Source organism: Nesoenas mayeri (genome assembly GCF_963082525.1).
Source record: "Nesoenas mayeri genome assembly, chromosome: Z".
In the NCBI taxonomy this organism is placed as follows: Eukaryota; Metazoa; Chordata; class Aves; order Columbiformes; family Columbidae; genus Nesoenas; species Nesoenas mayeri.
In genome coordinates this window covers 27,704,639-27,848,817 of record NC_137542.1, presented here as the reverse complement: position 1 = coordinate 27,848,817, position 144,179 = coordinate 27,704,639, and the positions used below count along the sequence as shown (strand labels likewise).

The 144,179-nt window shown below is 37.5% G+C and overlaps 1 protein-coding gene across 1 annotated transcript; it reads right to left on the bottom strand.

Moving 5' to 3' along the window:
* Positions 1-83,024: 83,024 nt before the first annotated feature.
* LRRC2 (leucine rich repeat containing 2) lies at positions 83,025-142,795 on the bottom strand (the record flags this gene model as incomplete). Its single annotated transcript, XM_080362409.1, has 8 exons — positions 142,653-142,795; positions 132,223-132,433; positions 125,379-125,535; positions 113,576-113,712; positions 88,772-88,917; positions 86,433-86,588; positions 84,510-84,646; positions 83,025-83,074 (listed from the first exon to the last, which is right to left on the bottom strand). The coding sequence occupies exons 1-8, from the start codon at positions 142,775-142,777 to the stop codon at positions 83,025-83,027; spliced, it is 1,119 nt and encodes a 372-aa protein (XP_080218535.1). The 5' UTR covers positions 142,778-142,795.
* Positions 142,796-144,179: the final 1,384 nt, after the last annotated feature.

Here is a 144,179-nt window from a genome sequence, read left to right as displayed (position 1 = left end):
CATGTTGTTCCTCCTCTCCCTTCTCCCCAAACATTCTTTCAAAAATAAATATTAGTTATATCGAAGTTTGGGATCAAAGCACAGTGCTATTTTACTGTGATCTTAATAGTGGATCTCTTCCTCAAAGATCTCAAGTTGCATTTAGTCCATATTTTTGTACCTGAGCATATACACATAATGTACTCCTTGCAGACTCCTAGCCAGCATTTTTACTGATATGGATGCTTGCTTTTGGAGACGCTCTGCATCCTTTGCCAAGCTATCTTAGAAAACCAAAATCTAAAAGAGCAAATTCAGCTAAAAGTGAAAAATACCCTTACTGTACAAATGGGAGCTGCATGTTGTTCCAACAAATACTAACAGCTTAATGTATTATTACATAGATGCATACACATATATTTTTTACTGATGCATTTCAAGGTACTGATGTATACAGTTGCTGAGATACCCATATGTATTTAGATTTAGTGGAATTATTGGATTCTTATCTCACAGGATCACACCATAAACTCCGAGACAAGAAGTCTTAAACAACCCTGATGAAAAGCAAGAATTGCATTAATCCAAAACTATGAATATGAATAAATCCAAATTTATTTAAGTATCTATATCGAGATTCAAGTTACTATCTCTTGTCATGATCAGGAGAAAATAATGGAGTCTAGAGCATCAAAGCATCATGTGAACTCATGTAAGTGCTTGATTTATATAGAGAATCATCAAATATCTCTGCCCGATGTATTTCCACTTGTTGGGGAATACTTATAGAGGGAAAATTTCAGGACAAGTGATCCTCTTCCTATAGCACATAACCACCTTTTTTGTACAAAATATTTACTTGGCTCAAAATTATATTTGTTTCTCTGTCATTCCAAACTGAGCAGGAAGCAATGCCTGGATTAGCATGAAATTGGATTGTGGAGATGGAAAGAGGAAATTGCTTTCTTTTCCAATGAGCCACTGAATCTAAATGACTGGCTACAGGTACAGCTCTGACTTACAAAGAATGTGGCCTCTACCTGACCAGCTTTCCGGCACCCTGTTCCCACAGCAGCAGCTGAAGCTGGTGCTCCCATGCTTGGCTTTATGTTCCTTTGATAACTGTAGCAAAAGAATGAAATGGAAATGCATTCATTAAGAACATTTAAACAGATACAAGCTACTTTTCCAGCTTTAAAATTCTTCTCAGTGTAGCTACTTTTCCAAAGACATAACAGAAAAAGAACTTTTCATAAGCAAGGGGCAAGGAAAGAAAAAGAGCTGAGAATATCATTATGCCTCCTCCTGGTAGAATGGAGAGCCTTTCTCCATCAACAGCTTTGGGTAACTCCTAGTAGCCAGTTATCAATTACAGACTAGCATTTAGTCAAAGATTTTTGAAAACACAAACTCTATTTCTGAAATCAGCACAACAAACATCATTTTTCTTGTTGGGAGGTTTCTAAAATGTATGTATTCAGCTCATCACATAAAAGTGCAGTATCGACAGTATAAGCAACTCAATAGAAAATTACATCTACCGTTCCTTGATTCAAAGTTTTGAAAAAATTATAATGACCTTAGAATGACTATCATTTGTTTTACTGCTGTTCTCAAAGCTAGCAAAGGGGAGAGGATGAAATGGCTGTGTACGCATTGACATTATGAGTGCATTGCAGTTTTATGCTCCAGAAACTACTCTGAAGGCAAGATGTAGAGATCGGTGGAAGGGGATAATGATACCAATAAGTCTTGAATATTATTATTGGTAGAAATACATTCAGGAATATCTTCTAATTAAGTAATTATTGGAATCTCAGCCAGCCACTAGCACTAATTCAGACTACCCAGTAACTGTAAGATAGTCCTGGAGACAGTAGATCAGCAATTACTAAAACATGGTGCATTTGTCCCCACTTTGCCTACAGAAATGACAGGCATGATCCTGATTTATTTCATTAAGTTATCCCTTGCTGTGATTTCCAGTTACTTTAAGAGAAGATCCATCCAAGTTCATTTCCTCCTATAAGAAAGGATTTCAGAGCTGATCCTATGAGAAACAAAATCTTTGGTGCTATAGCTTAAATGATAATGGAATGTTACTTAAAAACCCAAACACTGAGTCCATAACATCAAAATAAATTACCAAATAATTTAATTCATAATCTTAGACGTTTGAGATACCACTGCACGGCACTCTGTCTCTGCTGTCTAGTGTTGATCTAATCCTGCACCAGCTTACATAAGATCATCTTCAGTACCCTGAGCTTTCAGAAACAATTCAAGGCACAAAGATGTTAGAAGTCTAGCGTGCCTGTACTCCTGAAAGTACTGTCCAAATCCATTATTCTTCACCTACCAGGGAAAATATTTTCCTTCATCAGCTGTGATACATATTTAATTTATTTGCAATGATGCTGCAAGGAATAAGAAAGCTGATGGTCTTTCTTTCACAGCTCCATAGAGGAAGGATAATGACTTTGGACACAAAGAATTAAAGTTGGGTGTTGACAGCAGACTCACAGGAGATGCCAGCTTCTACTAATTTGAACAAATTCAAATTTAACAATCAGAATGCATTTTAAGATTTCAAAGAGAATGAAAAAGTATAAAAATAGAGGTACACATTATGAATAAATGTAATTCAAGAACAGTGGATTCTTAATTTCATTGGGTTTTTTCCAACTGATCCACGTCTAGTTCCATGGTTTGAACTGGAGAAGGTCTAGAAAAGGAACTGGAAATTGAGCACAGTTCTGCCAGAGTTAAATCTTTATCAGTGGAAGTGGTTCAAATGGAAAATTGAGACAGAAGAGAAGTTAACAGGCATGAAAATAGAGTTATCTACTGGTCAGAACTATAAAGACAAGCATGCAGGAATGTTGTATTCTGCTCTACCATTGGCAACCTGTGCAAGACTGAACAAGTCCTTTCACCTTTGAGTGCTTTGTCATCACCCTCTGTGAAGCTGCAATAATGCCAGCCAATTCACTTTTTACTCGGTTCTGAAAAGCAAAGGTGACCTAGAAGAAACCAGTAAAAGAGAAAACAGATGGAAGTCTAGCAGTTAAATTGGCAGCTAGAAAAAGTAAGATAAAAATTAATAAAGATGTTTTCCTATGTATTATAGAAAGACAAGTAATAAATTCATGTAACATTAATGCAACAAAGTCGGAAAATTCTGCAAGGAAAAATATGACCCATCCTCCATTCAAAACAGAAGTCTGCACTAAATTGCTTCAGTTGTAATATCTAAATAAAATAAGCAGCATAGCCATGATACTGAGATGCTGAAAGGTGCTGAACTCTGCCACTCTGACCTAGCAAAGTATTTCTGTGCCTGCTATAAACAAATAATCTCAGGGACTCTACTGGACCTATTAATACTTTATTGGAACAAATATAAATCACTTAAAAATTGTAATTATTATACATTTTTTTTTAAATCAATCATACCACATTTCAAAATTAGACAAGAGAGGGTTCAAACCATAACTGCTAAGACTCTTGAGACTAGGGAACCTGAAACTGAGAATACAAGTTTAAAAGCAGACATATCAAGAGATATTTTAACATTAGAATATAACCAGCAAATATAACAGTAAATCTGGGGATTTTTTCATGTTTCATTAAAAAGAAGGATAATCTATTTTTTGAAAGTAGGAGCCTGTTTTCTTGCATGCAAGCTTTCTATGGTCAAAAATGCTTTACACAAAAGGAGTTCTAAAGATTGCTTGAAAGCCTGAAATTTTCCATCCTTCTTAAGCTTGCTTGAGAGACTGAATGATATTATTCTGAAGGTTGCACTGTGACTTTTTGATCTTAAAGCTGGTAAAGGCTGCCTCACATGTGCATGTTCTAATATTCGCAGATAATCTGACTTGAACTTCAAGGCTATAAGACCTTGGATCAGTGATTTGCAATTCAAGTGCCACAGGAAAAAAAAAAAAAAAATATATATATATATATATATCAGCTTAGACTTATTAAGTGTTATTGTAAAGCTATTGCAGGCAAGGTTTTCTGAGCAGTTTCGAAGGTTCTGTCCAGAGTCTCTGCCCACATGAACACACACTGAAGGTCACCAATATCACTGTGAGCTCCCTTGGGTCTCGTTTTCCCTCTGCCACTCCATAAGAAAGCCACTCAAGATTTTAAATGAGACTTAATCAAAATAATAAAACACTCAAGCATGTAACCTAAAGAAAATAGAACAGAAGGATTTACTTTTTCAGCTGCATCCTCTATCTCCACCCCTTTATTGCTTTATGTTGCTTTTACTGCAATGCGACTTGGTAACCCTTAGGCAAGGATTGCCATTATCTAGTGTGCTGTGCAGAGAAATAAAAAGGAAAATAATGTTAAAAACTTGAACTAAAAAGATGACACACCAGCCATGAATTCTGAACATTATGCAAATCATAAAGAGACAGCACCAAATTACCTGATATTTGTCTATGTAAATCCATTTACCTTGGAAGCCCAGCTTCATTGACAAGAGGTCCTTCAAGGCTTGATCTGTCCAACCTAGGGTCAGAAATGTCCTCAGTGGATGGTGACTGCAGTGTGGGGACAAGGCTGTACCAAATCACAGAAACTGTGCATTGCTCTAAAAAAAATGGGAATGGCTGAGTCTACAGTTTTTGCTCTGTACAAATCAAGTCATGCCAAAGTTCAGTCAGGCTGCAATACTACTTTATTTCTTCTCTGCTTTTCCATCTTTCTGTTCTGCCTCCTTTGGCCTTCCTCACATTTTATATTATTATCCTTTCTCAGCCACAGCATGAAATAATGATGCCACTTTATCAGTTTGTATTTATATGTTTTATATATATATATATGTATAATTTGGAGTTTGCATCAGCAGTTTTCTTCATTAGTCACCAGTGTGAGATTAAATATACTGATTTTTGCCATTCAAATTTGTGCTTCCTAAAGAGCAACAACATACATATTTGAACATTGTACTTGAAAGTACATAATAGAATATAGAAAACAGTACTGAGTGCTCACCACAGAAATGACAAATTGTGGATATTAGGATATGTACAGGCTTCAACATCTTTATTTTCATTTTCTTCGATGCTCATAGTAACAGTGCACTAGGTGTAAAAAACATTCTTCTGAAGCATATTGCTAAGCAAATCAAAAGAACTCACTAGTTTTTGTGGTGGTCAGTTTAAAGAAAGAACAGACTGTAACCTTAGGATCATGTGTAACGGAAGTCATTAACAATTTAAGACACTTCTAGGACATCAAATAGTTGCCTGCTGCTACGGCCTTCAGTGTCACAGAAACTGAGAAGATGAACACTAGAAGTGGTAGAGATACAAGAGTAATTTAATAACTAAATCCCTCCTGTGTTTCAATAAGAGAGTTTATTGGAAACTAAAGCCTCAAAAGTAGCAGAATGTAAAAAAACATATGTAGAATGAACAATAGATAAAACTATGGTTTGGATTAAAATCAGATTATAAGGAGACTTTATGGTAAGAGTTTATTATATTGCTTCCTATTACACAAAGTCAATCAATAAGCGAGCTGCTTTGAGCTTCTAAAAGTACAAATCACATACATCTTTATCTAGTTTTCTTGGATAGCTATATGTGGTTATTTTTGAGGAACAAAACCATCTTGTGATCTGCATTTTTCCAAGCGGAAAATCAGCCTGGGCCCCAAGCCCACCCCAGTACATTAAGCCAGAGGTTCAGCCCTGAAATCTGGCCTAGTGCCCTACACCTTGCTGCAGTGGAGCTGGGGAGCTAATTCCTCTACCACAGACAAAGAAAAGCCTGTGCCCAGCGAAGGCTATGAGGCTCACTGCATCAAAAAAAGCAACATGTAGTTTATAAGGTCTATTCCATTAATTGACCTATGTCCACATTTGAAGTCATGAAAGAACTATGCATTTTCTATACTTTTTCTTGAAAGACACCATCCATGACAAAGACTCTAAGCAGTAAGCAATTTTTGCAGAGGAATATATTGAAAGTAACATCACACAATTGCAAATTTTGCAAGTGCATTGTAATATGTAGGATTAGACCTTAATTGTGTTCTCTAATGAAAAGTTACTGTACAGTTCCATCATTGGAGTTTAATAGTTTTCTTATAATCTCATAAATATTTGGTACACCTGTGATTTTCCCTTTTATTTCCCTTTTATCTACTTTCATTAATTTTATTTCTTCATTGTCTATCAATTTCAAGTGATAGTTGCTGTTATTTTGTATTGTTTTTTCTCTTTTTATTTCCTCAAACAGTTATGCCTGTCATTTAAAATTACAACTTCTTTAGGGCATGGACTGAGGGCCAGACTCAAATATGATAAATCTTCACCTTAAACTGGGTTTACAACACACTGTGGAAATATATTAAATAGATTATAGATGATAGATAGATAGATAGATAGATAGATAGATAGATAGACAGATAGATAGATAGATAAATGTGATGTTACAATTAACAACCACAAGGCTGCAAACTTTCTATAATATCAATAGGAATGCCACATGCAATAGGATATAGAATGGTATCATAAATTCAAAATGTAAACCCCTGTTTCAAATTCCACCTTATTCTGTTCATAAATTCATCACCTTCAGTCAAATATTTTTCTTAACTCTTCAGGTCACAACAGGAAACCAACATTTTGCCCTTTTAATAGACACTTTGATAAAGGGGAAAGCAGCTGTTCTCCAAGCCTTTATCCCACAAGGCATCTTAAAAAGATTCCACATATTTTTCTCTGTAAAAATAGTTGGTTGAAAGCTTTATATGTAACTGTGAAGTAGAGGTCAAATTGAAGTTCAAATGTGATTAAGTGTTTTGTACTTAGACTATTAAATGTTTCTTTATACTACTTTTTGTATCTCAAAAGTTTAATTTGTATGACAAAAAGCTAGGCAGAAAAATGAAATTTACTACTATACCATAAAATTATTTTTTAAATAAAATTTGAAAATTAAAATTATATACATCAATTCCTATATCATTTGTATGCATTCCTTTATGTGTTTAATACAACAGAACTTTATAACACATATATTAGAGTTGTTCTTTGTATTTAATCTGTTTAAGAGTAGGTCACATTAGACATATGTTAATTTATTATTTCATTTTATGGTTCTATTCTGTCTATTTACCAAGTAAACCAGTGTATAGCAACATGCAGGGAGTGGTTAAAAAGAATTTGTGAAAGATATAAAATCCATAGCTAGATGCTTGAAAAATATAAGATGCAGAAGCTCCAGTCTATATGCAATAGCATAAAATAGACAATGTATACCACAATGTATGTAGTTATCCATATCTACATTTTGAGTTATACTTTTCTATCTTCATATTTTGCTAAAAATTACCATCTGAGAGCCCGTATTTATTGATTAGTTTTCTTATATGCCAATTAATGGAAACAAGCTTCCCCAGAAGGTATTTATTAATGGAAGTAGATATGTTTTAATGCTAATGTTTGGAAGCATGAATATGATCTGTTACTAGTGATTTCCCAAGAACCTTTAATGACATTCAGTTTTGCAACTCACTCAATTCAAACTTTTCTAGAAGAAATTCTAGGTATCTCTTTATTAAATGCAGACAACTGCCAGCTTCTCTCCTATTATTCAAAAGGCAATATGTTACAAAACAGACAATACAATCAGTGCATAGACAGCAGACCTACTCTGATTTCTCCAGTACTGTATTTTTTGTCATTCATTTTTCATCCTTCTGTGTTTTTTATTTTGCAGAAAAGGCGTAAAAAAAATTAAACATACCTGGAAACTTGAATTTTGCATGCAAGGAAAAGTGAAATATGAAAGTAAAGAATGAAATATCAAATGGATCAAATTGCTTATTCAGTTAGTATAGATGGTGTTAGCTGATATCATTTATAACATATTTCCTCATTAAAGTGTTTCTTTCTCTGTTAAATGATAGCCTTTCATAAAACATAGTTCTGTGAAATAAAAATCATTGCAAAGTTTAATGTATTATGATACCTCCTAGCTGACTATGAACTCTAATAAAATTATTAGAGATTTTATATGTTGGAGGCTAAATGTGACAATCACCTTTGTGGCAGGATGCAAACCCCCTTCTCTCCCCCTCCCTCCTTCATATGGAAAGAGTAGACACATCTCCCTTTCTTTCTCTATTATGTTTAAGGCTAACAGCTTCTTTTGTTTAGCCCCAGAGTCCCCTGGCCAGGGCTGTTAGAAGGGAGTGCTGAGGCCCAGGGAGCCGCTGGGCACCCGCGGCCGGTGTGGAGGATGTTTGGAAGCTTCAGGGGCACCCACAGCCAGTGTGGGGTTGCAGAGAAGCTTCTAGAATGCCTACATTCAGATCTGATCAGCCAATAAAAAAATGGGACTCTTGTCGAGACTCAGCCCATTGTCGCAGGTCTCTCAGAGCATGAGGTTAGCCACTGCCACCAGGAGTAATGGCACCCCTCTCCCCGGAACTGAGACTCTGCTTGCCTTGCCGCCAGGTGTGTAAGTAAATTAACCCTTGCAGGATTGCGAGTGCATCTACTTTCTGTGCACATTTTGCACGTGTATTTTCCGTGCTCAATTCGAGCATGTGTATAAATCAACCCTCGCAGAATCGCGAGTGTATTTTCCTCCTGTGCTTCCATATAAGCACGTGTAATATTCCGTGCACATTTGCACATGTATTTCTCCTCGCAGGATTGCGAGTGTATTATAAATCTACCCTTGCAGAATCGCGAGTGTACACTTTCTGTACTCACTACGAGTACCTGTATGTCTTTAAAATAATCCCACACCGTGTTCAGGCAAGTGTGTACTCCTCCTGGACTCAGGGGCGGCTCTGGCATTGTTTTGGGTGAAGCCACGTGCATGCACACTGTGGACCTCCTGTTGTATTAATTGCTGCCCCTTAATAATTTATTCAACTGGTAACCGAACCTGTATTCAAGTCACTTTGGAGTGCTAAAACCCTGTTTCTCACCGGTTTACCCTCCTGTCCCTTAAACTAATCTTGGGGTGCCTCCGTGACAATCTTATAATTAATACAAAAGAGGAGACACAGAAGACAAGGAAGACATGCAATATTAGGGGAAGATACATAGCTTACATGTCTTGATAATGTGTGAAGGTCATATATGAAACAAATTTACCTGAAATGCATGTATAACAGATGTCCACAACTGTTTTATAACATGTATTTACAATATTATTTTTTAAAATATCAATTCATATTTTTCCAACTCACATAATTTAATGTATGTTCAATTTTTTTCTTTGGAGATAATATCCTTTTATTAGTTAGGCAAATTTATTACAGCCCTGAATACCTCACCGTGTTACTCTTTTTAACATATGAAGTATCATTGTCTCTATTTTGTAAGAACAAGACTAAGAGGATAAGAGCCACATCTACAACATTTCTTAGACACATAAAAATTCTGGAGCTTAAATTCACCTATAAATCTCTACATCCACATAACCTCATCTGTCTAAAGAACAGATAAACTCCATAGTGCCTTACCATTTACTTTAGGTTTTTCCAGGTATTTAGTTGTCTCTGTGACCAGTATCTAGTCCATCTCAACATGCCTTTAGCATCTAACTTCCATAACCAGAAATTATAACTAGGCTATGAATCAATGATTGCAAATGGCGGAGTCCCCAGGGCTTGATAAGTTACTAGTCATTAGCCAAGACACATGAGCTATAATTTTCCAGATCACTGCAGTTGCAACAGAAAACAACTTAATTTAAGGCACCTCATTGTGTGAAGGGCATGTGTACAGACTTTCAGACAAAGCTAACAGCTCAGCAGGCAGGTGTCAGGTCTGTTCCAGTCCCCATCATTTTTTTTTTTCCAACACAACTTTGATTTAGAGAACTGTAACAAGAAAGCACAATCAATTTATTCTGAATTGAGACCACTAGAATTTAAACCTCTTTGAACATGACAAATGACTACCAATAACTGTTTATCTGCAATCATGAAATATTTCTAAAATACCTGAAAATTATGAGAGATATAGGCAGTACTGGCATTCTAGTCTTACTTTGTGATAAGTGTTTATATTTCAGCATCCATTTTGAGTATATACTTTATTACATTCTTCAACATATTGAATTGTACCTTTATCGTTAAGTGTCTGGCTTTTAATAAAGGAAAAATGAACTTTAAATGTCTCCTGCTTAAGTGAAAGTCTTGTGTTTCAACATTCTTTTCTGTCTCAACTGGTGAAATATCAGGAGATGAGTTACAAGAGAAAGAAAAACAGGGAAAAATCTCAGACACAGCCTGGACCTAAGATTCAGAGAAGAGGTAAATTTTGTTGCCAGAAGACAAAATACACAGATGTTTACTATTTTCACACTTCACCAAAAGGCAAATTGTGGATGTGGGCATGGCTGCCTGCAACACATTTGTTTCCAAAAAGAAGTTTCTGTATTCTTTATATGATCTGCCACATATTTCCAAAGGCAGCTGTGTGACAGACTGCTAACAAGAGCAGAGCACTGCAAAAAGCATGCATAATGTATTGGGCATGCTTAGGAAGACTCAGTACTAATCTTGAGCAGCTCGCATGGATTTGCATATGCCAAAGAAGGAATATCAATTAAGGAAAATGCACTCCTGGTTATTCCCAAAAGGCTGCCCTTGAAGGGATTGTCCAGACTGAGTTAAACTCAGTAGGTCTGGAAGAAAAAAGTAAGATCTATCACCACAGTGGACAGATGATCTACAAAGTGAAGATAAACAGGAGAATGTGTCTCTGTAGGTTTATTATACGTTTCATTTGAATTCAACATTTCAGTACAATAACAAAATATTAAAATTCCACTGATTTATGAACATGTCCAACACTTCCCAAACATTTCTTAAAATCCTCTCTCTACCCTGTCTCTTTTCAATAATATTATATTGTATCACTGATACACATTAACAACATTGGTGCCATAGGCTGGATTATTTACCCATTAGTTTTTATGCTGATAATCTGTAAAGATTGCAAATAAAATTCCTATGGTCACATTTCTCAGTATTGAGTGCATTTAGTCAAAGATGTTTTCTTCCACAGAAGAGGGTGTAGATTATTGTAGTGAGAGGGTTTAAATCCTGTCCCACCCCTTGCTGTTCGCGGAATGTGGTGGTCTTCCTTTCATGGCACACCCATCTGCCTGGCGAGCTACACATCTTCCCGCATAGACTCAAATCAGCTGTATTGATGTGGCAGTTGTAGAAGGTATATGAAATATTGACTAGTATACAAAAACATCAATGCTTTACTCTAAAAAGCATTGGATTTCTGCTGGGCCTAACTCTGCTGTTTTGTGTGTAAGCTCCCATGAGGTTCATGGTGAAATGTGTATATTTGAGAATTCTTGATTAGGTTTGAAAATGCATATACGATTATACTCCTTCTAAAATATCCTGTGGGTTCCAGATATTTTATAAAGTCAGTTCAGAACCGTGGCTCTACACTGCAAAACCATCTCTTTATAGGAAGACCGAAGTTTATTTTCTGAAGAACAGCATAATCACGGCCTTTGAAAATGCAAACTGTCATTGCTGAAATATTTATCAGATCTCAAAAATATTAAAAGTCAAAAGCTGCCCACCAGTCATCTGTACCCAGAGATTCCTACACTGAATTGGCTTCAGCAGTCTGAGTGGTATATAAGTGAATACCAATTTGTATGTAGTGGCAGTGATTTATGTTTTCCTATTCAGAATCTTATTATTTATTTAAGCATATCTTAGGATCCAGGACTAGTACTGAAACTGTTTCAGTTGTATTGATTGTCCTTACAGCACTGAGTACTTCTTATCTATCCAACTCTGCTGTTCTGTAATTAGCCACTCATCATGAGAAATGACGCACTTCAATTTAATTAGCTTTGAAAAACATCTGCATTAGTCTGCTGATATTTTTCATGCCAAGTGCCCACACAGTCTCACAGATATGTTACAAAGATATGCTTTTACCTCTTTTTTCGTTTCTTTGTTTGTTTTCTGCATCATAAGGCTGGTGCAGAATCACAGCTGCTAACAGATATTATTCACTGCAAAAGGATTTTGTTCAATTATTTAATGTCTTCCGGATTTAAGGAACCTACATTAATTATTTAATTAGCATTCTGCTATAATTAATTGAATGCTCACAAATCAATTAAAAGCTGCTTACTTTTTGTTAGTTCAGTAACTTCAAAGGAGCCTTCTGAGAAAAGGCAAAATTTACATAGTACAGAAAATCCCATCCTCACTTCAAAAGCCATGCTGGAAACACAGTAGTCTGTCTTAGGCATTGCACTGCCATTCTGTGTAGCACAACAGACACCTTTCTAGAGGCCTAAATTCATAGATTCTCCTTTGTGAAACAGGTAATCACAGCAAATTCACTTGGCATTCAGGCAGATGTTCTCTGTTCTTCCATGTTTATGCCACGATAATTACTCCCACTGAAGAACAGAGAGGAGTCCAGCAGTGGCAACTTATTGATGTAACATGGATTAACATTTCAAACTTTCTGCTTTTCTGTGTGCATTTGAATACAGATGGTTTTCAGCAAGCACCTGACCCACCAAGCTTAAAAGCCAGTGAGAAGCAATATTGAGCAGTTTTGCAGAAAAATGTCTCCTGCTTCTCTGCACGTTGAGTTGACCTACTGTCTGGCCCTGCATCAATCCTCCCATTGGTCTTTATTTGGTAGAAATTTCATTGAACATATTGAGTGTATCAGTTTCTCCTAAAGAGACATCAGAGTATTAGAGTAGGAGACAGGCTGAGAGAGTTATGGCTTTTCAGCCTGGAGAAGAAAATGCTCTAGGGAAACTTTGTAACAGTGTTCCAGTACCTAAGGGGGAGCTAAAAGAAAGCTGGAGAAGACTTTTTATAAGGGCATGTAGTGACTAGGACAAAGGGTAATCACTTAGAGAGTAGATTTAGGTTAGATGTAAGGAAGAAATTCTTCCATAGCAGTGCGGTGAGGTTGCCCAGAGAAGCCGTGGATGTGTTCAAGGCCAGGGTGGATGGGGCTTTGAGCAACCTGGTCTAGTGAAATATGTCCCTGCCCATGGCAGGGGGATTGGGCTAGATGATCATTAAGGTCTCTTCCATCCCAAACCATTCTGTGATTCTTTGAAATAATTAGTCTATCACTCCTGCTTTGGTCCCTTCAGCTAAAACTGGGACCCTTTGATAGGAAGTAGTAGGCAGAATGCGGCCGATGTATTAGAACAGCAGCACAACAAATTGATTTTTTCATTCTATGTTTCTTTTGTATTTGATGCAATGAGAGGGTATTGTGACTGTAAAGTAAATATCTTTTGTCAAAGACAAGGGATACCTTTAACTCCTCGGTGCACCATTCCTACTTAAAGCAATGTGAAGGAGGTATATACAACCTACAAACACACTGTTTATACACAGTATGGATTCTGCCACATGCGGCTCAGTAATTTGTTACAGGTCGACAGGGAAGAGTGTGTTGCTTCTGCTCTCAGGTCACAGTATTGGTCTAGAATTGTTCTCCACTATTAGGTCAAACAGAACTTCCACTAATAGTTCTACACTACTAGTCTCCACTGGACTTAGGTCAAACATTGTAAAAAGTGACAAGCACAACGTTTAAACAAAAGCGAACGCAAAAATCTGAAGTGAGCTATAGTGCTGGTTAAAGATATTAGTGTGTCTGAGACAAAAAATAGTAGCAAAAGCAGTATAGAGTTAGCAGAATGAGAAGAAGCATTGGGAATGTACCCCAAGGGGCCAATACTACTAAAAGTAAAAATGAGTTAGAAATAGGGACAAAGAGCCTAGTATTTTATTCTTACTTGGGCTTAAGGAAACATACTTTTCCTATTTGAATAAATAATACTGTGAAAAATACTAACATCAATCTATCCTCCCAACAGAGGCAGCCTCATATAACTTTAAATGCCCTGTTGATACACAAAATGTGGCCCACCTTATCACAAATTTTCAGACTTAAAGAACTACATTTTTAAGATGTTTAGCTTTTTGCCCCTAATGCTTCTGTTTCTTTGTTTTTCTAACAATCATAAACTTCTAAGCCACATTTATTTTAGATGAGTTGTTCTTCTGTTAATGTTACCCTTTCACCACAAAAGCTCTCCTTCCTCTGTTGTGCTTACCTTCTGGCATATTTATGTGTATCTGTCATATCCCTCTCAACCTTTAATTTACAATACCATAGAAACCCAGATCTTTAAATCTCCTGTCATGAACAAGCTCTCCATTCCCCTTATCTTTCTTGTAGTCCTTCTCAGGTAATATTCAAGGCTAAAATCCATCTTTCCTGAATGTGACCTGAACTGTATACTGTACTCCAGATTTAAGTCTCACCAATGTCCTATACAAAGCCATTGACTTTATTTCATCTCCTCAAGAAATACCTTTCTTCATTCATTTCAAGTGTGCTTTACAGGTTTTACAGTCTCATCACACTGATATTCAGAGATGAGTCAGAAGTAGCTATAGTCACTCAGGTCGTTCGCTGTGGCCATCATGTATAACTCCTCAGGTTATGGTTGAAACAACTATGATTAGATCGTAAGTATATAATTTTGCATTGTTGCATTTTATGCCTTACCTACTTACAACACTCTTCCTCATCATCTAGTTGTTTGGTTTTTTTTTTGTAATGCTTTACTGTACTACTGATTCTTTCCAGTTTCTTCATCAGATGTCCATTTTCCTGTTTTTCTTAAGATGATTAATGAAAATTTTAAGCTAGATCTGCCCAAAAATTGGTCCATGGAAAATTCTGTATCTGACTTTTTCCATATTTATTTTTTCAATGTAAAAGTTACTTATACTATTTTCCTTTTCACTTGCTTTGCATAATACAGTTTCCCATATGGAATCACATATGTTTGTAAAATGTAGCTAGTCAAGATCGACCATGTCTCCTGTGCCTTGAATTATATACTAATGAATTCTGGTGCAGTTGGCCTGGTATTAGTAAATTCATGTTGCATTTTAAATCTATTCTTATTGTATTAAATTCTATGGAATGATAATTTCCTTCAACATTTATTATCAAATGTGGCATACTACTAACAACATCTTACCAGGTTTGTAATCTGTCAAAAAACTGATTCCCACCCCAGTCTCTTAATACAACCACAAAGTTTGATATCATATGCTCTCCTGTGAAAAAAATAATCACACTTATTGAAAGTAGGGCACAATGGTCACTTAAAGTTGAGACTCCAACTTCTATCCCATTCTTGGTACATAATCACCTCCTTTCTTCCTCATTTATATGCTTTTTGTTTCTAGAACTAAAGAACCTTCTGTTACTAGTTTTAATAATTTGCAAAGTCTAATTCCATTGATCTATGACAGCTTCCTATTTTAGGGTTTATCCCTCTGTTTCATCCTTCTAAAAATGTTTTTTGGTGATGTGTATTGCCTTTATGTTTGCACACTGAGGCATTTTTTTTATATTTCAGAATTTTTATGCTTCTTGAGAAGGTTGTTTTCTCAGATTTTGGAAAGTTCTTACCTACAGGCTTTTTGCTCCTTTCTGGAATATGGATGTTAAAGCACTCAATATTACAGAAATCCAGTGGTTTTTGCTTTTCAGTTCACAAATTCCTAGTCTAATACACCTTTGTCAACTAGTTCCTTTGTGTGAGTGATTAGTTTTAGTGAAAGTATCTTCACTATTTCTTACCATCTCATTTAAATTGAATCCATCTGTGACTACTTCATCTAAACCTGTCATCCAAAACTCATTCTTTTCTAATACCCTAATTTCATAACTAAAGCTGAGCCTGGAGTAATATGTTATTTCAAATGTCTTTCTGGGAAGAAATAACATTAATGTAACAACCAGTACATTTGTTCCTGGTAATAGTACATATCATCAATATCTCATTCTAAGATCTACAGCATTGCAAACCATCATTCACCGTAAAGAGTCTTGTCATCCTTCCACAATGTTGACCAAAACTGGTTGTTTTCTCTACTCCATCTATATTCATTTAATTACAGTCTATCAAAACACAAACTTTCAACAAGTCCTATTACCTGAAACATGCCTTAGTGCTCTCTTTCCTAGCAAAAGTCTACCTACCCCAGTGCATATGTTCCCACCATTATTACTGTATCACCATACCTTAGTTCTCTTTATAATGTCACTATCAACTGTAGCTGGCATGAGGGCTGACATCTGTGTACTAATATTTTCATTATTCCTAATTTATTCAGCTGTTTAACCAACCACATCATAAAATTTGCTGTTCATAGCCGCACACATACTGACTTTTTTCTTCTTCTGGGAGGTGTTATTGATGACAAATGCTTGTTCAGTAGTTTCTTCTCACAAAAAGTATTGAAACAAATCAATCACAGTAATATCTCATGATTTGTTAGCGTAACATTCCTGGTGGCTACAGTCAGTTCTGAGGCCCATCATTTAGGAAAAGTGCTTTCTTCAGGAATGTCTCCAACAGCTCAACAGCCCAATCCTCCTTACAGCAATAATCAATACAATAAAAACAACTTGTGTGTTGAAATAAATAAAGTACTATCAATCAGTGCTTCAAAAGACAGCACTAACTGTGCTCCAAATTGTTCTAATAGTCAAATTCTGCAGATATTCAACACTTCTACTTCAGAAGGTGGAATGCTATGGATTCACACAGATCTTTAATTTCAGCCTAACCGAAATAACATTCTTCAGTTGTGAGTTTTTATTCTGCTATATCTTTGTCTGTTGAACAGCACAGCAGGATAGAATACATTGTCTGGTCTCACTCAGTGGCGTTAACGTTTGAATACTCTGTGTAGTAACCAGGAGTAACAACAATTACTCGGGAGGTTCAATTAAGTCATTAATTTACTTAAAACTCAGAGGAATTACAGCAAATATTACCCTTAGTCGCCCAAAATGAAGTTAGAAAAAGAGCAAGAGAGAGAAAAGAGAGCTAGATTAAGATATCAGAAGAAAGTTAAGATTTCACCACCCTCTCACCTGGTAGGATGAGGGTGAAGGGTTAATTTTTGAAAACTCTGTATGGTAACCCAGAGTGACAACAATTACTCAAGAGGTTCAATTAAATCACAAATTTACTAAACCCCCTCAATGGAATTACAGTGAATAGTGGCTTGGCAAAAGCTTGTAACTACACCATAAAACTTAGCAAGACTTTAACAACAAAACTCACAAGATACTCATAAAACTCACTCTTATGTGAAGAAAGACAGAAAGAGAGAGTGAGATTGTGAGAGGAAAGGGAAAGATAGATTAAGGTATCAGATAAAAGGTAAGATCTCACCATTCTGGTGATTGGTGTGTGTGATGAAACTTCATTAATAACACGCAGCACACACACACACACAAAAACACAGACACATCAAAAGTGTCACAAATGAGGAAGTTTTATAACCCAGTCCATTTGCATGCAAGATAGGAGAGGGCAGTTCATCTCCTCCGTCTGCTTGCTCTTCATGCTAATTGAGAAGATTGTTCCAGAAATAGGGGAGTTCTTTTGTCCGCTGTGGGTAGCTGGTGGTTCATGACTTCTCCTAGCAGTCAACTGTCCACTAGATGACCCATCTTGATTCCAGCCCAGTTAACCAGGAATGAGGACTGAGGCCTTGGTAGGACCTTCACAAACACTGTTAACTGTCTCTGTCTCAAAAACTTATGCCTTCGTTTTGCAATGTCTTGAAGAAAACAGAAGTAATGTCTCACCGGCACTTTATTTCCATCGGAAGTTGCAAAAAACAGGTGTTTAAGGCATAACATATACCATTTATGGGTCCTTTGTTTGGCAAAGGATAGGAGGGTGTTTCAAGGCTGTCATGCACTGCTCCAACAGTCCATCAATCCAGCAATGATCTCTGTAGCTCTCTTTGTGGTGGGTGTGATGTAACTTCTCTGCTAGAGTCCCGAGTGAGATGATTTTTATATTTCAGTGCACTTGCATGTGAGATAGGAGAGGGCGGCTCATCTCCTCCCTCTGCTGAGTCCTCATGCTAATTAAGGAGATTGTTTCAGAAACAGATTGGTGGTCCCAGAAATAGGTTGGTAGTCCCAGAATCACTCAGAAGTGAGTTGGCTGGTCCTCTAGGGGTAGCTGGTGATTCGTTATTTCCAGTAGCTGGTCAGTGATCACTGCATGACCCTGCCTTTGTTCGAGCCCAATTAACAAGGGCTCAAGGAAGAGAGACTATTATGAGGCCTTCATTTTGAAAATAATAGGTAGGCCTCAAGGAAGAGATAGAAGTCCTGCTTCTGTAGCACTTATCTCTTCCTCCCTGCCAGAAGTCACAAAACCAGCTGTTTAAGGCACAAGATGCATACCATGTCCATCACATATATACTTTATTTATAGAGATAGATGAAAAATAGATAGATAGATAGATAGATAGATAGATAGATGATAGATAGATAGATAGATAGAGATATTGATATAGATATGGATAGATATAGATTAGATAGATAGATAGATAGATAGATAGATAGATAGATATGATATAGATACCGATACAGAGATGCAGATACATATATATTAATATATAGCACAGGAGTTTGCCTACACCAGCAAATTCTCCATATAGTCCACATCTAATTATTACTAGTTGCTGTAGAGATCTCTGCAAGGGCAGATACTGAAGCCATGCTGGAACAGAACTGATACAAGGGAATAATTTTTTTGCATACTTCTGAGTTAACATTTATGGTTGTTATTTGGGGATTACATAATTGACTATTGATTTTAGTCTGTCTTGTTAGTCTTTATAAACATTACATAAATTACCACAGACATTTTCTTTACATTTTTGGCATTTTAAAATATGGTCTTGCTTAGTTATACTAAAGATGTGAAACAATACAATCTGTGTAAAGTAGAAAACATGCAGATACAGTCACTGACAAAAGGCATTTGCCTCTACAAAATTCTAGCAGGTACAAAATGAAACTATCAGTAGGTAAACTCTATACAATAAGTAAATACACATATAAAACACAGATATAGTAACCTGATTTCTTTAAACTTTTGATTAATTATTCAAATGGAAGAAATACATTTAGCTCCAAGTATTCACCAGGGAAAGAATGTGTCCATTTAATATAGGAAAACTAAGAAAGTTTTGGCATTTATATACAGATGTTCTACTTTGCTCTTGAAGTTCCTGAAATCTCAGAACAATATATTGAAGAAACTGAAAAGTACAAGAGAAAGAAAAGCAGCCATCAATTACAGTGCAATGTGATACTGTCTAATAACAAACTGTCTAATGGTCATGAAAGAAATATATTTATATAGTATATTTGCTACACTGATAGTCAAAGGCATATCCTCATTTAACTAACCTGCTTATTTTTTATACAGTCAGTCCACATCTTTAAGACAGAAGTTTCAAAAAATATTACTCATGTCAGCTTCCAGCAAGTACATACTCTATTACAGTTCACATTTATTTGAAAAGTTGTTAACACTGGCTTTCTAAGGGACCTTTGTTTTTGTTCAATAAAATCTGGAAAGAATTATCTATTTATTATTTGTAGGATAATCACGCATGATAGCCATTGACACAGGGAAGAGTCCCACTGTGGGAGATTAGACTAGATAGATCACTGTTCTCATTGCAATATTTCTTTCATTATTCAGGTGTGCTAGAAAAAAAATACTATCAGGCTTATGATGGGAGAATATTTTGAAACAAATCAAAAGACTCATGTCTGCATCCAAGTCCAAAATCCAATCCTTGTGTATATTAACCAGGACGGTTGATGAACACAGTTAAATTTGCAATGATTAAGTTTCTGGTTCCATAACAGGTAGATTAGCTGTGAGACAGACAGAAAGCTGAATAAATCATCCTTTATCAAAGTGGTTTTAGGTATATCTACATGAAGTATTCTCCATAATGTATTTTTTCTTTTTTTTTTTCTTTTTTTTTTTCCATGAGATAAAAGTGTCCTATTTCTAAGTTCCTAACAGTACTAATTTCAGTTTATAGCAACATAACAACTGGCAATACTGCCCATTCACTTAGGCACTCAACAAGTGCAGAAGAACTGTTATAAGGTAAGTAATAAAATTCATTGCTAACAAACACAGAAATAAATGTAGTCAATTTTATGCTGATAATAATGTCCTGCTTGGTGCAGAAGGGTCACAAGGGAAATTTCCACAGCTGGCACACAGCATGGAGCTATTTTGAATATCATTTATTGATATTGGATGAAAGTAACATTATTGTGCCAAATCAGATGACACCAAACTAATAATGGGTGTCAAGAAATAGAAGAGATGTCAGCAAGTCCTAATGAAGAATCTCAGCCAAACATGTATTTAGCAGCCTAGATAGGAACACAAAATAATATGGAAAGTATATGAAATCCAGTTATTCGGAACATATAATAAACCCTTGGTTACAGTATATTCACTTTTAAACTACTACATAAGAGATCTTTAAAAGAAACTGCAGCATTCACTGGAGGAAGAAATAGGCTAAATAATTCATCAAAGCATAAACTGAGCTGCTTTTTATGTCCTGTGCACTGCATGTTTTGAAGTCCTCTGATAAATATTTTGCTCAGCTGCTGTGCAAAATTAGTCAGAAATAGTTGTAGTCCCTGTCTCCTGGAAGGTAATTCTTCCATTCTTTTCTGATGGAGCAACACATACACACACAAAAAAACCCTCTTTAATAGATTCTTATTGGCACATCAAAAGGCAAATATTTTAAAATCCAGAGCTCACTGGGCAGTTGTCACAGTTCACGACTTTTTCTCTGCAGCTCCACATGGTTTACTACTGTTGTATTCCAGAGGACTCTATAATGCATACCACAAAATGTGTTACTTGGACTTGGGAAGTATTGGGTTAGTTGATTTAGGCAATTGTCACTATGACTTAGAAGTACATTTAGCTGTTTAAAGAGTGTAGTGCAGCACTGAAGAAATCCTCATATGACCAAGCTAGGACACCTTCTCTCGTGTTGGGTTTTGGATCATTTCTTCACCTAGTCAGCTGCCATTCCAACAATCTTGTTGACGCATTAGAACTGCATATAGCAGCTCAAGTTAATTCTGGAAGGACAAAAGCTAATTTCAATAGCAGTTGCAAAATATATTTTAATAGTATATTACTGCTAAGTTATACAGCTATTATATTATTTTCATGCAATGATGATAAAAATTGTCATTACTATGCAGCTTATAACAATAAATTCTACCATAACTGTCTTCTTCACTGACTTCCAACAGACTGTGTTTCATCAAGCAGCAGTGTGAATAGCCTTAGCAGCAGCAGCAGCAGCATTCAAATACAGAAATAACCATATCAAAACACAAAGCGTGTGTCATTGAGAGTCAGTCCTTCCTTTCCAGATGCTTGATTTCAACATGTTTTTCTATCTACCAATTTGACTACGGATGCTTCCAATAAAAAATTTGCTAATCTGCCGCTTAATTTTATAAGGTCAAGATTTTTCTTGAATAGCCACTACCACCAAGAATTATATCAACTCTCTGACCAAATGTCAAGCTCGTCTTTGTTCTCACACTCAACAAAAGTTTTTCCTGTGTTGACATCCAGTGAGGTTTTATTAGTGTTACTATTTTCCCTGTGGAAGAGGGAAAAAAAAGGAAAAGCAAAACCTATTTTAGCCATGACTAACCATTAAAGATCCTAGAAAGAAAGTATTGACACTATATGGTTCATGACAGACTTAGATACTCTGCAGATCAATCCAGAGCTCTACTGACATACCCAAAGAATTTCACACTAACACATACAATAAATTTGCTACTTTTCTTCTTGCAATTTGTTAGACCTCTTTCTTCTAGACAGCATGCAACAAAAATGCTTGAAGATTAGCCCATTCTGTACACATTATTATGAATTTTGACCAGCAGAAATACATATAAAACTTCAAAATAAGAGGTCTCTTTTAACAAAAAAATATTTAGACACATATTTTAAGTGTAATTCCTATTAACACCAAGGCTGTACAAACACTTCCTTCTTTATATCATGGCCTCCATTTCTCAGGCATGAAGTTTTGCTAAGGATTTGCGTCTTTCTAACCTTTATTTATGTCTGGAATTTGAACATTTCTGTAACTGTGAAGAAGTCATCAGGAAGTGACCTCAGTGCACCAACAGAAAGTAACCTAATCCTCCAGTCTAAATACCTGGACATTTACTTGGTTTGACTAGCAATTTCATGAACTGATGAACTGCCTCTTTGTATTACTTGGAAAGCTCAGGACATGCCAGGAAAGTTCCCAATGCATAACTTGACCTGGTTGGGATTTTTATCAGAGTGGCTGAGTCGCAAGCTCTGGCCCAGAAGACGTTAGTGGATAGACAAAGAAGGTAAGCAAATAATAATAAATAAGTAACTAAGGAGTTTTTGGCAAGTGGCTGCATTTCAAACCAAGCTTCTCCTCTTAAGCTAAAGTGAACACTCCTTACACATTTGCAAATCTCCTAGAGACAGTAGTGATCTGTCTGGATGTAATGGTGCTTTCATTGTTCTGGTTGGATGTCAGACCTAACAGCTGCAGATATTGGAGGGTCTCTTGCAATGCTACCAGACAGTATTTGGTTTGCTTGTTCTCTGAAGCCCTTTAATATGTCACAAAGCAGTCTTGCTAAAAACAAACAAACAAACAAACAAACAAATAAATAAAAACTAATTCTGAAATACATTTCTTTCCTTCTTTGTTTAGCAAGCAAAAATAATCATGAGGTTGCATAAAGTGTATTTATCTTGTCAAATGCTAAGTGCATGAAGTGAAAATGTATATAAACAAATAGGATGCCCTAACAGAAGAAGGAAAAAATTAATTGCCACAAAGTCACTTTTGTCATAAAGTGAACATTTCAAGCATTTTGAGAAATGCTTGGCTTCTTCTCAAAAATCCAGCCACAGACTGATTTCCAGTCTTGTTTACCATTCACCTTTTTTTTTTCTTCCACCTCACGAGTTTGCAGATATTTCTAAATCCTATTGTATCTCTGACTCTTTTTTTTGTCATCTTTATTCTTGAAATGCATCTGAGACTGATCTAATTTTTCCCAAAAGGAGTTTCAATTTCAGATATCAACTTAAACCAACAGCATATCTTTGCACCAGCAACAGTAATCATTACCTCAGCACTAAAACAAGACACACCACAGACTATGTTTCTATGTTGTACACATGCAGACAAACACATATTTATACCACTTTAAGACAAAACAGATAATAGGCTTATTTTAAGGTTAGGGGTTTGGTTTGTTTGTTTGTTTGTTTGTGAAGAGGTCTTAAAAATAGATGTGACTGTATTTACTCAGCCTGAAAATAGTGAATATGATGACCTTGATCAGGGAGACAAAATGAGGAACTATCAAAATACATGTTAAATACAACTGCTTATTTATCTTCTAAATCATCCACTTAGAATCACTGAGTAGTTTTACCAGTATGAATTTGAATGATCCAGGCTCATCAATGAGCATATTCCATGCCATTAGCACCATGCTTCATATTTAATGAGAGTCAGGTTTCTGGCTGGGGAAACCCTTTCGGGTTCAGCTCTGTTTCAGCTGAGTTCCATTCAGGAGTTTTCTTTCAGTCTGATCATTTGTCGTTCTGCCATTTTGCAGTGGCTTCCAGATCTTTCTGCCTGTTTGGCCTTTTTTCTCTCTCTCCTGGAATCAGCTTTTTGGGACCAGGGTGCTCTCTCTTCCCTGGACTGGCTGCTCAGCACAGGCAGAGTTTGTGAGGAGTTGCATTGACTGCCACTTATTTTATGTTTTATTTTTAATTAAAGTATAATAGCAGAAGTAGTATCAGTATTATTTTGTTCTTTTACTTGACTGTTTTTGTCTCAGTCCATGAGTTTCTGCCTTCCCTTTCAATTCTCTCCCTTGGAGGTGGGGTGGGGGAGAGTGAGCAAGCAGCTATGGTGGTTTTGATTGCTAGCAGAGGTTAAACCATGACAGTGCGTACAAAAATGGGGTTTGATGACATTTTTTTTCTTTTTCAGAGTAGGTGAGAAGGGAATACAAAACTATTCCTGTAAATTTAGAAAAAGCAGCCTCCTGTTGCTTTACGTCCATCATTATATATACTTCGAGTTACAATACATAAGGTGGATATACTATTTGGAATCAGCAGGTTTTTGCTATGCAAGTTCTATGACCCGAAGTAGGTCAAATTTGGTTCTTGCAGCTTAAACAATTTCCTTTTATGTGAAAAAATCAATATTCTTTTTTTAAAACAGGAAAAAAAACATTTCTATGCACAAAATAGTGCTGAAAGTACACATTTCAATAAAGAGACTGCCTAAAGGAAGATAGCCATTAAGATTGTAAGATCTTTCACTTGAAACAATATATTTAGGTTAATCATTATCCTCAGGTCTTGACCAATATAGTACTAAAGGTATAATACTGATTGTCTTACTTTAACTGATTTTAAATAAAGGGAGCAAGAGCTTTAGCAAACCCAAGTCTTGCAGAGTAATGGAGAGAAAAACATGCCTTCTGCTAAGCTGTGGAAAAGAAACAATTCCCTTCTTTGGTTCTGCACACATTTACAAAGGTAGAATGAGTGTCAAAGACATGGATTTATGCAGCCGCCAGCTTCTCACCTCCATCCACTCACAGTCATACTAACAAACTAAAGCATTTAACTGGCAGCTCCAAATAGCCTTCTCACCATAGCAATTGCTCTTCTCTCACAAATTGGAAAAACAATCCCAGCAAACATGCTTAAAGGTTTCTCTAGAGGAAAAAACCTTAGTCAGGGAAAAGAGAGATATCGAGGAATTGCTCTGTTTCCTTCCTGTTGCACATACCTGAGAGTCATGTTGAACAAACATTGGGCATTGCTTTTGTTTGTTTGTATTTTTTTCTTGTTTGTTCTCCTGTTTTTAATGGAAGTTCAAATGTGTGCAATGATCTCTGCCTGGAGCAGCTACTCATTTGGATTTCTGTCCAATGAAGCAGGAGCAATACCTCTAGAGGCAAACATAACTGAAGTTGCTAGGACTGTCCAGGATGAGGAGAAGAGGAAATTATATGCAAGCACTAGTGAAGACTGAGTCAACATAACAGCCTGAACTCTCAATTTTTCTTTTCCTGACTGTGCACTGCAGTATAGTCTGCAATAAGCTTAATCCAAACCCATTTCAAGCAGAGCAGTTTCAGGAGAAAGAAAGATCAACTGAAGGAAAGACCACAACTACAAACAAAAACTACTATCTATCCCTTTCATCGCCACAAGTTCTCTGGCTGTTTTCTCTTGCAATTGTTCCTGCATCTAGAATTGCGTCTTTCTGGATGGAACCTGACTGGACCATAATTTGTGTTTCTAGAATAATTTAGGATTAATATTTTTTAGAAAATAGGTTGTTTCCTTTCATTGTTTCCCAAACAGATTGTGTGACTAAGTCAATGATAAGTTTACTGAACAAAAGAATTTTCGAATGGGAGAACCTCCAGCCATAACAAAGCTGAGGTGTGCTGTCTCAAGTATAACACACATTTGTGATACTCATTATACTTCTTAAACTTTGAAAGCTTCTCAAGACTTCTGTACCCTGAATATATCATCTTTATTGAAAAAAAAAATATATATATATAGAGTAATAATATTTTTTTTTACTGGAAATCTATCTATCTATCCCTTTCTAAAATTTAAAACAATTGCAATCAGGCAAGACCAAAGTAAAACCTACTAAAAACACTATCCTATTGTCCTAGCGCCAGTGAGTCACAGGATGAATTGCATGTCAAGAAAATAATTTGAAAGAATTAGCTGAAAGATAAAAATGCTCTCACACCAATACAATGAGCAGAATCCTTCTTTGCACTGTTGCCATCATTTGAAAAATGGTCTCCCTAGATTTCTCCCTCCATCAATTTGAGTCCACATGTAAACCAGAAAAACAAACAAAAAAAATAAAAAGACAAAACCCAGCCTGGGAATAGGTGAACAGGTAGGTCTCTTTATACACAAATTTTACACTCATATTCTACATCTACTCAGAATATTCTGTTGAAATTTGGCCAATTTTTGGAGCCAGGATGACTAAACAAAATAAATCCATAAAATAAAACAGCAGGAAAATTACAATCCCTAGTGCAACAAGGCCCCTATTCCTTCTCTAATCCAACCTATCTTCCATCTTCATAAAGTCTTGTAAGAGGATAAATTCTCATAAACAGCCATAAAGAGGATTAATACAAACAGTGCCTACCATGCCACAAAAATCCTCCTCAGCAGGCTAGACTATCCTAGAACGAGCAGCCCTGTCAGAACAGCTGTTTTCTTTGTATATGCCTCTGCCATAAACATATTAAACTATCAGCTGTTCCAGACTACAAGACTCTGTAGTGATACATTTTGCATGAGGTGCCTCATCTGCAAGATTTCAACAGTAAAGAGAAATGAAAATATAAAGGGCAGTGTATATCTTGCATTGCTTGCATGTGAGTGTGAACACACTGTGTGCCTCAGAAACCCACAATGCCCCTCCTTTGCTTCAGAGGTGTGCCCAGACTTCATTTGTTCACAAGTATTCCAACGTACTACGCATATTGATGGACAAATTGATGGGGCAAGATAAAAGTCTCCATATTCTCTTCCCTCTACATAAAAGATGTGAAAGCAGCTGTTGTGCCCACCAGCCCAGATCTTTTGTGTGCACACACACTTTCTGCAGGTCATAAAATAGAGAATAATGTTTTTTTCCTTTCTCCCTGTGGAATATCCACTCCTCCTCTCTTGGTAATATGGTCACACAACCACTCAGTCTCAAATTTTTCATCAACTAGTTATCTGAAAGCTAATGATTATTTTTTATGCTCCACCCACAGCTGGTGAAGATTTCTCACATCTACTGCTCTCTGCACTGTCAAAACCCTCTTTCTAAATGTCAGATGACTTGCTGAGTAGAACAGGGCATTAGGAGCTATGTTTTAGGGCAACTAATAATGTCTGTAAAAGAGACGATTGCTAGCATGAGTAAAATGGCAATTAAGTTTACGAAATGTATAAAGTGCCAAATATATTTTAGCACAGAAGATATTAAGAAAGATAACTTCTATTACTGTGTAGCTGTCTAACAGGTCCATCAACTGTGATTTTTTACTATTGTTGAGTGATAAATCACCATCTATGTGGGAAAACCTATGTGGCATTTTTATTGTGATATTACAATAATGAATGATTAAGCATGAGGAATACTCTTGGATTTACCTCCTGTCCGCAGTTTTCCAGATCCTTCCTGCACTGGAAATTAACCACTGAGCTAGTTCGTCACGTCTTGCTCCACCTTCTTCTGTTGCTCACAGGACAAGGGAAAAAAACAACAACCAACCAAAAACAAAAGCAAAACCAGACAAACAAACAAGCAAACAAAAGTGCTGTGTGAGGTATGAGGACAGACTGGTAGGTATCCAGGATAAAGGAGCTCTGAAGTAATGTCCAACTGGTGTATGTGGCTTTCACTCCTCATATGAGACTGGTCTCCCAGATGCAGCTGATGTAACACTCCTTAGGGCCTGCCCTTTTCACTTTATCTCAGAGCAGCAGCGCCAAGCTACTCTGAATTTTCCCTGGGCAGATTCAAATCTAGATTGAGACAGAGATTAGAAGGGTAGAAAAATGCTTAGAATTTTTTCATGCTTCTACTAATATTTTTCTTCTTCTGCATCATATACTGGGAATACGTTGTTCTGATAGCAACCAATAATGAATCCATCAAGAAAGTAATGCAGGCAGTAAGTTCTTTTCAGTGTCTCCTCAGAACTAAATTCAAGATAAGGTCTTTTATTACCAGATTTTACTACCTGACTTGGACATTTTGTGGCCTTGAAGCGAACCTTAGCACTAACAAGCTAAAGCAAAATGGTGCTTCTTTGGTGCCTGAAATTCTCTCACATAAGAGATCAGCATCCCTTTACACCTCTGATGCCTGAGAGTGAGGCATTTGGAGAAACACATACCATGCAGCAAGCTTCATTTATTGTTTCATTTGGAAACAGATTTTTCCTCCTCTGATTGTATACACAGCTGCTGCTGTATTTCAGATTCACTGTCTGATTAAAACTGGTTCTCTGACTTTTACACAACATATTAATCCCAGAAAGTTCTCATGTCATTGAAAGAGATGTTCAGTGAGTTGTCTTGGGCAGGCTGTGCAGTAGGTACAAGGCTGACCTTACCCAACATTTTAGGTGTGCACACAAAGGCCACTTTCCGAAGCACTTTGGCAGCACCAACTGTAAGCTGAGGACCTTTCATCAAACGCGGATACTGCAAGCAGTGCACCTTACACCTGTCCAAGGGGAGCACGCTGGCACCATTCCCAGAGACAGGATAATACATATAGATACAATACCTCTAGTGTTTCTGGGAAAGCGTTTCCCAGACTTCTTGAACCACATTGTACCACAATGTAACACATTGCTTTCTGCATCTGAAAAAATTATATTGTGCTTAGGTAACCTGTTTTTCTCAGGTTTCCTGAAATGAAAATGCTAATTCCTTTTTTCAGCCTAGAAACTGAAGGTAGTTACACAAACATTAAAGCATTTTTGGTGAAACTAGGAATTCCCAACTAGGACTTGAAGTCGTGGGGGTAGGGATGCACAGTTTTTCACTATGACGTAAGAATGCTTGTGGAAAAAAAAAAAATCATTATTCCATTACTCCAGTGAAAAGTACAAAGAGAATTTGCCTGCTCAGGTGAGCAAGAAAAGGATAGACTTGTGGAATTATTCTTCTCATATTTACTGTGCTTGGTTCCCAGTTTAGACTTTCATCTGAAACTTGGATTTTGACAACCTTGCTACAGGCAACAGTCTGCTTTTATTAAATGGTTTCACCAGCTATCAAAACAGGATTTGAGGTGTCAGTGCTTCAGGATGACTAAAACACATGAAACATAGAGCAGCTTTGTCAGGTACAAAAGCAAATTGCTCTTTTTGTAATTATAGCTTTATTACTATCACGTTGAAAATAAAATGACAAGGACTTGTAATTATCTATATATGTGTGTGTGTGTACACACATATAAAAAAAAATATACATGTGTTTGTGTATACATACGTATATAAAGTCAACCTTTACACTTTTTGAAAAGACCCAGTGTGTAAGCAACACTCAACACTCCTTAGTCAAAGATGTTTTTACTGAAGAGAAATAGCAAGGAAGGCTCTTTCTAGTTTCAGATCTGCAAGTACCATATGGGAATCCTTATTGTCCTGAGCACTCGCAATTAAAGACTGCATTGCAATAATAAGTAACAGCTGCAGGGGAGGTGGGAGTGTTGGATCAAGAAAGCAGAGAGGAAGGTTTTTATAATTTCTGGCAATGCTGACTGCATCAGGGAAGGCTATAGCACTGTTCCTAGATGCTGGGAAGACTGCAGTAGGAGGATGTTTCCTCTTGTAATTAAATAGGTATACCAGAGGGAGTCTTTCCATCATTCCCCCATGGAGGAATGTTGCTGTTGAAAGACATATGGTTGCCAGGAATCAGGGCTCCAGCAGAGTAAATCCTTCTCCTTCTCAGCATGGCTAAACATAATTGAGTACTCACAGTATTAAAAGGTGGAGCAGGGAGGGGGCGGGGGGGTGGGAGCGATGGAAAGAGGCATGAAGTTCATCTGGGATCTGATCCAAAGCACACTGAATTTAATTGAAAAAATCCCACAGATTCCAATGAGATTTTGGTCAGACCACAGTGCACTTAGACAAGATTGTTATTTTTTTTTTTAACTCTTTTCCTTTACTTTTCCATTTGCAACAACAATAAACAGGTCAAGGAACTATGCAGAGGTGAACAGTATACAGGTTATCTTTTAAATCCGTAGATACTAACATTAAGAGAACAGCTTGGTTTTCTAGTGTTTATGTTCATCTAGAGAACAAGCTCATGGAGAAAACACATGAATCTTGTACCAGTGATCTCTTCAGTTGAGAAGAGAGACATCAGGTGACTTAAAACACAAAAGTCTTGTCAAGGGAAATAGAGAAGCTCCCATGGGTCAAAGGGTGGGCAAGTAGGAAAGGCTTGTTGGGGTACAGAAACTTACAAGCAGAATGAGAGGTCATTGAGTAGACAGGAAGATAAGTGTATCAAAGTTTATTACTTGAGAATGAAAAATAGATCAAAAAGGAAATTCAACAGAAACAAAAATGCATTTGACATGCTCTAAGGAAAAGAAGAAGAAGATGCCATTTGCAGTTTTCCACATATATAGTTGGACTGTACAAGAGAGGAAAAATAAAGAAAACAACGTAGGCTGAAGCAGCTGATTATCACTACAATCAGACCCAGATTACTGAAGTTGGGAACACATTTAGCGGGGAAAACACCTCTGGATGAGGTGGTATGAATGAAATGGTAAAAAGGCTTTGTAATATCAAAGCAAAACCTGTGGTGATAAGTGAGAACATGAGTAATTATACTGAAAGCTGCTTTTAGATACCCTCTTACTAAAAGGAGATATTACAGTACCAGAAGTTACACTCAAAGGTTTGGTGATAAAGCTAACTGGAAGCCTTGCTGTGCAGTGAGATTGTCCATTGCTTTATCATAGAGGTTAATTATTTGTATAACACTTTCTCTTCCTCAGAAACAAGGGGCACAAGACTAAAGCTTGAGTCAAACCTGGTCACATATCTTTCAGAACAGAAGGCAATTGTTGGATCTATTCTAAATGGTTTAAGATACACAGCTTGCAGTACATTCTATTTTCAAATATTCTTGACTTAACTTTTTTTTAGTGGGCAAACATTTCAGTACTCACTTTACTGAACAGTAGTGCAAGAGTACATGTGGTTTTAAGTATTCAGCAGGATTTCCTGATGTGATCTCAAAACTAGGCACTACTTTAACCAAATTGTTTCACACTTTATGAATATGAAACAGTAGATTGACCTGTCAACAGGAATGAAGATAGATCTAAGGCCTGAGTAAAGCCTTAAATTCCTAAGACCTATAAGCTGGGTCTACAATAACTGTACCCACCAACCCAGCAGAGCAACTCTGAAAAATGTAAACAGAAGATGCCTCCACACCCATCTCTCCATTTGGTGTTGAGAAAGGAAGCTGTCATCAGATCACAGTTACTGGGGCATTGCAGAAAACCTGCCTGATACTACAACCCTTCCATAAACTTTCTGAGTTTCTGAATGGGAAAGGGGCATGAAGAAGGATTACATTTCATATATTGTCTTCAAGATTTTTTTGTGTTTCTGTAAGATGGAAATTTCTTTAGGTAGCAAGAAGCAAACACATGGCTGACTGCCGCTTCTACAAAGTGACAGAAAATTCGGTATAATAGGTCAGCAAGTCAGAACAGATGCCTAAATGTAACTGACTAATGTTAGGATGTATTGCGGCTACATTCCGATCATTTTCAGTCCTCCTTCCTGGTCTCTTTGAAACTCATCTATTTGTAATCGCTTTTCGCTTTTGACCAATGATCATAATCCTGTTCCAAAATTTAGTATACAGGCAGGCCTTAGAGCAGGCCAAATTTATTCTCCCTCTGCTGATCCTTGTCCACTTGCCATTTTCAAAGAAACACTCCTGGATAGAGCACTATAGTCAATTCAAGCAAAATTTCTGCAGTTGAACTACCCAGCACTTACCAAGAAGTCAGAGTGTGGCACAAGAAGTTACCTGGCTGGTTAACACACTGTATGTACACCTTAGCTATTCCATACTATCATGTTTGCATTTGCATCCCTTTGCTGAAGAATAAGAACACAAATATCATATCTCTCTTTCAAGAAACAGTAATTTCTCATGAAGACTCCAATAGCACAATTCAAAGACAGTTCAATGGATCCATAATTGAACTGACAGTGGATATATAACCAGAACATCTTCATTGTGGGGTCATACCTCTGTGCTTCTAAAAAAGAAGACTATTGCTTATTAAACGATCTATTTTGTATTTGCATTCCAGGTGAACTGTAAGTAGTAGGAGGCATTGCAATTGTCCAATATGAAGATGAAAAATAGATGAATCACCATTGCCAGACCTGCATTCAAGCGATAAGTGTAGCTAAAAGAAGGAAGCCTGTATTTTGGCTACTGCGATATCCTGGGAATAAAGAAAAAATTCCCTCACATACATTTATAGCACCCTCTCTTTTTCCAACTCTAATGGAGTGCTGATGTGCCCAGAAACATCTCTCAAACATAGACCTCCTTGTATTAATTATCAGCTATTCCAACAGAAAATCAGAAGCAGCATAAGGAGACTTGATTTCTCATGAATAGAGGAAAAAAAATCAGCATGCATATATTTCAGCCAGGAGGCAACATTTGCTTGAGTTCTTACACGATTTTGTAACAATTCTTCAAGCTTCCCAGGACAAAGAGCCAGGTCACTGAAGCTCCAGCAGACAGGGAGTTTTTATACAACAAATAGGTGACAAAATTGCCATTAAATATGGATTTACATGGCCAGTAATATGATAAGTTTCCACAGTCAGTTTCTGAGGAATTTTATTGTGTGGATGGGAAAGGAAGATAGACCTAATGATTTTTAGATTATGTAAATTACAAAGGAATATGATTTATTCTGGTGCAATTGCTCCATGTTCTACATGTTTGATTTTGAAGCTTACCCTAAAAGGGTTCCTCCTCCTCCATCAACACAGTACAAAGATTTAATCCTAAAGTCATGTATATTTTTCTGTGGAAGTTCGATAGACTCCCATGAGGAGGCTTCTCTGTATCTACCAGAGCTGTGACACAGTAAAACAGACTGGGAAAAACAACTTCTTCAAACTAAAACTCAAAGACACTGCAGTAGCTAATATTTAAGTCATATATCCCTCCCTAAAACTTTTAGAAAAAGTAGTAGCTAGGCCAATGTCTGGACCAAATGGCTCAACCAATCCAGTCTTCAATCTATTCCTCTATCTACCTGCTCATTCTTAGCTTAACCTGCATTTAATTTCCAGCTCCAAGTTTATAATTTATTTATCCACCCTGAGAAAAACAATTTCATTCTAAAATTCATTCATTGAAAATCCTAAATGTATTTTTTTATTATTATTATTCATGAAGGTTTAGAAACAGAGTCAGGTAACTCACCATTTTAAAGTTTCCATCTATTATTTACGGAGTGTATAAAAGAAATACTCAGCCTTTAGTAGTTCTGTTATTCTCTTTAAGTATTACATTTGATTATTTAAGAAACTAGTGTTCATCACAGAAAAATTGACCTAAACAAAAACTAAGGATCTGTATTGAAAGAATGGTAAAAGTTTGAGGTGATAGACCACAAATTACTTGTTTTAATAAAACACAGAGCATATAAATGAAAAATCTGAAATGTCCTTGTACAATACCCTCCCTGCCTCTATTCCTTCTCCTTAAACAAACTGAACACACCAAAAGGGACTGCACAAAAATATTTTTATGATATGAAATGTACTCAGCATGACTAGCTAGAGACAGTACAGAATTTTCCTAATGGTCAAGATCTCAAAAAAAAATTGCCATTGCAACTGACACTAATTAGTTCCTTTACTGACATCTTGAGAAAAGAGACCGTGGCTTAGTCCAGCATAGCTAATAATCCTCATCCCTGGCAAAAGTCTCTACAGGTCAATGTTGCTTTGTATCAGTTGAACTGTATGGACAGGTCTTCATTGCCACTGCCTGTTTCACGTCTGTACTGCCTGCATGTTTCTACCTTTCATGTACTTTTTTAAAGAGCATCTGTATACTTCGCTGGAAATGAAGATGTGCCTTAATCGCCTACGTTGTACTGAAAGAAAAAGAGAGCAGGAATTTTTGAGAGCAAAACATTTAGAAACTGTGGCAGTTGCATGCACTCTGATAAGGTCCAGTGCTCTCAACGCAACAGCTGACGACTTCATGGCTCTTGAGCACCTCTTATGTCCCACTGTGGCTGTTCTCATGTACACACTTCAGTCAATACCTGCCCCTGGCTGGGGGAGCAGAAGATGTAAGACTTCTGGTCAACAGACAGGGTCCTCAGCCAATGAGCTGCCCCAGGCCCAGAGAAGCTTCTGGACCATTGCCATAATGACCACAACCAGATTAGACCTGGCTATCAAATGCAGCCCCCACCAACGACCCCCTTGGAGTGGTGTTCTCAGAACAGCAGGACTCTCCTTAGATTACGAATGCCATTTAGGGAGGCTTCCTGAGACTGAGAGCCCTCCACCTTCTGCTTGGTGAGTTATTATTTCTCCAGGATATATCCTTGAATGAGCCCTTGCCCTCTCCCATGCAAGCAGTTCTGTCTTCTAGGTAACCTCAAGTGAGAAAGTCTTCTCTTTTGAGTGAGCATGTGCACCCTGAGGATTATAATTCTTGACTGGTCGTACGGTAATAATATCTCCAACTGGTACATATCAAATCTGAAGTTCGTTAAATGTTCTTAAGAGTGCTGACTGATACTGTGTTAGCACGCCCCACCCCCCACCCAGGTCCCAACTTGTACTGGTTTCTGTTGTCTGGTTTGGTTTGTCATTTGATTTCTCTTTCAGCTGCGAATTAAAGCTGGTTGAAGCTTTTTATATGCTTGGAGTCATATTGAGGTGCCTCCATGACAGAAATATCAAATAATATTGTGCATACTCTAAAAAGTAACTAAATGCTTTGCTGCAAATCAGGAATAGCCAAAGACTAGATTAGTGTAGTGCCATAAGTCAGAGATAACAGACAGCCATGGGAAGAAAAGTCTCCTTCAGATGACTAGGAAATATCAGTCAGGTTATGAAGTGTAATTCAGTCAAAAGATCTGCAAACTCCTGTTAACCTCTAAGTCCCTGAAACTGTAATTTAAATAGGAAGAGGACAGCCACAAGGGTGCAAATTATGCTGTCTTTCAGACACCGGGATGTCAACCACAGGAGATTGTATAACTTTCAGTAAAAAGATTTATAATCTAATCCAGAGCATCTTTATGGACTTTTTTTCCCAACTTCTTCTAATTCCAGGTAGAGGCAACCATCTTAAGAAACATTTTAATCCTCCATTATACATTAAACACAGCCCACTAAAAATAAATCAGCTTGACAGAGCCAGGAAAAAATAGTCCAGGCTTAGCTAAGTCATAGTGAGATCAGACACTATTTGAGACTTTCAAATATATCAACACAGACTCTACCAAATTAATCTCACCACTGACTAACAAGAATTGTAATATTCACCTCATCTATTGACATCCACCAGCTAGAGAGGGGACGCTGCTTTGGAGCAGCTCTGTGAGACACGACTCAGCCTCACATCACCCTGAAGTGAGCCCACCACTTTAGATGCTTCAGGCAACTATTATGTTCCAAGGCCAGCCTTAATTTCTTTGCCCAAATTTAAAGCAATTGATAAAATATTTACTTAATACAGTGAGAAATGTTCTAATAAGCCCATTCTGCTTCTCATTATCTAAAAACACTTAATGATGGCATCCCAATTATCTTAGATATGCAATGAATTCTACAAGGAATTTTAAATAATTGCTTTTTCAGTTGCCCTTTCTCTCCACCAGCCCCTTATATTAGAGTTCCTTTAAGCATAATTTTTATTAAGATATTTTCCAAAAAATGACTAGAATTTTCTTGATTAGAAAGCCTTAATCTACATTAAGCTTCTATAGTTTAGCACATAACTTTTAATAACAAAGACCTTGCATCTCTAAATGATGTCTGTATTTAGCCTTCTCAGGCTTTAGCAGAGAGCTTCAATCTTCTTGATTTGGGGTTGGTTTTGTTGGTTTTTTTTCTCTTTTAAAAAAACACTTGCTCCATCTAGTGGCACTTTCTCAAGGCAGAAAAGAAAAAAGCCCCTACAATGACAGTGAGCATAAAATGAGGTGTGTAGGAACAGAAATCTCAAATCAAAATCGGGAATGTTTCCATTCACATAATTTGACCTGTTTGACAGCTTTTCCCTTTAACAACTAGTCAGAAAGAAGTAAAAAAAAATGACAACATTTTATCCTTACCATAAAGTAAAAAGATAAACTACCACGGTGCAAAAATTCACTGCAGTTTTTTGTGCAGCATCATTAGCAAATGCATGAAAACAAATTCTTCATTTTTTAACTCTACGAAGACATACCATAACCATCTTTAATATAGTGATTAGCTTCTTAAAATAAACTGCTTCATCAACAAAATGCCTTACCTTGCTGACCCATCCAGCTTTAATTGGCTGATGATGTCTATTTAGCTGGGCCTATTACCTGTAGCACTGTTCAGGTACACAAGGGGGACGTTATTCTTAAACTAATTACACTGACTGCATGATGAGTAAAACCTCTTCTGGCCCAGCTTTGTCTCAAAACAGTCTCTTGGTAAGCATCTGCCAGAAGATCTGTAAATTATTTTTTGATGGCAATAACTGAAGTGCTAACGGCTGGAGATTACTGTTTCAGCAAGCTTTTTATTTTTTTTTTTTAAAAGCATCTTCCATATTAGTTACAAGAGGTACTTTTCTTTCCCATGTGTTAAAAGTAATCATTCTTACCAAAAAAAAAAAAAAAAAAAAAAAAAATCAGATGCTGAGAGCACCGTGTCTTTTAATTTTTTTAATACTTTCTGCAACAGTCTACTCTGAAGAAACACAAGATTCATATTAGCATATCTGTCTCGGTCTGTTGATTCTCTCTCATCTTCTCTGCTTGAAAACCTGGAGAATTACTGCCTACAATTCCGAACTTGCATCAGGCATTGCGCATTACATATTTTGGCAAATTGAATTAGTCACTAAATTTCTCCATATCTGTTTCCCCATCTCTAATATGCACTAGTCATAGTAGAAATTAATGTTTGAACAACTATTGAAACTGACTCATACTAAGACCTCCTCTAGTTTTCCTGAAGTAAGCCAGGATGAAAGTTTACCTAACTCAATGCTTTAAAAAAGAAAGACTAACTACTCCACAGAAAAATGGGATTTTATTTAAGTTGGTTCCAAATAATGCCAGTTTTACTTGACTTATTCATAATGTCATTTTAATTTCATTTGTTTATAGAATACATTAAGTGAAAATGAAGACTATTCTGTCGAATAAATGGACTATTGAGAAAGGAGGCCATAGAATATCATAAGCAATATACCATTTTATAGACACGTTCATGTACCTCTCTGACCAATATACATGAAAACAAAATGTGCCTTTCTGTTTGCAGACTATGCCGTGCTCACTGAGCAGAGACAAGAACTCCAAATATACATTTCAACAAATGCCTGACCAGCCAGCTCAGTTCAAGCCAGTGCTGTTTTTCTGCAATTAGAAAATATATCCATCAATTACAAAATATGTCCCTAAATACTGTTTGCCAGGTACACATTCTAACAATTCATGGTATAATATTCTGCCTCATTGTGTTTTATAACACTTGTTAAAGTAAATAACTTAAAAGTGTAGTTACCTTTTTAATCCAAGTTCAGTTACTCTGAGTTTTTTGAGCCAAAAATGTTATGCTTGATTGCCTTGAGGATGTCACATGCAGAGTATATCCACTGATTACTAGAAATTCTAATGTGCTGCAACTACTACAGGCAATGACAGTCCTTCCTTTACCATCTGTAACCACTGGAAATTTGTTTTCTTGTCCTCACACTTTTTTGTTTTACTAGGTAACTGAATAACTGAGAAATACAATGATACAAAGGCAGAGATAACAGTCAGAAGATTGCAAGAGGGACTATTCTTCAAGTCTGCAGCTAAATCGAAAAAAATATTGTTTTGGAGCTTAACACAATTTCTTCTTCCATTTCTTTGATGGAAGAAAATGAAGTTTTAAGATGAAAAAATGCAATATTTTAAATCAAAACAATGGAAACAAACACTTGAAAAACTAGACATAAAAACATCGATCTTTCAGTCACAAAATCACAGCGGAACCAACATATAAGGTATGAATGAAGATATTCCATTTGCCTCATGATCAGAAGATTTGGTTTTAAGTGTCACTAAGACAGGACAATGTCCCAAATACCCAGACACAACACATGGCATCTCTGCTGGAGCTTGCATTAATATCTATGCATTAGTGGAAAAAACACAACCTGAACATCCTCCTGCCAATGAAATAGGGTATGGGTACAAGCAAATACATTTCCTGCATTGAAATTAATTTTTTATTGAACATGAAACATTTGAGAAGGACAGTAAGTGGTATTCCACAAAAAATACTGCATGATCCAGTATTTGAGACAGTCTTCTAAGATGCAACATTCAGGATTCCCATCTTAGTTTTAATTAGAAGATATACAGACAACTCTAAACAAAATGGGGACAGTATCTTTCTCAAATGCAGAGCAGCCATCTCCTTTCCCAGTTACAGTCCCAAATATCTATCAAATACACTGGGCTGGGGGATATCACTGGTTTGGGGTTGGTTTTTTTTTCATTCAAAGTACCTGCAAACTAGCTTAAAACTACAATTTGGCAAAGAAGCAATCTATGTCTTTAGGGGTGTTGTTATAAGGCTTTGATGCCTACAATTAGGCGATTCTATTGGTTTGAAAGGTACTTAGACAAAGTATCTGTTCATAATTTCTCAGTGACATGTTATTCAAATAATTCTTTGGTAGCTGCAAGTGACCGATACCTCTGGGAAAAGGATTTAATTGCTGAAATAAGTACATGTTGGTCTACTTTTCTGCCTAACTATATTTTTAAACAACAAAGAGGATGTGTCTGTGTACTGCAAATAAGCCAAATATAAGAAATTAATGGATTAAGGGGATTAAGCTGCATAGGAACTAGTGCAGTTGTATGCCAAAAAACTGAATACTGAAACATTTCAGCAACTACTGCTTTTGGTGTCTATTTTTAGTCTGGGGTATTTTTTATCTCACCAAAGCAAGTTAAGAAAAAATGTCACTTTTTACCCAATGTAAATTAAAATCTGCTTTGTTTGGCATTTAGATATCTTTGGTTATTAAAACCATCGTCTCAGACGATAAAGGAGATATAATGCTCTCTGTCCTTGAACATTATTAGATCTACCTCAGATTAGCCCTCTTTCAGATTTTATGAGCATGTTTTACACAACATTAAGCAATGCTGAAATCATCCTAATACTTCATAGTTTCTGTGTGGTTGTCCAGCAGCCCAGTTTGCCATAACTTGCATTAGAATGTTTTGACTAAATTAATTGATCAGGCCAAACTGGAAAAGGTTCAGCCACTGGGGAAGCGAAAGTAGTAAGGGTAACTGGAGTCTTGCAAACTGAATAGAAGACTTCTCGTTAAGACTGTAAAGAGATTAATGTTCTTTTACATCCATCTCAAAGAAGTTTGTCATATTGTCACATCTAGTCCCAGCTGGAACCAAACCAATACAATTCTACTTTGCATTGCTGTGTAACAGAGTATACAAAGGATTGTTGTATACAACAGGTATATCTGAAGCAGTTTTTAAGAGGAAAAATACTGCTACCGAAATAATTAAGCCTGTAGTCTGTTCCTATCTCTCAGTTTAATACCCTAAAGCATTTTTTTCTTCAAGCAAGAGCTGCAATTCTCCTTCAAATTCCCAGTGTCTTCAGCTATGCATAGCGCATAGCCTCCCCATTAACTTTCAGCCTAAATTTTTGCTGCATTCCCATACCCACCAAAAAAAAAAAAAAAAAATATTAAAAAAGTGAATGCAACCCTGCTTACTACCTCCTTCACTTAATTACATATTAACACAATTAATCCATCCTTGGCTGAAAAAGTCTTTTCTACCTCTTTTAAGTTACAAAAGCTTGCAGTTTCTAAATCCAGCTGCCTGGAAAATAGCCATCATACATTCCCACGTGCTTGTCAGCACATTTCTGCATGCACAAAGGCAGACTTCTCAATTCAGGATGCAGTTTTCAGTTACCTACTCACGGCTCTCAGCTACACTCTTGGTTTTCTGCCTGCATATACTTCCAGAAACCCCTGACTTGTCATGATAAGAATCAGTCCTGTCCCAGAAAATAACAGTTTTAAACTTCATCTTAACACCTCTTCTCCTCTTTGCTTTCACTGTGGATATCTTTCCTATTCTGGCCTCATGGGTGAAAGATTTCATTTATCCACTGCATAGTGTTTCTCTGTCATTAACCTGCGTTTACATCATGCTGTCAACTTGATTGTTTCTTCTCTCACACACATATTTTGACCATTTAAATGTATTATTCTAAGTTTTAATTTCCTGTTTCTTAAAACATTATTTCGTGATGATTTTTCTGCTACAAATCTAAATTAATAAATAAATAAACTATCTACTTTAGCTTCTGTCAGTCTTTTTTGAGTTCTGTTTGACAGATAAGCAATACAAGAATCCTAACAGTACTAAAACAAAGAAACTTTCCTGAGTGACTTCCCCAGGAGTTCAACAGTGTCAGCAAACTGATGCAAGAGAAACTGGGAGATCACCATTAGTCTTTGAGTTACTGTTCCTCTGGACAGAAGTAACATAAATAGTACTGTTCTTAACCTGTCAGAAATAATACCAAAGTGTCTTTCATATGTGATACTAGCTGTATGACAAAGCTCATGGAGGTGCCATGTTATTACTAGAAACTCATCTCCACACTAAAGAGACTGATATAAACACGCTTCTAAAGAAGCTTCTCTCAAGCTTTCCCTTGGATCTTTTGTAATTATTAACTGTTAACACAAACAAACACAGGGCAAGAGACTATTCAGATTTCAGAAGTATCTCTTGTCCCAATTCCACAGAAGATGTATGAAAAATATATAGTGTCTTGGTTATGAGATGCAATGTTTTGTTATTGTGGATCAAACAAGAGGACAAAAGGAACAGAATGCCAATTTTTTAAATAGTAGAAGGTTAACAGTGCACTGCGCCACAGCTCATCTGAGATCCTGTGGTTTTCAGGGATCTGGAAATAGAGAGACATGAGATTTCTTTGAAACTGCAGGTAAGAAAAAGCAATTTAGATTCATCACAAAAAGATGCTATAAGGAGCTTCGGGGACAGCCTTACCTAAGTTAAGTGGATGGGCAAAAGGACAGCAATGGAAATTCACTGTTGACATTCACAAATTATGAACACTAGAGGGGAAAAAACAAACTATTCATATACCTTATCAACTCATAAAAAGCACCTTGCCATCTCTGTGAGCAGCATAATTATAAGTTTTCTTCAGTGTTCCAGCCACAATCAAAAAAAAAAAAAAATCTAAATACAATGTGAGTCTACATGGCTCACAAAGCCATTTAAAATAAATACTTTTAAAACATGACCTGTAATTAGCTGTTGAATGTTATTGACACAGCAGGTTGCAAAGGACAAGAATTTAAACACTAATGAAATGAGTGAAAAGGGATTAGATCTTCGTTTGAACATCACAAACAACCAGTGCAGTAAATGTAGGCCTTCTGCCAAGCACTGGCTGGCAGCAACAAGGATTAGAGTCAGCTTTGAGGGGTCCTTATTAAATTATGTAAATATCAGTGGGAAAATCCACCGCCACAGAAACCAGGATGTTTCCCAGTCTGTAAATTACACCACAAACAGTGTAATGTGGGAGATAGCACTTCCCCACTCAATGACACAGCTAATGAGGATCCAATATAAAAGAAAAAAATATGTATTTCTAAGAGGAAGAGAATGAAAACAATATATTGATTTGAACAAAGGGATTTTTCTGCAAAGGGCAGAACTCCCATCCCAGAACATATCACAGAGTCCTGCAAACATGCTTGATCATGGGTAAGTGAATCAAGGTTACTATGTTGGAGTGGTTTCCGTGCTACATAATTTCAACATTTCTGTTCTCCCAGATCCATCTGTTGTGGTCTATTGGGTGACCTTTCACAGAAACCCTGCTAGGGTTTCAGTTCAGGAGTGCAACAGCCTTGAGTATTCACAGGCATCTTGCTCATCTCCTAAAAAGGCATATCAATTTACGACTCTGTTTTTGGAAAAATATAGAGATATACATACACAAGAGCATACAGTGAAACAGTCTCTCAAGAACTGCCTTTTAATGCATCTTCTTCATCCCAAGGCTTCTCATTTAAGGAAACGGGTAGACAAGTCAGCTTTCCACAATATAATTAAAAAAAAAAAAATCCTAAGTGTTGCCACAAAACCCATTTTTGCTCTATGTAACAGTAAAATCCAGGCATTCAAATGCTATCTTCCAGCAGGTACCTCTAAGGTCTCATGTCCCAGTAGTGCTGGGAGCTCTTGGGTCTCAGGTCCCACCAGTCTCAAGTTTCAGGTCCTGGTGGTGGATGGCCCACTCTCAGGTGTCAGGTCCTAGGTGGTGTGTGGGCCACAAAAGGTCTTTTTTTCATGTGGCTTTTTTGATAGTTGGTGACAGGCATTGTCTGAGCACTCTGCATGTCTGGTGCCAGATATTAGTGACTGATACCACTTCAGCTTCAAGTTTGCAACCGTAATAACTTCTTGTTCCCAGCAAACATAGAAAAAGGGGTTACTACTCTGACATTAAAACAAGACCAAATACTACTCTAAGCATGCTAACTGACTTTTTTTTTGTGCTAAGCTTTACATTATAGCAGCAGCACACACACCCAGAATGCTCAGAAATTGTTTGTTCCCTTGATCACTGAGTAACCTCCCAACCAGGTTAACTGTATTAGAGCCATTTTAGCAGCACTTGCCTAGTCAAAAGGTTTAGTTGTCTCCAAGGTACATTTCCATTCTTCTCTAAAAATTTAATATCTTTATCAATTGGGGTGCTGCAACATATTTGAAGGAGAATATTATTCAAGAGTGAAAGAAAGCAGCGATCTTCAGAGAGGAAACAGATTAACAATTTGGAAAAGAACATGATTTTATCAAATATTTTATTAAAATGTTTGTTTTTCTTGATAATGGCTGAGAGCTTTTCCCATGGCTTTCAAAATACTGTTTCTAACCATTTGTATTTAGAAATCTGTGTATGCACCTATATATTTCTCATTTGAAGACTCATTTTGCAGTACAACATTACAAGGCAAAGTCTTAGGAAACCTAGCCTAGAATGTTCCATTCTCTGCTGAAATAATTGTTTTTCAATTCCACAGGCTTCCCTTACATACAGGGTCAGGCAAATATCTACACAGGTTTTAAGGATGCTTCCTTACAAACCACCACAGCACAGTGCCATATTTCAACAAATGATTAATTCTGGTGCATGGCAAAGCAGTGACAATTTGCTGGGATAGTGCACCATATCTTGTGATACCTCATTAAGCACCTCTTTGAAATGCTGCACTGTGCTGAGGGATCAACCAAAACATATAGAGGAAGCTCAAATATCCGCAGCCTGTGCAGACTAGGACACTGCCACTCTTACCAGCACCTTACTAAGCTACAAATGCAGTATCTGTAGCACTCACAAAAGTTGCTTGTATGAAAATGCATATATTTCTTTCCTTCAAATCTGCCAAATCCAGTTGGCATCTGGTCATGAGTGCTGTTCCCCAGGACTCAGTACTCAGGGTCAGTTGTGTTTCATCTCTTTGGCAATGATCTGGATGAGAGGATTGAGTGCACGCTCAGTAAGTTTGCAGATGACACCAAGTTGGGTGGGAGTGTTGATCTGCTGGAGGGTAGGAAGGCTCTACAGAGGGACTTGGACCAGCTGGATCATTGGGTGAAGGCCAGCTGTATGAAGTTCAACAAGGCCAAATGCCGCGTTCCACACTTGAGTCGTAACAACCCCATGCAACGCTCTAGTCTCAGGGAAGAGTGGCTGGAAAGCTGCCTGGCAGGAAAGGATGTGGGGATGTTGGTCGACAGCCGGCTGAATATGAGCCAGCAATGTGTCCTGGTGACCAAAAAGGCCAACAGTATCCTGGCTGGTATCAGGAGTAGTGTGGTCAGCAGGACTAGAGAAGTGTTTGTGCTGCTGTACTCAGCACTGGTGAGGCTGCATCTTGAATCCTGTGTTCAGTTTTGGGCCCTTCACTATAAGAAAGACATTGACGTATTGGAGAGAGTTCAGAGGAGGGCAACGAAGCTGGTGAGAGGCCTGGAGCACAAATCATATGAGGAGTGGATGAAAGACCTGGGGCTGTTTAGCCTTGAGGAAAGGAGGCTGAGCGGAGACCTTATCACTGTCTACAACTATCTAAAAGGAGGTTGTAGCATAGACAGTGTTGGTCTCTTTTCCCAAGTAGCAAGTGAAGTGGCCTCAAGTTGCACCAGGGAAGGTTTAGATTGGAAATTAGGAAAAATTATTCACAGAAAGGGTTGTCAGGCATTGAAACAGGCTGCCCAGAGAAGTGGTGGAGTCATCATCCCTGGATATGTTTGAAAGGCATTTTGACGAGGTTCTTAGGGACATGGTTTAGTGCTAGAGTTAGGTTAGGTTACGGTTGGACTCGATGATCCTGAAGGTCTTTGCAACCAAAATGGTTCTATGATTCTATGAATAACAAATAACTTGCTTTTCTTTCCATTCACCTAGAACTCCTCCTGACCCTCACAGATCCATGCACATGGGCACCAGAGACATTTTTATTTAAGTTAAAATACGCAAATGAAGTGATTCTATGATTCTGTGATTCTAAAATAAGAAGAAACCAATGTTTCACCACAAAGTATCCTTTGTCTCACACTGCTCCCATTGAACGCAATGTTAAATCACCCACTAACTGGAACAGCGGCAGAGCTCAGGCATTATGAAGTATTCTTGAAAAATCCTCGCCTTCATCTCTACCATCTTGAGAAAACACATAAGAAGGATAAAGTTATTACCTTATGTGGGTCATAACATTTTCTGCAAGCGACATCACTGTTTCTTGAGTTTAATGAGCTGTGACATTTGCTGGTGAAATCAAACCTGTTGCTCTGAAGGTTTCTACTATGCAAGCTCTGTGTCATGGTTTAAAACCAGGACACTCTGATAGAGTGAGCTATCAAGGGTTTAGATGGAACCTTCTCCATCATACTGTGGTGTAAAAGAAAAAAAAAAAAAAAGTCTAAATTACATTATTTTGTTTTCCAAGCTGTGTTTTCTTAAACAATGCCTCTCAAACCCTCAGTTTCCCTTAGTCTCACTCTCCTCGAACTTCAGGTGTGCACCAGAGAAATTTGGCAGCATTTTGAAACCTCACAAGGCATTTTGGGCTGGGTTGAAGGCCAGACCATAAAGTGGAGCTGAAAATACTCCAGCTGCCACTCTCATCACTCTCATCATTTTTCTTGCACATCCACCACAGCATGGATGTTAACCTCTCTTTCCATGGACAGCGGGCTTGTTGAATGTGTGGACAACTGGTTACCCACACAAGGTTCCCCAGCTCAACCCTTCCAAGCAGCCCTGCTCTCACCACTCCTCTCATTGCGCCTATATTCACTAAGCAAAGAAGAAGATATTTGTTACTGATAGGTGGTTTTCCACAGCAGCGTTGCTGTTTCTTTGGCTCAATTTTGAGGGCAGAGGCTGGTTGGTGTGAGTGGGAAGCAAGGGTGGAGAAGAGGGAGGAGGCAGACCTCAAAATCTTTGAGAAATATCAGTTCAGTTTAAAAATGCCTCAGGAATTAAACTAGCCAGGAGAAAAATAGAAATCGCTGGAGGCACAAATATTGTATTAGTTTATCCTGATAATCTATAACAAGATGAATGAACAGAATTGTTCAGGAAAATTCTCAGTTAAGAAACTGTAAGAATCCATAATTGAAGCAAAAAGGCAGCTGTGGAATTTAGAGTGGTTCCTGGCTCAAAAATGATAAAATCCAGAAAGCACTGACGGACAGTCAATGCAAGACTTCCTGAAGCAAACAAACAAGAATGACAATTTCATACTGGTGATTAAGTTTTTATCTCTGAAGGAAGGGGAAAAAAAAAATTTTCTTTTACCAAAGTATTAAAAAAATACTATGGACCTTCCTCCCACTCTTTTCAACTATGTTAATTAGGTGATTTACAAGTCAACAGCAAATACAACATAACTTGCACACATGCTTTGAATGAGAAGATACCAAGGGACTGAAGGCACTCAGTGAAGAGCTTTTGTCTCTGTGATGGTTTTGAATGGGACAGAGCTAATTTTTTCCTAGTAGATTGTGTTTTTCTCCTTCTCTCAGAAACCGAAGATACTGCATTTTCTAAACCAACTTATATATAATTTCAAAACTCTTCCCAAATTCAGCAGAGATTTTCTAGTTCAAAATAGCATTTGTTTAATTTTAAATATTACTTGGGGACATTGCTGAAGGGAATAATAATGATTTCAGGCTTGAGGATAGATGCTGCTCCCAGAACAAAAATCCATAACAAAAGTCTTTTTGAATTTAGTGGCATGAAGATCAGACATGCTAGCCTGCATTCTTCACTTCAACAAGACAAATTGCTTGTGTCACAGTACATCTGAAGTGACCAATTTGCAGTAACAAAAAAATTATATTACTATTGTTTCTACTGCCTAACCCTCTGTCTGCATTATAGTACAGGTCTCATTATCTTTAATAGATTAACAGTAAATAAATTATGTACATAGTAAATCTAAATTAATGACTGAGTAAAATGAAGATATCAGTGGGGAAAAGTTTGAGATTATTAAATTATTTGTGTGTCGTAAAGGCAAGAGAGGACTCTATGCATCACAAACAAATGTCAATAGAAGTATGAAATCAACGGACACCTGATCATATGTTTTGTTTGCTTAGGCTGTGTTTTGGAAAAGTTTAGTTAATAGATGCCAGTGGTACTAATGCTCATATACTCCAGCTATGCAGAGCTTTTATCAAATCTATGTAATCTAGTAATATTTCAAAGCTATGGATTGAAAAGTGACAAGATGTGGTGGGTTGACCATGGCTGGACGCCAGATGCCCACCAAACTGTCTCTGTCATTCCCCTTCCTCAGCTGGACAAAGAAGAGAAAAATATAACAAAAATTCACAGGTTGAGATAAAAACAGGAAGAGATCACTCACCAGTTACCATCACAGGCAAAACAGGATCAGCTTGGGAAAAAAATAATTTAATTTATTACCAATGAAATCCGAGTAGAATAATGACAAATAAAACTGGATTTTAAAATTCCTTCCCTCCACCTCTCCCATGTTCTCTGGGAAGTTTTCTCTACCTCCTCCCTGACAGCTGCACAGTGGGATGGAGAATGGGAGTTGTGGTCAGTTCATCAAATGTTGCTTCTGCTGTTCCTTCCTCCTCAGGGGGACAACTCATAGAATCATGGAATCATTTAAGTTGGCAGAGACCCTCAAGATCATCGAGTCCAACCATAAGCTAACTGTAGCACTAAACCATGTCCCTAAGGACATCATCTATATGTCTTTAAACGCCTCCAGGGAGGTGTTAAAACTCCATCACTTCCCTGGGCAGCCTGTTCCGATGCTTGACAGTGCTTTCCATGAATAATTTTTTCCTAATATTCAATCCGAACGTTCCCTTGTGCAACTGGAGGCCATTTCCTCTTGTTCTATCACTTGTTACTTGGGAGAAGAGACCAACACCCTCCATGCTACGAACTCCTTTCAGATAGTTGTAGACAGCAATAAGATCTCCTCTCAGCCTCCTTTTCTCAAGGCTAAACAACGCCAGCTCCCTCAGTTTCTCCTCATCAGAGGAGTAGAATGGGAGAATCACTTCCCTAGTCCTACTGGCTACATTAATCTTGATGCACGTCAGGATGCTGTTGGCCTTTCTGGCCACCTGGGCAGACTGCTGGCTCGTGTTCAGCTAGCTGTTGACCCACACCACTAGATCCCTTTCTTCCAGGCAGCTTTCCAGCCACTCTTCCCTGAGACTGGAGCATTGCATGGGGTTGTTATGACCCAAGTGGGGAATGCAGCACTTGGCCTTGTTGAAATTCATACAGCTGGTCTCCACTCAATGATCCAGCTGGTCCAGATCCCTCTGTAGAGCCTTCCTGCCCTCCAGCAGATCAACACTCCCACCCAATTTGGTGTCATCTGCAAACTTACTGAGGGTGCACTCAATCCTCTCATCCAGATCATTGCGAAAGAGATTAAACATAATTGGCCCCAATACTGAGCCCTGGGGAACACCACTCATGACCAGCCTCCATCTGGATTTAACTCCATTCACCACAACTCTTTGGACCCAGCCACCCAGCCAGTTTTTACCCAGTGAAGAGTGTGCCCATCCAAGCCATGAGCTGCCAGTTTCTCCAAGAGAATGCTGTGGGAAACTGTGTCAAAGGCTTTACCAAAGTCTAAGTAGACAACATCCACAGCCTTCCTTTCATCCACTAAGTGGGTCACCTTGTCATAGGAGATCACGTTAGTCAAGCAGGAGCTGCCCTTCATGAACCCATGCTGACTGGGCCTGATCACTTGGTCATCTTGTAGGTACCGCATGATGGCACTCAGGACAATCTGTTCCATGACCTTCCCTGGTACTGAGGTCAGACTGACAGGGGTGTAACTCCCTGGATCCTTCTTCAAGATCTTGTTTTATATGGACGTCACATTTGCCAACCTCCAGTCAACAAGGACCTCCCCGATTAACCAGGACTGCTGAAAAATAACTCCTCACAATCTTCTTCTAAGTGTGGGGTCCCTCCTACAGGAGACAGACATCCAGGTACTTCTCCAGAAGGTGTCCTTCCCACAGGAGACAGTTCTTTGTGAACTGCTCCAGTGTGGGTCCTTTCTACAGGCACAGTTGTTCAGAAACAGAACTCTGCAGTGTGGGACGCCCATGGGGTCAAACGTCCTGTCAGCAAACCTACTCCAGCATGGGTTCCTCTCTCCATGGGTCTACAAGTCCTTCCAGGATTCTGTTCCAGCGTGGGCTTTCCAAGGGGTCCAGCCCTCCTGAGGCCAATCCACCTGCTCTGGCATGGGGTTTTCCCCAGGCCGCAGCTAGATATCTGCTCCACTGTGGACCTCCATGGGCTGCAGGGCAACAGCTGGCCTCACTATGGTCTGTACCAGGGGCTGCAGGTGAATCTTTACTCCAGCACCTGAAGCACCTCCTTCTTCACTGACCTTGGTGTCTGCAGAGCTATTTCATGTATTCTCACTCCTCTCTCTGACTGCAACTGTTGCATAGTAACTTTTTCTTCAATATGTTATCACAGAGGCTGTACCACCATCACTGATCGGCTTGACCTTGGCCTGCAGTGGGTCTGTCTTGGAATGAACTGGCATTGCCTCTACCAAGCACGGGGAAAGCTTCTAGCAGATTCTCACAGAAGCAACCCCTGTAGCCCCCACCCTGCTACCAAAACCTTGCCATGTAAACTCAATGCATCAGATAAATACTGATATATTAGAACGGCTAAAACAAAATCATTTGTCATAAAGGAAACGAAGTGGTCCAGTACATCACAAAGGCCAGAAACATACATTACTAGCACTAGAAAAAGTCAAATCCTAGCTTTTCAGCGCAAATATTTCTAATGCTGTTCAACCATACAACATGAGATAAAAGCCATTTTAGAACAAGTTCTGCTCAGCAACAAACTAGAACTGATAATTTCTGCTGATGCTAAAAGTGAACAGTAACTTTCAGAGATAATACTTTATAGTAGACCTATGCCAGAAAGAGGAAAAAAAAAATAAATAAATAAAAGGAATTCAGAATTTTTGGGTTTGTCTTTACAAATACAAAAATAACTCCAGCAGAGATGCATTAAAGAGATAATTGCAGGTAAGCAGAGAAAGGGTTAACATCGGTTTCACCAGTTGCATGTTTTTATGAATTATACTTTAAGTACAAATAAGGCTTTCACAAAGCAACATATAAATTGTATCAATTTTAAATTCCCAGGGTGGCTCAGGGAAAAGATAACAAGTATCCAATTCTTAGAGTTCGGTCAACCTACCTAACCTACTAAAAAAAAAGCAGCTTTTAAAGAATTTACAATAAACTGGAAGGCATCCTACATTTATGGAGTGAAGAAAACTTAACGAGCACAAAAATGTTAGGTTTGAATACTGACCATTTTCAAGTGGTACCTTCTGTCAACATGGACATAGTCAATATATTACTGGCATATGTTCCATGTGTTGACATATATATGAGCATATGTATCAACTGCTAAATCAATATGGGGAATAAAGATATTAATAGATGGTGACACTTACAGAAGCAGAGAATAAGGCAGACTAGATGCATAATTTAAAATATAGATATTTATGTATGAAGTCCCATACCTTGTAGCACTGCTGATTGCAGACAGATTATTAATTTGCAAATTTGCAAGTTTGCCTTCAGGATAATTAGAGATAGAAGCAGAGATATTAATAATTGGCTGAGGTATCACAGAAACGGAAGAAAAATCACTGTGAAATGGAAACCACAAACATAAATTAAAAAAAAAAAAGAAAAAAAATAGATCAAACCAAACCTCTTAAATATCTTAAATATGCACAGATATGCTTTAAAGCATATTTTAGTAGGGAATTTAGGAATACTAAATCAGAAAAAAAAATTAAAAACTCATGCCAAACTCATGCATACCTATAGTCCTTTTATTGTTTAAAATTATGTTATGTCCTTTTTTTGAGTTTTTGATGTTGTACACAGGAAATGTAAGATACACTGTAGAAACTTCTTTTCGAACTGAACCAAAACAAATATAAGAATGTAAAAACACAAGTATCCTTTCTAAAATTCTCTCAAAAAATCATTCTCCTTCTACCATTCTAACACTAAGACTTGTCATAATTTGCCCCCAATTATGGAAGACAGACTGAAAACAAACAAACAAACAAACAAACAAATGAACAAACAACATACCACTGGTAGTATTGCTACTAGTTCCCACACAATTTTTTCAAGGGTGTGGCTCTAAGTTGAATTTACCTTTAGAAGACTTAAAAATAACTTCAAGGTGAGAGACTTCAATCCTACCATTTGTAGGATTACAACAATTGTATCATTCATAAAGTTGTCACAAGTTGAATTTTCCTCAACAAGACCATCACTTCTTAAGGCACATTTATATTATAATAGTCCTTTCAGAAAATAAGATATCTTCGGATGACCCTCCCTCACTGGAAATAACAGGTTCAGTTAAATAATTAATCTGAGCAGCAATACATTATCCAGAACACCATGCTTGCTGAAACCAGTTGTGACATGCCCATTTCCATGGCTATGAATTAGAGGATTCTTGTGTTACTTTTACACCTCCCCGCCCCAGCCAAGAACGCTTCTGACTCCTTGATGTCAGAAATTTTAAAACAATTTCTTCTAGATCTAAAAGTAGCTGATATCTTTTAAATCTTGCAGATTTGGGGAATTAAATTGTTTCTGAAGCAGACAATATACTCATGGCTGCCAGCAGCCCAGCAAGGCTCCAGACAGTTTGAAACTGAGCAGAAAAATAACACCTGGGATAGGTAACATAGGACTCATTATGTAAAAGAACTTGAAAGGACTCTAAGAACCTGAAAGAACTTGGAAGAATTGTAATCATTCAAGTTGCTTAGATGAACAAGATTTATACAGACAAACATATCAAAAGCTTTATGCAAACTAACATTTTGTCTAAAGCATAATACATTCAAAGTTGTGATACAGCCACTCACAGTGTTAGAACAAATTTTTAACAAATTCAGAAAAGAAATGCAGAAAAAGACAATGCAGTTGATGCCATTGGTGACAGTCGCAAATTCCTGAGGACAATTGTTTCAAAAATATTCTTCTTGGAGATTAAATATCAGATCCACAGGAGACCTTACAGGAATTATAGTTCCCTCACATTCAGACATACAAGGCTAAAAAACCTTCTTCAAGCTCATGAGTATTTGATTTTAGAAGACAGACTCCACAGACACCAGAAGATCTGCTCAGTCACGTTATCAAAAGATCTTCAGGTTTGTTAGTCAGGAGTAGATCCTCTTAAACTGACAAAACAGATCCCTCCTATTGATGTCTCCCAACACAGCAGGTATACTTAAAGCTGGCCAAACACACATTTTGCATTAACATAAGTCACAACAGTTGGTTTTGTTGTCATAGTTCAGGGTGAAGTGTCTTTTATCTGTTTTACACAAAGTTTAGCATTAGGAACATCAATTTGCAATGTAAATCACACTTTTTACTCAGCCACAAGCATTTGAGCCTACTGTTCCCGGAATTATCCTCACAAGTCAGGGACTACTGTAAAATCCTGGGAATGAAAAAATGAGACCTTGACCATCCCATTGTTTTTAGTTTTGTGCAGAAGAGTTCAGATGTCCTGTAGGAGGGTAAGAAAAAAAGAACTCTTTACTCTCCCAACATTTATTTAAATGCCAGTTAGAGTACTAAAAGAATGGCACTTGTGATTGGACTGAACTGATCTATTTCAATGATCCAACAGTGTAATAAATTCAACTAATGTATTGGTTGCATTTGGCTTACAGCTAATACTTGTTACTGACAGAAACTCAATTTGTACTGCAAGTTCTTTAGGTTAGAGACTATCTTTTCCACTACATATTTTTAACATGCAGGTCAAAAAGCTTGAGCTTCAGAACAGAAATGACAGCAACAGCAGCAGACAGAAACCACTTGTGAATCAGCTTGACATTTGCTCTAGACAGCTATTTCAGAGCACTGCTGTTTAACTTTGGGCCACATGATTAGACTCATAATAAGTATTTACAGAGGGAGCCTCTGGTGGCTTTGCATCATGTCCAGAGCAGATAAATTACAGGTATTTCTGCATCAAATTTGGCACTGAAATATTTTTTCATTCGCTGGATTGATGGAGACAAGGAGAAAGAATGAAAATGCCTCTTCCTGATCATCTTCTCCAGCCTTGTTCTCAATCATTTTTGAGAGTTCGACATTTCATTATCAAATGTGCCAACTACAATTTTATTAGTCGGCAATGCCTCAGTGAGCAAAGCTAGTCTGGTAAGTTTGGCATTATGAAGAGTTAAACAGTGTTTCACCTTATGGAGCTGTAAATATCAATGCTACTCTTACCAGCCTTTTCTAAAGTGAATATGACAGATTGGATTTTTTATATGATGTATAATACAGCATCAGGTTGAACAGCTGGAAGGCTAGAGCTTCAACTGCTTACAAGGTTTTCTGAAATATTACATGAGAAATTTCTTTACAATAGAAGCTATTTTCTTTCCAGTTATAGTCAAAATGTCAAAAATTGAATAGATCTCAATTTTAAAAATAAAATAATATTTGCGCATGTGGGGTTTGTGCGTTTATGTGTTCAAATATTTATAACATATATGGGGGAGTGGGTTTTGTATGTATCCATATATGCATGTGTGTGTATGTTTACAGCCTCAGACACATGCACAGAGATCACTGAAAGTAGTTGTTTCGGATTGGTTTTGATTTGTTGGTTTTTTTGTTTGTTTGGTTGGTTGGTTGGTTGTTGGTTTTTTTTAACTTCAATGAGGTTTCAAGGTGCCTCTGTTATGAAATATAGACTGTTTTTGCTTATTAAACTGTTTGGCATATTACTTCTTATAGAACTTGCTTAAAAACTGCTTATATAGAGCTTGGTTAGCATAATTCACTTAGCAGAAGTGACTAAGTTTGCTTAGGCCGCAAGCTGTGAACTTTCAAACTTTCTGCCTAGTTAAGCAAAGAAGGGCCCCAGAGTCAGCTCAAGCTAGAATATGAGGGGAGTTTTTGATCATCAGCAGGAGCTGCATCTCTAGCATTAAGTAAAAGGGTGGAACAGTGGGGTTTAAAGAAGATGGAAAACAGCAGAATGTGAGAACTTATTAATGTTTTGGCTGTTGCCAAGGTCATCTTTTTCTTTCCAGCTGCAGGTGCAAAATAGCAACTGATGGACAGTATCTAGATTGACATCAAGTTTGGTCAGTGAAAGACAACTACCCACAGAGATAAGAAGGGATCCAATGAAGAATGGGGAGAACTCAGACTCTAAATTTACAATTGGCTCAAACTGACATGCAAGGAGTGGGAAGCATGAATTGCAAAGGTATAATTGTCCAAAGTTTTCTCTGCTCCCTCCACAGATGCACCCAGCTCAAGCTGCTCCTATGCTGTGTCTTTTTATTTAAGATGAATTTCTAGAATCTATGCCTGAAACCTGTCAAATTCCTGACTTATCACCCTTCCACAGCTTCCTATAAATCATTCTCAGGATTCATCCAGTATGAAATCAAATGAATGGAATGGAATGGAATGGAATACAATACAACACAACACAACATAGCACAACACAACACAACACAATACAATACAATACAATACAATACAATACAATAATAAAATAGAGCAGAACAGAGCAGAGCAGAGCTGTTGGAAGGGACCTATAACAATCATATAGTCCAGGGGTGTCAAACTCATTTTCACCAGGGGCCACATCAGCCTTGCATTTGCCTTCAAAGAGTAACTTAGGACTATATAAGTGTAACTACTCCTACATTTAGGGTGTTTGAACACCCTTTTGGTAAAAAAATGCTTCATAATGTCACATCTGAACCTCCCATGATACAGCTTTGAACCCTTCCCACACATCCTATCACTGGATCCCAGGGAGGAGAGCTCAGCACCTCCCTTTCCACATCCCCTCCTCAGGAAGCTGTGGAGAGCAATGAGATTGTCCCTCAACTGCCTTTTCTCCAAACTAGACAAACCCAAAGTCCTCAGCCACTCCTCACAGTTCATGCCTGTCAGCCCTTCCACCAGCTTTGTTCCCCTCCTCTGGACACATTCAAGGATCTTCACATCCCTCTTAAATTGTGTGGCCCAGAACTGCACACAGTTCTCAATGTGAGGCTGCACCAGTGCTGAATATAGCAGGATAATCAACTCTTTTGACAGGCTGGTTAGAGTCCTGCACCTGGGTTGGGGAAATTTATCGTATTGATACAGCCTGCGGAGCAAATGGGCTGAGAACAGCCCTGAGGAGAAGGACTTTGTAAATGAAAAAATAGCTATGAGCTGGCAATGTGCACTTGCAGCCCAGAAAGCTGAACACAGTCTTGGCTGCATCTTAAGGAAAGTGGCCAGCACATCAAGGGAGCTCTTTCTTCCCCTCTACTCTGTTCTCATGAGACCCCACCTGGAGTACTGCATCCAGCTTTGGCACCCCCAGCACAAAATAGACAAGGACCTGTTACAGTGGGTCCAAAGAAGAGCCATGAAAACTATCAGAGGGCTGGAACACCTTTGCAGTCAAGAAAGGTGAGACACTTGAGAGTTGTTCAGCATGGAGAAGAGAAGGCTCTGCGGAGACATTATTGCAGCTTTTCAATGTACAAAGGGGGCTTATGAGAAAGACAGAAAGAGACTTTTTACCAAGTTCTCTACTAACAAGACAAAGAGCAACATTTTTAAACTGGAAGAGGGTAGATTTAGATTTGCTATGAGTAAGATTTTTTTTATTATTATTTACAGTTAGTGTAGTGGTACACTGGAACAGGTTGCCTGGGAAAGTTGTGGATGCTCTTTCACTGGAAGTGTTTAAGGTCAGGCTGAACATGACTTTGAGCAATCCAATCTAGTGAACGATGTCCCTGCCTGTAGCAAGGGGTCTTGGACTATATGATCTTTGAAGGTCCCTTCCAACTCAAATCATTCAATGATTCTACAAGAGCAGATCGTTGAGAAAGAGATTTGAAGTTCAAAAACCCTAACATAAATAATTTGCTAATCAACTAGAGAAACTGCAAAAATCCATGCTATTCCAAGTTTTTTCTTCCTTTTCCTCTTCTCTCCAATATGAAGTTTGTCAGCTTAAATAAAAAAATTTGAAGTGTAACTCTGGTCCAAATAAGTCAGGGCTACATATGCAGTGTATTGTGGCATGTGCCCAAAGCACAAGCACATTTTGCCTATATCTCCTACGCTTGCAAAGACTCCTTCACATCCTTCAGGAAATGTATTTCTTCTAATTCCTTCAGGCCTAGGCAGACCTGCTCTCTCAGCTGTGCAGACACCACATGGCACTTGTGCCACTTGAAGGGGTGGCAGCTGGTTATCGGCTTCCCACTGGGCAAGCTTCAATATAAGCTACCCAACCAACTCAGTCTGTCACAGGAAACTATTATAGGTCGCTTGGACCACCTGCTTTAAATGATTTTTTGATTGGGGAGGTGGGGGTTAAGGAAGAGAAAGAGACTGACTCTAGCTTTACATGGATTCCTCTTCTACAAGGTGGAGTAGCACATCTTTATTCCAATACTACATCACAGAAGGCCTGCATGTATCATAAGAGTCACATATTACATTATTCAACCTTCAGTAAACATATAAAAGGTGTCTGCAGGGAAATTAAAATCTGTAGTCCTCCAGTTTCATGAAAATTTTCACTGCTGATAGAAAATCTTACACAGAAGTAGAATCTTTTACCGAACATCTGCACCGCCTGCTAACCTTGGCCACATTTACCAAGGATGATCATCTTACTCACCTCATAAATATTTACATGACCTATAAAAATGTTTATAGACTCACTCTCAATTCCAGTAGCATCTTAGAATATCTTCTGCAAAACATCTTAACCCATTTAGTGCCCTGTAGCTTATGGCTAGCAGTGTAAATTCTTGCCAGCCATAAAAATACAGATAAAAGATAATTGAGTGGTACAGCTGTGCCTGTCATCAGAAAAGCATAAATAGTTTTATCCAGATGATTCCTCTGAAGAAATTTTGACAGTCATGATCTCACTTAAGAAATGCCTCTTACACTATATTTTAGTTTAATCGGGGAGAAATAGACCAATTATAACATAGAAAACTTTAGAAAAAATCACAAAAGGGAAATAATATCCATTTAGATTTTCTAAAAATGTAGCTAACTGGTGCATCTCCCAGCATGCCTGTGGAAAGCTGACCAATTTCCTTGTCTTCAGAGTTGCAGAGTCAGTTTGTTGGCCCTGAAAATGTAACATTGCTTTTCTAGTGCTAGAATATCAATAAGCATGGGTCATCATAGAGAGTAGTTTTGCTCCTGGAACCAAGTCTTTTGATAGATATCTTTTATAGTCCTGTGTGAATGACCATGAGCAATTCCGAGAAAGGAGAGACTTTAAAAAAAAAAAATAAATAAACCTGGGAAACACAAAAGCTTTCAAAACAGTTTATCACAAATCAGACAATGATATTTTAAAAAGAATGATCTGTGCATTATCACTTTTAAAGGGAATTAACAGAGCATTATAGCAGCAGGTGGTCAGGGAAAGCCTGTGGAAGTCAAATTTAAGACAGGCCTGATATCTTCAAGTGAGATCAGGAGGTTAAATATATAGCTATTAGACAACTTACTTTGCACAGCTGCAGCACTGCTGGACACAATCTGGCTGTTGTATACTTCATTTCTAAGAACATGGGTATTACCTTTTATTGTTTTCTGTTTTTTTTCAGTTAATACAATTCAAGTTAAACATAAACTAAAAACTAGATTGCTCCTTTTCTTTTCTTCTCCCTTTTCCCTTCCCCTTCCCTTTCCCCTTCTCCTTTCCCTTCCCCTTTCCTTTTCCCTTTCCTTTTCCCTTTCCCTTTCCCTTTCCCTTTCCCTTTCCCTTCCCCTTCCCCTTCCCCTTCCTCTTCCCTTTCCCCTTCTCCTTTCCCTTCCCCTTTCCTTTTCCCTTTCCTTTTCTCCTTTCCCTTTCCCTTTCCTTTTCTCCTTTCCCTTTCCCTTTCCCTTTCTTCTTTTCTTATTTTCTTTTACTTTTCCTTTTCTTTTCCTTTTTCTTTGTTTTTTCTCTTTTTTCTTTTTTTTTTTTTTTTTTTCCCCCAGTTCATAGCCATAAGTCACACCAAACAAAAAGCATTGCTGTTGATAGCTACAAAATGCCTATTCATTTCTCATCAGTAGCCTGGAAAGAATAAGGGTAGCCAGTCCTATAATTAACAAGTACAGCAATCATCCTCCTCTTCACACTTGTTAGAAGACATATTCCAGATGGGCTCAAAATTAATGAAACTCTAGTTAATAAGGGCACATCAGTGTGTCCTTCTAGTCCATGTTTTTTTCATAATACCTCAGCCTGTTGCTATGTTTGTTCACCTTTCACTGAGCTACTGAGATGCATTTTCACTTTGCTACAACCTGTCAATATCATCTTAAGACTTTTTTCTTTCTGCTGTGAATATCATCCACAGCTTCAGTTCAGTACCATCTGCTGTACACCTTAGGACTCCCAAACAAAAGCCTTTTCCTTCAAAACAACAATCATTTGGAGGCATAAAATCCCCTACTGTGTTGATATAATTTGGAAAGCATCACACAATCACAAATTTCATTTAATGTTTCTCCACTCACTATTTTACTTACATTTTTTCCCTTTATTTTTATTAGCATTTTGAGCCAAAGTGTGCTAGATAGAATTGCTTTCTCTTTTCCTGCTGATTTGTAAGTGATAAAACATGAAGAAGAGAGAGCATAATGAAGGCATGTTAAATTTTCTGTACTGCTGTTTGGACGTTTACAAAGAATGGCCACCTTTCTGGCTTTGTCCTCAGTTCTCCAGTTTTCAAGGACAAGGAAAGAGATAAGGGTAAATTCTGCTGCTGAACTGGCAACTGTTTTGAAAACAACTAAGTAAAGACAAGAGCAAGTAAATTATTTTTTATGTCCCTTGAAACAACATTTAGAAATATATTCAGGTTTGATTGGTGTGAAATTATCTTTTTCAGAAATTTCCCTCAAGTTTGAAAAAAAAAACTTTCACAACCTGCTAAAATATGCTAAATTGAAGAAATAAAGTATAGTCACATTTTTAAGAATGTTTCTGAGGCAGCTTTATGATGACTCTGGGCTAAGGCAACACTAAGCCCTTTGAAACCAGAGGTTCGGCACCTGGGATGTGTGTACATTAGACAGTGGTACAGGTACATAGCCTGTATCTAAACAAGTGAGTTTGCACCAGAAACATCTAGCAGTGATGGCACAGAGCTTCATATTATAAGTAGTGTAAAACAGCCTGTAAAGGTAAAAGAAGGCTATAAAAGGACTGATTCCAGTATCCAAGGTGGCTCAGTTATATCTTGGTTCTTCTACAGTTTGCACTATAACTCATCCACAGACAAACTGAGGACCTTGGGAGCTTTGTTTAGCTCTCATTAGTACCCAAAGCATATCCTAGTGTTGTATCTGTGTGCATACAGAGCTTTTGCCTGTTCCAGAGTTCAACACAAATACTCACTAGACTAAACTGCACTGCTGCTAAATTAACAGTGTTGCTAGCACATGGCACTTCACTGTGGTCAAATATCTCACTCACCCACACAATTGCATTTTCTTTAATTTGCTTATTTATACAGGAAATTACTAAAGAAAAAATTAAACTAAAATTGTCTCCAGCTCTACTGAAATTATAACTAGATTCCTGATTATTTTGTAAATTCCTGACTAAAAGTACACTCTACTTTTTTATATTATAGAAAGAGAACAGCATAACATGATTATGAATTTATGCATTGTTTGAGGAGATATGACTGGCTAGCCTGACCTTGTATACTTTAAAATACATAGAAATCCAGTTATGGTCCAGCACACGTATTTCCAAAAAGATAGAAATAGGCAAATGCATTTGGACACAACATATGTAAAATTATAACATCATAATGTACCTCATGCCTTTTTTGTTTATTACTAGATATCATAGATGAATGCAGTTTGACTGAAAGAGTCAATTAAATAAAATCCCAGGAATCACTGCACAGTAACTGAAACCTACAGTAAGTTCAATGACCTAATAGGAGATGACTAATAAAATTATCTCTGTTTGAAATTATTGCTTTAGATTTCCACAGCTGTCATGGTGTAGAAATTGCAAAGATATTCCTCATTCCTTTTTTATTCTTTTTTGATTTTTCAGCTGATTGGTTTTTTGTTAAACAAAAGCTCTGCTACAACATGGAATTAAGAGGTTTGTATCTAATCTTGATCTCTGCCACATCACACACAGGTTGATAAATTGGAACAAGAATCATAGAATCACAGGTTGGTTTGGGTTGGAAGGCACCTTAAAGATCATCTAGCTCCACCCTGCCTGCCATGAGCAGGGACACCTTCCCCTAGACCAGGCTGCTCAAAACCTCATCCAATCTGGCTTTCGATACTTCCGGGGATGCGGCATCCACAGCTTCCCTGGGCAACATGTTCCAGTGTCTCACCACTCTCACGGCAAAGAACTTCTTCCTAGTATGTAATAGATCTACTCTCTTGGAGTTTAAAACTATTCCTCCTAATTCTATCAGTACATGCTGGTGTCAAAAGTCCTCTTCCATCTTTGGAAGAGTTCAATAAGGTCTCTCTGGAACCACCTCTTCTCTTCGAAATGCCAGTTTTAAACACAAAGCAGAATTTGTCTGGGTTAGACATGCACACATAGAAATATATTATACAACCAGCTTTAAAAACAATAAGGCATTATTTTTGCAGCTTCATTTGCAACAAAACAAAGATCCTTTCAATCAGTTGTTCCATTTGCACCAGACAATTTTAAAGCCTATGAAAAGTAATTTTATAGAAAAATAATGAATTTGACAACTTAGTCTTCACAAGAAACATGGCAATAACTTCTTTGTATCCTTTCCAAGGGAAGCCAAAGTACAAACAAGGGAATATTTTGTTGTCTTCCTCTCCTTCGCCTCTCTTATTCAAAAGATGTAGGGCATCTCTATCACATGATCATAAACAGGAGGAGGAAAGATTTCAACTGGAATTGAAACGTGCCTTCCCTGAAACAACCACAGGAGTCTGAGTCCCATTGCTCAGTTTTGTTTCTGTAGTCCTGTTCTTCCAAACTTGCTTTAGGTACACACATTGACATTCCTGGCTATTCCTCACTTTGCTAAACAACCTGGAATGTGTTGCTAAACTCTGTTTTGTAGAGCTTCCTCATTTTTTCCCAATTTTTTTTTCTTGTTGCACTATCATATCTTCTAGTCTATAAAACAGAAACACAGAAAACTACAGACTTACTTCATTAACTATATTTACAAAGCACCCTGTGCTCTGAAATTGTCTGGAAATATATTTCATACTTACTTCAGGCTCTCCAGTTTGGGGTTGTTCTTTTTATTGGCTTGCTTTTTTCCAGGCGATTCTTCCAATGTCTTCTGAAAGAAAACTTTGAACTAATACTAGGGAAATGGAAATATAAACTAATGCTGAAATTAGCACTATTGGGACTGAAAGCTTGAGGAATCAGCAATAGGAAATAAAGCACTTAGCTCCTAAGTAGTTTTTTAGCTTGGAAAATCCAACTCAGCAACAATCCTGGAAAAGCTGCAATAATGTAATGGTCTTATTAAAAGCATACAGGTTGCACAGGTAGTTCCTGGCAATCCAGTCAGTGTCCAGTACAGAGTGCCCCTAATAGGTACCATAACTGAAACATGTAGCCTTCTTCCAGCTTGAGAAAAAACACTGGGCAGCGATGAAGGATGATCACCTTCACAGCTCAGCTCTCTGTAACAGAGTCAAGGTCTTGCAACAGGTTGTGATCTGTACACAGATTTTGTATTAAAAGAGAGAAGCAGGGAAAATAATTATTTCAGATTTCTTGTAGCTTTCAATAGAAGGTAGAAATCAAACACTGTTTCATTTTTATTAATAATATTTGCCTTTTTAAGTTGATAATTAAGTCAGTATTCATTAAATAAAATTTCCAGAAATGTATGTGTATTTCATATTTCATATTTGACAAAAGTTCTGATCAACTGAATAAGTGTTTAGATATCACGACTTTCCAAATATAGTTTCCCTTGATCAGTGAATTTTTTAAAAAGTTTCAGGGCTTAACAGTTTACCATTTACTTTGAAGACTTCTGAGAAAGTAGTTTTTGCCTCATGCTCTTGAAATAAGTTGCGGCCTTGTGCTCTTGGGCAATTTCATAGACATCAGTGTCCCTTAACTTTACTTGCTCTTTATCTTTCACTTCTTTTTCCAGGGCAGTAATATGCATCCTGTGTTGATTCAGTAGTCATTTCTTTTCATGTAATGAGTAAAGTTTTTCTCTGAAGATAAATACAACTTGTTTAACCTTCTGATATTCCTATTAAATGAAGAGACAGCAGGATATAGTGGCAATATAGTGAAACTGCATGTTAGAATCAATAACAAATTATCTCTGATGACTGTAGTTGAAAACACTCAGAAAAGCAAGGGAGAGGGAGCTAAACAGAAAACATTTTGGTCTTCTTTTTGGAAAGAATGAACCTTTTCAAGTTCTTGTGTTACACTATCACCTAACTTAACTTTTCTCATAACTCATTAACTTTTGCCTGCTTCAGTGGAAAGTTTATAAAACTGCGTCTTACTTTCAGCCACAGTGCCAGAAAGTTGCATTAGATGCTTCAGCTCTATGACTTTTTAACTACACTTAGACCATACGGTTTTTTGGTATATGTATTATACCTCCTAAGTAGAGCCTAAACAGGAACTATACAAGGTGTCAGTTTAAAAAAAAAAAAAAATAAAAAAAAAAAAATAAATAAATAAATAAATAAATATATATATATATATATATATATATATATATACAAACTTATTACCTATAAATCTTCCCTGGAACATAGAAGGCTTTCATACTTAGCATCTGAAAGCCACTGCTTAAAACAAAGAACATGCTGAAGTCAATTTTCATTTATCTGAAATTGAATATGTATGAATCTTTTAATTTCTCTATAAATTGAAACAGTTATGGTTTAGGTGTTAATTCTTCCTGATCTCAGAAGTCCCAAGAACTCTTGCACAAATGCAAAACAGGTACATGCAGAATCCTGTACACAATAGAATAAACTGTCACACTGATAAAGCATCAGACTCATCATTGCATTGCTGAAGACCATAGGAGTTGGCTATATGGTGGAGAAAATTGCATAGAAGAGCTTGAAGAACATTTGGAACACAAACAAAAAAGAAAACCTAACAAAACACAAACATAAAAGATAGCAAATTTAACCTGTGACTATAGTTAATGCTCAAAACCCTCAGTTTCCTTGTTTATGTTCTTTTTTATGAAGTTAAAAATATTTTTTTTTTTTCTAAAAAGAGGCCCATCAACAGAGTAACCATTTCATTTTATGGATTAATTCTGCTAAGAAAGTAACAATAAAAGCAGGAAGGATTTCAATTGTGTCATCTTCAGAATAAATGTAGACTGTTCTGTTACGTAACTTACTTAGTCTGGGTCTTTGTACAAATAAATGCTTGTGGAAAGAGGAGGCAGAAAAAAAAATCCTCTTACTAATTGCAAACAAGTCTCTCTCTGCTCAATTAAAATTTAAACTAAGTGGAATAATTGTACATATGGCACGCATAATAACGACAGTGATAGCCTCCTGTCCTATTCACTGTAATGGAAATCTACTACTGCTGCTAATGGTATATAATAGCACCAAATTAAAAGAATTGAGTGAAATAACAGCTAAAAAATATAGTCCCTCGAGAATCCCCCTGCAAGCAGAGAATCACTACCTGACAGGACCTCAGAAAATAAGTTTGTGACTGTAAGATGGAAGGAGGTTTAGCCAATAATTACAACCTTCATTGCACAGTCCTTAGTTTCCTTGTCTTTGCAATAAACTTCTCCCAACATATAGGGAACAAGACCCAATTGCAACACCACCATACTTCTGTACTTCACACATTAATGACTCCAACACAGTAGGAAAGAAACACAAATTTTAACCCACATAAGAGTATATCAAATACCATGACCTCTACAATTAAAAGTTACATAATTCAAAAGGGCTGCTTGTGAGAATCTGACACCAAACTTTATTTGATTCTTGCTAACTGCCTAGCAAAAATAGCTGTAATTCTGCCATAGATAAGGTAATGTTTTTGATTATTCAGAACATCAGTACCTGTTACAAAATTTTCAGCCTATTTTGCAAACATAGGCAGTTCATTTCCAAACAAAGTTGCTTATCAATTAGAAGGCTCTGAAATGATACTACAAAATTAATGGACATCATCAATGGATACCTCATTCCTCAGTATCTATTTAGCTATCTAGTGTGGTCATGTAACCAAAGCCATTAGGTCTAGACATGTCGATGCCCTTTCTTTTTAAGTCTGTTAATACATGTTTTAGAAAAAGCTGATGATCTTTTGTTGAGGGATTAGATTGCAGAGTGACAATAAAACCCTGGCAGATGTATTGTTAACTTCCTCTCTCCCCAACTTCCCCCTTTTTGCCCCTCCCTCTCCCCCCTTCCCACTCAGGACAGGCGATCGGGAGGGAAAGAAGGACAGAGAGAAGAGAGTTGGAAAAATTAACAATGCTTTACTAATGCTACTAATAAGAATAGAGAAAATAATACAAAATATACAAAACCAATCTTGAAAGTCTCAGCAACTGCAGAGCCGGCAACCAAAGTCCTGGATTAGACTCTGCAGCCAACCGGAGCTGGATTCAGTCTGTCACTAGGCCTCAGTTTGCAGGGACGACTAGCAAGGTCCTCTCCTAATGTTGGCCATAAGCAGAAGTGAAAAGGGAAAGGAAAAAGGATGAGATCCTCATGATCACTTTTACATGAAGTATTCACGTGAATGGAATGTTATACACAGTTGGTCAGTTTCTTGGTCACCAGTTTCTCATGGCCCCTCTCACAAGATGTCCATTCGTGCTTATCAATAAGTTTGCACTCCATTGCTAGGTTTACCAAAACATGTGTCTTGTTCTCCAGGAAAATGCAGCTAATATGAAGGCTTTAGCTGACAGGCAAAATTTACTGAAAGAGAAACTTGTTTTTAACAAAACCAGGACATATTTATATCTTAAAATAGGTTTCAACTGATTTAAAACAATAGTATTTTTAAATAGAAAAAATTGTTCTAAGCTGCCAAGACACTATTCCAACCACAAGACAATTGACAAACATGACTATATATTAGTTTAAATCAATGTTAGACGAGCTGTGAAAAACTATGGATTTAACCATAGTTAGATGGGTTGTGAAAAAGAATAAACCATTTACACAGCATTTTTTATCAGATTTTCACATTAGTTTTCACAATTGGACCAAAACCTTTTTATCTGTTTAATGGTTTCTATTATTCAGACTTCTAATCACATCAAAATTGAAGACTTGAACTTCCATAAAATGATTTTATTAGAACTCATAGCCAGCTAGCATCCACCTTGCAATTCACTGGTTTCACAGAATCATCTTTTTTATACTGATTATTTAAATCTAATTCTATATATACAAAACTTCTTGCCCTAAATTAAACTTGATAGCAATTTCCTTTTATTCTTACTACCTTTTATACTTTGTTCTGGAAATGGATTTTTGATCTGTTCAAGAATTTTGATATACAAAGCAGTTGCATTATTCCACATGCACAACATGGTCATCTAGATCGGAACGCTGAAGGAAGAGAGGAAAGAAAGGGAAAGGAAAGAGAGAGGAGGAATCACCAAGGCATCAGCCACTCTGTCTGAATTGATTAGAAGTTACATTTACATTTCTGAGGCAAAGAAAGACAGTAGGCATGGAAACGAAGGGTTCTGGCATAGCTTCAGGGGAAGGACAGTCTGATGGCTATAGCCAGTTAACGTGGAAATATCTGATAGGCACTTCATGGTTATTTGGACATAACTATCTAATAATTATGCAAATGAAACCTGCCTCAGTCAGAGTGCAGGGATTTGCATAATTGAGAAATAAACATACAATTATGGGTCAGTAGTGGCACAGCATCGAAGTACTTGAGAGGAAATGTTTCAGTATCAATTGCATTTTAACCAAAAATGTCGAGTAATTGAAGCAAATACATGCAGCAGGCTAAGCCTAGCTCTACAGAAATACGAATCCTAAGAAAAATTTCATTCTACACATCAGAACAAAGCACCAACCCTCAGCTGCTGAAGGCCTGCACAGCTTCAGTGATTGAAATGGAGTTACATCAATTTCTATAGAAACACTAAAATCTACTTTGATATTCATCTGAAAGTTGGTATAAAAACTAACTCGCTTTAGTCACTGACGTTTTTATGTATGTACGTATATATATATATATATATATTCACAACAATCATTCAGATTAAAGCTCCTACCATCAGTGCAAATACAATGAAGGGAGAGCAAGAGATCTATTAGAGAAAATGAGAATGGTTTAATGGAACAATGTTGCTGCCAGAATGGATTAGAGAACTATGTACAAGGACAGGAAAAAAATCTATTTAAGGCCAACCTTGGTACAGGACCAAAAAAATACTGACTGGACTGAAATAAGAAGGAAGAAGAGTCTAATTGTCAGAATAAATGACAGAAGCATTTGAGAGGACAGATAACACATGAATTCAGGAAAAGGGTAAGGAAAAGAGCTCCTGCAATTTCAGATGGAACGTGCCAGTTTACAAGAGAGAGCATTAGGAGCTCTAGTTGTGAGTGAAGTAGGCCTGCACTTGAAGGATATGCTCTCCAGTCCTGCATGTCAAAACGCCACACTGCCTGTAGCACAAAATCTACAAAGGTCTTCTAGGAATAAAAAACATTGTGAGAAGCACTTCACCCAATTTTTAAAAAGGTGTGCTGTTTCTTGAAGAAACTGCTAACAAATATTTTACTTCTGAAATCTTTCCTCTGGAAATTCATCAACTGACACATGCGCTGCAAGTTATTGTCAAAGTTAAATTCTATGCACCCGGCATTGTTCAGAACAGAACAGGCTCCTATATTTTAGAAAGTTAACAAGTGCAGGAAGAAAGAAAATACACTGCAGTGTGGTCAGGAGAAGCTGTAAATCACATATTTGTTCCAACTGGGGAAAAAAAAAAAAAAAAAAGAAAAACAAACAGTAATTGTAGTAATAAGGAGCATATTAGGTAAATATTAAAAGAATAAACCTGAAAATATCTGTCAAAGACTGAAGAAGGAGAAAGAATATCATTAAAAACAGATTATGTGTCTGTTGAATTGTGTCAGTGCACCAAGATATTATGGTATTTCACATTCTGCTTGGCCAAGAAAAACATGCATTCACTTATTGTGAAAATATGTGTATATATCAGAAGGCAGGCTGACAAAGCAATTTTTACAGTAAGACATATTAGCCTTCCCACCACAACAACATATATATATGAAATATATATGCTGATGTATTCGCATAACATAAATACATAATATTAAAAAAAAAAAAAAAGCTTGGCAATTTTATAAGCATTTCAAGCACAATTTGTAAAATGTTAAAGATGCCACAAATGGCAAATATTTCAAAATGTTCAATAAGCAGCCAACTTATTCAACACTCAGTTAAGACTAAGCAATGAAATCTAGAAATTCAGCTAAGAATGCTGACAATCAAGTTCAAACTTATCAGCACATTCTCTTAATGACCTATAAGACTGGGAAGATATCTCAGACAATATTAAAAAAAAAAAAGTATTAACACCTATATTTTTTTACAATGGCACTGAAAATAAAAACACTTCCTATAGCTAGCCAAAGTAGAAAAAAGCAACTGCTGTCTTCAGATAAATAGACCACTTCTTCTACCACTATCCATCCACCTAAATCTCTGACTGCTTTATTTTGATATCTGCAGAGCCCTTCATAAAAATATATTAACATATTGATTATATGCGACTAATACCAAATTATAGCTTCTTTTGTGAGGAAGAACTACATTTTCAACATCACAAATAGCAAAAGCAAAAAGAAGATTTCCAAAACAGCTAAAATATGTTGAAAACATCTTTAAATTTAGCAAAAAAAAAAAAAAAAATGAAAACAGATCTAGAAAAAGGCACAGTTGAAATAAAGAAAACATTAATCTAAATTTTTTAAAACTGTCAAGAAAAGCAATATGATAACCTTGTGAAATTTATACACCCATTACCTAAGTCAGGCTACATCCTATATTAAATTATAGTAATAAGAACATAGTACTCCCCTGCCATTTGTTACCATGCTATAATGTTTGCAAAAGTTTTCACATGAGTGGGGCAGAAGAAAGGAGGAGCAGGGGGCTGCTCACATTTTTAAAAGTAAGTCTCAACTTCAAAGTTATATCAGCAAACTTCAAAAACCTCGTGAAAGTAACCAAGACTGGTACCTCCAGTATTCTAACAAAAGTTAGCTTCAGCAATGTGAGACGCTCCACAGAAGCAAGAAAACACGGAAGACACCCATTTCTGGGGCAGTGGGGTCTGTAAGATAGCTTGGTTAGAAATAAGTCACAGGGTACTCCCATTAGGAGTTACATTCACTATGAACACAGGAAGAACGTGAAGTCTGCAGGATATTAATAACTTATGAATCTAAAGTTGAACCATGGACCTGAAGGAGACAGTAGCAGCAAAAGCTCAAGCTAAAGGGAAAGAGAAATATTTGTCCAGCTCCAGAACTGTTCAAAGTCATCTGATCAGTTGCATACAATGTAACTATGTTACTGTGAATTTACACTTTTGAATTTTGTCATTTTATGTAAAAATTCTGGGAGGAAAGAAAAGCCCTACTTATCCACCCACATAGGCTATTCCACAGTGATGGATATTTCATACCTTAAACTTATTTAGGTTGTCAAACAATACCTTTCAATCAATTTCATTGCTATGGTGTACTCATTGCTGTAGTCTTCTTCCTTCAACAGTACTACTACAAACACCTTATCTAAAAAAAAAAAAAAAAAAAAAAGAACATAAAATTCATGCTATTTTCTTTAACTAAACTAACCCAGACAGCTATTAAATGCAGACAGGTGTCCAGCCTAAGGCCTGTTAATGGTAAAGAAATTAATGTTCATGAGTGTGTGTAATTTCCTGAAAAATTATACTATAACTTCAGAAGTCAAACTAGATCTTGGGAACCCTTCTTCATTTGCAAAGTGCCACTGACTTCTGAGGCATGAATTATAGGGAATCAGTGTAATCACCCCAATGCCAGATAGCTTCCCTTCTAATAAGCCTTTCTACATCTAGATTATGACAAGGCTTTAAATTAAAGTGCTAGATATTACAGCAATCTTCAGTAGGAGTAATACTGGGGAGGAAAATCTCTGCGTTCTATTATGTACATACTAAAGGTGATTGGTAATAAATTTATCAAAGCCTCTCTCAAGTAGTTATGAAATAAGGAATAATAAAAGTATACAACATATATTTTTATACCTCCAGGCCATAATATGAATCACAAAAACAAGGCAGATGGCCTTGTGCATTTGTGGTGCACAAGCCACTTTCAGCAACTGCATGCCAGTCCTCAGCACGCATCTTGTCTCTAGCCAGGCAAGGAAAGGACATGAAATGCCAATGAACTAAGGTACTGACAACCTGTTTTCCCCAGCCTGCACTACAACCAGTGCAGGTTGCAGGGCCACAACAAATAGGATAAAATAAGATATTTCAAGATTATTGGGTGGGCTGGAGTCCTGCTTTGTGAATGTGGGGAGGTGGCTAGGGAGGGGTAGCCAGTGTCCCACATAGGGAAGAAGACAGAGGAAGATGTGAAGTAGGAGTGGGGAAAAGGGGCTGGAGTATGGTACCTGGCTCCTACACAAGGCAGTAGCTATCAGCTCTGGGTCTTTGAGTGTCTTCCTGTTCACGCTTGTGGTTCCTACATTGGTCACGTTTAGGAATCTACGCACCAGACCAGAAGGCAAGTCTCTCTTGCACTCAGTCGTCATTTTCTCAGCGATCCACTATCATGCAGAAGACAGGAGAGCTGCTAGTTTTCTTGTCACTACAGAAGTCACTCAGACACACCACTTCTTTTACTCCCTGCCCTTACAGTCAGCCTCTACGCTCCACTTATGTCTCCCACAAACCAGACAGAGTCTATGTCCAGCTAAGCTGGAAATCATCCTGCGCTCTCTCTTAGCAGTCCTCACTCTGCGTCTGTGTGTGACACAGTGACTGTATTAAATGTTCTATTCACATTACAAAAGACAGAAAAACTGTACTAAGTCATGGAACAAGTAGGCCTTGTTGCCACACTTACTGTGTACAACTACAGCCTGCTGTAAAGTTAAAATGGAAGTCTCTTTCCCACAAGGGTGTGATCACAGAGATTGAGGATAAATTTCCTTCCTGATGCCCAGACTGTATTATTTCTTGATAAAAAGATCTGTTGAAAGATACGTGGCTAATTTGTATCTTGAAGTGACACAAATGAGAAGGTGAAACTAAGTCTTCTGGACTAAAAATCTGTCTGAAACCTCAGAGAGAGAAGCTCCTACAAATTTGGAGGCATTTTTTAAATAGACCACTGTTAAATTATAAGTTAATAAAAGTCTTTTGTGCTGAATGTAGAGTTTACACTACCATGTCTAAAGCAGATGGCAGTCTTTTTTGCAAGAAACAACCTACGTGTCTGTGAAATGCAGTACCTTGTCCAGCATCCTTCTCAAAATCGCACAGGTCCTACAGTCTCTGCTGTATCTGTCTTGCAGCATTTCTGCTAGCTAGTCAGTCTTCGTTATTTGCAAAAGATGACGAAATTTTACCTACAGGAATAACCAGATAAAACCAAATTCTAATTAGCTGGCTGCACATTACATTTTGCCAGCGTTGCTGCTGCATCTGGATACAGGCTTCCAGGATGCTCCTTTTGGTCAGAATGAATACAAAACATTTGTCCATGGAGTTGCTTAAAAAAATAGTTTTATCTCAAGCTTTGTGTTTGAAATGTAGCTAATGTTGTAGAGATGAAAAACATTAAGCAACTAAAAAAAATATAGTCTTAAATTTGGATGCATTTTAAAGCTACATAGTATATCAGGAATAAAATAGTAAGAGTGCAATGTAGGGTGAGGCACACAGAAAAGATAAAATGAGGAAAAAAATAGCTGACAAAGGCATTTGACAGGATTAACCTTGACTGAAATAGCCAACACAGCTTCAAAATACAGGAGTTCATCTAGCCTTTATCAAGCTGTTAATTTGTTTCCTTATTGTTGGGTTTAGTTTACATTAAAACTGCTTCTGTTAGTAGGGTAGAAGAGTAAAAATTGTGCTCACATGTGGGAAGACCTATGTAAGACTTCAAAATGGAGATGTAGAAAAAAACTTTTCTAAATAGTAATTAGACAACTTAGCCAGGCCAATTATAGGGACAAGAGACATGCGTAACTCACACCCAAATTCCAATGCACCTTTTAAATTAAAAATCTTTTTGCGGTATTCCACTATGGGCTGGGAACACTTTGGACTTGGAAAAACACACCTGTTTATGTATTGCAACATTAATCAGAATGGCAAGTCATGAGTTCCACAGGCTTTTGGCATTTTTCAAGGAACAGACCCCAGTAAAAACTTTCACACTCCTATCAGAATAAAGAGTGGACCATTTTTCCCACTTGCTGAAGGAAATTATATCCAAAGAGACTGAAAAAGGAAATGGTTTCAACTACAGTTGCTAGAAGTCATAATACATTTTGAAATGAAAAAGTAGTCCTGGGTAGAGAGGTAAGTTTATGGTACTTTCTAAAACTCCTCTCTCACGTATCATGCAGCAATTATTTCTACAATATTTACAGCCACCAAAACAACAGCTGCCCACAAAACAAATGAAAACTTTGAAGCCACAGACCCATGTAACGTATCAACATAAATTTAAACCTTTCAAAAATACTCAAATGTACAGACATGCCTTCCAGACAATAGAAAGCTACTCATTTAATTTAGAAACAACTAGAGAAACACCTCAGTTTTGTAAGCTTTTTGGACTTGCCCTCAACCAAAATCTCAAGCTTGCCCCTCAGATTACATCTAGAGATTTAGAAAATAAAACAGGAAAAAAAATGCCATAAAACTGGAAGATCTTGAAAAAAGTAACACTGCACTTTCGATTGCAGTATCAAATTGAACAATGGCTTCAAAATGAATACATACCAGTGTTTCCTTCCAGCCAGCTGACCCTTGATGCTATATTCAAAATTAAAGCCTTGAGCTTATTAAAAAAATGTTGAGGACACAAGACTATTCACCCATTTTCCCCACATATAATCTATGAAATCACGTTTGATTGAAGTGAAAGTTCTGACAGAAACTTGGTCCAGAAATATTTATCTCCCTCCGAAACAAGTATAAAAGTGATTGGTGAATTCCTCTCAGAGCTATCATTGCTCAGGCAGTGAAGAGTCTGCCTTGGATTTTCTTTATTTTCAATATTTTTATGTCTATATGAGTTTTAAATATGTCATAAAGAATTCACTGTGAGCTTTTGAGGAGAGGAAGTAAAACAGTCAACCAGATATGAAAAAAAACCCTTGTAATTAGGAACTGCACAAAGCATGAGGGACAGAGTACAATTCCCAGAAGATTACATGTAAAATACAATACTTAAGTACCACAGCTGTGGCTCACATTTTGTTTTTCAGAGTTAATTCCTATTCCCATATTCTAGAGGTGCCAATTACAATTGTTATTCTGATAGTTCGCAGTGACACTTCTCATGTGTATCTGCTACATTGATTTTAAATAGATCACACAACGTCAGGAGCCAGGTCTAACTAGATAACCTACAACACCTTCACCACCTGGTTCCTAATGCAGCAAGGCTGCAGTTCACGGAACATTTATTTCAGATGTAATACTGGAGTTTCTTTCCAGAGGAAATGCTCCCTAAGCCTCTTTGTAATAGTAGATAAACAGACTGAGGATCTGATGTGAATATAAAAATAACCCACAAAAAACTTAACCCACATGGGTTCCCTGAGGGGACAGAAAGCAATATGAAGAACTAATTATGCTGACACTACCAGGAAAAGAAATGACTGTCAAACTCTGACCAGGATATCTTATTAGTGCCTTCAGAGATTTCCTCTGAAATTGTTCTCCCCTTCACTTAGTCTTTTATATTTAAAATTACTTTACTTACTGACCTGAGCCTGTCAGTGCTCCTCATATTTCAGATTGGATGTTAAACATAGTCAAGAGGCTGCCTTTTTTTTTTTTTTAACACCAAAAGCAACATGCTCTAACATGTCTGAGCACACCAAAACAAATGTCCACTTAGCCATTTGTTCACTACACTTACCAGAAAGCCCTGCAGTACTAACAAGGAAGAAGGGAGTAGTGTAATATACAGGCCATTTGGCCATTCATTGTGCAGCTTCACAGAATCACAGAATCACAGAATGTTAGGGATTGGAAGGGACCTCAAAAGATCATCTAGTCCAATCCCCCTGCCGGAGCAGGAACACCTCGATGAGTTTACACAGGAAGGTCTCCAGGCGGGTTTTGAATGTCTCCAGAGTAGGAGACTCCACAACCCCCCTGGGCAGCCGGTTCCAATGTTTTCCCACCCTTACTGAGAAGAAATTTCTTCTCATATTTAAGTGGAACCTCTTGTGTTCCAGTTTGAACCCATTACCCCTTGTTCTATCATTGGTTGTCACTCAGAAGAGCCTGGCTCCATCCTCGTGACACTCACGCTTTATATATCTGTAAACATTAATGAGGTCACTCCTCAGTCTCCTCCGAGCTAAAGAGACCCATCTCCCTCAGCCTTTCCTCATAAGAGGCACGCTCTACTCCCTTAATCATCTTTGTTGCCCTGCACTGGACTCTCTCCAGCAGTTCCCTGTCCTTCTTGAACTGAGAGGCCCAGAACTGGACACAATATTCCAGATGTGTTCTCACCAGGGCAGAGTAGAGGGGAAAGAGGACCTCTCTTGCCCTACTAACCACCCCTCTTCTAATACAACCCAGGATTGCCATTGGCCTTCCTGGCCACAAGGGCACAGTGCTGGCTCATGGTCATTCTGCTGTCCACCAGGACCCCCAGGCCTCTTTTCCCTACACTGCTCTCTAGTAGGTCATTCCCCAGCTTCCCCAGCTTCCACTAGTCTCAGCTAATCATGGATAAGAGGTAGTCCAGAGGCCATGCTTTACCAGGAAATCCAAGGCGTCACAGCCTCTCTCTCCATGCAGCACAGCAGAGGCCTGAAACATTCCCATAAGGGAATGACAGCATCATTTTAAACTTCTGCTGAGTTTCCTTACTACACTCACACATATTAAACTAAGGAACTGATGCACAGTATAGTGATACTGGTTTCCACAGACATAGAGAGAAGCAGTTCTAGCACAGAGCAATTTGCTCTGTTTATTGAAGTATCTTATAATATCTGCAAATCATGATGAATGTCAGGCAGGATTCACTCATGATTTAAGATATTGCAGTCTAGTTCTCTTGCACACTACAGCATTATAGAAATATTCAGTCCGAATTTATACTCATGGTGTCAGAGTTGACAACACAGCAGATAACATTCTTCCATTAAAACTGCCACACTGAAACTGCACCCAGGCCATACAAACAAACTTTCAGTAGTGCTGAAAAATTACAGCTGGAATTAGCCACATGAAGCAAAGCAGCTTTCAGGACACCTGTCTTGCCCCTGGGTCACAGAATGGTTGAAGATGGAAGAGACCTCTAAGCATCACCTAGTCCTATACCATGTTCAAGCAGGCTCATCTAGAGTAGATGGCACTGGACTATGTCCAGAAAGCTTTTGAATAGTACATCCCCAAGCAACCTGTGCCAGTGCTCGATAACCCTCACAGTAAAAAAGTGTTTCCTCATGTTCAGGACAAACAATCTGTGTTTCGAATTGTGCCCACTGCCTCTGGTCCTGTCACTGGGCATGACTGGAAAGACCCTGGCTCTGTCTTCTTTGTATCCTTCCTTCAGGTATTTATACAAATGAAGAAGATCCCCCTGAGCCTTCTCCAGGCTGAACAGTCCCAGCTCTCTCAGCCTTTCCTCAGAGGAGAGATGCTCCAGTCTCTTAACCATTTTAGTGGCCTTTCATTGGACTTTTTCCATTATGTCCATACCTCTCTTGTAATGGCAAGCCCAAACCTGAACACAGTACTCCAAGTGTGACCTCAACAGTGGCAAGGAGAGGAGAAGGATCACCTCCCTTGACCTGCTAGCAAGACTTCTCTTAATGCAGTCCAAAATACCATGAGCCCTTAACTTCTTGTGGCAAGGGCACCTGCTGAGTCATGTTCAACTTGATGTCTATCAGAACGCTCAAAGCAGTTTCTGCAAAGCTGCCCCCAGCCTGCATTTGTGCATGGCATTGTTCCTGCCCAGGTGCAAAACTTTACACTTCTCATTGAACTTCATGAGTTTCCTGTCAGCCCACTTCTCCAGCCCGTTTCTCCAGCCCACTGAGGACCCGCTGGATAGCAGTTCAAGCCTCTAGTGTACCAGACACTCCTCACAGCTTTGTGCCATCAGCAAGCTTGTCAAGGGGACACTCTGCCACAATACTGAGATCATTAATTAAGATTTTAAACAAGATCAGGCCCAGCATTGACCCCTGGGACACATGGCTTGTTACTGCCCTCCCATTAGACTTTGCAAAACTGATAATCAGCCTCTGGGCCCAGCCATTCATCCAATTTTCAGTCCCTCACTGTCTGTTCATCCAACCCCTATGTCAACAGCTTGTCTATGAGGATGTTATGGGAGACAATATCAAAGACCTTACTGAAGTTCAGGTCGACAATATCCACTGATGTTCTGTCATCCACTATGCCAGTCATTTCAATGTAGAAGTTTATCAAGCTGGTCGAGCATTACTTTGCCTTGGTGAATCCACGCTGACTACTCCTTATGATTTTCTTGTCCTTAATATGCCTGGAAATGGTTTCCAGGATTAACTGCTCCATCACCACTCCGGGGATTGAGCTCAGGCTGGTTGACCCGTTGCCCCATCCCACCAGGTGGGAATAGGGATGAGTTAACTCTGAACACAACACACGCCCTGTCTCAGCAGGTGAGATCAGGCGTGAGTTAACTCCGGCTATTTCTGCATGGTTATGCAAAGTGAATGACAGGAAAGGAAAAGACAGGTGAAACAGAGTCCTGAAGTCTCTTCCCATTTACCCTGAACCTGAAAGCTCCAGGTAGTTTGCCTTAATACCATATAACCTTACACTAGTTCAAAGTAAGAGGGAAAGAAACTACAGGACATCTTCTGTGCAGAAGCTGGGAGACCTTCTAACATACACAAAGCCTTCTTATAGCATAAAAGCAGACATATTCTAATCATTCTCAACCACATCACAGTATTGTCAATGGTCACTTTACTGCAACTAAAATACTATTGCTTTCTTTAAACCCTCATTCCTGAAATCATGCACTACCTTAAAATGCCAACCTGTTTTGATGCACAGCTTCCATAGCTATAAAAGAAAGTAACCTTGGTGATATGGACCTTTCTTAAAATGTATAAACAAATCCAGATTTACATTTTCAAAAATGAAAAGCTCAACCTGGTTGTATCAAGTGTTGCCACTTGTGGTTCCTGCAGTCACCAGCATCTAAGCACTGAACTCAGCTTCTCTGAATGCACTCAGAGCAGATCTGCTCTACATCCCTGGGTAGAGCACAACAAACTTGGGATCAACTTTCTGTCAAGATAGATATTTGAAAGTAAGTTATACAGACACCACAGGTGACATGTCATCACAGTTTTTAAACCAGCAAACACAGAATAAGAATGAACCACTGAATAACATCTCATGCAATTCATAAACCTGTAGGAAGTCTGAAAGAAATACGTTGTGGTGCTCCATAGTGAAAAACACTTTAACTGGCATACATACAAAATATCTCACACATCTCAGCAGATTCAGTAGTTCAAAAGAGGAGCAGCACCTGTACTTATCACCTTAAGGCCCCACAGTGTAACACATTGTTTTTCCTAAACATATTATTGTATGTCATTACATAATACGCAGAGCCAAAGGCTGATTCAGCCTTAACTTGTCTTGACCTGTGTAATGAATTAATAAGAAAATGTAATGCTGTATATGTAAATCTGGATTCAAACATTGCTCTTGTACAGCCTAATACTTATTTTTAGTTCTCTAAGCTGGTATCTTTCCTTACAGATCTATTCACCATGTTTTGACAGATAATTTAATTGCTTTATAAATGTCATTGTTGATTTTAAGAAAAAGCTGGAAGTATTACTGGAAAATAAAAGCTCTGAACATAGAAAAGGGAATATGTTTAAGACGAATTGTTTTTTAGATAGAAAATGCATCTTTACTAAGATTTCGCTGAACCTCAAGTAGTTACATTGCAGTTGACAACAAGAAAACAGAAAGTTCCAGGGAGAGATAAGAGATAGTAATGATCCTTTCATACTAATGTCACTTGTCACATAATGATGACACCATGCAGATCCTTTATTTACACTAAGCAACACACCCAGAGCTCTTACTGGACCAGTGAAGTAAAGAAGAGCTTTAGAATGGAATACAGTTGTAACTGGAATCAACCCAAGTAGCAGATTCAGCTGTTGAAAAGAGAAGAGACTCTTCCTGAACTGCTCAACCTATAGAAGGCTTACACGAGAGGCACATAACCAGAGTGATGCTGAGTTACAGTTCTTCTCTTTAATAGGACTAGTTCAAATGAGGTCTCAAAATTGGGAAAATTTAAAAAAAAAAAAAAAAAAATCTAATCTTATCCTATCCTTTGTGAAGCAAGAGCTAATCTGTATGGAAATCCTCCACAAACCAGGACCTAGGAGCTACTGAAATCCAGCCACATCAGCAAGAAAAGAGCATTCTGTTTATCATTTTGCTTAGTTCTTCCTTTGCAGCAAATAAACACAGTAAAACAGTTCTGATGGTATGTAAATATTCAAGGGGGAAAAAAAAGAGTATATACTGTCCAGTGCTAACTATAAATTTTAAACCAATATCTGATGCAAGCGTATATTATTCCTAGGTACTCATTAAATATCAGGTTATTTGTTTGCATTACAAGTTTGTCTTCCTAGCTTATACTTCTGTTGTCCCTAAAAGCAAGGCCAAAGCAATGCAGAACAAGGAAAGGAACACAATGAAATGTAATTATCTGATTTACTTTTGCACATTGAGACATATATTTTAATATAATTTTAATATAATAACCCATATATTTTAATTGCTCATAGTCTTGCTGCTTTTGAATAGCAGCTACTTGTGAAATAGAAGGAAACTGTTGAGTATAGAAGAGTAGTATTGTCAGCTAGTCACAGACAATAAAAACGCTATACACAATGCATACATGTTGATTTTGCAACTTAGAAGAAAAGACATGTTGCTTTCCTTTAGATTTCTAAGCACGTGACATCAGAAGCTTGAAAATATCATGATAGTTTGACTTGATGACCTTAAAGGTTTTTTCCAACCTAAACAATTCCAAGATTCTATGATAAACTGCCATTAGTGCACACAATTCTTTTCATTAATAAAATAATTCACTTTTAAAAATTGAAAAAGAAAGTATGCAACACAAAAATAACAGAATTGGTTTTTAGCTTAAAGCAAAATTACTAGTAAACCAAGTTGGGTAGATAAACCAATAAAATTGGACCAAATTCAAAATGAAATGTCTTTTGACACACAGATTTTGTACTGCAATGGATGACACTAATAAAATTATATTTAACAGCATATGATAAGTATGTTCTCACAGTATTTTTGCAGTACAGGACATTGAAGTAGAACTGAAATGCAGTTATGCAGAAACTAGGACTTTCAGCTATAGCTGCTATTACCCACTGGATGTCTTAGATGTAGTGGAGATAGTTATATATGTACACCATCTTCCTCTTAAACAGAGACACTAGACAAATTCTGTGACAAAAATAATCCTTTCTTTCTGTGGATTAGATTTCAAGAAGCAAGGCTCTACAAGAGCTAGGAATAAAAGCTCTCAACCCTGCAGGGAAGCACTTGGGGGTACTGGTGGATAAAAAATTGGACATGTGCTGGCAATAAGTACATGCAGAAAGCCATTCGTATCCTGGATCAAAAGAATCATGGCAAGCAGATCAATCAAAGTGATTATCTGCTCTTATGAGGCCACACCTAAAGTACTTCATCCAGATCTGGGGTCCCGAGTGGAAGAAAAACATGGCCTTGTTGAAACAGGTCAAGAGAAGAGCAGCAAAAATGGTCAGAGGGCTGCAACAACTCTACTATGAGAAAAGGCTGAGAGAGTTAGTTATTAAGCCCAGAAAAGATTCCAGGGAGAATTTATTCAGATTTTCAATATATAAAGGGGGTTTATGAGAAAAACTGATAAAGATATTTTACCATGGCCTGTACTGAACAGGACAAGGGGTAACAATTTTAAACAGATATAGGCAAGACTTACATTGGATCTAAGGAATAATTTATTTACTATGAGAGCAGTGACACACTGAAACAGGTTCCCTAGTGAAGCTGTGGATACCCCATCATGGGAAGTACTCAAGGTCAGGTTGGAGAGGGGTTTGAAAAAATTGACCTAGTGAAAGAAGTCCTTGCCTGTGCAGAGGTACTGGCCCACATGACCTTGGAAGGTCCATTCCAATTGAAACATTTCTTTGATTCTCTGAAAATGAGATTCACAGAGATCCAAAGTTAGACTGGGGAACACTCAAGCAGTGGAGGGGACACTGACCTCCATGCTCAGCTGCACCATGGTTTCCTGCAGCTCCTGCTGCCTCTTCCCCTCAGTGGGGAAAGGAGAGGTCAGGGGCTCAAGTCCTGCAGCCCCACTCAGGATCGCACCAGGAGGTGCAGAGCACCACAGCATAAAATCACAGAATCATAGAACAGTTTGTGTTAGAAGGCGTGGGAGGCTTGAGGGATTTTCTTGAAAAGAATGGACATTATATGGAACTGAACTGAATAGGCTTGTGAGGCCTATGTGACCAAGAAGAGATCAAAACAGCCTACGTGTCTTAGGTGACTTTGTGTAGCCTTGAGCCAGTAAAGAGGAGTTAGCAAGTCAGCAACTTTGTAGAAACTTTTTGCTTAGCACTAGAGTTCCTGCAGATATGTAAAATCCAGTCACTTGTTAAGTTTGCGGCGTGTGAACAGCAGCTATTGTCCAATTACATGCAGTCTGTAAGTGCGTGGACAGTGCGTGGATAGGTCAAAAAGATACTTAAGGAGAAGTGTAACAAGGAATAAACGGCTTCCCTTGAATTCACATTGGATTGTGTGGAGTTCGTGATTTTTGCCATCGCAAGAAGGGACCTTCAAATGCCAACTAGCCCAAACCCCCTGCAATGAGCACACACATTTTCAACTAGATCAGGTGGCTCAGAGCAACTTCGTTGCCACGCACATGCAAGACCAGTAACAGGTAGGAGTCTTAGGGCCGTAGCAGGAAGTTGCTAGGAAGTTTCCTACTGATGTCCTTAGCCCAGGCAGACAGCACAAAGACGACAGCCAGCTCAAGGCTGGCAAAGAGCAGACAGAGTGTCCTGCATGGCAGAAGAGGCATGGAAGACAGGGCAGGGTGGATGCCTCCTAAGCCCATCTTGATATGGGATAGAGGGGACCATTCTAGGAGCTCGCCGGCCCAGCAGCCGAGGCCCAGTGCATGTGCACAGGGAGCCCAACGTACCCAGCGGTCCCGGGTAACAACAAATCAGGAGCAGTGCAGACATAGCAACATATTTAATGCATTAGTGAGCTGGCAGACACTGATGAATATGTAACAGCTGCTGAGGGTGTCCGTGGGGTCTGTAAGTGGGCGTGTCAGAAAGATTGTGCCCCCTGAGTGCCCCAGCTAATAGGGAAAGGAGGACAGACCACTTGTGACTGGGACCAGGATTAGTATGGGGATCTGTAACACCTGCAGCCCCCCATTTTGAGCAACCCCATAGTCGCTCCTGAGGGTTCTGCCTACATTTGGATGAGGTTTTTTCGTTCTACTCTTCTGTCTTCTCTTTGAAAATTTGCCTCTAGCAAAGCCAAATTCCACACACTAGGAGCCCTGCGGGCTTCCTCCCCAGCTGTTTCTCATTGCTGCCTTGGGCAGGGTGGGACATGAGTCCCCACAAGCCCAGGAAAACACCGCAGCCCAGGTACTGAGCTGAGCACTTCTCAGCTACAAAGCCCACAGCCGGCCAGCAGCTTCCCAGCGGCCTGGACTGTGAGCCCCACCGGCTGGAGCACAAGTCCAGCCCAGCCCAGGTGCTGCCCAGGAGCAGGCCCCGGGGCAGCCTGTGGGGACACTCACTGCAGCCACTAAATGAAGCTGCGTCTCCTTACCAGCATGACCCTCTCCTGCAGGTCAACGCATTTGTCAAGCACTGCCGCACTGTTGGGACAGCTGGCCTTTTGTTTCTAGTTCAAATCTGTGAATTCAAGTTCTAGTCTTCAGCCTTACATTTGTCTCCTGTAAATAAAAAAATGCTGGGTTTATGCTATGAATTTTTATTGATAAACACTGACAAGCAAATGGACTTGTTCACCTTTCAATGAACTTAAAAATAACAGGTTTTGTATTTACGCTACTGGTGTTCTTCTGAATGTTTCCCATTTTATCTTCATCACTCTTATCTGTGAAGTGCAGAAATCTTTCAAGTAAGATTAAGAGCACAAGTACTGATACAACTTGTCTACTCAAGCACCTTCTGTTTATATATCCAACGATTCTGAAGTTAGAATTTGCACTGGGAGCTATTGTTTATTAATTATATTTACACTGCTAGTTTTTCTAACAGTTACAACTCCCATAGTGGACATCTCCATTCTATAAATACAGCAGTTGTGATTTCCATTCCTGTGATTTTCAGTGAATCCTACTAGACTGTAACACAACTCCAGTAATAGAATTTCAAGGAATGCCAATTCAGATGTATCACAGAAGTTGATTACTTCAATATTAATACCTAATAAACCAAATTTATTATTTCAGTAAGCGAAAGCTTGATAGGGTAGTTTCAGATACGCTGATTTTTTTAAGCCCACTTTGGCTGTCAAGATTTAATCATACTTTAACATCTCCATAATAAAAAAAAAAAAAAAAAAATCAGATCTTTCATTATTCTGCTTCAGAACAATGCCAATTTTTCTTGCAATTTTTTGAAACATTCTCTTTTTTCCAAGACTTGTTTAAAAGCAGTGTTAACAGCTAGAAACCAACTCTAGAGGATTTCATTTCGGATAGTAATGTAACTGCAGGAGTTTGTCCTTGGCATAAATAATACACAAATTCTTTTCTTTCAGACAAATTAAGGGTAAAAAGGAAAGAAAACATCAAAAGCAGTGTTTTTATATGGAGTCTTAAGGACCACATCCTTTGTTGCTTTGTTTTTAAATCTGACTGACCTAAGTGGCACTCTGCTGCACAAAACTGGACATAGCTCATCTATAATAAAAAAGCAAGATGTAAATATTTTTTCCCCTAAGTACAGTCATAACTTTATGACTATTTAAGTTCTCTAATTTGAGTCTAATTTGAGCCTAAATTGTCAAAATCTCAGTCTTTTTAGATTAAAAGGTACTGATTTATTAAACAAACAAACAAACAAAGTAAAGCTAGCTTTCTGAAATTCTACAGTATATACACTTACATAGTTATAACAACAGATTATTAAATAGCAAGCAACAAAACCTTTTATCCAGCAAAACTATTCTTATACAATTTGGTAAATCCCAATAAATGTTCGCAAAATCCTGTAATCTGAAACAATTAGTAGAAGACGTGTGTCACAATTTTGCTCATATTATTTGTTCATGCTGCTTAGTCCTTAAAGTTTCGCTTAATACACTGCTGTATTATTAGGCTGCTTAGCACAGAAGTTTCAGTCACATTGGCACTTGAGTTTGCAAAAAGGGAAAAGCTTATAATATGCTTCAAAAAAGCAGCAGAATTGCTACAGTTTATATATATAAAATTGTCGTCTAAACTGAAAATATTGAAGAGGAGAATTTCCTTGAAGAACAGAAAAAAATAAGTGCAAACAAATATCTATTAGGTGTTTGCACTTTAAATATTGTAAAAAATGAAACGTGTGATTTGGTCTTGAGAATACAAGAGATTGTATTCATTTTCTACATTATTTAATTTCTAAATTATCCCCTTTTATAAAATCAAATATCTTTTTAATATTATGATTCATGTTCCACTGTTTCAAATACAGTGTACAGTGTCTTCATCCTGAGGGCATCTGTCCCCGTGTATCCATCATTACAGTGAATATTTACTTTCAGCAAGTCTGTATGTAAATTAATGGCTGTTACTGTGGACTGGAAAATAAATACGTTGATTTAAAAGGTGAAACAGCATGTTATGAAGGTTCTGCTGCTCTTTTTTTTTTTAAACTGTGGTTACTGGGAGCAACTTTCATGATGATTTTGAAGTGCTTCTGGCCATGTATGTTTTCCAGTGTTTTCTATTCAGGTGGATAAAAATTGAGGTATTCTGATATTCACTAGTGATTTAGAGATTTTTGATCTTCAGAGCTGTAGACTGAGCAAGACCTTTTTAGTATAGGATGGAGCAGAATCTGTGAAAAGAGAAAAAAGAAATACATCTCAGACTTCAGCACAAATAAATGCAGCCCTTAGGTAGAAAAAGCTAGGTTTGGTTTCATTTCAAAGGTACTCTACAAATGATCTCTGTGCTATCTTTCCAAAATTCTGCTGGCTTTTATTATACAGAAGATATTCCTTCTCCTGTCTCCTTTTCAAAAGCAAGTACTGGCATAATCTATAGCACAAAAGTTCAGAAGCTGGAAATCCAAGAGTGATTCGTGATCCAACATCATCATAAAAAGCACAGAGATGAGTTTTGTCTAGGAAGGCAGAAAAGTGTATCCCTGAGCTGCTTTGCCCCAAAGGAGCATAAAGCTGGCATGTACCTGACAGGACCAAATGCAGGTTTCAGGCATCCTGGCAGACATAAGTGTGTAAATACAATTCCATCACTACATATTTCGTAAGTATCTCTAAAGCCAATATGATCTCAACTTTTCCTCCATTCCTTCTCTCCGTTTTAAACACTGTTGCTACCGTTATCAGAATCTGGCACTTTTATAGCAGGCTTTGCTTTAGAATTAGGCAGCTTGAATACTCAAATGTGCAGCTTATGGACATTAAGGAACAAAAGTCCAGTATCAGAACATGGAAAGTATACTACAGCCACATCATGTGGCCTTTCTTTACATATCTTTTTATGAGGTCTTGTAGGACTACTATAGAGTTCATTTACATGAAATGTAAAGAATGAAAAGAGACTGTACGATTCATTACACAAAAATTAATTTCTACGCACCAACTCTCAAGGAAATTTTAACAGTCTATAGGGTATTTTGGCTCACAGGAAATTTTCCCTTTGTGTCCTAACATTTTTTACTAAACGAGACTCAAGACACTGACAGTTACTTAATTATGGTAAATCTAAGACAGAATAGCAGAATAAAGTAATATGTAAACTTTCAGGTACTGTGCAATAAGGACAAAAGCAGATTTTTTACTACAATAATTTTATGGTAGTTGAATAATTAGTGCATTGAAGTAGGTACATTGATGTAGATACATTGTTAAAGAATGTTCTATGAATGAGAAGAGCATTTCATACACACACTGTGGTTTTTTGAGGAGGAGAAGCATTTCTGCAAGAATTCAAAATCAGTAATGCTAATTTCAAGAGAGCTAAGAAAATCTGGAGAATGAGGATAGTCATTGCATACATTATCATTAAATTAAGATTTATGCATGTACAAACACACCTCTATTTTTTTTTCAGTATCAAGTATTTTAGTTAAAGTGCAAGCTGTTAACAGAATACATTTGTCATTTTCACTTTTAGTCTTATTTATACCATAACAGACAATTACAGTTTAAGGATATAACGCTTGTACTCTTAAAAATTCATGTTCCCAATATGTGTCTGCAGTTATATCCAAGATAGCTGGAAGTTTATTGCAAGTTAACACATACCCCTTTCCTTTAGGTCTTCAATGTATGCTTTCATAAACTCTTTCTCAAATTGCTCCCGTTCACGTTCACTTTCTATAATTTCTTCAGTGTCCTCACATACAATAGTTTCAGCTGGGCTGTCCTTGAGACTTATGAATCTAGAGAGATAAACACAAGAATGTATGGAGCAGGTTTACGAACACCACTGGACAACATAAATGTTTTACAAGTTGCTACTACAGCCAGAAGGAGAAACGTAGAGAACATTTTCTCAATTTTTTGCATTATGACATTTTTAGAATCCATCTATAATTAGAAAGTTTTCAAGTGGCACCTTCTCTGTACTCTCCATATAAAAATGATCAGATTTATCTTTTTGCCTGTCTACAGAAATCATTCTTTGCAATAACAGCTATATTTGTTTATTGTGGAACTTCTGACAGACTACACTGTAATTTCACATCTGTTGATGAGAATTATGAACTCCATTCTAGCAACATTGCCCAGCAATCTAGAATTTTGCCAGTATCACTTAGCTGACAATATGTATCTCCACTTTTCAGTTATTTGTTATATTACTTCTCTTTTACAATGCATGACTGGACATGTATTATGTTGTATTCGTAAATTTCCTAAAGCTGCACGTTGTTAGTGAAAAACTAGATGGTTAAATAAACAACTTACATAGTGTGTAAATTAAGTGCACAGTATTCTGAAAATGTCTGATGACGTTACTACACCAAGAAGGAAGAAAAAAAAAAAAAAAAACCGCAAAAAACCAATAATTGTTACTTTCCAGAGAACAAATCACAGCTTTCTAAAGTCTCATGGATTTCTGTAAGTCCGTGCACAATTGACCTTGGATGGCCAAGTGCCCACCACGCAGTTCTCTCGCTCCCCTTCCTCAGAAGGACAGGGGGAGAATATAAGATGAAAAACTCATAGGTTGTAATAAAGACAGCTTTATGAAGAAAAACAAAACCCATGCATGGAAGCAAAGCAAAGTGAATATTCCCTGCTTTTCATCAACAGGTGATGTCCATGAACTTCCTGGCAAGAAGGGACTCAGTATGCATAACAGCTGCTTTGGAAGATAACAAATGACCCATATCCTTTCTCCTAGCTTTTATTGCTGAGCATGACATCATATGGTGTGAAATATCCCTTTGGTCAGTTTAAATCATGTATCCCAGCTATGTCTCATCCCAACCTTTGCTTATCCTCAGACTACTGATCCTTGTGAGGGTGGTTTGGAGGGACAACCTCGATACTGTGGCAGCACTGCTTAACAGTAGTCAGAGACCTTGGTGAACACACCATTCTAACTACAAATACAATGCCAAGCACTCTAACGACTGCTAAGGAGAAAGTTAACTCCATCACAGCCAGACCTTGCATAGAGTTTCAAATGGTTTCACAGTCAAAGACCCAAATATCACCTGCAGAAATGAAAGATCATTGTAATTGCAAAATAAATGGCCCTTTAGTCTTATCCCCCATGCAGCAACAAGGTGCTGTTCCACAACAAAGCATGCATGAACTACTAAACTCATGTGACACTGTTCAGTCTTTTAACTGGCCATGTCTCCCACTCCTAGTAGAATACTTTTGACAGCACAGAGCTTATGAATACCTAACTGCCACTGGTCCCACACTGGGGCACAGCTTTGCCACTCCAGAGGTAAACCTGCTATGACCAAGTCTGCATAGAATAGCATTGTAGGTATACAGATGCACAGGGTGGAAAACTGGCAGATGAAAATCAGAATGCTGCAGCTCCTCTGTGGTTTCCAGTCTCGCTAGAGCCTCCATAAGGGCTTGAATATGAATTATGTCGGAATTTCACCATCAGATGTGGAAGAAACTGATGCTTGTGAAAGAATTTCTCCTGTGTGCATCTACCTTATCTTCGTACATATTCCTTTCTCTCTCACTTTTACTTACTTTAAACCTGTGGTTGACTCACAGACAGCTGTGGGTATCTCAACCAGGTCATCGCCACTGACCACTAGCAAACTGAGCTTTGTCATATTGACCAGAGCTCGTGGAAGATAAGTCAACTTGTTTTTCTGTAGGAGAAGTGTCTGCAGTTGATCTAACCTGTAAAAATGTAAAAGATAAAGATAACTTAAAATATTTGTTTCAGACAGGAGCATCTATGCAAAACAGCAAGGCAGACTTAATCTTGTATAAACGAACAATTACATGCACCAGCTTTGCCTTCTCAAAAATTACTCATACCACACTTTTACAAGCTGTCATCAACTTTAATGGAAACTTCCAGTCATGGTTCATGGTTCATTATAGATATTAATAGCATACCTCTGACAAATACTCAGAAGCATGCCCAACATAAAAGGTTACAAAAATTACTGTGCTTTCATACAGAAGATGTTGACAGAATATGATATAAAGCCCTACCATGTGTATCCCAGAACTAATGAAAAACATGGGTCACCAGCTCACACCTTACCCATATGCTAGTTTCTATGAACTAGATACAGCTGTGCTAGGCAGTATATTCCCATCTATTGTTTTTCACTAGTAATTAGTACTGTGGGGACCAAGAGAAAGACCAGCTCCTGGTCATATGGTTCTTGCAAGTTGTCCCACTGAAATCAATTTAATGACAATGTTTTGTGGAGGAAGGCATTTGGCTTATTTTGTTTTATTTCCCCTGGCTTTTCCTAATGCAATAGTAGTTTGTGGCCAGCATTTTTTTCTTGGAGTATATAGAAGACAAAAAGCATAGCAAACTGATGAAACAAGTTTCTCTCATTTGACCAGAAAGGTCCATTCCTAAAACACTGTTGCAGGCTACCTCTTACCAGGCCCATATGGTTTCTTTGAATTCAGGCTAAGGCTTCAATTTACTGCCAACTCATCTTTTTTAATCACAGAATTCATTATAGTTCATTGAGGTTCTTCAACACTGCAGGCATTGCAATAGTGAATCTGAATAAATCTGTTTATTGGGGTTGGGGTTATCCTGATAAATTCTAGTCTTCAGAATACACATAAGCCCCAGAGATCCCAAAATTCAAAATCCAAATTCAAGCAAACAAAACCTTATTTCATGGCGTCTGGTTATGATGGTTTAATATTGAGGCTGGCAACTCAGTACAAAATGGAGAAGATGAAATGTAGGAAAGGAGTATTTTAGAGATAGAGAAATATATATAAGTTACAGGAAAAAATGACCCTCAAATTGAGTGAGTATTCTCCCATAAAATAAAAATATCCTCTTAGAAGCTCTTTGAAGTTAATCAAATCTCTGCTCAGATCCCCTGGAAGAAAAAAAATGGCAGGTTTATGCTGTTGTGGCTAGAACGGGTGAAGTATTAATACAAATTAAGACTTCAGCCCTGCTGCCAGAGAGATCTGTGATTACACAATGCCCCAGAAAAGACTTTTTACCCAGCAACAAAGGTCTTGTGAAAGTTAAGGTTGAATGAGTTTTCTGTGAAGTTTCTTCTGCCTCAGGGATTTCTATTCCCATATCAATAAATAATCCATTTTTTAAAAAACAAACTTCAGTTAATATGTGTTTTGATTTACTTATGGCTATGTAAAGTTTTGTGAAGTAAGTTACAACAGCATGCCAGAGTGAATAAATAGGTCCAGGGGTAAGAACAGTGTTTTCTCAGGCTACTAAGTCCCGTTAAAGGGATCAGAATGATTTTTTTTTTTTTTTTTTTTTAATTACTTCTAGTGGATCTCTAAGTTGAGAGACTGAGTATAGGTAGGAGGGGAGGACTGTCAGAGTTTTGGTTTAGTTTGTATTTTTTGTTTGTTTGTTTTTCTTATCAATATTTTTCTGCTTTACTGCCAAAGTTTATCAGGTTCTTTCAGTAACTTAAATATGCTCTAGTCCATCTTTTCTTCCACCCCACCTACCCTCCAGAAATAAACTCTTGCCAGCTCTGTATGGTGAGTCCTCTTTGCTGGAAATGGGGCAAAGTATGCCTCATGGTCTTCCCAAATAATAATGCCTGTATATAATGACAAATTATCATGTACACAGCAGAAAATATAATTAGTCAACTGAACAGTAGAGGCACTGGCTGTGCAATCTGCCATCAATGAGCTAGAAAATGTAGTTTCTGTTCTCTGACATAGTTGACCAATAGTAATGGTAAAGCTTACATGCAAAATTATCTGATGCATTTCCAAATGTGATTTTTTCATGTGATTTTTCATTAATGGTGTCCCTTGGAAGCTTGTTACTTTCTAGATTTGCATTATGGTTCACAAGCCTGTCAATGAATTAAAACATAAACTACCTGTCTATGTCTTCCGGGAGATCTTTCAGGTTGTTGCTGCTAATATCCAACCACTGCAAATTAGACATCCGGAGTACACAAATTGGAATAGAATGGAACTTGTTTGCTGACAGGTCCACAACTGTGACTTGTTTCAGGTTACTTAGCTAGAAAGAAGTGGTGCTTTATTTTAGTTACATTTTGCAAATACAAGAAGACATTTAATTCATCAAACATTCTTATTTGTCGCAAAGCACTTAGAAAAATAAGAACTGCATTATTTTTTTACTCAACTTTTTGCCAGCCCTATCTCTTAGTCATCATTTTATAGGAAAAAAAGGATTTCAGAAATAACTACATCCCAAAGTATTTATCAACTTGCTAACCCTGTCATGGTTTTGAATCAAATTTTCATTCTAAAAAAACCTATAGGGCCAGATGACACAAAGACTGGAACCAGACAATTACTTGCTTCCTTCCTAGGTTACATATGAACTACAGTCTAATGTGAAAAAACATAGCTTTGATAATTAATAGATGCCAGCTTACCCATCTCAAATCAGAGATTTTATAACTCAGATCAAAAATACATGGATATCCTTTGCTATAACTCTGTTATGCACTGACAGCATATTGTTAGCAGACTCTTAGGAAACTTCCAGTTTAAGCAAACAGAAAATTTGGTCCAATATTTTTCAAAGATCTTAAAAAAATATATCTTCCATACTGCAAACTAAATATATATTAAGTGCACCAGAGCATTTTATTTGAATATTTTTCAAAGGAATTACATTTTTAACTAATAAACCTTTAGTGCAATGAAGGTTAACTGCAAATGTGAAATACACCTGTTAAAGAAATAAATGGGTTAAATAAAGCTCTCTGTGTACTGAATCAATTATTTACACTACCAGTGTTCATAAAACCATGCAGCTAGCTAAAGTGAATGTCAAAGAAGTACAAATGTTAACCAGAATAGTACTTTAGAATGGAAATTATGTCTCTGAGCTTCTAATCATTTGTCACCATCATGATCTAGCTCTATAGAATCTAATACAAAAAAGAAAGTAGGAAAAAAATAATTGGCATTTACCTGGAGGTAGAAAATAATTAGGAAACAAAAACCTCAATCCAAATATATTTTACACTTCCAAAGTGAGCAAAATGTAAGCAACAATGTAAATTATGAAAAAATAGAAAGCAATAAAATACATTCTCTATCCCTGTTATTATTGTTGTTGTTATTATTATTGTTATTTAAGAATCAAGTCTTGTTTTCTTATGTTTTATGGCCAAATTTTTTGTTACTGCAATACGGCCAGACTTTGATCTTACTTTATCCTTGCCATTTTACATTTTTAAATCCACAGCTTGGTGCTGTGTCAGAGCCAGTTTGGTTTGGGGTTTTTGGGCAGTGTTTTTTTTGCATGTCGGGGCTTGGCTTGATTGGTGTTGTCTTCTAGATATAACCTCTTATTTCTGCCAGACCTTAAAATTTGGGAAATCTTTTCAGGGAGACTTACTGAAGATATCGTATTACAAATGACTACACAATTAAGTTTATTTTTCAAAAACATAATAGAGGTTCATAGTTTCTAAAGTCAAAGACATAATTTTGAAATCTGCCCACCGCTGCATTAAAACAGCCTTAGAGAGGCATTACCATGGAAATGTCTCCATCCTGATTCAGAACAGGTAAGCACACATTTTATTCTGACACTTCATATTTCCAAACCATTTTGTCATTTTGAGTACTGACTACTAGTGATGAACACTCACTCCTACACTGTAAATTTTCTAGATACTGAATCTTTTTTCCAACAACACAGAACCTTCCTTTGCACAAGGAAAGCAGAGTGACTCTTCTAGATCTTTGCAACGAGAGAATAGAGGAAATACTTGGCAAGATTTTTACACTGAATTTACTTCCTGATTTCAAATTACTGTCAAAATTCCAGATTCCAAGCACGTGTTTCAAGTTGCTCTGCACTCAGAACAATTTACTAAAACTGCTGATATGCTACTTTCAACGAACTACCCACAAGGAATTTAGCAAGCACAGAATTTAAACAACGTCCCACAGGCTTAAATGCCACCCAAAATGTTCTCAAACCATACCCAAAGCAGAAAAGACACAGTCTATAAACACCAAGCAGCAGATTATTTTAAAACAAATTGACATCACTGTTCACTCAGGTTCCTAAACACTTCACTTTCACAAGCAGTCACCCGTCATGCTGAAACAACTCGGTAACATTAACACTAGGTGGTAAAATGGTATTTCTTCAACCACAATAACCAGTTTTGGATGTTTTCCTAAGTGTTTTATTGTATTAAATATTAAAACTAACATTAATATAGCAAATTTTGTAATAAAGGTGTTTCTGCTGTTTTTCATATCGTATTGAAAACAGAATGTTTTAATACTTGATTAGACGAAAACCTACATTTTTCAGGAGGTTGTACTCCATAAAAGTGTACCAACAAAATATAAGGCCATATAAATTTTGGTTCAGCATGCCACAGAATATATGGAGCCATGATTATATTGTGCAAACTGCAAGTCCTTGGTACTTGTTCTTTTAGGATGATATTTAATAAAACCTATCAATTTTCTATATTATGTTGAAACCTAATAGAGGTTTTATTTAATCTATCTCTGATAAGTTAGCAAAAAACACTCATGATGTACGATGCATTGGAAATTACGGCAGCTATGTATATTTTCTAAAGGAAATTGTGTGTATTTTATTTCTTCTTGAAGGACTGATGGATTTTTGCACATTTTATGACATTTCATTTTCAAACAAGCTGACTCCCTTACCATTTTTACATTATAAATTTATTTTAGCTTGATGTTATTTTTGCTATTTTCCTCTATTATGTGACTTTGACTCAATCAGTATGTAGGCTTTATGCTAGTTCCATTTTTAAAAATAGCTATATTTGATAGTCTGGCTACCTGGAACCACTTATTGTGGTTTTTATGTTTAATCACTGTTGTAATTTTTATTTGACAAGCTGCCCCATTTTGTTTATCTTAGTAAGTTTCTTTATAGAAATAATCCAGATTACACTGTAGAACTCCACTGCTTCTCTTTTCCTATGACAGTTAAACCTTCAGTTGAAAGTAAAGGACACTATGCCCTGGGCTTAACAGGTTTTTTGATTAATGGGTGTGGTTTTATTTCTGTTCTGCTTTTTTGCCATGAAAGGGATTTACTGATAAGGTTGCATACAAGTATATCATGAGTTGCCTACTACTAAGCACTAACAAATGAAAAGGTGTAGATTCATGTCAAGCCTTACCACAAAAATATTGTATTCTTCAACTACATGTAAATATCCTGTGACAGAAAAAGCATCCCATCAAAATCAATATATGGCAAGACATAGAAAGCATTAACATGGAAATGTCTATCAATCCATTACAAATGTGCTTTTGCCCAGAAATTTCAGACTCTATGAATTCAAAGAAAATTTGTACCACTTTAGTAGGATCAGGTTATTGCATATGTTGTCTCCCAAAATGCATAGATCGGCACTCAGAGTCTTGTTGGCTCGCTGAAAGCAGTATGGGATGTGTGACAGAGGAGCACCCTGGGTGTGAACTGCATAGTTGCCCACTTGGATCTCCTGCATTCAAACAAAATCCTGAGCTTTTCTTTCACACAGCTGTAAGTGTAACCTCTTCTATAATCTCATTGACATTCCTGGAGAAAAGCACCAATTAAAGAAACATGGTACAAACATCTTTAGAGGCAGAAGATATTTGTCATTAAGACATACGTGTATATTTATAGTCCAGTCCACCATCAGACTTCCAGACCAGATACTTAAACTTGAGGATGCAAAGGTGTTTAACAGTCAACCCCATCCCTTAGTAACAGCATACTGTTCAGGTATTTTGTGACAAAACCCTCCAAAGCATAAAAATGCGCTACTTGAAACAGCATTTCATTTGGTGGTAAAATGATAAACTAAATCCAAGAAATGTACGTATCAATAGAAGCAAGTATTCACCCAAATGGCACTATTCTGATATTACAGTGCTAAAATCCTATATCTTTTGCAGAGTTAATCCACAAACAGATGCTGTTATTCTGATGCCAAACTGTTTACTCGGAAGTTTAACATTATCCCCTTTCATCTTCTGAGCGTTACCATCATTCAAACACCTAATGTTTAAAGTCTAACAGAGGAATTACAGCTACGATGATCTAAGCATAAAAAGTTCATAGAAAGGGACTTTGCTTTTTATTAGAGCAGTTTTTTATACACACAAACCTTTCAGCAGGTCTGCAAAGAATTAGAAAGATGGCTGCATATGCAATATTCACAAAAATAGTGGATATTCATGATTCACAGGTGACTGAAGAACCATGTAGCAATAACAGCAGGACTATCTTTGTATAGTTAAAATCCCTAAATATGTGGATCATGTGTTTAAGCATAGGAGTTGTTCCATGCCAAAAGCTGAGTCACGCACATGAAATTAATTATCCTAGGCTGAATCCAAAACAAGTCTCTGTATCAAAAAATAAATTTATATTCACTAGTTACATTAAATTTTCATAGTATTACTGCCACAGGTACACACAGTCTGCTTATATTATTGTTGTTATATTATTATTGTATATTATTGCTATCATAAAATCTTCTCATTTTCAAACCTCCTAAACTTGTAAATTAAGGACGCATGTTAGAAGGGAAAAATGGGCTCTACCAAAAGCCTATTATATGTTTATCAACTTAAGTGGATCCAGTAGCTCACCTTGGGTGCATGACCTTCATATGTTTTAATTAAAACCATTAGAAAAGGAAGAGCAGCAATATCAGCAGCAACAAACATTAACTAACATCTCCAGAAAGTTTGGGTTGGAATACATCATAAGACCCTTTTAAGATATATTCTGTTCCTTCACCAAGAGATTACAAAAATTATTCACTTTCTCAACAGAATAGAGACAAAGCTATAAACTTATTTTCATTTCTGCTCCAAGATGCAACAACAATCGAAGAGATACTATTCAAATGGTACCATCTTAATTATGATTTAATATATACAATTATTCTGTTTGCCATGGCAATACACTGTAGCTTATGAAGTTATTCTTCTGATTTTAAAAGCTGAATATGTTCATTTGAACTCATTCTGAAACCCAGAGTAAATTACTGTTTGCAAAGGGAAAACACCCAAAAGAGAAGGAAATTTTTATTCTGTAGTAACTCAAAAAAGATATTATAAAAAAAGATGACAGCAAAAATAAAGAACTATAACACACTGGTTGATGTTTTTGTTTTACATTGATAAAACAGTAGCTATTCCCTTGAAAGAAAAAAATACCAAGCATATTTGAAGAGTTAGCAGAAGAGAACCAGGTAATATTGACAGAAGCAAAATAAATAATAAGAAAAATGATACGAGAAAAACATTCTAGTGAAGCTAAGAATGTGGTCCTATGGCTCTAACCTATTACAATAGCACCATTTTGATGATTAATGATGAAATAATTTCACCTCATCTATATTGGTACTGGCAATGACAACAGCTTTCTATGCCAGATTGAACAGATATAGCCTGATATTCTTCGAAACAAGACTTTCATGGAACCTCAGCCAGAAATGAGCTTGCTTGTAAATGTAAGACAGAATATTAAGGGGGAAAAGACATTCTGACTCCAGCAACAGAGGTCAGAATATTTGTGATCTGTGAGCTTATGATACCAGGAATTAACACCTTCCTGTTCTTTTGCTTTAGAAGCAGGAACGGTAGATCTTTTTGCCTTGACATGGAGTAACTTCACCGAGATGCGCAGGAGTCTTGCCTGCTGTGGTGCTGGCACAAGCAGTTTGACAAGTACCACTAATTGCCTACCAAGTAGGAGAACCCTGAAACTTGGAACTGTATTTGTCTGTTCTTGAAGCAGGAGTTTCATAAAGAAAAACCCTGAATTCTGGAAAGTCAAAATGGAGACATATCTGGTCTGGAATTAGACCTTATCTAGTTAAGCAAACTGTTGCAAAATGTCTGTCATCAAAATTATTTCTCTTGTAATACCACAGACCACTTGTACGTGACACTGACAGTACACAAACCTACAATTAAGAACGTTCCCAACAACTAAACACAACAGTTTACAGCTTTGTGGCTTGCTAGGGTTATAGTAAACTTTCCCTCCTCTTCTTTCCTTTCTCATAGTGCTGATAGATAGATGCAGTGCCTTTTTACGTAATTTCTTTGAGGTGGTGACAAACCTAATAGGAAAAATTCTGAGTTAATGGCTTCCCAAAAGATTCTTTCCTTTCTAGACTGTAACAAAGTTTCTAGGATGCTTTACGTCTCACTCTAATACATGTAAAAATTAGAAATATAGCTAATTTTAGTATAAGATTCAGATGTGGGAGAGATCTTTTCCTGATCTGGACGAGAAAGCTGAAGAATGGCATATACATTATACATACACGTGGATTATTTGCACAAATAGGCATTTTGCTACTTTCTAAGAACTTCATGCAGTTAAAGGCATGAGGCTATGACTTGTGGATTTTAGTGATTCATTGCTATTTTGCATTACTCCATTCAGGCTGTGCCCAAGTCACTTGAGTGTGTCCAAGTCACTTGAGTGTGTCCAAGTAATTTAAGGTATTAAATTATGATTGTTCTTGTTAAGTGTCTGCTAATAAAAATATAACTGACGACTTAGTCATATACTTACTATGAAAGCCTGTAATGATGCTGGGCTTTTGAGACTCATTTTATGACAAGAATTCCCCATGCTGTGGAACTGTCAGTTGCTGAAGGGAGCTCCGAAGCTGATCTTGTCTGCAGCAGAACAGCACATCGTGGTGCACTGAGGGTTTTCCTGAGGCATGGAAATGACCTGCCAGCAGCTCCCTCATGGGAGACACTGTCAAGACCTGGGTGTTGCCAGAGCAATAGTGACCACCCCCACACCTGTAAAGAGCAGCCCAGGAGCTCGGGGACCAGGGCAGGCAAACAGGGCATGGCACATCAGCCAGAGCGTGGCACAGCAGTTTGTACAGCAGGTCTCAAGGGTGGGCGTGCAGGGAGGGTGTAGTCACCCTACCATCTCAAGAGAACCTCACATGGTGCCATTATTGTGGGCACTCACCTCAGAGTTAAAACCAGTGTTTCTACAGGAAAAGCCCCATGGGAGGTCTGATACTTTCACCCAGATGACATAAGGAAGGAGACATCACTACAAGTGGTAGGTTGTAGTTAGTGTCTAGACCCTTCTCATGCTAAAATGTAAGTACTTGAAAAGATGTGCACAGGCTGGTGATGTGCAACATCAGGTGGCCGAGTTGCAGGGAACATCTAATGGGCTGCACAGTAATAGAAGTGCCAAGGCTGAGATAGATAATTGGTTTCAGAACCATATGCCAGTGGCAAACACTGCAGAGAACAAGGCACCTTGAACCCTGGTGACCCACAACAGTGGGACTTGGCTTTGGTCCCCACTTTCTAGCATTGCAACAAAACAAACATATATGAAGCTTCAACAGATATAGACACCCATGAGGAAGGTGTGCAACAAGAAATGATTGCAGCAGTGCACAGTGGATACCACAAAAAAGAAATGACGAGTGCTCATGTTGAGTGACTGTCTACTAAGGAAGACTGAGAGACCCATCTGCCAGCCTGACACAGAGTCACGAGAGGTTTGCTGTCTTCTGGGAGCTAAGGTCCAAGATGGTGAAGGGTCTGAAGTACAAACCTTATGAGGAGCAGCTGAAGGAACTGAGGCTGTCAGGCCTAGAAGAAAGGAGACTGAGGGGAGAACCTATCACGCTCTACAACTGCCTGAAAGGAGGTTGTAGCAAGGACAGTGTTCATCTCCCAAGTAGCAAGTGATAGGACAAGAGGAAATGGCCTCAAGTTGCACCAGGGGAGGTTTAGATTGGATATTACAAAAAATTTCTTCATGAAAAGGGTTGTCAGGCATTGGAACAGGCTTCCCAGGGAAGCAGTTGAAACACCATCCCTGGGGGTGTTTAAAAAATGTGTAAATTAGGTTCTGAGGGACATGATGTAATGCCAGTGTTAGGCTAACAGTTGGACTCAATGATCTGGAGGGTCTCTTCCAACCAAAATTATTCTATGATTCTACATTGCTAAGAGGATGCCACAACTTGTCAGGTGCACAGGCTATTATCCATTGCTACTCTTTCATGTGGACGTGAATTATATCACAAGCCAGAACCTGGACAGAATCAAGGAAGACCACAAGGCCTTGGTGTGAAAGCAAAAAGTATTGGTGCCCAAGTTACCTTTTCTTTCATTTTACCTGTTAGAGGAAGGAGTGCAACCAGAAATAGACATATAATGAAAATCAACTTCCAGCTTTGTGGCTGGTGCCATCAAGAGAGTTTTAACTTTTATGGCAATCAGATACTCCACAATGACTATAGCCTGTTAGGGAGGGTTGGGATTCACCTGTCTAGACAAGGCATGAGAATCTTTGGCAGCATGATGGCCACCTTTGTAAGGTGGGCTTTAAACTGAAGGACTCAGGGCAAAGATCAAAGTGGTAGTGCTCATGACATTACAACCAACTGAGGAATAAGCCAGGCCAACCAGAACAGTGGCAACTGTTCCTTAGCTGCCTCCCAAGAAGAAAACCAGAAGACCAACCACTTGAACTGTAGGTATACCAACGCACACAGCCTGGGGAACAAACAGGAGGAACTGGAGCTCCGTGCACAGTCAGAAGGTTATGATATTATAGGAATAACTGAAACACAATGGGACAAATCACATTACTGGAGGATTGCAATGGATGGTTATAAGCTGTTTCGTAAGGACAGGCAGGGAAGAAGAGGAGGAGGACTTGTACTTTATGTCAAGGAGAACCTGGAAAGTACAGAAGCCCACTACAGTGATTGTGGAAGCCCTATAGACTGTGTTTGGGTCTAGATCTAATGGGACATCTCGAAGGGGAATCTTACCAGTAGACATCTGCTACTGAGGTCCAAACCAACACAGTAAGGCTGATGAAGTGATATTTGAGTCACTTAAGCAAACTTTGTGTCAATAGAACCTGCTTCTCATAGGTGAATTCAACTACCCAGACATTTGCCAGAAGAACAATAGCAGCTCACATGTCATCCATCAAGTTATGAGAATGCATAGACTATTGCTTCCTCATACAAATATTAGATACTCCAACCAGGAATGAGGCAGGGCTGGACTTGCTACTCACAAACCAAGAAAACCTGCTTTGTAATATCTCTGTTAGTGATGACCTTGGCTGCAGTGATCACAATATTGTGGAGTTTGGGATCCTGCTGAGCACTCTGAAGGTGAGTACTAAGACAGACATTTTAGATTTTAGAAGAGCAAACTTCAGCTCACGCAGAGCTCAGCTGGGAGGGGTTCCATGGGAAGATTCCATGGAGGATAAAGCAGTTAGTGAGTGCTGGGAGTTTTTCAAGAATGCTCACCTGGAAGCATAAAATCAGTTCATCTCCTTTAAAGGTAACGGAAGTACATGGAGCAAGAGACCCTCTTGGCTTAACTGTGAACTTCTGAGTCTGCTCAAAACCAAAATAGAAGCGTACCAAAGACAGAAATATGGACAAATAACTGCTGAGAACTATGAGGGCATTGCTAGAGTGTGCAGAGTTGCAGTTAGAAAAGCAACAGCTTAGCTCAGGTTGAAATTGGCCAGAGATGTCAAAAAGAAGAGTTTATAAGGAAAATATTACAGGAGCTCAACTCCTGCAAATCGATGGGTCCTGATAGTATCCACCCAAGAGGGTTAAGAGAGCTGGTTGACACAGTTGCCAGGCTACTCCACATAATCTTTGAGAAGTCGTAGAGACTGGCATATGTCCTGGAGGACTGGAAGAAGGTTAATGTCACCCCCATCTACAAGAAGGGCTTAAAGGAGGATCAAGGAAATTACAGGCCCATCAATCTTACTTCAGCCCCTGGGAAAGTTATGGAACGAATCCTCCTGGGGGCAATCACAAGTCAGTTTAAGCATGTGACTGGGAATAGCCAGCATGGATTCACCAGGAGCAAGTCATGCTTGACAAAACTGATCCCCTTCTATGACAAAGTAACACGTTTGCTTGACATGGAGTGAGGGGTGGACATTATTTACCTGGATTTCTCCAAGGCTTTCTGTAGGGTTTCCCATGGCCTCCTCCTAGGGAATCTGCTGTGTTACGGTCTAGACAAGGCGTCTGTGTGGTGGGTGGGAAACTGATTGACAGGCCACACACAGAGGGTGTTGGAAAATGACTCCTTTTCAAACTGACTACTTGTCATGAGTGGGGTCCCTCGGGGATCAATACTGGGTTCAACACTGTCCAGCATCTGCATAAGTGATCTGGACAATGGGATCAAGTGTACTCTGATGAAGTTTGCCAATGACACCAAACTGAGTGGGCAAGTGGACACTTGAGAGGCGAGAGCCCATGTAGTCCCTTCAAACCTACTATTTTATGATTCTACAAATTTACAGAGACCTGGAGCAGGCACTGGACACATTACAGCCTTCCAATAATACCATCCAGCACATGATCTTTGGTACTGCCCCACAGATGAAAACACAGCAAGCCTGCAAACCTCATCTGATTTTTACTCGTAGTTCTTCTAAGTTTTTCGTTGATTGGTTTGGGGGTTTTGTTTGTATGTTTATTGGGGTGTGTTTGTTTTTTCCCTTATACACTAATGAAGCACTTGTTGAAATCGTCTTTATTTTTAAAAAAAGTCCTGCATGGAAGTGGCTAGCCCGGTACCCAGTGACTCAGTGTAGTCAAGAGGTTCCTATATTTCAGGCAAGCTTCTAGGTCTAAATTACATTGGGAGTTCTTCCATCAACTCAAGAGTACCCCAGGGAGAGGTAGGCACAAATACAACTAAAGGCTTGGTCTATAATGCTCCCTGAGTGGATTACTAATTTTGTTCTGTGTCTCTTAAACAACAAAGAAATGGTATCTAATAAAACCAGTCATGTGGCCTGTCCCAGTGTAGTTTACTCAGAAGATAAATTGTGTAGAATCAGGTTTCATGGTGCTGAAACAATGTAAGATCAGATATATTTTACACTTTTTCTTCTATGTCCTTTATCAAAACAAGTAACTTCCAAAGAAGTATTTTATTACTCAGTCCTCTTCAGATTGTGTCCAAGCAACTTATCTTTGCTTAGCTACACATTACTGCCAGAGACATATGTTCCCCTAGTAATTTTTTAATGGTAAACAACAAAAAACTTCTGCATATTTGTGTATATCATGTGCAATGCCAGATAATATTTTCTGTGAAACTGACATTTCACAAATACCTATGTAATGCTTTGAGCATATAAAAACATGAATATAACAAAGAAAGCTATGACTACTGAACAAATACTTAGGAGTTACATTTATTATTAACAGCATGCATCTAAAACTGTCAAGAATTCCACAACTGCAAGTAAAATCTAATATGGAGAAGCACAAGGTAATACAAGAACAGTGAACTACACACATTTCTTAATCTGACTGAAACCTGGGAAAAGATGGAAAGATGAAAAAAGTAACTATAACTCAGTGAAAGTATTGTGTTCCATGTGCAGTAGTGGTCAAAAAAAGCAAATAGTTGGAAATATGTATAATGTGGTATACAATAATTAACCTCAAAATTCCTTACCATTAAAGAAAATAATTGTACAACTACATAGAAAACAGCATACTTCTTGTTAGTTTTTCTCAAGGAAAAAATACAACAGTAGATGAGATTCAGAGACGAGCAACAGTCATTAACTGCGTGAAAAAACTTAAAAAAAAAATTGTTTGGCAGTAGTTCTGAAAGACCTAAATCAAGATTAGGAAAGACTATAAAGATTAGGACAATTGAGTAAGAAATGGTAAATTCACATTACATTCTTCCTTCATGATACAAAAGGGACATAACTAAAAAACATTTCACTTCCCAATAAAATGAAACCTCTATGCAATTAGGCTATAGGTTTTGCAACAATAACATATTTTTCAGTTTAAGAACTTTGCAGAATTCAGAGGAAGCTGACATTTACACAGATGATTAAAACCTCTATTTATATGTTACACTTCAAACAAGAAGAGTTCAGATGTTCAGAATATGGTACAAACACCTCACTGACATTCTAGCAGAATAATTCTGAACATTCTATATTTAGCTTTGCTAATTGAGATTTCAATGGTGGAAACTGCTAAAAGTGTATTATAATGCTAGGATCATTATTTCTAAAGCATGTAGTACTGAAAATAAAGCTCTGTGATGCTGTGCTGTACAATCATATATTGAGAGATCTCTACTGTGCAGTTTTGATATCATTAATAGCCACGACAAGCAAATGGAAGAAAGCAAACAGAAGCACAGTGGCAAGAAGTCAGTTATCAAGGTCAAAAATATGTCAGAGGAAGTAGGACACAAGTTTCCTGATTTCCAGTCTTGACATACTAAGGATCTCTCCAGGTGTGTATTATGAAACGTCTCAGGCATGTATCAAGAATTTATTTGATTATGGTAGTGAAACTAGTGGTGATTTAGGATGCCGTATATTTTTTATAATCTCTAATTTCTTCCCTTTTTAAAAAAAACATGCTCTAGCATCCTACAGTTCTGAAGCATTATGTTCGGTCTTCGAGTCTAGTCAACAATTTTATTGCCTTTAACCAATATTTCAAAGAACATTTTATATTAGTAACCTGAAGACTTGGAGCCAGCTTCTGAGAACAAAAAATATTTCAACCATACTAAAAGAAGTTTGGGGTAGCCTGGCCTCTTCTTAACTATCTCCCTGTCCTTCATGGAGTGTATTCAAAGAGAAACCAAAATAACAAAAAACAAACAAACAAACAAAAGCCAATCAACTAAACAAAACCACAGACACACAAAATCACAAACAAACAAAAATAAAACAACCAAAACAAAACAAAAGAAAACCACCAGTAACAAAGGCAGGAAAAAAAAAGAACAGATCATGACATTGTGATGCCCACATGGGATCCTGACATACATATCTTCTGATTAATTGCAGCCCCTCTGCCACCATGATCACACAGGTCTGACATAACTTTTAACTGCTCAGCTCTGTATTTCAAGATCAGACAGAATAACATCCTCAGGACAGTTTGGCAACCAGCGTATGCCGCCTGACAGGATTGAAGCCTGTGTGTCATAGCCTGGGTGTCAAACCCTTAGCAGCTGTTTAGTGGTGCATACTCTCCTCACTCATATAGCCAAATAATTGTGCATCGTGTAACCAGACACAACCAGGGGAAATTCTGTCACATAGTCATACACACTCTTCACAAAAAAACTACATACAGGCAGGCATTGACCATATATACCCAGCATCCATACCACCCAGGTAAACTGATATGTGTAATCTCAAGGTTGTGGTCAAGAAGTTTGGCAGATCGGGATTAACAGTATCATCTTAGATTAGTCCAGAAAGCAACTGGCCAATGTGGCTAGAGTAATGCAGGTGATGGGGAAACAAACAAAACATATATCACTTAAATAGGAAGAAAAAAGTTACCAGAACCAATTTTTCAAAGAAAAAGATAAAGGAGGTCTGAGAAATTTTATTCCTGCAAAGCTGCATTTACACCATAAAGCATGAAGTTACTTAAACCTTACCATAACCTTTGTAACTTGTTTTTATTGTAAGTAAGATTACCCAACTCCTTCTAAACTCAAGCAGTAGTAACCAGCTTTATGACAAGCTATGACAGTGAATCAGATGGATAATCTAAACAACAGGTGCAAGAGGTGTCTCTTTAGTATTCATTCTGAGTTTTCCAGATGTTAATTTGTTAGCTGAAACTCGTGCTTTGTGTTGCAGTTCAGAAGCATGACAGAGACCCAGGCTTGTGAGCCAGCATGTTCTCAATAAGAAAAGCAGGAACCACTGGGCCATATACTCCACTAATTCTCTTGCGTCTTCAGCATCACTTCCACTTCACACTGGATATAATTCTACACTTCTTTGCCCAGCACTAGCAGAGCAGAGATCTTATCTGACTGAGCTCTATATGAGACCAAAAAAAAATGGATAATATCTACTTTCAACTGATAGGAATGACTCTTGTCTTTATGCCTTTCCCTCTGATCAATGATGATGAATAAAAATTGCAGTCAGCCTTACCAAATGTTGTTTACAGCTGTGAAGAGTTGACCAATGAGGTAGCTGCTTATAATTAGTTAACAACTGATAGGATTTGTTTCAGTAATAAATTACATTAATTAACATCAGTTAGATTCTCCAATTTTATTATTCTTGCAGAATAAATAATACCTGTCATTAGTTGCACTTTATGAAAGAGAGGGATCTGGGGGTGTTGATTGACAGCTGGCTGAATATGAGCCAGCATTGTGCCCAGGTGGCCAAAAAGGTCAACAATATCCTGGCTTGTATTAGCAACACTGTGGCCAGCAGGACTAAAGAAGTGATCGTGCCACTGTACTCAGCACTGGTGAGGCCACACCTTGAATCTTGTACTCAGTTTTGGGCCCCTCATTATAAGAAGGACATTGAGGTACTAGAGAGAGTACAGGAGCCTGGAGCACAAATCTGATGAGAAGCAGCTGAGGGAGCTGGGGCCGTTTAGCCTGGAGAAAAGGAGGCTGAGGGGAGACCTTACCACTGACTACAACTACCTGAAAGGAGGTTGTAGCATGGAGGGTGTTGGTCTCTTCTCCCAAGTAGCAAGTGACAGGGCAAGAGGAAATGGCCTCAGGTTGTGCCAGAGGAGGTTTAGATTGGATATTAGGAAAAAAATTTTCACAAAAAAGGTTGTCAGGCATTGGAACAGGCTGCCCAGGGAAGTGGTGGAGTCACCATCCCTGGAGGGGTTTAAAAGGTGTTTAGACGAGGTTCTTAGGGACATGGTTTAGTGCTAGAGTTAGGTTGTGGTTGGACTCAATGATCCTGAAGGCCTCTTCCAACCAAAATGGTTCTATGATTCTATGAATAACAAATAACTTGCTTTTCTTTCCCTTCACTTACAACTCATTCTGACCCTCATTGATTCATGCATGTGGGCACCAGAGACATTTTTATTTAAGTTAAAATATGCAAATATGATAGTGCCCTGTATTTGTTCTCCTCTCTGCTTCTGTTCAGTAGTTACATAAAATCTGCTCCAGATTATCTCGCTGATGAATTGGAGGTATATAATCAGGATATTGAAGCTTATTTTGCCATTAGACTTTGAGATTTCGAACTATTTTCAGAGAAAGCAGAGCTGGAACAGTACCAGATACTTTTTCATACCATTGAATTATTTTACAATTAGATTCATGCTTTTTGTAACAACAAAGCTGTGTTATCGTGTTCACAATATGCCCCTTTGCTCATTGTTAAGTCTTTGCTATGAAACTGCTTCTCTGTCATTCCCTACTACCAAAAAAAATATAAATCTGACTGTGAAAGGTGATGTTACTTTTATTGAACTCATGTGAAAAGTAAAGGAAAGGTCACTGGCTCCACAGCCCTGAGGTGGGATTAGACTGTTTCACCAATGAAGTGGGCTGTTATTATTAGCTGCTGACTTACTCTGATAGTGAAGAATTTTTGAAGTGATGCTGTATTAATTAGCAGACTTTGGAAGCACAGTGTCAAGAACAGGATCAACTGACACACTTTACTGTGCCTAACTGCATAATCCTGTTTCCTAACATAGACCCATGCCCTTCTTTAGCCCCTTGTCTATTAAAACATTCATGTGAGTTCCTGCAGCAGTCAGGCCTCTGTGAGTCTCCTCTGACACCTAACACCTTTGCACCTGCTCTTTTGGGTTTCACACCCTTCCTGCTAATGTTTGATGTTACAACTTATGCCAGTTCTATAAAGCAGCTGTTGCTTTGCATGGATTGACAGCACTTTGGTCTGCTGTATCGAAAAACAACTCACCCTGAGCATTAAGCAAACTGAAAGAGAATACAAGCACTGAGCAAAGAAGGGCAAGATGAAATCCTGTCTAACAGAAATGCACCAAGTCAAGCAATTGGAGGAATATTTCTGAGACTAAGAAATGTGTACATAGAAATGCTGGTCTGATTCAGGTCAACTGGACTTTTGCCAATGATTTAAATCAAGAATTTTGCCAGAGGTTGGCTTAATGCTATTGGCTTCACAGTACCAGGCTTATTACACCATTCCTCTCTGCTTTGTGGACTTGAAAAGCCCATACAAATAAAATTCAGTTTTTAACAAATCATATATGTAAGTCCTTTGTAACTTTCTAGAAATTCTACAAATGTGAAGATTTTACAGGTCCTTTATGATAGTGATTAATGAGAAAGAAAGAGTAAGGGTAAGTTCTTCTGGTGCCTGATGATCGTGAAATCCCTGGAAAGTTAATGTCCTGTACATCCCTCTGATTGCGTCGTTTCAAAATTGTTACACATCTATAAAAACAACAACAACAAACAAACAAACAACAACAACAACAAGAAGACATTGGAAACAAGCAGGTTGGGAAGTCTGCAGCTTTGAAGAAAAACATGCCAGTAGAGTAACCTGTCATTTAACAGTTCAATTGAGACTGCAGGTGTCCTTCCCGCATAACCAGGGTATGACTTTTAGATGTGTGAGTCACAGATCGTAAAGACAAGTTACATGGAAATTCTCAGGGGAGATTTATACGAATTCTCATTGCACTTGCATAGAGCGTTGTCTCTGCTCTTCCTGCTAAATATTTTTCTTTGCTGAATAGGACCAATCAGTGAAACAGAACCAGACCAAAAGATATTGAAAACTTTCCAGCTGTTAAACCTCAGTTTTAAAATGTCTTTTGAAACTGTATTAATGTATAACTTATTTATGTCTGTTCTGGATACCGCTGTGTTTGAAAACCTTAGGAAACTAATGTTAGTGCTTAGTAAAACTCTAATCACAGCAGGGTTGTTTTATTTTAGGACCACATGAATGGAGTCAAATCCACTTGGCAATGCGTCACAAGTGGTGTTCTCCAGAGCTCAGTATTGGGACCAGTTCTGTTTAATCTCTTTATCAATGATCTGGATGAGGGCATTGAGTGCACCCTCAGTGAGTTTGCAGACGACACCAAGTTGGGTGGGAGTGTTGATCTGGTGGAGTGTAGGAAGGCCATACAGAGACATCTGGACAGACTGGATAAATGGGCTGAGGCCAATTGTATGAGGTTCAACAAGGCCAAGTGCCTGGTCCTGCATTTGGGTCACAACAACCCCAGGCAGCGCTACAGGCTCAGGGAAGAGTGGCTGGAAAGCTGCCTGGTGGAAAGCGATCTGAGGGTATTTATTTACAGCTGGCTGAATATGAGCCAGCATTGTGCCCAGGTGGCCAAAAAGGCCAGCGCCATCCTGGCTGGTATCAGGAACAGTGTGGCCAGTAGGACTAGAGAAGTGGTCGTTCCCTGTACTTGGCAGTGATGAGGCCTCACCTTGAATCCTGTGTTCAGTTTTGGGCCCCGCACTACAAGAAGGCTGCTGGAGCAAGTTCAGAGAAGGGCAATGAAGCTGGCAAAGGGTCTGGAACACAAGTCTAATGAGGGGCGGCTGAGGCAACTGGGGCTGTTTAGCCTGGAGAAAGGAGGCTTATCACTCTCTACAACTACCTGATAGGAGGTTGTAGCATAGAGGGCAAGCAAGTGACAGGATGAGAGGAGATGGCCTCAAGATGTACCAGAGGAGGTTTAAATTGGATATTATGAAAAATTTATTCATTGAAAGGTTTGTCTCAGTCATTGGAACAGGCTGCCCAGGGAAGTGATTGATTCACCACTCCTAGAGATGTTTAAAAGATGCATAGAGGAGATTCTTAGGGACATGGTTTAGTACCAAAGTTGGGTTAAGGGTTGGACTCTATGATCTTGATGATCTATTCCAACCAAAATGATTCTATCAGTCTATATTAGCATAGTTGAAAGATGAAAGAGACAACTAATCATAATTCTATTTTTCAGGTAAACAAAGCAGAGAAATTACATGAGCTCTAACTCACGTAATTCTAGACAGCCTTACCAGGGCAGATGCATTATTGGACCTGCTGGTCACCAGCACAAGTGGGCTAACTGGTGATGTTGAGTTTGGAGCTCCAATGATCATGCATTGCTGGAGTTCACAATCCTGAAGGTTATGGGTCAGGCAAAGAGTAAAATCAGGACCCTGAATTTTGGGAGAGTCAACTTCCAGCTCTTGAAAGAGATAGTAAGACCTCCTGGAAAACTGCCCTCAGGGACAAGCAAGCAGAATATAGCTGCCATATCTTTAAGGATACTTTCCATAGAGCACAGGTGTAAGAAATCAGGAAAAGAAGGCAAGAGACCAGCATAGATGAGTTGGGACCTGCAGGTCAATCTAATGGATGAAAATGAAATGCGCAGGCGACGGAGACACAGACAGGTATCCGGGGAAGAGCATAGAGACACTGCCTGGTTGTGCAGAAATGGGGTCAGGAAGGCCAAGGCATAACTGGACCTGAACTTGGCAAGGAATACAAAGACTAATAAGAAAGGCTTTTATAGGTGTGTCAGCCAGAAAAAGAAAGTCAAAGGAGGTGTATGCCCCCAAGGATATGTGTGACTGGCAGACGGGTAACAATGGACAAGGAGAAACCTGAGGAACTCAACAACTTTCTTGCCTTAGTCTTCACTGGCAATCTCTCTTCCCACACTTCTTGAGTGGATGGACCTCAAGGCAGGGTCTGGGGGAGCAAAGTCCCTCCCACTGTAAAGAAGATCATGTTCATGACTTCCTGAGGAACCTGAACACACATAAGTCTATGGGACCTGATGAGATGCATCTCAGAGTCCAGAGGGAATTGGCTGATGTAGTTGCCAAGCCACACTCCACAATATTTGAGAAGTCATAGCAGCCAGGTGAAGTTCCTGGTGACTGGGCCCATTTTTAAAAAGGGTAAAAAGGAGGATCCTGGGAACTACCAGCCTGCCAGCCTCACCTGTGTTCTTTGGAAGACCATGGAATGGATTCTCCTTGAAGCCATGCTAAGGTATATGGAGGACAGGAAGGTGATTTGAGACAGCCAGTATGGTTTCACCAAGCGCAAATCCTGCCTAATCTATGATGGAGTAATTACATCAGTGGACAAAGGAAGGGCTACAGATGTCATCTATCTGGATTTCTATAAGGCATTTGACACGGTCTCCTACCACATTCTTCTCTCTAAATTAGAGATGTGAATTCAATGAATGGACTGTTCAGTAGATAAGAAAGATTATGACATCCAGAGCACTGGTCAGTGACGTAATGTGTGTATGGAAATTACTGATGTGGTGTCCCTCAGGGAATTATATGAGGGACAGTACTGTTCAATATATGCAATACAGACAGCGGGATGGAGTACATCCTCATCAAATCTGGGGGTGACACCAAGCTGAGTGGTGCAGCTGACAGTGCTAAGGGACAGGGTGCCATCCAGAGGGACCTGGATCAGCTCAAGAAGTGGGCCCATGTGAACCTCATGAGGTTCAACAAGGCCAAGTGCAAAGTACTGCACAGGGGTCAGGGCAATCCCAGTATCAATATAGGCTAGGGGATAAAGGGATTGAGAGCAGCCCTGTGGAGAAGGACTGGGGGTATTGGTGGAAGAAAATCTAGACATGAGCCAGCAATGTGCACTTACAGCCCAGAAGGCCAACTGTGTCTTATGGTGCATCAGAGGAAGCGTGACCAGCAAGTCAAGGGAGATGTTTCTGCTCCTCTACTCTAGTCTTTTAGGAACCCACCTGGACTACTGTATCCAGCTGTAGCAACCTCAGTACATGAAAGATGTGGATGTGTTAGAGAAGATCCAGAGGAGGGCCACAAAAATTACCAAGGGGATGGAACACCTCTCTTATGAAGAAAGGCTGAGAGAGTTTGGATTGTTCAGTCTGGAGAAGAGAAGGCTCCAGGGAGACCTTATTGCAGCTTTTCAATATACAAAGCAGACATGATAAAGTCACAGGACAAGGAAAAATGGTTTTAAATTGAAAGAGGGTGGATTCTGACTAGATATAAGGAAGAAAGTTTTCACAATGATGGTGGTGGAACACTGGAATGGGTTACCCAGAGAAGTAGTAGATGCCCCATCCCTGGAAACATTCAAAACCAGGTTGAATGGGACTGAGCAACTTGATTGAAGGTGTCCCTGCTCATTGCAGGGGAGGTGGACTAGATGGCATTTGAAGGTCCCTTCCAACTCGAACTGCTCTGTGATTCTATGATTTCGAAAGTTCCCCAAGTCTGTACCTCTGTATATTGGGACTCAGCCAAAATCTTCTATGCATCAAAAATACAAAACAAGATTTTGTTTGATCTGTTGAAAACACAGTGTGCTAAAACAGCCAGAAAGCATAACCTTGCCATTCCTCTGAACTTCAAAGATCAGTTTAAACATGATTGACATGGAAATGCGTGTATACATATATATGTTCTTTCTTTGACAAAGTATTCATATGCTATAAAAATCTCTGTTCCATTCCTTCACTTTGCACTACTCAGACCTCACAAATGATACAGAAAACATTTAATATCACTTGCTGAAACTGCTCAGATGTGGTGTTGAACACTATAGAAAGCAGAATAAATTTTAAATTTATTTTCCATGTCAGGACATCTATCTGTAAGCATTTGTGTCTTGCTGCTGGTAGTGTGGAGTGACTTGCCTTTCCTGTGACTGACAGTATACGCCACACCAGATGGTACAGATGAAGAAAATGATCTTCGTCTTCCCTCTTTTCTCATTAAAGTTCCTTCAGGTCAGATCTATGGATACTCTTGGCTGATGTAGCATTATTAGCAGAATGTTATAGTATGGAAGAAGAATTGGGCCTTCAACACAACAAAGCTGTCTCTTTGAAATATCAGCACAAAACTGATATTCTGCCATACATAGGAAACTTTAATTGGGGATTCAGTAAATAACTGAATGAAGCACCCTTCAAAATGAGGTCAGTTTTTCTGCAAACCTATATCAGAAAACATGTTACATATTATAAGATTTTTATTCCTAAAAAAAACACATTAGTTACATAACATGTATGAAAATAGAAATAGGAACTCCATCAAACAGTTAAAATACTAGTATCATAGTAATTCTTTAATTCACCCATAGAAGTTATAAGAAATTTAAAAACAAGTCCATCCATCGATCCACTTCTCTCTGCAGCTACAGAATATGATACCCAGTATAATCCCACTGTGCTAGCAGAGAGACTCAGTAACATACAGGGCATGCCTCTCCTGAGCATCTTAGCTAGATGAAAAAATTGACCTTCACAGAGGAGTCTTATCAGTTATGAGCCATCTCAGGGAAGATTGTGCCCTAAACTTCATAGTGCACCTTCCCCTGTTGCACCTGGTCACTGAGGTCCAGAAGTTATCTGTTACAAACTGGCTGCATAAATGTAATGCCATGTAGGTTGCCTTTTCTAACAATACCATTTTATTTCAATTTATACTTTCACTCTTGTCCAGAGAAGTGTATCCTTATCTTACAAAAGTAACAGATTTTAATTCAACTGCAGATCCATAAGCATTTTCTGCCAAAGAACTACTTTGCAATTAATGCTAATCTAATATTGAAATTAAATGGAACTTTTTAAAATCTAAAAATGTTCAAGATCCAAAAGTACCTGAAATGTAGACATTGAACCAGCCTGCTCCTCTTTATGCATCGTGCAGAATGGTATGAAATCCTAAGCCTTCAGAAAGCAAAAGATGAAAGCATACACCTTCAGTTTTTTTAATGAAGCCTCAGATTACCTAATTTTAAGATTCAGTGAGACAACTTGCAGAGTGCCGGAGGTGGCCCTTGAAAACATGGAAAGAGCTTTCTACAAGAAATGAACTGACAAGTGAGCCATGTTCTTGCCTCCTGATGCTATGGTATGAGGCATGTCATTCAAGACATGGCTCCAAAGAACACCCAAATAGAAATACTGATAAAATTCCAGGTACTGGACATACATGTACCTCGTAGGCTGATATAGCCACTCCATAAAACAAGTTGCATTAAGTCACGCAGAATGCACTGGTTTAGGGTGTGTTTTTTTTTCTCCACACAATGAGAAAAGATGGATGTGTCACTAACAGACATTGAATCTACTAGCAGAGAATTAAGGTTCACAAGATTTCAGTTGTGCTAGATCATCTCAGTCATAGTATACCTCATTTTAAAATAGCTGCATTGAAAAATGAAATTGGCAGATTAAAAAGGCAAGAAGTATAGTCAGCATACATGCTAGAAACCTCCTTAACAACTGCAGTTTACCTGAAAAGTAGTACAAGATGAAGATGCTTTGCATCTTGTCTTTCTTGAAGTTTCCCTGTTTATAAAACAAGTTAACAGACTTAACAGACATCACAACAGTCTGTGAATTTCTTATGTGTCTGACTGACAAATTCAGGCGCAGAAACAACTGATATGTCAGCAAAAAATTTGTACACTCATGTGGTAGGTCTCTTCACAAATAAGGAACTTCAATTCGAAATAGGTATTTGGTGACGCTGTAGGGTTTTGTGTAATAATCTACCGCCACTCTCTACCACTTCTGGGTAGCAACTACAGTCATGCATTATATGACCTATCTCATTGAGATTTCTCCCCTTAAATTAGCTCATCATGTAACATTTTGTGTCTATTAAAAACAAACAAACAAACAAAAACAACACAACAAACAAACAAACAAAAACCTGAACTCTTTTCCTAAGAAAGTGAATAACTAAATAACCAAATAAACTAAAGCTTCAAGACTTTACTACTTTTTGCACTTGTCATAAAGAAAATGGATAGAAAGGGAACAGGGAGACTGATTACTGAAAATGTAATTCAGTCTCAGAGTTCTGATGATCTCATAAAACTTTATGGGCCTGTCAAAAAATTCTTGACTGAACTACAGACATGTTATCAATCTCTTTGAATCCATTTTCATATATGTTATCAGTGTCTCTCCGGCCATTATTCTATGTAGAAAATCAGGTAAAATTAGACTTTGATAATTTCTGCTGGGCTGAAGTTTGCCTTTATTTCTTTTGAGTAAGTTTAACACTGGAGAGTACTGATGCTGCTCTCATACATTTCTTTAACCTTCCCAGAAAAAAAACTTTTAAGGATTTTAAAATCAAAACTTGAACTTCCTAAAAGATGATAAACAGGAAAAATTTTTAGCAACTCTCTACCTTATTTTGTGTATCAGTTGCCTAGTTTTCTCCTTTTTTCCTAATGTTGTATAAGGAACCAATTCACCTACCAAAACAGAGCTGGCATGTACTTGCTCATTTTTGCAGCATTTTTAATCATTTTACCAGTGTTCCTTTAATTGTGTGTTCCTATATGAATTGTATGTTCAACTTCCAAAGCTGCCCTTGAAATGTTGATTCTGGGAAACTAATTTTATAAACTAAATCAGAAGAAATTGTGTAGCCTACCTCTCAGGTCACTGCAAGTGTAACTTAAAATACAGGCCTCCAAACAAACAAGGAAACACAATAGACACTGCCAATATTTTTCTTCTTGACCTTTTAGACCATGCTCACATGATGTTTCTTCCAGTTTTTGGTATTATATAAAGTCATTTGCACAGCTCCAAATTTCTTCCGTGGGTTTTGAGGGAACCCAGTGGCCTACTCTCTGGGAAAATACTCATTGATTTTAGCACACCAATGGGCTAAGTTCATTCTTCTAGTTCACTGATTTGGATAGTCTCACTTTTCCTAGATGCTTATATTTAATTCCTTTGCCTGTTAAAAGCAATATATGCTTTTCTGATTCCATTACAGTTCCTTTTTACCAGCTGAATTTTTTCTGGTTTGTCCCCTGTTACCTGAAGGAGGAGGAGAGAAAGGACAAAGGAGAACTGCACTGTTCCTGCTCTTGTTAGCATTTCTATTCAATGTCCACTTATGATGTGAAGCTAATATTCACCTTTGTTTCTGTTTTCTTCATATCATTGTTTAACAACTCTTTTCAGGTAGACTACCTTATAGTGTAAATTCAGAAGTGAAACTTAATTACAGTTTGTATTTCCTCAGAACAGAATATAAGCATGGCCAAACCAGACCTCAAATAAGTTTAATCCACTCCAACATTGTTTGTAAATAACCAGTAAGAGATGTTTAGAGAAAAAGTAGGAATCTGTAAAGAAGATCCTGACACTTCTCCCTGAAGCTGCCCCCAATTCATCTTCCAGGAGACAGGATATTAAGAACCTGAGAAATACAGATGACATCTGAAACTGTGGCCAGGGACCAGCCAACAGTTTCATTTCTTCATGAACATCTCTCAGAGCAGCTGTGGCAGAAAGCAGTTATGCATTCAACAAAAGAAACAGTGTTGGTACATGCCTGGGAGTCCTTTTTTCAGTCTTTATTATATATTCATACCGTGCCTCACATATAATATCCCTTTCAGACAGATATTTGTGCTCATAGCAACATGCAATGTTGTTTATAGAACTCTCCATACTTTTTTTTAAAGGAAAACAGACACTCAGAACAAGTGAGGGTTAGTATTTGAATTTGACTGTCAAGATGCACTTCACTTTTACAGAAAATAGTTATTTGCCGCCTTCTCCTTATCACCACTGGCCAAATCCTCTTTGAGATGATGTCCTCGTTCATGTATCAGAATAAATACAAGAAAAATTTAGTTATTTGAAAACCAAAACAAAGCAGCTTGGTCCCATTTACCTTCCACTAAGGCATTTTTAATGATATTACTGTATTATTGCTAAAAACTGTGATTTAATTTGTCAAAAAAAAAGATTTTAAGATTGTGATGAAATACCTTGTAAGCTAAATAAAATAGGTGGAAGAAACATAGTTTGTTATCTTACTTCAAATGGGAGCTCTGTTATTTCCATATTTCCAGACAAATCCAGCTTTTCCAGATTCTCACAATCACCCAATTCTGGAGGGACTGACTTCAAATTATTGAAACTCACATTGAGCACTTTGAGGTTTTTTAAGCAGCCTGTGAGGGAAAGATAATTAAAATCAGCACATTAAAAAAAAAAAAAAATAAAAAAAATAAAATGAGAGAGAGAGGGGAAAAAAGGGGGGAAAAGAGGAAAAAAAAAAAGGAGAAAGTAAAAATAAAAGGCATACTCAGTTTGGCAAGAAAAAACTCCTTAATGTGATGATGAATAAGAGATGAAAAATATTTTCTGAATTTGTCACTATCATTGAGGGGTCAATAGTGCTGTGCTGCACTCATATGGACTTCCCTTCATCAGCAATGGTTTTGGCAAGAGTTTGAAAGGGGGCAGGAAAGATTTGCAATGATCTTGATTCTCCCAGGGATGAGATACCTATTGACCTCAGTTGAAACTACAGAACTTGGCTTTTGGTTTGGCCACTTCAGAAAATTTGGCTGCTAACTGAAAAACATCTTAGTATTTTTTAAAGAAGCTGTTCATCAGGAACAATCGGTCCTACTAAACTTATTACATCAAGAATTCTGTCATTGGTATCCAGCACTGCGTACCTTTAATTATAAAAGATAATGGACATATGCATTTGTTTTCTTTATTGCAATTTATCATCCCTGTTGGCTTTATTTTAAGGCACTTGTAAATTCTAGGCTACATTTATTCACATTGTACTTTCTGTTTATTCAATTTATAGCATTATGTAATCTTCAGTAAAAACAGATTTAGAAACATCATTAAAATGTAAAATATATTATACTGAAAAGGTCAAATATACTGTGACATAGTCCAAGGGGAAGGAAGTATGGAATTTGAGTGTATCAAATAGCACTATTTGAAGGTATCAAATAGTTTTATTAATAGCAAAGGGATCTTTACATACACCCATAACAAAATGAAAATATTCCATGGACAGCCATGCTGTTGTATTACATAAATGATCACAGAATCACAAAATGGTTTCAGTTGGAAAGGACCTTCAAAATCATCTAGTCCAACGCCCTGTCGAACCTGACTTGGAATGCTTCCAGTGACAGCACATCCCCAGCTTCTCTAGTAAACCTGTTCCAGTGTCTCACCACCCTCATGATAAAAAATTTGATCCTTCTGTCCAATCTAAATCTACCCTCTTTCAGTTTAAAACCATTGTCCCCTGTCACTATAGGCCCTGGTAAAATGTCTTCCCCCATCTTTCTCTTAAGTCTGCTTTATATATTGAAAGGCTGCAATAAGGTCTCCCTGGAGCATTCTCTTCTCCAGGATGAACAACCCAACCCTCTCAGCCTTTCTTCAAAGGAAAGTTTTCCATCCCTCTGACCATTTACATGGCCCTTCTCATGACCTGTTACAATATGTCCATGTCTTTCTTGTACTGGAGACGCCAGAAGTGGACGCAGTACTCTAGGTGGAGTCTCACAAACATGGAGTGTAAGGGGAGAACTACTTCCTTGACCCACTACCCACCTTCCTTTTGATACAACCAAGAATATGGTTGGCTTTCTGGGATGCAAGTGCATGTTGCTAACTCATATCCAATTTGTCATTCACCGGTATCCCCAAGTCCTTCCCTGTGAGGCTACTCTCAACTTGTTCATCGTCCAGTTTGTGTTGATACTGGGGATTGCCCCAGCCCAGGTGCAGGACCTTGCATTTGGCCTTGTTGACTTTCCCAAGGTTCACATGGGCCCACTCCTCAATTCTGTAAAGGTCCTCATGGGTGGCATCCCTCCTCTCAAGTGTATCAGCTGTACCACTCACCTTGCCATAATTTGCAACATTTCCCTCTAATCAGTGATATTCCTGCAATATTCCCCTCTAGCCAGTGGCGGAGTACAGCATTCACAAGGAAAAGCAGCAGCAAGAAAATTAAATGCAATATAGCAGTTGGAAATTGAGAGAGAATAGCATCTTGTGTCAATAGGTTCTCAAAGGAGACTATATCTTGGCAAACCAAGACAAGACATACGAGAGATTCATTCTCTTCTCCTCTTCTCTTCTCTCCTCTTCTCTTCTTTCTCTTCTCTTCTCTTCTCTTCTCTTCTCTTCTCTTCTCTTCTCTTCTCTTCTCTCTCTTCTTCTCTTCTCTTCTCTTCTCTTCTCTTCTTCTCTTCTCTTCTTTTCTTTTCTCTTCTCTTTTTTTTTCTTCTTCTCTCTTCTCTTCCCTCTCCTCTCCTCTCCTCTCCCCTCCTCTCCTCCGCAGAGTCTCCCTTGGACACAATATTGTCTTCAAATAGTGGCTGGACCACCCAAATCTTTCTCACAGGTGGCAGACAAGCTGTATATGCTAAAAGCTCCCTTATATTAATCTCTGCAGGTTGCAACAGAGAAAAATATAGAAACTTCCTGTCGGCTTCCTCACAGTTTTAGCTCTAACAGAAATTGAGAAGGTATCCTTTAAGGATAGTAACCTTGTCTTTCTTAGTCACTGTGAAGTGATGTTTTAGTTAAAATATCAGAAGCAAAATTTTCTGTAAGACTAAAACAGGCAATGTTTTGGTAGTACACTACTATCCCACAAGGGTCTTTGGGGCTGGTGAAAGAGAGTAATGGAAGCAACTTGATGGTGTTAATGTGTGAAATACTTGCTTCCAGACCTTTAAGCCCATAAAAGTAATCAGAGCTTAGCCTACCTATGATGAAGCCTCACCAGGTTTAATATCATGATATAGACAACAGAAGGTATTACATCACATGCTAAGTAGCACAAACATCAACTTAACACTTCATTGCAACAAAATAATAACTGAAATGGAAATGCCTTAAAATGAAATAGAGAATTAGAGAAGGACAAATTAATTCTTCATCCAATTAATCTCTCAGTGAAGGAGAGCAAATCCTATTGGAATGAAAAACGAACTACTTACTCGTTAGCACTGGAATATTTTGTCTTTTCTTTTAACATTGGGTTACTGTACTGAGTCTGTCTGGAATGGAGTTAATTTTCTTCGTAACAGTCTGTATGGTGCTACGTTTTGGATTTGTGACCAAACAGGGGTGATAGCACACCAGTATTTTCACCGTTGCTGAGCAGCATTTGTTCAACTTGAAGGTCTTCTCTCTTACTCTGCTGTCCAAATGAGTTAGCTAGGGGTGGACAAGAGACAGGGAGGGGACAGGGCCAAGACATTGGCCCCAAATTGACCAAAGGAATATACTATAGCATATAACGTCATATTCAGGATTAAAAGGAGGCGGGGGAGAAATGTTGGGAGTTTTCCAAGGTGGGTATTGCTCAGGGGCTGGCTGGGCATTGGTCAGCTGGTGGTGCATGATTGCTTTTGCATCACTTGTTTGTCTTTTTTCTTGCTTGCTTGTTTTTCTTCACTTATAAAACTGTCTTCATCCTGATGCACGAGTTTTCTCTGCCCTTCCAATTCTCTCCCCATCCTGCTGTGTGAGATTGAATAAGTAGATGTGGGGTTCTGGGCAAGCTGTGTGAGGCTTAGCTGCCTATGAGTGTTAACCCACAACAGAAGTATTTGGTAACACTTCAGCCACTGGCATTTCTACCTCTCAGTTCCATTAGCAGTTGAAGAACTAACATACACAAGGCATCTAGTGTCAACAGCATCCTAGTCATGCTCTTGTCTAACTCTGGTCAGATGATGCATCTCCAGTGCATAACTGGGAGACATGGAGCAGAATTGCTTACCAAAAGAAAAAAAAAAATCACAAATCTTTAGTAGACTTTCTGGATTTCTGGGCAGAGTGGCATAGACAAGTACACCTTCCCCTTCTGACTTTTCTGCCTTCTGAAACCATGGTTTTTCAAGCTTTTTCTCCTCTCACAGTTTCTAACATGTAGGTCAATGTTTATAATATGGTTTGTCCCAGCTTGCAGGTATGAGAAAGCAAGTAAGTAGAAGATGTATCACATTTTTTCTTTCAATACATGATTTCTCATCTGATAGAAGTGCACTACAGTATCTAGAGTCAATTGATAGCAGTTACTGTGGCTAAGATTATGAAAATTACTGGAAAAAGCCATTAGTCTCATAAATTAATTTAGTTCTGGTAGCAAACTCAGGACAACACAGATATGTGAGATACAGTTCACCAAGATCTGCCTTTGGGGAGCAATCTCTTGCAATTCTCTGTAATGGCTGCTTTTTTGCCTCTGGGCTCTCCAGTGGATTAATTTATGACACCTGACAGCTGAGCAGCAGTCAAGCATTAACCCTCCCTCTAGGTCCACAAGACACACATAGGACTTACCAAGAGCTCCTGGATAAAACCCTTCCACCACCACTTCACATAATTCCATTTTTTGATTTATCACATTCCATCCTGTAGTTTGTCTTTTAACATCCACTGCTCTTATGGAAAAACAAAGTTACAGAGTTCATCCTTTTCATGATTTTGAATGGTCTTTGGTCTGCTAATCTGAATTTATTCATATTTTGCCAATTTTATTTTTAAATAGCTCTTCTGTTTCCCTGCTTTTTACTTTTCTGATGTTTTCATAGGTAGCAGACATATTAGAATTTATTTTTCTAGCCCGAATAAGCTGATTCTTCTATTCTTCACTAAAGAAATAAAAAATCCCCTCCTCCATTGGTCCTAATAGACTTCTTTGGCATCTGTTCCCACCTGAAATAATTTTTCTTGAATCTGGGTGACTACAACTTTATGTACACATCGTACTGGATTGTTCTTCTATGACTCTTAGATCAGGAATTTCTTTTCTTCAATTATTTGCCTTTAATGAGCTCATACCTTGATGCACAAGTTACATACATGATCTTGAACACCCAGACTTTGTCAGTAGAAAATTTCAGTAGCCCAGTTCCTCAAAACACTTGAAAAATAAACTCAGCACTGATCCTTGAGAAACTCCACAAGTGATCTTCCTCCTGATGGATAATTTCTCTTTTCAAATGAGTGCCTTGTTGCCTCTGCTTTAGCAAGTCCTTTGCTCGTTTTCACAGTTGTTGCATCAAAGTCAATTTCCCTAGTTTCAAACATTGATTTTCCATAGTTCAGTGTATCAAATGTTTTATGGGATGCCAGAAAGACAAGATCTACTACTTTGAGCTCAGTCATCTTTGCAAAAGAAAGTCAGAAACCCAATTAGTAGGGCACAACTTGTTTTTCCTTTATAAATTTTGAATTTCAAACCACTTTCCACATTCACTTCCATGCTTCTAATTACTCCTTCTTCTAAAAAACTGTTTAAAGTTCTTACAAGCAACAATCTATACAAGGATAGAATTAGGTTATATGAGTTACCTGAATGGTAATCCAGGTTACAGACCGAGATCTTTTCCTTTCTCAGATGAAAAGAGTAAGACTGTCACTTTCCTTTTCAACTAGACGTGTTAAACAAGGTCGCTATGCTATTTGTGTCGGAGAAAGAGTGCAAATATGACAACATACATGGCAATTCAAGATTTTCAAATCTAAGTATCTTCACACGAGTGCAAAATTGGGGAGCAATGACTCTCTAAATTACATTTGGATTTTATTGCAATAACAGCTGGAGGCTGGGGGTGTAAGAAGGGTGGTGAGACAGTTTGAACTACTTTCACTACCCTGTAATCTGTATTTAGGAGCTTATTTATACCTTCTGAGTGCAGAAGTTCTCTGCTCTCTTAGTTGTGGTGCCCAGCCACCACTAGGTTAAATAAGCATGCAATACAGCCATTGAGGCAGCTTTAAGAGGGGACGGAGGAGGTGATACCCCCTTCACAGCTGCACAAAGGTAGAGTAGGATTTGACCACCACACCTGCCACCTATACTTTCAAATAATACTCAAGCACAGCTTCTCAATTAAAAGCAGTAATAGTAAAATTGGTGCTGTTACAACACTGTTGTTAACTATGTTTAATGGTAGTGAATTTTCAGTTCTATAAAACATGCAAATTAGGGACTTAAACAACTAACATATCTGTGTTTTCCACAGAGAGGCAGTAAAAGCAGTAATGAAATCCATGGCTTCCCTGGCAGTTTCACAACTAAGAATATTTTATTTTTAAGTGGGAGCTGCAATGCCATAGTTGTTGCCTAAGACAGCATTTATTGCCAGTTTAAAATTTTAATTCATTATTTTAAAAAATAAAACCAGTAATTAAACTCTATAATTTATGAGGCCAAATGCAACTTCACTATTTAGACAAAACTACATTACTGCTTCTAACAAGGTGTCAAAGATGAAATACAGATAATGTTACAGAGAGCCTTTATTGTCTAAGGATCCCATTCAATGCAAATGCAGATCCACTTGTATAAACTGGAGTTAAACGCAAAGCAAATTTTTGCATTAATCTACAGTGATCTGATAGCAACTTCATATGGGCCATGACAAATAATCTCTTTTTTCCAATCATCTCTACTGATTGATTGACATTGACTTTGATTTATCTGAAAGGAGATAATTAATTTCAAGCTTACAGGTAAGAGTGAGCACTTTTTTTTTTTTTTTTTTCTGTCAAAGTATCCAAGCAAAACAAAGATGAAGACTTACTGTACTTCTTTTGCATAATAGAGTTGCAAAACCTTTTTGCACACAGGGCCTGTAGAAGCTGTAGGATAGTAACAGATTGACCCTGAGCTAGTATAATTTCATTCTTTAGCCAACCTCCACAGATGCAATTAAAAAATAAAAAAAAATTAAAAAAAAAAAAAACACACAAAGAATGTATTTGTGTAGCAAAACAGAGCTAGAATGGTAGAGAGATGCCTAAGAGGAAAAAAAAAAGTAAGGTAAGAGTCTACTGAAAGGACTGAGGATGAAAAGAAAAATGCAATGAGCTGATGATATTTTGGTAGATCAGAAATTCTATAGAAAAGTATCTTACTTCCTTTTTTCATGTGGGTGGATAAACTGAAACATGAACTCTAATCTCCCTGAGGATCCCCGAAAAAGGGTGTATCTCCCAAGGGCAATGTAGAGTATAAGCTCAGTCTCCAGCCTGGAAAACATTTTCTAAGCATCGGAAATAAACATGGAGTAAACTGTTTGAGAACGGTAGAATGATACATTTTTATCACCTTGGAAATGGAAAAAGCTTCTTCTTGTATAAAAGTTGTCCATGATAACCAGAATGGTGTGCATAGCCTTCAACGTTCCCACCATGACCCAACTTAAGACTGAGAAATAAAACAGTTTGCTAATACCAGTGTGCTCTGTGTAGGAGCATGTTCTAGCATTGTTATATATAATGTACCCTGTTTCCTCAAAAATAAGACCTACCCAGAAAATAAGCCCTAGCATCTTTTTTCAGGATTTTTGAGGACGCTCAAAATATAACCCCTACCCCAAAAATAAGCCCTAGTTACAGTTCATTTTAAAAGTCAATTTAAGTAGTGTCCAGGCAGCTATACATGTAAAAAAGTAATAAGTTTTGAAGCAAAAATTAGTGTAAGACCCTGTCTTATTTGGGGGGAAACAGGGTAGTTACATAAAGCAATATGACAAAGTCAATAGATATGAATCTTTAGTCAAAAATAATTTATGTAATGAGTAATTTCCATAACAGTGTTTACAGTCTGAGCTCAGTACCCAGTGGCACTGTTTAAAATCCTTTAAGAAATTCAGCTTAATAAAGTACAGACCTTTGCAAGATCCAATAATATTGAAATTTGTTAAAGCAGTATGTTTGTATTACATTTTAGTACAATATTCCTATTTTGATAGCTTAAGCAAAAGCATAAAAAATATTATTTTCTCTCTAGTTGGTCCAGTAATAATAACAGGTTTGTACTTTTGTGATGCACTAACGAAGGGTTAAATTTTGAGAAGCCTACCAGCTGTTCCTGTACAAGCAAGCCATAATTTGGGTAGCTAGCCTTAAAGAAACTGGCATCTTCCTAAAAACAGTCAACTTGCAACAGAGGTATTTAACACTTCCCCTTCAAATGGAGAATATACTTAATAAAAGGCAAGAGTAAGAGATGAGTCTGCAACTCCTCAGAACTAGACCGCATTTAAACTGAGAATATGTATTTTCTTCTTGGAAACTCACACATCAGCACACTGGGAATCTCATTAATAGAAAAAGCTATTTTATGTATCAAGAAGTCATTTAAAACTGCATTACTTATAGTTTTCCCCTCTGAGTTCTAGGAAATTAGATTAATGGTATGCACAAATGAAATTTTATACTGTGAGGTTAGAAGACAAAAATTCCTTGTGATTTCTTATTAAACTATGTCTCAAAAACACTGCTATTTTTCCTCTTAAACATTTGGCATAACAAAAATGTGAGAGAACATAAAGAGGTACAAAAACTTTATTAACAGGTCTTTGATGTGTTTCATGAATAAATTGTACAACAGAAAATCCTGATGTAGCCTTACGATCCCATCCAAGCACAAAAGCTTTGGGATCACACAAATATACATTTCACTACTTCCTAGGTGAATACAGGGATCTGTTCTAGTGGATATTTTCAATTATACCAATTACTAGTGTCCTAGCACTAACTGATACACAGCAGCTGCACTGCAGACATGCAGTCAGAGCCAGGGCTGCAAATTCACCCAGAGGCAATTGATAGTTTCATTGTCAAAGAAAATCCTTTATCTACAGCCCTGATCATGATTTTTTCTGTAATTCCCAGGAAAACCAAATCTGACAACTTTGAGACAGATAGCAACTCCATTTTTCAGTTTTCTCCATTTTTGTTTAGTTGTTTCCCATAAAATTATTGGATACTCCACAAAAATAATAAAATCGAAAGTGTTCTCATTTGTCTTCTGAAATAAATTTGATCTGTTCAAGTGCATACGTGATTATAGCAAAGAGTGTGATTTGAAATATCTGACAGTGGATTCATGTCTGTCTTCTCTCTGATTCAGAGTAGAGCATTCCCTTCTAAATCAGGCAAAACAGGAACATGAACTTCAGTTTCTGCAAGTATTTTAGTCCAGAGGTGGCTACTGTAGCAATACTTTTTTTCACTGAAAATATTCTCTCCTGTTCTCACACCTTTAATGCCCTCTTCTGAGAACCAAAAGCAGTCCAAACATGGCTAAGCAGTTTATCTTCTGCTGGATGATTTGTTGGTCTAAACTTGGCTTCAATTCCATCTGAAGATTAAAGACTCAACTGCACGCATGTCACTGCCAACTTCAACCATCTGTCATTACCCTGAAGTATGTTTTAGCTGTGATATTTACCTACTTGCTGCTGTTTTGTAAACAGAACACAAAATGATGAATACCTCAGCACTTAACCTTTCCAGAGACCTTATCTTCTGATCACTCCTTCCTTAGATAGAGCTCCCAAACCAAATCCACATGGATTATTTGCCCTGTGATTATCTAGTAGCTAGATGACTAAAGCATGGAAGGTTTTGTTTTGAAGCAGCACTCAAATACTTCAAAATATCCAAGACCTTTCATAGTAATGTCTTATTAAAATAATGAACATTTCCAACACATATTAGTGTTTATGCATATGTAGTACATTAAATAAGAGCCTAGCCATTTGCAAGCATACCACCTTGCATGTCAACAAAGAGAGCACATACAAATTGAGCTAAAAACTTCTCTGTAATTTATGCCATAACAACAAGTGCAGCTCCACACTGCATTACTAGCAGGTAGACTATCAACACAGGACATTCAGTAAGACTGAAAATCATTAAGCAGTTTTGACCAAAAAAAGGGCTGAACAGTTCAGTTGCACATCCTGGAGTGGCTTCTTTATACCATTTCTTTTTAAATTCCATCAGTGAATCTGTGTCTTTGTCTAGATAGGCTAGAATCACTTCTGTGGTGTAGAATTGTTGTATAAACAGCATCTATGCCTAACCAAATTTGTTAATTTGGTTATGCAGTGTCTCAGCAGGGAAGAATGAAATCCAGGTTTCTCCAGATGAGTGATTAGTACAGTCATGCCCACTCTCATTTAATGAATCTTGAAAAAAAAGAATTCTGAACAAGAGGTCCTTGTTAAGAGGAGGGTGTTGAGTGCTGTTAACACGGTGTCTGAGTCAGGACCTACAGCACAGTTTTCTAATATTCACTGGGCTTTCCAGTCAAACATTTACATAGAAAAGCAGCAACAAAAACACTGAAAGAAAGAAAACAGCATCTTGGATATAAGACAGAGGGATGAGCATATTGGAAGGAAAGTGAATAAATGGGAATAACGTGAAAAATACTGATGAGCAGAAATCATATAATTTAAACATAATTGAAAGAACAGTGATTGCTACTAGAAGCATTTGAAATTTTCTTCCTTGTTCCCCAAGAAAGCTCTGATATGGCCTCTGTATTACCCTCTAAAGAGAATTTGTTATGCTTGAATAATCTAATTTTATACCTTTATTCTGAAAACAGAATTTATTAGCGTTCATAATCATTTTTTATTTGGGATCATTTTCATTAACGATCCATAATCTTACAAGAAGAATGCAAAAAAAAATTTATTAGCCTTTAGCTGCCTCAGTTGTTAAGCAGCCACACCTTATAACCTTATGTTTAATAGTTTAGGGTAGCCTCTGGATGGGAATTATGTCCTTTCTCTTTTTGTCCACACCACCTGATATAAGATGTTCATCCACTGAACTCACTGACCCATCTGAATTCCACAAAGTGCTGACAAAATAGCACTCTTTATGTCCATTATCTTCTGCTTGCATCCTGTTTATAAATTGTTAGTGTATTTAGCTGACAATTTGAAGCTATAGAATATATCTCTATCAGTGGGAAATTTTCTGTGTAAAACAGAATGTAAGTAAATCAAAAGCATTGGTGTTACTCTACTAATAGAGTAGAAAAAGAGTAGAAAATAGTAGAAAAGTCTAGCACTGATTTCTGTGTTTTGGTGGTCTCTCCCTCTTTCTCTTAGTTAAAGTTATGATAACTACAGAGGTGGAGGTTTTAGTCTTTCTCTTTTTTTGAAGATTCTTGGCTCTTAGTGTACATTAGGAGTACCAATCATCGGGAAAGCTTAGGACTACTGCATTTAAAAACAAAGACTGAAATGTTAGCATGCCTGTGTGCATGGACTCAAATACAGAGGCCTCATAGTGGACCCAGTTTTTTCAGTTCTGAAAGATACCACCCGTTACAGCAACTCTCTTCCTTGTAAGGGCAGTAAACCCTGTTCAAATCATTACAATCTTTCAAACAGGCTTTTTATATTGTAAGATCAAAAACTATAAGGAGCCAAACACTGAAATTCTTGTTGTCATGTAGCTTAAAATACCAAACACCAAAGTATGCACGCATTAAGGATTTGTTTCTCTAAAAAGCCTGATTTCATGTTGGATTATTAAATCCCCACTTTATTAAATGGGGATCATTAGTGTACTCATTGTAAAATTCAAAAGATGGATTTTATGCAACATTATATTTTTGATTTCTTTTTACCACAATATTGCGTTTAAATTCATCTTGTTTGAGGTTTACAATTCTGTAATACTTCTGTTTTTCTTGACCGGTAAGAAACATAAAACACCACTTGCTCTGCAGAAGAACTCTTCATCTACTTGAATACAAGCAATATCTATCTTACAGTCAGATAACAAAATGGGTCATCTTTTTCCCATGTTGGAGCCATACTACACAGGTGGTATTGCATAAAATTTTACAAGTATAGTTACAGCCAGAGAGCTGTAAAAATTTAGAAGGGGCTGTTCACTGCAAACAAGTGAGAGGACAATTATCAGTAAATGAATAACAATATCCATGGATGCTCACTTTCCTGCGATTTAGTTAAATGGTGTATAAATAGCTGAGTATCTTGAACCAGCTTACCAATTTCCACTGGGAGATGGCTGATTTGATTTTTTGACAGCTCCAGTACTCTCAGATCTTGAAATAATGCAATGTAAGCTGGAATGGTTTGTATCAATGTATTGGACACTTGCCATTCTTTCAGATAGGTCTGTTCTTTCAGAGAATCTGGGAATTCCTGTAAATGAGATAAGAACAGGTAAGTAGAAAGCATCAAGTTAGAATTTTGTTCTAACGTGTTTCTAAAAACAGGGGTGGGGTTGGAATTCAATAGCCAGACTTCAACACTTTGGCTTAATTATCTTGATGTACAGGAGCAGTTTGGCAAACTCTCATAGGAGCTGTTTGCTTTTGAAGAGCACTGCAGCTGTCTGTCACCACATATTTATTTTTTAACTGCTAATGCAATCTTTTTGCTCTAAAACTGAAACCTATCTGAAGCACTCAACCTGTTTGGTGTCTCCCATATTATCTCCTTTTTCCAGCTGGAGGATTTTTTTAAAAAAAAACACGTTTCAGTGCTTTAATTCACACATCAAGATGTAAAATGCAACACAGAACAGAAGAGTGAGTATGGAGAATATCTAAACAGGGTTTGAAAAAAAAAAAAAATAAAAAAAAAGTGACTACATTCTTAATCCCTGCCAGTGTTTCAAAATATGTTTGCTAAGATGGAACACAGTCCAAAGAACAGAAACATTTCAGATAGGATACACACACATCACCATTTGAATTTTTTTTTTCAAATAAGTGACTTAACTTCCTAAGTTATTTCAGCTACGTTTGAAAAAATAATTGCTAAATTTCATTAGGAAGAATAAAGATACTCAATTTTTAAATCATTCCACAGTTGCAATTAATTCTTATTTTAGTAATGCAGAATCTTTTTCTTTAGGAACTCTAGTATTGTTCCAAATACTGAGCAAATAAATTTACTTCTGAGTCATTTTCAGACTATTCTATTTGTCCAAAATCTCCAATGTGTAGCAGTTACTAAAAGTTTTAAAGCCTTTAATTCTTACAAAATTGCATTAGTTAATTGGTATGCAGTTCACAAGTACACATCTTTGTTTGAATTCTGTCATCAAATTCCTTGAACTTGGAACAGACAGAAATCAATTCATAAAGCTGAAGGTCAGATCATTTAAACTCTACTTTCTAAAGCAGCACATAATTTACCAGTCTGTCCTGGGTTTCATAACACTGTGCATTTGTAACATCTGGAATAAATAATCTGGATTATGTATTATCACTAACTTTGCTCCATAAAAAAGAGATGTAAGAGTTCCAGCCTTTATTTCCTTTATAACCTTCATTTTTTTTTCCTGTGCCTGAAGAATACAACACGGTAGGAATTACTGTTTTTTATAGAGTGGGCATTGCACACTATTTTTTTTCCTTCTAGATTTCACAGATCCCCCATGACATTAACAAGAGTTATACACTTTAATTGTTTTTTATTAATTCTGACCTTCTGAATGAGGAATAGTGCTACTTAACTCTTAGCTGAATTGAAGCATCTAATTGTAATTAAAGATATACTGGACTGTTGATCATCAGCTGTTCTTTGTTTGGTTGCTGCCTGTAATTTCAATTCTTTTCGAATTTACAGATGCAGACTCTCAGCCTATATAGCAGTTCTGCCTTGCTACTTGCCCTACCATAGTTGATATCGATAGTTTCATGTCTTGCTTCATTTTCCTCCTAGGTGTATATTGCATTGTGATCTATCTTCTATATTTGTCAGTTTATGGCAGTTAAAAAATGAAATGCTTGAAATGCCTCAGGGCTGGTAATGAGAAATCTCTCCAGCTTTCTATAGTGGGTTACTATTCCTCCACCTTCAGTATTGCACATTTTTCTGCAGCAAAATAAAAGAATACCAACTGCAAATTCAGTTAGTATTGTCCTTCCCACTTGTACAGAACAGAAAATGCAGTATGGGAACAACATTTAGCTGGGGTGTCATAGATGCCCCTGTAGGAAAGAACCCTGATTCACATAGAAAACAGACGAAGGATAGTCATAATGAAGAGAAAAAAAAAGATGTCTGGGTAACAGATACTATTTGCCACTCTATTTCTCCATAGTCCAAGTCTGTCTTTCTACTGACCTGGTTTTTTACACCTTATTGTCACAACAGACCATCTCCAGCTTCTTGCTGGCAGATAGAGCAGGGAGCAAAGGGGAACGCTTGTCCCTGTGAAGCCAACAGCCTTGCTATTCTTCCAGACTGAAGGGCGTATCCCACAAAATTCTCCTTGACACACTGAAAACAGTGCAGCACAAAAATCACTCTCTCAGATGAAGATCAAATGTCTTCATAATTTTAGAAAAATTAAGACAAAATATTAAAACCAGAAATACTTCTATATTAAGGGTAGTTTAAGGTACCAATATAGTCTTATGCAGCAACTGAAATAAATTCAGACATTACTTCAAAAGACTGGAAGTAGATTTCATTCTTCTGCCAATTGTCCTGACTTAATTTTCTTTCTTGAGTTTATTTCTTTTTATCTTATAATCATATATACAATTCAAAAATTTTGCTATAATGTGTGGTTTTTAGCATTCTGCATGTTACAATACATTTTATTTGTGTTGCTGAAACATGAATTGATGTGATATTTCACTTCCTTTACAAACTAGATAGCAATGGGAACTGAAATTTGCACAAGCTTTACATTTGCTTTACTCTTTGATTCCCTTGTGTTCTTTTGTAATCTTCTGCTGCCATGCTAAAGCTGGCAGTGTGCTGATAAATTGCTCTATGAAGACTGACACTTGGAGGATAGCCAGTCTTTTGCCTTTAACAGCAAAACAATACCACAATTTCATTTGATTTTTTTTTTTTTTTGGGGGGGGGGAGGGGGGTGGTAGCAAAAGGAAATAAATAGCAAACCTACAACCATTTTTGATTGTAGTATTTTCTAATTAGGACAGAATTTACCTGCCAAACATGGGCCTGAAATAGAACTGTGACCAAAGTTCCAGTTCCTTTTCCAGCTCTGTAGTTTTATCTGTCATGGGCCAACCCAAAACCTTGGATCTAAGCTTCACTCATCTTTGAGAAAGTTTGGAGCTAGATCCAAAGCTAGTATGTCTCAGTGCCACCAGTATTACCTGACTGGGTCAGGAATTTTATATTCTTTTTTTGGAAAAACTATCTCTGTAAGTTAAATAAGCACAAAAGAGGCTTTCTCTGTCCATTCAATGCAGCAATTCTGCTTGACCCTTTGAGGCAAATAAATACCTCGTTGTCACTAATGGGAATGACAAATGGAAACTCTCTGTTTTCTGTGAAAATACACAGCACGTTAGATGATAAAACTGGGAGAATAAATGCGAATGTAGTAATTAGTTTTCTGCCTTTTTCTGTGAAGAAATTCTATGCAAGAGGATAATGATCTATGAGTAAAAAATTCTACCATTAATCATTCATTTACTTGTTGTGCATATTTGACATTAATTTGAAGTATGTATGCATACAGATCCTCTGCTTAGATAAAGCAGCACAACCCAGAACAGTCCTTCTCTGTACTTGATTGAACACCATCTTTCCTTTGCCAATAATGATATCACAAATTCAAAAATTTGTTTTTCCTGAATATTTTCTGAAAATCATTTAAAATTCACTGATGCACTAGAGAATAAACCTTCATTAGTCAGGAGTAGAAAGTAAACACTCACAGGGGAAAAGCAGAGTTAAAGTGAATTCATTGAAAAACTCATATGAATATTCATGGCATTATTTTGCCACAATTTTCGTTCTGCTCTAATAACAGTGCTGTTTCTCTGAAGAACTAATTTAATTCAGTAGATACATGTTTACATGTACAAAGGATCTCAATTAAGTGTTTCATCAACTCTTAATCATTCTCTCCTAGGCAACTGATTCAAACACACAATTCAAGAGTCCAAAGTCCTTATACAGCTGCTTTTCATGCTGAGTTTGCCTGGAAAATTCTCAGATAAAGACAAAGTTTTTTCTGAAACATACACTGGGAACCTCAAATTGCTTGTGGAAAAGTACACCATTCTTGTGCTGTCAAGTCCCAAGAGTATTAGAACTGAGTTCTGCTAGGGAAGGGGAAGGAAAAAGGTCTGTCTAGTTTAATTCACATCAGATTATGAGACTAGCCCATCTGTTATTATAAGACCTCTTCTTTCCTAAATAGAAATATTAATTCTCTTCTGTTTCTAGATGGTAGAATTGCACCACACAGGGATGCAGACACTTGAGTCATAAATATTTTCTTGGTGTGCAAAAGACGAGGCAAGGACCACTGAACTTTAAGGATTTTGTCACATAGCCTCTTCCAGGTGGAGCTCTGGTACACAAGTTAGAACTATCTCATCACTGCAGTTACCAACCACTGGCCACAGTTAACCACCCTGGTCAGGCATGGCCAAACCAGTACCCAAGTTACAGGAGGACTTTCAAATTCAGAGGAACATGTTCTACAAGCAAAAATGCTGGACACTAATCGTACTTAAAGTGTCATAGTTCAAAAGATTTCCATAGTGTGACTATGGTGTTAAAAAAACATTGTGATATGAGAAGTCTAGAAGTTCAAATTGTATTTCTCAAAAAATTGCCTTAAAAGTGAATGATAACTAGTAAGAGTTAATGATCCACAGGGAATTATGGATCTGCATAAACAGAACACAGTTCCTTAGAATTCATATCCTGTAAAATCAGGCCTTACTCTGTGCCTATTTGTGTAAACAAATATTAATTGTATGAGCTTTATCTTTCCTGAGATATATTAAAATAATTACTTTACAAGTACAAGGAACAATGGGTCTCCACCTAATGAAAATATTTTATCATTTCAGTGACATTGGAGAGGTGGGAAAAATGTGGCACAGAGGTCCTGAAGGAAGGAATTCCTGTCAGAATTCAAAACGTGTGATCTGTTCTCTTTTTCTCCCTTACAAAGGTTCTCAAAAGGAGATCCAAGATGATTTTCAAAAGAGCACTGTCTAGATGATTTTTCAAAATAATTGTCCAAGCTATCCCAGTATATGATGGAGTGTTCTACAAAACCCATTTTTGGGTACTCAATGACAAAGAATTAGTGGGCCAGATACACTGCTATGCTGTACGAATATGAAGCATGACACAACAGCATCTTTGTAACATATTTTTGCCTTCTAGAAAGTCCGGTGACGAACACAAGCTACCATTCTAATCAACTACAACATTGCAAATAACACTTTCAGCTGATTTGTGGATTCAGCTCAATTGCTGCTGAAGTTTCCAATAAGAGCCCTTACTTTGAGATCTACAGGAAGGATGCGGTAAAGCCCCTTGCTTTGATCTTGAAAAATCCCTATGGTGGGGATTACTCCTCAGTGAGACTTAACTTCACAGCTTCCAGAAGGAGAACTGTTATAGCCCAGAGGCAAGCTGAGTTCTGAAAACAAAATCTGTAAGACATACTGGCAACCTACTCAGATATAGCTGTCAACTGTCTAGAGGATATATTACTGCTTCATTGATGAGAGGAAAGGGGAAACATAATAGAAATACCTATCAGCTAAAAGCAAGTGAGATAGAGGATTCAGCAGCTGGTTCCCAAGTGGACACTTCCCAGGGCTGTGCTGTTTGCTGCTGCCAACAGTAAGTGTCCAGCCAAATAAGCTGGTTATTGTGCCTGTAAAACTCCACGAGCAACCCCAGCTCTGACTTCTCCTAGAGCCTGAGCACTTAATCTTCCAACATTTCAACTCATAGACATATTTGTGTGCAAAACATGTTACAAAAACTAAACCACAACTGATACCACAGCTCCTAGCTACATAACATAAAGGCTTCTCTGAGAAAACTGTCACATATCCATGAATCTTTTCACATGCAAATTGCAAGCCTGTGCAGCTTTGATTTTATGGTCTGCAAATTCATTTTGCCTAATTGCACTTTTTTGTGAGAGAGTAATAGGGGGAAAGAGTGTCATGTCTGATTCTGCCTTTGGTTTAAAAGCAGCAGTTGAGACTAAAAGTAAAAAGCAAAATGAGTGGCATGATTTATATAACTGATATAATTTTAAAAAAATCTTTTCACATCAAAGATCAAATCTGGGACAAAGTTATGTTTTAGGTCAATCAAAGTAATTGTTTTAGTAAAATTTAGCCATTTTATTGATTGACCTTTTAACTTGCTTTTTTTTGTAATGAAAATCTCAAAAATATATTACAAAATTATAAACAACAAAAAAGTCAAAATTCTAATTTCGCTTTCCCATTAATAAATGATCATATATTCAAAATATATTTCAGTCAAAGCTTTAGCAACTCTAGAAAACTTCAGACTAATTCACCTTTTGCGGAATTTCAAAACCGCACTGGTACAGAGCTTACTTCCAAACTGCTATTTCACACCAAACACAACAGCAGGTAAAAAGTGGTTTTTTCAGCAAGATCATTGTGGATTGATACAAATATTAGTTTTGATTTGAACAGCACTAAAGAAAAATGTTATCACATCATTAGAGCAAGAAGACAGATATCTGAGTAGTAGAAGACATCAACAAGCCAACAAAGCTGAATATTATCTTCATCTCTTCCCATTGATTGGGGAATTTCAGAGAAAGATATCTTGTTGCAATGTGATTGCTTATACCAAAATTTTTGGGTGAGAGAAATTACATGTATCAGTAGAGAATTTAAAATAAGCATATTTGAAAATGGAACCACTAGTTGGGCTTAAGATAGGAAATGCTTTTGTCACTTTCAACACTGTGAAAAAACATCAATGTCATCATATTCATTGGCCAAAAAAAAGGTTTCGGAGGATTAGAAGTTACAGTGCTAAGCTACCCAAACTCTGTTACAACAGAAATATATTTTCCATTATATTTACCATCCACTGCTCGCCAGAAAGCTGAAAAATAAACTTGTTTTTTTCCTTATTTGCTTCATCTGACAAAGCATGCCTCTTCTGGAGCTGAGGAGCCTTTCCATAAGTGTCCAAGATCTTCTCATTGATGTCTACAAAGCCTTTCTTGAGATATTTTGACTGAGGAATACCTTTCTTCCGGCACTCTAGTATGAAATGCCATTCCTGCTTTATCCTGAAATAGTGCCAAAAAAAGGATTTATGTGAATCAGCTGAAACAATGTAGTAAATAAGTCTTAAATCTTGATCTTTGTTTACCCAGTACTTAACAAAATACAATTATGCACTTAATGTATTGACCATTAAAAAAAAAAAAAAAAAAAAAAAAGAAAAAAAGAAAGAAAAGGCATTCCTGGAGTCATGCTTAGATTTTTTAGACTTACACATAGATTTCAGATAAGCCGGATTTCATTTACTGACCATAAAACTGTGACACACAGTGAGTAACAGAAAAGCGGTGACCGAGTGCACTGTCACAGAAAACAGCATGAATTATGCCCTTTATTTTAATAAAGTAGGAAATACACCCTCACAGAACAAATTATATATATATGAACAAAAACAAAGGCCTGGTGATAAGCACAAAATTTTTCCTTAGAAAAAAAGTCATTTTAGGTAGTAAAAAGTTAGAAATATTCCTTTTTCTCCTGCCCTTTCTAGTTCAAGTATAATGATCTATTTTCATTTTTTACACATTATCTTCCAATATCATCTTAGAAGGTGGAGGTAAAGGTCAAAGTTACCACATGCCAACTAATTTCAGATTCAATTTCAGTGTAACTTCAGGCTCACTTCCAGGGCAAACTTTTGCCTATATAACTTCAGGTCCAAATTCAATTTGATATAATTAAGCATTGCCAAAAGCATGTGCTTTAATTTAAGAGAGATTTATTTCAGCTTAGTCAATTAAGGAACAGGTTGATTAACTGAAGCAAGTCTTCCTTACACTAAAATAAGACTCTGCAGAGCCCTTTGCATCATAAATCCCATCTCACGCTTTGAATGCTAGATTCTTGTGGTACCTGGAATTCATTTATGTGATCTCCACACTCTGGCAGAAGTTTTAAGCTAAATGCTGGAAGAAAACTGACAGGTGAAGGGCACAAAGTTCAGGATAATATGCCCCCTAGAGAAAGTCAAAGATAACATGTCCTAGAAAGAGAAGCAGGCGGGAGTTTGTAAAGTTCAAGTATGAAATAACAAAACCTGTACACATATTCCAAGCTAACCATGGGATTTTCTCTAAAATGCTAAGATGCTAAAAAAATGGCACATGGAACAGAATGTCTGGGTTTAAGTCATGTACAAGAAATCAGTTACCAACATAGGCACAACAAGCATCTTTCAGACTTGATGAAAATAAGTAATTTTTGGACACTCATAGCAAGGTATGAGATAGAAACTGCGGGGCAGAGCATGGTAATGGAAATTTGATAGTGTAGATTAGAAGTCATACTTGATTCAATGCTATCAAAATAAACCTTTAGAAATCGAACGTGCATGCCTAAATAGGAAAGGTAAAACAAAGACAACTATAAACTGCCCAGCACAAATTGTGGCACATACTGAAACCTCTGGGGATGTTAAACAGTTGAAAGCAGAGAGTACAGCAACAGCAGGAGACTTCAGCACATTGACACTGTGCACACAATGTACACTTTTGGAAGCCTGGCATGATAGTTAAGCAGAGCAGCTGGCCTGAAAGACCACAAGAGGACCAGGTTCAGTTTCAAGGAGTAGCACACTATGTGTGGGTCACCGGAGAACTACAGAAAGTCCTTTCTGTAACAGTGACCACAATGTACTCCCATGAAACATCTTTATAAAGAGAAAATAAGGAAAAACATCTTCTGCAAATATTTCAGAAGATGAAGTACATACAATAGTGAAGTTTTTTAAAAGTGCAACTCACTGGGTAAAGTACTGGCAAACTACAGGAAAACAGCACGACCTCCAAGTACATTCTAACAAAGCCACTGTAGGGATCTCTTCCTCTCCTCATTTCCAAAAATAGAAAAAAGAAAAAAAAAAAAGTAGAAAGTAAAAAAAAAAAAAAAAAAAGCCCACCAACAAAAACCAAAACACCACATTTAGGTTCAAATGGAGAAATGAGAAGGTAGTATAAGCTCTGACAAATTAGATGTAAAAGCACAAAATAAACAAGTCAAGTCACTTACTGCAAGTTTACAAATGATAGTGAAAGGATTTCTACCATTTATCAAGATATGAAATAACAGCGAAAGAATAGTTAAATAAATTATTGAGATCTGCAGAAAAATTACTCATCCTTGGCTTCAGTTTTCATTAGAGAGATCAGTATGCTCTTTACAAGTAGACATCTAGTGGACTTTCTGATATTTAAAGTGTCAATAGAGGAGGCTTAGAATAAAAATAAAATATATTTGAAGTAAATCTCCTGGTTTCTCTCAGTGTCTAATTTTGGACTGCTATATACCACAGTGAGCTGTGATACATAAATGAGTTGTGAAGAAAAAGACAGGACAGATAGAAAACATGTCCAACAACATGTTCAGCTCAGAGACTCCCTGGAGGGATACTGAGGCTGATAGTACAGTCCAGACAGAGTCCACCAGCAACCCACCGCATCTCAAAATCTTTCTGTAGCTACTTGATTTAACGAAGACAAGAAAGTAGCTTAGAGAAGAGACAGCTCTTTAGCCCATTTTGTGATCCTTCAACATGCTGCATCTGATACTTCTGGTTACAGATGGAGAGACACCCAAGTATTTGATTGCACTAAGCAGCCCTACCAAAGGTTAACCCCTCCAGCTGTAATCTGGAAGTGTTCGGATGACAGAATTTTCCATGCCAGCAGACATGCAAGCTAAAACACCTCTTTCAGATGCTTTGACACATGAGCCGAGTCAATTTTTAGTGTTGATCTTGCTTATTCAATCTGTCATTTGAATGCCATAGACCACCAGCACAAAGAGAGGGCAGACAATGCAGTAGCAAGAGATCACTAGGAAAAGCTATAAAATAACATTTTCATATACTATAAAAAAATTAAATAAACCAAAACCACCTACTAAACTTCTTCTAAAAACTTGCCTACCAGTGAGCATAGCTAATTATCTACAAAAGCTCTGTATTACTGTGAGACATGGGTAGGAGGTAAAGTGGGCAGGAGCAAGGAAAGAAAAAAATAAAAAATAAAAAATTGAATCCCCAAGGAAGAGAGCAACAAAAGGATCTGAACCATTAAAAGTCAGGAATTAAAAAGGACCAAGACTCTGGCATTCTTTTTTTCTAAAATATTCTAAATAATCCTAGTTTTACTTAACACCACTGTACTGCAGTTTCTCATAGATTCCTCCAGTCCTGTACTTACAGCTATTCTGTCCCTCTGTGAAGCTTAATTCTGCATTACTGCCCTCTCATTTCCGTGGAATTCCTACCAAAGCAATAAACGTTTGATCTCACTGCATAATTCAGTGCACTGAAAAAGCTTGCCCCTAAGATGCTTTTTTTATATTCATTGCTCTTTACTCATGTGCAAAAAATGTCTTGTTCCTCGCAGTATAAACTCTAGGAACATTAGAAACTTAACAAAGAGAAATAAGAGGTCAAAAAGTCTAACTCTCAATAAAAAGTAAGGCACTGTGCTGCTTTATTACACCTCAGTGCTGACTGTGTCAGGTAGACCCCAGGAATACAAGAGCAGAGAGCTCAGATCTAAAATTTTACTCTCTCACAACAAGGAAGAGGGAAGACTGCAAGAAGGGAGCTACATTAAAGATGAAAGAATAAACTGACCTCTGACACTTTAGTGATAACATGTACAAAACACAAATCTCAGGAGGTCATAACACATTGTTAGGATAACATAACATAACATAACATAACATAACATAACATAACATAACATAACATAACATATAACATATAACATATAACATATAACATAACATAACCATGTAACAAAAACCTCCATTTACCAAATCAATCAGTTAAATATTGACATCAGAAGAAAGATAGGCATTAAAAATAAAACTTTGTTGAGAATTCAACATGGAGATCACGCAGTGATGTGAAAATCCTGTGGTAAATTTCTTTTTTACTCATGCATTAAATGGTCACAATATGCTCTCTTAAGCTTTTAAAGAATGTTCACTTACAGTCACTATGTACTATGAACGAGCACATTTTGAACAGATGGAAAGTGAATTAATAATGGAGCAACAAACGTGCATAATTTTGTACAGTACATCTCAGAAGAAAAATGTAATATATCCCAAGGGCAGTAGGTCTAACAATTTACAACCCCTACTTCTACCCTTGTGGTACACACTAACCAAATGAATCAATATGAGCATTCCTGGCCTGGAGGTGTGACTCACATCAACCCAGTGTGTGTCATTAAGTAAAGATTGCAAAGTTGTAATTTGCAGGTTACAGTTGAGATCAAACCAAAAGGATTTATTCAGCTATGTGGTTGTCACTCAGGTCTGTCATAGGCAAAAAATTGACATGATGATACTTCTTAAAGGATCTTTATGAAAATAAAGATGACTTTAAGTTCTTCCTTTGGTGACAATCCTCAAATAAAATAGTTACCACCACGCTTGTTACATCTGGAGGCTATTGCATAAGCCTCCAGGAAAGGCACCTAAACCAGTGTAGCAAACAGAAAAAAAAGTCCACAGAAATAAAATGAGCCTTTAAATACACCAATATACTTTTAGAGAAACAAAATTTCTGGTCTTGGCACTTTAAAGGCTCCTGATATTCCAGGAACACATTTTCACATATGACCAAAAAAAAAGAGTTTATTGTAAAATCACAGCCTTCCTGATGTTTGTCTTTTTGTTGCTATTCAGAAACAAAATAGTTTGATCTTCCTCTAGAGCTTGATCAGACATTTGCAGTCAGATTAAAGAAACAACTACCATTTGCAGTATTCAAGAAGTAGGTTTTAGTCAGGTCAAGCCTAGTTTAAGTGGGAGTATGAATAAAAAAAAAAAAAAAAAAGAAAAAGAAAAAGAAAAAAGGCTTTTTTCTGGCCATAGAACCCAGAAGAGATCCAAGGTTCCAACTTGGCTAACTACTCCAGTATTTCAAATTAATTTTTTAAAGGCTGATTGCATGATGTTTATGTTTGTCAAAAAAAAAAAAAAAAAAAAAAAAAAAAAAAAAAAGTTTCATAACTTTGTATCTGTAACACAAAAACACACCCGTCACTAAAGCAGACTGTAAATTATGTAGAGGAAAGGTTAATTCTGGCAAGCTATTTCCCAATAGGTGTTTGGTTTCCAGTAAGTTTTCAGGACAATGTATTGCAGATATGAAAAAGGATCAGCAGGGAAATGGAATATTCAAGTATTTACATTTTGATTAGTGCTAAACATTTCTTCAGGTAATTATTCCACAAATATTACTTCACTGTTGGAGTACATCTGCAGCAAAGATATTTAACAACATAAAATTATAATTTTTATTATAAATATTTTCTTTCGAGAATATGAGAGTTCTTTCTTCGGCATTCTAGAGTCTCCAACAAAATCTCAAATCTAATAAACCTGATGCAAAGAATTACTGTGGAATAAATTAAATGATTGGACCCTTCAAAGGAGTCACCAGCTTGAAAAACAAGAAGTTTGCATTAGTAAGGGTTCCAAAGCCATCACAGTAAATAAGGAGTAGCTGTGTTTCTTTGAATGGTTCTTCCTTCTACAGCTACCCACTGCTCAATGTCTGATTAGCAGGTCTTGAGAAAAAGCTATTCTTCTTAGGTAGAGAAACAAAGTTTCATTAGATGGCACTGTTTCCTCTACATCAGGATGGAAGAAGTAACCAGCACAATACATGGTGACATCAGTTTTGCCCTCCTGGGTGATGTTTAAGTCAGAATCACAAACCATACAGGAGCATTAAATAATCCTATGGAATTTTTATCAGAGCAGTACAGTTAAACTGGAGCTTAGCCCAGATAGACAAGTAACATTTGCTTCAGATTCAATTGAATTGATTTAATTTCAGTCTCTTTGCCAGGCTCTTCCATGGGTTGTAAAGGATTGTGACTGAACAGCAGCTTTTATCTTTCAGCCCATCTGCATGCATTATATTGGATGCAAGGTCAGTATGCACAAGTGCCCAAGAACAGTGGGAAATAAGTTAAGTGGTTATTAGTGCTGCAGATATACTCCCAACTTTTGCTTATAATTTGTGTTTAGAGCTAAGGACTCACAACTTGAGATTTGGTCTTGCTTAGAAAAATTTCTGAATTGGATATTGAATGGGAAGATACAGATAAACATCTCAAATAAAATCTTAGTTCAGGTACAAATAGAGTTATAACACTGAAGTCTGGCAGAAAGATAGAGACAAAACTATTTTATTAAACAAACACATAACCTCTCAGGGAAAAAAAGTCACTGCCTGTGGAGTGTCAGATTTCTTTTTACTTTTAACATTCAGGAAGTGCACAGCTCAGAAAAAATAATGCATGCACACTTAGCTAGCCAGACCTTGAGAGGAAATTTTTGGAGAAGAGACACACAAGGAGAGATGGCTGAACAAACTGTTATCTTTACTGCGTGTTTGGTTGGTGGACAGAAGAGGCTGTGCCATTTCACAGCAAAGATTTAGATAGCTAATCTGGACAAACAGCTCTGGCATTTCCTCACTTGAATGCTTAATTTGCCAGCCTTCAATTTTTACAATACTTACTTTTCACGCAGAAGACAAACCTGTTGTAATCCTTAAAAAACAAACAAACAAACAAAAAACTAACTGTAAGCTTTCACTCTCATTTCCTTTCCAAAAAAAAAAAAAAAAAAAAAAGACAAGTAGAAAGGAAAAATTAACGAGGAAAATCATCATACCACATCAAGTTAGTCTGATTGCATTCAGGATTTCTGGGGACAATATAAGATTGCTCTCCACTAACAATATCTAGAAGACAAAATATACAACAGTGCTATAAACACAAACTTCTATCTATAATATGGTCTTTCATAAACAAGTAGATAACCATGGAACAGTGCACAATTTTTTGTAACAGTTCGTGTTTTGTATCCTATGAGAGATTTAGAAAGGGTTTGTCTGATGGTATTAAGGGCATGAAGTAAAATGAAATTACTCCCGCACAACACTGTACTATTTATTTTTCTTTTATATTCAGTTGCTGGTTTATATGTTCCCCTTAGAAGCAGAGGTTCCTTAAACTGTTGTACTTGTACTGTCCCACAAAAAGGAAAACAGAGGACTGATTTAACTCCAACTAAAGTGATCTGATACCAGTATCTCAGAGAGACAGATGTGAGACTCTCACAATATTCTCAGTAGACTGTTCTTCAGAATCAGCTTTCACTAGCCAGCTGCTTAAACCTCTGTTCTAGACCTGTAAATTCCCCAAATCTTTACAAGACCTCACAGTTAATGCAAACACAGTTCAAGCTTTGCATTTATTTGTGAAGTTTTCCTCTTAGAAAGTCTTCAGTCAAAACAGAAATATATCTTACATGTGACTGCTTACTCACTCTGCATGAACTAAATTACCTTTTCCCAAGGCAAGCAAAGTTCCCTAGAGGTTAATTGGGAGGTTTTCCTCAAATAATACATACTACATTTCTTTACATATTATCAGGTCATTTTACATAGCAACAAGACTGATAAGGAACTGCACAACCTCAAGGGCATTAGTGGATTGTAACCTCTTGGAGAAAAAACAGATTCTTGTTTAAAAAAATAAAAAAGCAAAGCAGTCTCAGCAGGCCAGATTCCAAACTCATCTGTTACATGGGTATATTTGCAGAGAAACTATTAATTTCAGTCCTACTTGGGAATTCACTCTGGCTGCTGCCAAAAGTAAATATCTAGAATCTTAAATGTTACAACTCAGTCCTCAATTTGGGAAACTGCTTTCTTTGAATGTCTTTTTGGAATTATCATTTAGGGTTAAAACCATTTCCAGAATACTTTCTTATTGTGGCTTGACAGTAAAGACTAGCATTGATTTCAGTGCACCTACCCAGTAGTGGTAATATTTTGATCTCTGAGTAGTATATATGAATCTACTATCACATGGAACTCCCTGAAATAATGAAATATATTGCTACAAGAAAGCATAATTTCTATTAAATATTTAATTATAATTACAATTTTATCTATAATTTCAAGCTATCAAGAAGCAAAATCTTGTCCTATTTTGCATCCAAACTTTGGAAGCACTGAAAAGCATCTAATAAGTAACTTGTGATCTGACCTTTAGGACCTAAAGGCCACTGTTTACTACATACCTTATGAAACAAGAATTTTATTTGAACTGACATTTTAATTTTACTACGAATATTTTTTGTGACTTTGCCATTATTCTACGAGGCCTGAATCAAAATAATGAACATGAACTTTTCCATTTATTTCAATGGGTGAAATTCTGATCACTCATGTCAGGAAGCAAAGTTTGCTGTATTTCCTTCTTTCTTTCCAGGAGATCTAAAAGAAGGAGGATTAACTGGAAAACAATCTGATATCTGATTGCATGAAGAAATGCAACAGAAAGAAATACCATATACAAATTGCAAGCTAAAGAAAGAAAAACAAAAGTCCTTTGTGAACGCTGAAATTGCACTTGAAACATATGCATCGTGTCCCGAAGTCCTCGTCCCCAGTTGGTGCAGGAAGATAACAGTATGACTTTGGACCTCATTAGTGGAAAGGAGCAGAAAAGGTGATCAAGCTCGACTGTTTCTGATGGAAGGGTAGCTAGAGACAGACAATACAGGCAGGAATGGTGGGGAGAGTATATGTTTTTTATGGAAAAGACAAGTAAGTAATGGGGCTTAATGTATCCTACTGACAAAACACATGGGAGCTAAAATTAGCTACCACATAAGGTTACCCTATTTCCCTCTTCCATACAGAAGCCCTCCATGCCTGACACCTCTGGTTTGCATACTAGTCAACTCAGATCTTCTACACCACAGAAAACCAAAAACCAAAGAAAATATGACAAGTAGATGTTGTCATTTAGATCCACGTTGGGAGTGCCCTTTCTTCAGTTCTGAAAATGACTGTATGCACTGTTAGTAGCTACAGGTGTGGATTCCTAGTCATAATATTCTTTTTATGAAGAAGACTGCAATGGCAGCCCAAGAGCTACTAGCTGACATAGACAGCGGTAAAGTAGACATTTGTCTGTACTATCTGCATTAGAATTGCACAAAGCCACTTCTTAACATAGCACCCAGGGCAGAAATAAGGTTTGATCCAGTTTCATCCCAAATCTTTTCACTTGTAAGGGTAACACTCACAACAGCAATTTTTTTCAGTCCTTCACTCATAACAAAAAGAAAACTTGTTCTTGGTAGAGAATTTAGTCTGAAGGACGAGATTCATTTTTCTTTTTTTTTTTTTTAATTTGTGTTAGGATTATGGGGTTTAATGCAGGCTTTGGGTAAAGATAAGAGAACCAAGACTGCATTTATAGATGTTTTGAAGAGAAAGGTCTTGCAGAAAGGGCAGTCAGACTTTGTATAACATTACCCTGGTCTCCTCTTAGTCCAGCTACTCTGTTGTCAGTGTAGCTCCAGTGGCAGTCATAATCTGTAAGCAATGGTCTCCTGTGACAGCCAAAACACCACACTTTCATGTGGTGTTCAACGCAATGATGCTCTTAAACACTGTTTAACCCTGTGCATTTTATTTTAAAAACAGAAAGTGATTTTTATTGTTTTGTTCTGTTCTCAGAGGAGAAAAATTGTAAGTCATATGTGTCCAACATTGCCAGCACAGTATAATATTTCACTGTCTCTAATGGGAATGAAAACAAAGAAACCAAAATATTGCTTAAAGAAACCATAAGTTAAATATTATAAAAATAATAACATGATTAGTGGATGCAAGCATTATAATAAAAACTCTCTTTAATATTTGAACAATAAAAACATCTTTTGATAGTTTTTCTCTTCTATGCTCTCTCTCCTATTCAGAAGTAATGATATATGTCCATTTATTTAATTCATTTAATTTCTTCTGTCAACTCAACAAAAAAAGACTTAAAGTACTTTTAGTACTTAATTTTATGAACAGGTTTTCATTAATTCCATAGTACAAAGCCACACTTTTATATATCATATAAGCAATAGAAAGGTATGACGTGTTATTTTTCTCTTCAAATTAAGTCTACATAGTAAACAATAAAATACATCATTAGTAAATCACAATCTACATAGGAAAGAGCAGGGACTAATGAAATATAAACACAGTTTGTGCAGAATTTCTCTTACAACCATGTGAAGAAAGGAGGTGAAAAATCATTGAAATCAACCCAAAAAAGTAAAATGTGAATCATCTGATAATGCTTAGTATATGACATCAGTGGAAAATAAAAATGGATTCAGTTAAAATGAACAGCAGAAAAGTTGGCTTACTTCTCCAATGAGCTTTTTTCTAATCTTTCCTTCTCTTTCCTCTGACGTTCTTTTTGCTTCTTAACTCGAGTTTCCCACAGTCCTCTTATGACAGAAAAGTCAAATATTATCACCTGATGCCCCATACTGTTGACATTAAGCTTCTCCTGCAAGAACAAGCCATCATGAACACTTCAGGAGAGACAAAATGAGCAAAATAAGGAACTAAATGATCAAGTTTCATTAATATTATCTGCAGGGAAAAATCTGAAGTCGTAAGAAATATTAACATAGTATGCTTTCCATCTTACCTAATTTGTCTTAGGTTTTTGTGCTGGCAGTAATCAACGTAGCATACAACTGACTTCTATGTAAAATCTATGGCAACAGCCAAATGTTGAATTTTTTTTATTCCTTACACTTTTTCCTTTCCAAGGCAAAGAAATACTAATTTGATTAAGTAAGCCTGATTAAAATAACTTTAAAGACTTTGTATTTTTATAGTTTATGCAAGTAATATTAAAACAATTAGTCCTGAAGACTCTATTCATTGTAAATCATGCAGAAGCATTTAATCCTAGGTTCTCATGTTTTGATCTTTAGGCACCCAAGCTACCTTGTTCCACCAGAATTTGGGAATTTCCAGTGTTTACATAAGTAAGTGCTTATCTGTGAAAGACATTGAAAGACCAGCCCTGTAATATGCAGTGAAAATTTACCTAAGGCAGAGATAAGTTGAAGGGTTTGCGAACACATGGATGCCACTTATTAGTGCGTCTAGAATTACTTTCCAACAATCAACAGCTTGGTATCAATGTATTAGGTCTTGTGCAGTTAAGAACTGAGCTGAGCCATACCCTAACTCGCCAAGCTTTCCATATTCCGTTAAAACCACAGAAATTTCTTGCAGGAACTTCAATGAAGCCTGTGACAAAGCTCTCACTCCCTTTAGTAGGCATGATGCTTGATTCTACCCAATATGAACACTATCTTCCTTCTACTTGAGGGGAAAAAAAAAAAAAAACAACACCCTCTAGTATCTTTAACAACCACAAGAGATTAAGACTTCAGATTTACATCTTGTGAAACACAGTGTGACTGGCAACATGGTTTTCCTTACTAAACTCTAGCAACAGTTAGGTACCAAAAAAGGAATCACCTACTAAAATACTGATGCAAGTACAGATACAAATCTTGATAAAATAGGTAAGACTGTACTCGCTTACTTGGAGTCACTGGTGAGGGTACAATCATCAAAATACATCAGTTTTCATGAAATGCAGCTAGGTTGTCTAGAGAGCACTTCTGTCATGCTTACTTCTTTATAATACGGTTTGCTGAACCACTGGAAAGAAGTCTTATAAAACAGAAGTTCAAAGCCTCTTAAAAGCAATTGTTTCTACCAAGATAAAAGCAGAGAAAAGGAAACTCAGTTATTTAAACTTCACTTGAGGTTTCATTAGATACTACATTTATGATAACATTCATAAGCTTAAAAAAAAAAAATTTAAAATAAAGGAAGAAGAAAACTTTGCTGGACCATCTGCT